This window comes from Acartia tonsa, chromosome 1, assembly GCF_053477335.1.
Source record: "Acartia tonsa isolate MP-2025a chromosome 1, ASM5347733v1, whole genome shotgun sequence".
Classification (NCBI taxonomy): Eukaryota; Metazoa; Arthropoda; class Copepoda; order Calanoida; family Acartiidae; genus Acartia; species Acartia tonsa.
In genome coordinates this window covers 45,560,933-45,700,502 of record NC_137260.1, presented here as the reverse complement: position 1 = coordinate 45,700,502, position 139,570 = coordinate 45,560,933, and the positions used below count along the sequence as shown (strand labels likewise).

Here is a 139,570-nt window from a genome sequence, read left to right as displayed (position 1 = left end):
TAACTAGCGGCTACGCCCCTAGAGGCCTCTAGGGGGCACTTGAGGAAGAGAGAGAGTCAAATTTAATAACCCAATTTCTTATTTTAAATTTTTAAAGAAAAGTAAAAAAATTTTTTTTGGGAGGGGGGAATTTTTTTTTTTAGGGGGGGGGGCCTCCCCCCTCATTTTTAATTTTAGTTTTAAAAATTAAAAAAAAAAATTCTTTTTTTGAGGGGTGGGGATTTTAATTTTTTTGGGGGGTTGGGGGTGTCCCACCCCCAAAAAAATAGTTATAAACCTTCCCAGGACCTATGAGAAGCTACCCTGTTAAGGAGAACCCGATCGGTTCAGCGGTTAGAGAGATCCTTCGGTACAGACACACAGATACACAGACACACAGACATCCTGTTACTTTAGTAAAAGGATTCCTGAGAAGGACAACATTGTCAGTTCAGTGGTTGCTGAGATCTTAAGCTTCAGACAGACAAAATTAAATGAAAATTAAGCCCCGCGGCTGAATTGACGACTGAGGCTTGTACTAATTTAGCACCTGCGGCTGCGGCTGGGGCTTACAATATCTCAGCCGCGCGGCTGTGTCAAAGCTGCGGCTGAATTTAAAAAATTAAGCTGCGGCTGAGGCTGCGGCTTACAAATATCAAGCCGCGCGGCTGCGGCTGCGGCATAATCATAACTTTGCAGCTGCGGCTGAGGCTTTCTTGAAGCCGCGCGGCTGAGTGCGGCTGCGGCTTCAAATTATTAACAGCCGCGCGGCTGAGTGTGGCTGAGGCTTCCCCAACTATAAGCCGCGCGGCTGATTGCGGCTGAGGCTTAGAGGGGCGTTGGCTGAATGAGGCTTAGTGCGGCTGAGGCTTAATGTGGCTGAATTGGAGTTTTGTGGCTGAGGCTTACAGTGGCTGAGGCTTACAGTGGCTGAATGCGGCTGAGGCTTACAGTGGCTTATGTTTTCTTTAAGCCGCGCGGCTGCGACTAAGGCTGAGGCTTATTGGGTGGCTGAGGAAGCCGCGCGGCTGATTTTGAGGCTTCTCGTAAGCCGCGCGGCTGATGGTGGCTGAGGCTGAGGCTGCGGCTGCGGCTTCCGAACCCTGGAAATTACCAAATATTCTTTATAGAAAATTTAATGACATCAATTTTTCTTTCCATACTTCCTTAACAAGCTTCAAAGTATAATTTCATTTTATTTTTTATAAATTTCAATTTTAACTTTCAATTTTCACGGGTTCAGGGTTGGTTAATTAAAAATAAATCTAGATATTTTTCAGGATTTATATTCTGCCTTTTATTCAAGGGAAATTAAAACTGTTAACTAATCAAAATCAATTCTTTTCTTTAACCCTTTTTGCAAATTTTAGATCTCATAAAAGTTTTAAAACAATATAGGTGATAAATTTGTTTTGTAATACAGATAAAGATCATAAAAATCTAAAATTAACTGGAAAAAAGATCTTGTTAATATATAATAGCCTATTAAAAACATTCATGAGAAAAATAAATGTCCTTAAATGTAAATATATTGCTTGTTAATCTATATTAATAAGAAATACATCATGAAAAAATATAATTTACAATGCACAGAAGTAAATGAGAAACCTCCCAAAAAGTGACCACTTCCGTATGGAAAAAAACTACAATGGTTAAATTGCAAGGCCGCTGCTCCTTCCTCCTCACGCAATCCAAGGCCGTATCAGCACAAGGTCTTTGTAAAGATATTTTTGTAAAGGGTTTGTGTTGCATTTAGTTTAATTAAAATGATGAAAACATGACTAAAGTATTTTCTTCTGGGAAGAAAAACATCATGAAATACCATTTTAGATATATGAAATAGCATATATGATATTATATGATGGATAGGAGTAATTAGGGGGCCTGGGGCATAGTAAATAGGGAATAGGGTATAGCTACTTTTTGGGCAATATATATATATTTGATTCATACAGGTTAATAAGTTTCTGGACTAATTTAAAAAATAGAAAAATATGAATTTTATATTCATTCAAAAATAAGGGAAATCGTAGATAGGTCAACACAGAAAAAGTTTTCCCAATGAGAAATTAACCAAATTCTATAAAAATTGTCTCTAAAAATATTTATCTTTCTTGGCCATTTAATCGAGATGATTTTTCATTTTAACTTTATTATTGTCTTATTATTCTTCTCCTTCAAGCCTTAATTTTTCCTCCATTTCTTAAGACATTCGATTTAAGGAAAAATAATGTTGATAAATAATTTGAAATGACTATCTACGCCCCTAAAATTTATTTTGACCACAGCTATTAATATTCCCTGAGAAAAACTATTCTTTGTTTTACAGATTATTAACACAGTCATAATCATTTGCTAAAATCACATATTTCACTTTTAACGAGGACAAAAAAGTGCATCATGTATCTTAAATTAAGTCAAGAATTTAATTGCTAGAAGAAAAAAATCTAAATTAAAAAATAAGGCAATATAAGTTTAAATGTCCTAAAACATCCAAGGCTGAAATCTAAAAATGAAATAACATAAAAACCATCCCAGGACCTATGTGAAGCTTCCCTAAAATAGAAAACTCAATCGGTTCAGTAGCTAAAGAAATCTTAAGCGACAGACATAGGATCTTTATAACTTTATGTAATAGGATAAAGGTGATAAGTTTATAATAGAATTGGTAAAAATAGTATGTTAGTGGCTTCAAACAAAATTTTCTTAATTTTAGTAGAAAATAAGATTTAGCAGAAAAATCAATTATAAATTTCTATAATTGAAAAGTAGTGAAAGTCTTTTATGGTTCTGTAGATTGTTGACCGCGGATACGCCAAGGAAGAGTATCCGTTTGGATTTTTTTCATTGCTGACGAACCAAAAAAGATTAAGAAATACATCCAGTGGCGTGAACAGTGATTCACCAAGCGGGTTTGAGGCCTTGTGGGGGTTTAAAAGGAGAAGACACTCCAACCAAATTTATTATGTTTGGAAATAGTTGCTATACTTTCCCCGCTTTATTCCCAGCCCAGAGTGGTTTTATATCCCTTGAAAAGAATTGCACCCTTTGGCGTGTGGTAAATTTTATTATCTACCCCTTGTCTAAATATTATTTCCATATTTTTCCTTGCAAAATAAAAACAAAAAAGGTTAAGGCAAAGGCCAAAATGTTTGGCGAATAGATCATCATGATAACAAGAATAACAATTTTCATACATTCAAAGCAAATAATGAATATGAATAGATAACTAAAGATTCTGATTGTTGCAGTCTTTATGTTGTGTCTTTCAACTATATATTTGCTTTTTTATTTATTAGAATTAACAATTAAATAATTGAAAATTGTAGAGAAGCTACACACATAAAAAATTGAGGAAATGCAATATACATTCGGATTTAAGTATGTATATATACAACTTATTTTGCACGATATATATCATGATCAACATACATATACAGATAGATAGATACTATATGGATAGACAGATATATATCATGATCAACATACATATACAGATAGATAGATACTATATGGATAGACAGATATATATCATGATCAACACACATATACAGATAGATAGATACTATATGGATAGACAGATATATATCATGATCAACATACATATACAGATAGATAGATACTATATGGATAGACAGATATATATCATGATCAACATACATGTACAGATAGATAGATACTATATGGATAGACAGATATATATCATGATCAACATACATAAACAGATAGATAGATACTATATGGATAGACAGATATATATCATGATCAACATACATATACAGATAGATAGATACTATATGGATAGACAGATATATATCATGATCAACATACATATACAGATAGATAGATACTATATGGATAGACAGATATATATCATGATCAACATTCAACATACATAAACAGATAGATACTATATGGATAGACAGATATATATCATGATCAACATACATATACAGATAGATAGATACTATATGGATAGACAGATATATATCATGATCAACACACATATACAGATAGATAGATACTATATGGATAGACAGATGTACATCATGATCAACATACATATACAGATAGATAGATACTATATGGATAGACAGATATATATCATGATCAACATACATATACAGATAGATAGATACTATATGGATAGACAGATATATATCATGATCAACATACATATACAGATAGATAGATACTATATGGACAGACTGGGATAGACAGATATACATCATTATCAACATACATATACAGATAGATAGATACTATATTGATAGACAGATATATATCATGATCAACATACATATACAGATAGATAGATTCTATATGGATAGACAGATATATATCATGATCAACATACATATACAGATAGATAGATACTATATGGATAGACAGATATATATCATGATCAACATACATATACAGATAGATAGATTCTATATGGATAGACAGATATATATCATGATCAACATACATATACAGATAGATAGATACTATATGGATAGACAGATATATATCATGATCAACATACATATACAGATAGATAGATTCTATATGGATAGACAGATATATATCATGATCAACATACATATACAGATAGATAGATACTATATGGATAGACAGATATATATCATGATCAACATTCAACATACATAAACAGATAGATAGATACTATATGGATAGACAGATATATATCATGATCAACATACATATACAGATAGATAGATACTATATGGATAGACAGATATATATCATGATCAACATACATATACAGATAGATAGATACTATATGGATAGACAGATATATATCATGATCAACATTCAACATACATAAAAAGATAGACAGATATTATATAGATAGACAGATATATATCATGCAAAACACATTTTGATTACGTTTTTACATTGCAGCAGATTTAGATCATAGAAATTTTAGAAGAATCAAGAAATTTACTGAAGATAAAACAATTAATAGAATATTCTAAAAATATTGAATCAATCTGTGGTGTCCATTCCATTATGGGTACACTAACCAATGCTCTTACACCCATTACATAAGCATGAATTGGATGATTATTATATTGGCAACACCTATATTACCTATCCTCTATGTTTAGTAATTTTGAAGGTAGATAACCTTATTTATTTAGGAGATTAACTCGTTAGTAATAGCTTAATTTAAGAAATATTTCCAGTATGGTTTCGAAACCGATCATTATCCGATGGATTAAAACTGTTTCTGAGCAATAATGAAACATAAAAACTCAACAAAAACAACAAAAAATCATCAAGAATAACAAAAAGAACATTTTAAAAATTGATACCACTTTTGTTGGCCGGGCTTCAATCCCCTCGGAGCCAACAAAACTGGACCTATAATGTTTTCTTTTAATATCTGCGAAAAGCTATCTATAATAAGAGGCAATAAATAAATATTATATAATTTAAAACTATTTTTCTAGTTTATTTTGTTTAAATATAGGATCACTTACTTTCAGACATCATGCAACCCTCAAGCATGAATGCTATATAGGAAGAATAAAATATCAGAGTGATAGATAGATAGATATTATTTAAGCATGTAAGATGCAAAAGGGGAAGGGGGAGATCATGCACTTTTGATATTTGGCATCTTTGTGCATGGAAATTATTTAACTTTTCTTTCCGGGTGCTTACTTTAAGCAAATAAATATATATAAATATCCTATAAATTTTTTTGAAACTTTTGGCAATATTTATCTTAAATCAAATAGATCTTATCCTACTTAGGGAACACAGTAATAGTGTCTGACTGATTATGACGTAACAAAAAAAAATAGCCAATGAGAGGCCACTATAAATTTTACCATTGGTCAATAACGGCCTCTCATTGGCTAATTTTTTTTGTTACGTCATAATCAGTCAGACACTATTACTGTGTTCCTACTTATGGTAAATTGAGTTTGAGATTAATATTAATAAATCAATATTAATATGCAGTTATTATTAAAGAAAATGCTGACGAATTAAAGTTTGCTGTTACTTTAGACTTAGGGAAAATATGAGGTAAAGTAGTTTTTTCCAGATATATAATTCCTTTCTAATTTATAATACACAAAATTTGACACTCTCAAAAATTAACAAAAACAAAGGTTACCCTTTGTGTACAATTTATTCAAAACACAAAAAGATGATTAATAAAGACGAAACTGTGTAGAAAATTACAAATGAAGATGTGAATTTAATTATAGGATATTCAAAAAAAAATCTAGGAAAAAATTTGACATACATTTTGTTAGTTTTGATTTATGATAAAAATACATAGAGAACCATACTAAAGGATAAGAAAATTATTTTTATAACATGTAGTTAGGTTTTAAGTTCTTTGGAGAATTACATAAATCCCGTTTTATTAATTCTAAATTACATATATTATTAAGAAGGGGGGGGGGGGGGGGCGGTTAACCTACTCCCCACCTTACCGAATAATGAGTCTAAGCCACAGTTTATTTGAAAGGATGGGAGACAGACACCAGATAGGATATTTGTAAATTATAAGATTGACGTTTTCCCTATATTTTATATTAATGTGTGCAATCACCAGGGATCTAAAGGGATAAGACAATGGCAGAAAAATATATGTACATAACCAATTAATGGTACATAAAATTACCCCTTTTGTAGATAACAATTAGTGGTTAAAACGTTGGGACACTCATCTTGATCAAATGAATCAACCTCAAAGTTGTTAATCCAACGAATATGAAAAAGGGGTGTGAGCTTTAGGAGGGTGTAAGACATACATATAGAGTGCTGTAAACCAGAATTGAATGTAGTAAAAAATATATTAGATATTAGATGGATATATACATTGAGATAGATGTATTCCCTATGATGGTAATATTGTGTTGAGCCTGGGGGCAAATTATCCCATCTATTTGTTTATTACCAACATTAATTTTATCCAAGCATCTCATTTCAACATTAATATCCTCTTAATCTGTTTCGACCCCCTAAGGACCCTCTTCCTGAATACTAAATGCTTTTCCAGTATGGCTTTGAAACCGATTAATATCGTCTGGGAATTCGAACCCTCGGGGTTAACAAAACTGGAATTGATATTATATTTTTTTTCATTTTACTATCCGGTGATAGCTGTCTATCACACGGTAAGATAAAATCTATTCTAAATTCATAATTTCAATACTACTGATTGATTGACTGACCATATTATTGTTTTAAAAGATTTAATTGGTTGCAACATGTAAGGTGTTTGTTGATAAATTTCAAAGGTATGGGATACTGTCTTTATTTCTTACTATCTCTGACATATAATGCAAAAAAAGGAATTTCCCATTAATGCAACTTATAAATAAATAGCATATTGACATATTTATGTATGAAATTAAGTGAAAAATGTCAAAGAGAATTTTCGAAAAATTCTATCTTCAATCAAACCTTATAAAAAATTGGTCAAAAAGTTAGTCTTCTTACATTGTTTCTAATCGTTTTAGGAATCACTAGTTTCCACGCTTTCCAGATGTCCCTATTTATTAAAGGAGTTATAAGGTAAGATTTACAATCAATAGACCATTCTTGCTTGCCTTCATTTACGATGTAGTGGGACAAAGTGGCTCAAAAATCAGAATGTGAAAGAAAACTCCTAAAAAAGAAATTGATAATCCCTCATTTTTATGACGTTACATGGCTGATTTTTGTGTCACTTTGTTCCACTACTTTACGATCATAACTATCTGCTACTGACGTTCAGACGGAAGGACATACGGACTAAGCCTAAATGTAAAAAAGCTTTGCTGTCAATAATATTGAAAAATTTGACCATAAATTTGAACAATTAAATGCAGAGATGACAATAATTTCGCAGAGGGTAATCATTTACAAACATTTTGCACTTTGCATTATCACAAATTTCCCTTCTTGACGCTTTTATTTTTAGAATATTTATTTTCATTTTACAATCTTTTTACTTACCTGTCTTCGTCTGTCTGTCTTCTGCTAACACTATTTTTAAATTCTTTTCTCTTTTACTTTGTTTATCTGTCTGTATGTCTGTCTGTATGTCTGTCTATCTGTCTGTATGTCTGTCTATCTGTCTGTATGTCTGTCTATTTGTCTGTATGTCTGTCTATCTGTCTGTATGTCTGTCTATCTGTCTGTATGTCTGTCTATCTGTCTGTATGTCTGTCTATCTGTCTGTATGTCTGTATGTCTGTCTATCTGTCTGTATGTCTGTCTATCTGTCTATATGTCTGGCTATCTGTCTGTATGTCTGTCTATCTGTCTGCATCTCTTTGTCTCTTTATATCTATCTGCTTCTCTTTATCTTTCATTTGTCTTTATGAGAGTCTCTTTTGGTCTGTCTGTCTCTCTTTGTCTATCTTTCTCTTTATCATTTTTATATATTTCTCTTTATCTTTGTCTTTCTGTCTTTCTGTCTCTCTATCTTTGTTTATCTGTCTGTCTTTCTTTGTCTCTATATCCCTCTTTTTTTCAGTCTTGTTCATATATCTGTCTCTTTGTCTATTTGTTCGTCTGTCTCTTTCACTTCCATTTTGTCTTTATGAGTGTCTCTTTTTGTCTATCTGTTTCTCTATCTTTGTCTGTCTTGTCTCTCTTAATGTTTCTTTCTGACTTTCTTTCTTTGTCTATCTATGTGTACCTATTTCTTGTGCATATCCTAGCTATCTCGCCATCTTTATTTTTCTATATTTTTTCTGTGCAGCCTAATATCATGCCGAGTTTGAAATTGTGTTGATAATTTATCCTGCCATTAATTCTGTTTTATTTCCTAGTGTGCCCATTCTAATAACAAGTGTAACACTCACGAATTAAGGATAAAAATCAAATATAAAATGTATAGTAAATTTGAAAAAAGATACTATTTGACTTTAAAAAAGCTTTTAACTAATATACAAGCTGTTGTTTTTGTTGTTGTTTACAACTATCTGTGTTTCTGTTAAGAATTTGCTAATGCACATAATCGAAAATTTATTTCAACAAATTATTTTGGTTTTGTCCATTGCATCTCTGTTCGAAGGGGTAAGGAGGGTTGCATAAAAATAGACTAAAAGCTGCCCAAGACTTCAATAAAAAACTGAAACCATCCTGGGACCTCTGTGAAGCTTCTCTGAAATGGAGAAGTTAATCGCTTGAAAAGTTATTGAAAGCTTCAGACAAAAAACTTACTTCTTTATAAACAAGGATTGAAAAAAAAAGTTGTTCCCTCTAATCCCTGACTGTAAGACGCTATTAATTCTTTCACAACCAAATTGCAACGTTAGGATTAATTTTACAAACCCTGCACTCTAAAAAAAATAAGCTTTAAAACTATGAAATATTTTTTTTGCAGTATGTATTTAATATGTTTAGATTTTAACTTGTACATTTTTAATATTATAACCTTTTTATGTCTTATATGTAGACTTAAGTCATTCAAATTGGTTGTCGACATAAAGCAGACAATTTTGACAGTAGACCCTTTAAGTTTAAAATCGTTACGATAATTCTATCATATACATGTTAATACAGCATTTTTATATATCAAGCAAGAATTTTAGTATAGTATTATTTTTTATTGAGAAGGCCTGTTAAGTTTAAAATCTATAGATAATTCTATCACAAGAGAATATTTTACTAAATCATTTTTAAATTTAGATTAAATTAGAATTTCAGTAGAGTATTATTTATTTTTATTTGATGCAGAGTGAAAGCAGATAAAGTAAAAGTTAAATGTAATGCAGCAGATTAATTTCAATTTACTTTCATTTTTATTTGGACTAATTTTGATAAATTATCCTTACTACTTACTTATACTTAATGCTATTTTAAATCTAATTTAATCAAAATCATCTAATTGACAAAAATCCAAGTTTAATTTAAGAATTTAAGAAAGTAAGGTCAGCAGTCATGACAAGATTGTAAATTATGTTAGAGATGTATTTTACAATGTAAAGAGCTTCACAAAAATATGCCAACATCATGATTTCATTTGGAAGTCAGCTACCGTAAAATCGTCATATAAGATATATAATATGGTGCAGGAATCTAAAGGGATCCAAAAGGATAGCCGATAAATTGATGTACATCCTCAATGATGATACACCTTTCGTAAATTACAATTGGTGGTTGAAACGTTTAAACACTAAACCAATCAAAATTTAGTAAAAATCCCAAAAGTTGTTAAGCCTACGAATAAGAAAACGTTATTATGCAACTTTGGGGCATAGTGTGATAAACAGACCAATGTCCCATCCCTCCCTGAATATGATGTGTATTTCAGTGTGTGTGTTTGTGTGTGTGTCTGTGTATTGCAAATGTGTGTGTGCGTGTGTGTGGCAAGGGCCAAACTAAATCTCTACTTTTAACTTCCTTAAATGAAACTTCACTTTTTTTCTTGACTTAGTATCAAACAATCAAAATTACAACTCATCTTTCATACAACATTTATTTTTATTTTATGATCTAAAAAAAAGTTTCAGATTTTCCATGAAATGTCTTATATTTTACTATCGGTGGGCCCCTAGCATCCAGGGCACTCTGTATTCAATGTTGTATATATAGGGTAAAAAATAGACTGAAACCATACTAAGGATTAAAACTTAATCAAAATAGCCTGCAACCATCCTGGGGCCTATGTGAAGCTTCCCTATAAATGAGAACTTAATCAGTTTCATAGTTATTGAAATCTTAAGCTTCAAGAAAAAAAATCCTTAGTACTTTATATAATAGGATTTCTGTCAAATTTGGTTCCACCTTGCATAAGACAGATAAAGATAAAACAAATGAAAAACATTCTAAAGATGGAAAGAACAAAAGAGGACACACAGAAAACTGTCCCGAATTTGTATTAATTTTGAGGAATAAGACTCCAGTTACGTCATATTTTTCTTTCCCGAAAAAGGGAAGGGGGAAAGAAAAAAAAGGGAAGGGGGGAAGAAAAAAGAGATGGGAGAAAAAGGGGTTTTCCCCATCTCTTTTGAAGAGATTTTCTTCCCCCCTTACCTTTTTCGGGAAAGAAAAATATGACGTCACTGAAGTCTTGTTCCTCAAAATTAATACAAATTCGGGACAGTTTTCTGTGTGTCACAAAAGAGCATATGAAACCAAAAAAATATTGAATTCTCCTAAATTTAGCAATTTCAAATGACAAAAAATATTTTTCTTAACATTTTCAATAGTATAAAAAAAACAACCTATTTTCCTAAGTTTAATGAACTATTGAGTAACAAAATAACAATTATGACTTCTTTATGAAGAAATTAAAGAATGAAATTGAGACTCTAAATCCCCCAAGATAAATTTTAAGGTCATATTTTCCTACCTCTTATCATAACCCAAGGCTCATACTCTCAAGAAATAACAATAATTAATCTTTTAATGATATTAACTTTTTCTTCATCTTATTTTTACATAACAGATTCGTTGATATTAATATAACCAGGGCGCGACAGATGCAATCTAGTCATAAAATAGTTGCAATAAAAAAAGATGACACTAATGGGTACTTGGGGTAAGGGGGAGGGGTGAGGGTTAGTAAAACCTAATTTTTTAATTTTAGATTAAAAAAGGAAATTATAAAAAAATAGGGTTGTATTTTTCTTGGAAGGTTGGAGTTCCCTAAAACTATCCCTGGACCTACATTGAGCTTCACTGTAAATAAGAACCAATCAGTTAGTAGTCGACTGCCAGATTGTATATAACCAATGATTAGTAGGAAGTTATGTTTTTGTAGCCTAAGATAATTTAAACTTCATCTCAATGTTTTATATTAATTATGTATGAAGTATATAAAGTTACCAGAGCTTAAAAGCATTAGTTAGTTAGTTGGTCAAGTCAATGAAAGATAAATTTAACTACATATATTGTCCACGGATATGAAAATGTATAGGACTTCATATATTTATTAATATCGAAAAAAATTATACTGAATAATTATGTATAGAATCGGCAACTCGGGCCTAAAAAACTAATTTTATATAATTGTATATTTTTATATCCGCGGAAAGCTGTTTATAATATAATGTGATAAATAACTAATTTAATTATGGTATTTTTATACATGATCCTTGCATAAAGCATAAATGATTATAAAATAGTTCTAAAATGTTTAAAAATGATTTACCCATCAAGGTCAAGATCAATTATTCATAAGTATCATGAGAATCAAGCATTTTTACATCAATTTCCAATATTTATCACTTTGCACTTATTTTCACCCTACCTTCACGAAATAGCAAATTAACTTTTATTTTTTTCAAAGAAAAATAAAAAATTAAAGGGTTGACTTATTCACCACATTCTTCCCTCAAATGCCCCTACAGGCCTCTAGGTTCGTGGTCGCTAGAATCATATGAATCATTAAAAAAGTTTTAACATGATTTTTTGTGGATACTGTTGAATAATTGTTAAGTATCTGAGAAACAAAGCCTTTAACACTGTTTATTAATGTTTATGTGCTGTAACCAAGGTGCTTAAACAGTGAAATTTTAACTATTATGAATAGCTGAGTGACCTGAATCTTGTACAGTTGAGCCAACTTTTTTAGGCCAGGTACTAGACACTTTTAGCTTTATAGACAACTTATTTTTGATTGCATGTTTTTTGGAAAATTCATTGTCTCTGACCTTTTAAGGAACCAAGAGCTTTTATGTTGTTATGTTTATACCATTGTGTCTAGTATAGCAGCAGTAGGAACAATTATCCACCTTATAATTTAATAAACTTAAACCCAATGAAATAATTTAGATTTTAAAATCTGATACTATTATTGTGTTTTGAAATATGCTAAATTGTGGAAACAACTGTTTTGGAATGGCAAGACAATTACTTAACACCTGTCATAAGAAAAATATCATTTTGAAGGATTAAATATATTAGATATACTATAAATTAGAGAATAGATTTCAATTATGTCTTTAATTAATCTTAAACGAAATTAGTATTCTCAAATTATTTATGACAAAAAATAATTACTTTAAAATATTCATACCTAGCCACTTTTTAGAAATGAATATTATATAAAAAAGAAAATAGATATATAAGTTTTACTTTTTCTAAAAATCTTAGAACGAAGTCATTTGGGAGATGAAAAAGTTTAAATTGTATTGCAAATATTACAATTTGTTAATCATCTAAAACAAAAATTATAAAAATTACATATGTTTTTTAAGAATTTTAATTGATATACTAAGAATCTGGATCAGTAGAGATTATTGAAAAGCAGAACCCAATATGTTATATTGTCTGTGTTATTATGTGGGAGTGTGTTTGTGTGTTGTCTGTGTGTGTGTGTATGCAGTATCTGTTAAACCAGAAGCAATAATGGCTTCAATTTTGGCATACACATGACCTTCAAAGCTAATATGTTGAATAATAAAAATTTTTGCTACACACCAAGTATGAATTAGTGTGTGTGTATCTCTGTGTATGTGTGTGCGTGCGTGTGTGTGTGTGTGAGTGGTTATAGGCCTGAGTTGAAAATGGGCAAGGGCCTACTTAGAAATTCTATATTGGTTTACAAAAAACGGCCAATTCTGTTTTTTTGCAAGGGCAGAATGTGCTTTTGGCAAAAATACTTTTGATTGATTTGAAATTATATATCAAAGACTTGGCTTGTAATACAGTGAGCCTCGACTTGTAATGTAAGTTAAGAAATAAAGAAGAAATAACAAGGGAGGACGAACAAAATAATAGATGTTACTTTGTGGAATTGCAGTAATGATATATGTAATAACTAGTGACTATGCTCCTAGAGACCTGTGGAGGTCCTTGAGGGAAGGGAGATTTGGAGTCGACCCTCTAATACAATTTTAAAACAATGCTTTCTTTTTTTAGGAGGTCGGCCTAAAGCAGTGACATCTATTCCCATTTTGCTAGGGCACTATAGACAGCTACAATAAAAATTGCAGAAATTTGAGAAGAAAAAATGCGTATATTACCTGCCAAGGAAGTTCCGCAAACTTGGCTGTGTCCCCTCCAATGATTCGCTTAGAGAACTGTCTGTGCCTGCAAAATATAAAAATGTTAGTTTTCAATGTAGATCATATGGAAATTAACATTGCTAATAAAAAGGCGGCTGTTCTTTCTAAAGAAAATTGAATTAAAGTTTACTGTTCTGGGGTGGGGAAAGTCGACCCTTAACTTTCAATTTTAGTTTTAAAAGGGAAAATGATGTTTTTTTTTTAGATGGGGAGGGGGGGGGTACATTTATTCTTCCGTTCTCTGGACTTTTAAGAAGCTTTACTGTAAAGGAGAACTATATCTGTTCAGTAGTTAGCGAGATGCTTCGCTACAAACAAAAAAGTTTACTACATTATCGATATTGTTCGATATTTATGAAGAAAAAAAAATATTTTATGAAAATTTAAATTTCTATAAAAAAAAATAATAAAGTAGCCGTGCAACAAAAAATCTTCCATTAAATAAAAGTTTGAATTGGTCAACTAATGCAATGTATAAACAAGGATGACAACATCCATAAAAGCGAAGCACTGAAACTGTAGGACAAACGGACATTAACACTTATATAGTGTCAGAATTGAATAATCAGAATATAAATGTATAAGAGTTGAAGCAAAATTGTAAGTGTAAATTTGTTGAAACACTGCTTGATACAGGATAATGTTTATGGACATACTTACATTTTTAGGACTTGATTATAGAGTTGCTTTGCTTGAAATATTATACTTTGTTGTCCCAGGAATAAACATGCCAAAAATCAGATCAATCGGATGATTAGATCACAAAAAATTAGTTGTTAAAAAAGTAAAAAAATCAACATGTTTTAAATGGACGTACGGACATTCTTGTAATGACTATAGAGTTGCTACGCTTTTTAAAGCGTACCTAACTACTATAGGAATCACCATGCAAAGTTTGAAATCGATAGGACAATTCTAACATGCCTAAATTAACTAAGAAAGCTATCCGTTTGTGACGGACGTACGGACGGACGGACCGATCCTAATTATAGAAAAGCTTCGCTTTTAAAAATAAAATGTAAAGAAAAAATATGAAAATCATTCTCTATTATTTTGATTCTCTCTTGATAAATCTATGAACAGAATTCTATAAAATGTAGCAGGGTTTAATTTAAAGAATGTTTTTATTCTAATTTAGAAATAGAAATACTTTAAACTGTTTTAATCTGAGATCGGCAATGTTCCCTAGATTTTGATATAAAGCAGTATTAAAGCTGCTAAATCACTATAATCAAGGATTTATAAAAACCTTTATTAGTTTATGCATTTATATTTTGTGTTCTATAGATTTTTCATAACAAGCTTATGCCCGTCTGTCTTAAAGCTAAATGATCCGCGATAATTAGAATACAGTATCTACGGAACTTCTAAATAATTTACTGCTATTTTTGCTTTTCTCTTTGTGGACACATTTCCATGTTTGTTAGTTTAATTGGTTTTTATATAGGGTTTATTGCGTAAATGATGAGGTATATTGTTTTGGTAAAATTTGTTTATTATTTACTATTATATTATTGCCTATAACATATAATAAAGTTACATAATAGTAATATTTTTTTATTTCAGGAGGGAGGTAATATTTTTAAAAGCGAAGCTTTTCTATATTTAGGGTCGGCTCCGTCCGTAACGGCTAGCTTTTTTTCGTGAAACAGTTAGCTCTTTTCGTTAATTTACTGATTCCTAGGACAACAAAGTATAATTTATAAAAGGAGTATCTCTTTAATCAAGTCCTAAATATGTGTGTCCTTAAACAATATACTGTATTTCAACAGTTTAACAAATTTACTTACAATTTTGTTTCAACTTTTACATATTTATATTCTGCATATTCATATCTAAGACTCCACAAGTGTTAATGTTCATTTGTTCTACCGTTTCAAAGCTTCGCTTTTATGGGTGTTGTCATCGTTGTTTTTTACTTTAAAGTGTAAAGTATTTTCAGCATTAATCTGACCCTGGGTGTAATTTGTAATAATTTCAGCATATTATTCACAGATTTTATTACTTTTGTTTACACGATTTTTACTAAATTACAAGTAGGAACAACTTTTCCAGTATGGCTTCGAAACCGATAAATATCCACTGGATTAGAGCAGGTTCTCAGCCATGCTGTAAAAGCATGTATAGCATCGTATTACAGACAATTCTCGAAATAGCAACAAAACAAAACTATTTTTAATCTTACAATTTTTCTTTTTAATATCTGCGGAAAACTGTCTTTAATACGATGCTGTAAATAACTATCCTTGTTGTTGAAGTATCAGGAATTTGTTTTAATTCAAAAAACTTATGGTCACGGATCTTACGGGATAAGACATTTTTTTGATTAAAACTTTCAGCTATTATTGAATAAGTTTAGACACTATTAGTTTTTATAACCCAATCAAGAAGTAATAAAAGTACCAAAGTTTTTAAGTTTGAAATAAGAATTAAGGGAAGATTAGATAATGTACAAACTTATATACAAAAAAAATTGGACATAAAGGGAGAAAAGTGCCAATAAATAACCAAATCGACCAACTAAATTGAAAGGTAGTTTCGCTTAAATTAGTTGTTTTATTTGCTCCAAAAATATTTTTCTCGTGTTGTTGCCCTTGGCTTTGAATTCTGTACACAAAACTTCTCATTCACCAAAATATTATTAGTTTCTTCGTATATAGCTTTAAGGAATTAGGGTGATTCAAAATATCTTTATATTTTTTTTATATCAAGTTAAGACAATTTTAACTAAAATTATTTTTAGCGTTATATGGTAGAAATTGGTCATTGACACTTTTATTTTTAAAGGCATTTTATTAAAATTATGTATTACAAAAAAATCAAGGATTAACAAGAAAAAAAACAGGTTAAAAAGTTTTAGAGATATTACAATACAATGTGTAAGGTTAAACGAAATGAAAATTCTACTAATTCTATCATTTTAAGTAGTAAAGTTTGCATGAGTCTCCATAAAGATATCTTGAGAACCTTAACGGGGTGGATGGTTTTATACTATTTTTCTACCCCCCATCTTCCACTGCGTCTGCAATATTAAGTTCCCTACGAATGCAAAGATACTAGAAACGAAGTCATTGGTACTTATTATTCTCATGTATATTTTACCATGTTCGCTTTACTTTACTATATATACCCTAAGGCAAAATTGAATCCAGGTATTACATAAGTAAATATTACTGTCAAGTTATCAAACATCAACCAGTGCAGTGGGGACAATAAAGATATTGCAACTATATTTAAAAAATATAAGTTTTGAAAAAATACACCTGTCAATTTTGCTACTAACTTTTACTTCCGTAGGATGAATAAATCGTTTAAAAAACAAAAAAATAACTAGTTTTGTCAAAATATTTTTTATTCTACATTTTCCATCTACTTGAGTTTTATTATAAGATTGAAATTTTACCTATAACGAAAGAACATTATCAAAACATATATCTACATATATATGCTATTTGGCTCCCAATTATTTGTTTGTTGGCTAAATCTAAGAAATATGGCATAAGAAGACAGTAGCCTACTCAAATTCCACACCAGAGTAATATTATACAAACGGGAGAAACCAAGAGCCATATGGGGGGGGGAGGGGGGGGGGGGGGGGGTGAAGGGGTTATAGGGTTAGAGAAGGGTCAATGTTAAGGGTCAGTGAAATGTTTTAACATACATTTTTTATACAAAATATTTTATATCAAATATGTTTTTAACGCGTGGAAAATGAGCAAAGCTTCTTCAAAACTGTAATTGTTCTGAAGGCGATTTACCAGTTTATTCAGAGATCTTAAAAGATAAGACAATAGACATCCACAATTACGTTAAACAAAATTACCTCTTCTTTAGATAAAAGTTATTGGTAGAAAAGTTTTGACCAACTCAAGATATAATAAAAGTATCGTAATTTTTAAAAGAAAATCATAAAACTTTGGGAACCAGATTAATTTAAAGTCCAAGGTCCCCTCCCTTCCTGAAATTTACTGAACTTTTGGGTTAAAACAAATGAAATAATCATTTAGTAATTCTTGCTAAAATCTTCATAATATTTTGATTTTAAATTTATTATTATTTAATGTTGCTTTACTGCCTGATGATTTTTTTTATGAATGACTTCATTTCCCTCACATGATAGTTTTATCCTTGTTTTTTGTATGAATTTAAAAATTCAATGTTTATGTTAATGAAATCCATAAAAAAAAGTTCACGTTTATTGTGTTCACTTTCTCTATGAATTTGTCATTAATGTTTCTACAAACAGTGACACGATAAAAAATCATTCACTTTAATTCTGAAAATTTCTAAAAGTATGCAAAAAGACAAATTACATAGAAATAATAACATAAAAAGTCCTTTTTTTGCCTTGTTGAAAAGGTTTGATTCAGGCAGCTTTAAATTTGGAATATACTAAGAAACTTGATTTTTCAATTCTGATATTTTTTCGCCTTTTCAAATGTTTGATGATATACATATTTTACCACTGAGCGTTTGTATACATGTGTAACTATAGTACAATCCAAATAAAAGATAGATGAAATAAACTCAAAATTATGAACTTCCAAAAAGGTAAAATGAAAAAGATGCTAAATTTAAATTTTGGCTAAAATAAATGAACGCTTAAATGTCACTGCTATTTTTTAATCACTTTCAATTATAGAAAACTTAAACACATACATCAAATGACACTTTCACATTTCAGATTGACTTATACATTTTTTGGCTAATTCTAAAATTTTTACCACTGATACAAAGTATAACGGTGGCTGTCTGTCCGAAGTTTAAGATCTCGGTAACCACAATAGCAATAGAGCTCTGCTTTTCCGGAAACAAAGTTTTTAGATATTTTTTTAGGGGATAATTTGTTTAGAAACAAAAATAAATCATCAACATTGAAAGACAAATAACTTTTTTTACTAGGTAAGTTCAGGTTTTAAATTGTATTTTAATTTTGATGACTTGAGCTAATAATATTTTAAGAAATACATACTAACTAGCAGATCCTAATTGAAGAATAGATTTACTTTTAAAATAGTATTTCATTTTAATGTATAGAACATGAATTAGATTAAAAGTGAAAAATCATTATACTTGGGGTAGAAAAGCGTAAAAGAGAAAATATGATAACCTCCGAATTAGTTGCCGAATGTGTACGCAGTTTCCTGAGTGTTTCCTCATCCTAGCTCAATATTTACTACTAGCTAAAAATCTTCAAACTTCCCTCAAAAAATCTAAATTTGAATGTATAAACGATTTATACATTATAAATTTGAATTTTTCAAATTTTGATATTTTTTTTAAAGTTTGAAGCTTTTTTAGCTAGTAGTAAATATTGAGCTAGGATGGGGAAACACTCAGGAAACTGCGTACACATTCGGCAACTAATTCGGAGGTCATCGAAAATATTTATCTACACATCACATAGTGTTAAGACGAATAAGTCAATAAGTTTTCTGGTTTAGCGTTTTTCATCTAAAAGGCAATTTCCTCGAATGTTTGTCTTAGATTAGGCTAGGTTAAGTAAGGGTAAAGAGAGCGAATGTCCCATTATGATAGGGTCATTGAGAGTACGACCTTCATACAAGGAAAATTAAAAAGAGGATTTTTTGTTTTCTTTTGGCGTGGGTAGGGGGGGGGGGGGGGAGGGGTTGTAAACAAGTCGATTACGAGCCCATGTAACAATAACATAAAGCAATACATTTTTAAAATAATGAATGTTTTAAAACTATAAATAATTATTTCTATAATTTTTATTTGCAGAAAAATGCCAACACCGAACATCAGATTGTTAAGGGAAGGTTAGAAGTGGTAATGGTCAGATAAATATTTTACAGGGTGTTCAAGGAATATTCTAAGGTAATAATAAAGGACAAGCAATAGATGAATTATTTATGGAACACACAAAGTTATTTAACATTCTAAAAAAGGCTATCTAATTTATAAATTCAATGAAGATATAATTATATGGGTATTAGGACTAAAGAAACAAATAAATGGATTTTATTGGATACCCTGTAGTTTATTATATTATTCTTTTAGTTTACTCATCCCAGAAGAAAAATGTTTCTCTTAACATGATATTAAAAACATATCTATAATTTATAATGCTTCAGCATGATAATTTAATTTTCAGTTAAATCTCTTAACCGTAGAAACATAAAAATTTGATGAAAAAAAATATCCACAGGTATTTGGAATCCACAAAGCGTGATTACATTAAATTGATTTATGCAAAAACTAGGGTTGGGCTGGATACTTTTTGGCCAGATACCGGATATCCGGCAGATTTATAATTCCGGATATCCGGAAAACTACCTGATATCTGGCCGGATAACCGAAAATTAAAGTAGCAAAAAAATATTTGTTCATAAAAATTGGTTGCCGTTTAGCCACCGACTGCCGGCTGTGGCTGCTGCCAAGTAAAGCTGCCGCCGCCAAAAATCATATTTTGAGATTTCTAGTATAAAATTTTCAAAAAATATTAATAAACTTTAAAAAAATCATTTCATGTACCTTGAAAAATAAGAAAATTACAGCCATTTAAAATTTAAAAAGTAGGGATTTTTTGTTGTATGATATAAAAGATTATATTGTCGGATATTCGGCCGGATAGTTACAATATCCGGTATCCGGTCGGATATTAAAATTGGCCGGATATCCAGCCAAACCAGATATTCGGCCCAACCCTAGTAAAAAACAGAATCTTACAACTTTGACAACATTTTGAAGTCATTTACGAAAGCAAATAATTTATTTTTATTTGAAAAAAAAACAAGGATGACAACATCTAAAAGTTACGAAGCAAAATAAATCGAGGTTAGACATACAGCCAATGTAAGTTATGGAGCAGATGTTCATTAATCATGAAAAAAGAATTAGTTGCTAATAAAAATGACGTCATGCAATACAAATGACAGTAAACATTTTACTATTGGTAAATTACAATAGGTCATTTGTATGGTATGACGTCATTTTTTGTTAGGTACTGTAAGCTGCTTCTTGCTTATCTATAATCAATTATTTTCTTATCAAGACTTCGTATATCATTAAGAAACTTGTACCACAAAAATTTATTTTTATTTTGTAACTTTATCTAATTTTCTATTTATTTGTTACTTGTTAAGGAAAATCAATGTAAATTTAATTATATGATTGAGCTATGGATCAGTCTATCTAGGATAGAGTTGCCTTTTCAAAGCAAAGCTTTTTTTATATTGAGGAATGTGTCCTTACTTATTGCGTAGTGTTTAATTTACGTTACACGACAAAATCGTCTTACAATTACATTCAAACTCCACAATCAAATCAAAAGTTTAAAAATTGATTCCTGGAATGATAAGTTATGCTGAAGAAGGTTATGAGCTTAAAATCATCTTGGTCATAAAAAAATAAAAATAAAACAAGCTCAATTTAATATTTTTTTTATAACAGAACAGAAGATTTCTGTGAAAGAAGATTGTTCTAAAAGATATAATGTTACATTGTTACATGCATAAGAACCTCATTGAACCTTTTATGGATGTTGTCATCCTTGTTTGTTTTTGATTAGTGCACACCATCACAACAAATTTGATTATATACTTTTTTTTATATAGACCAATCTTCAAACTATTTTTTCAGAGGGATAAGACAATGGGCAATAAATAGATGTATTACCCAATTAATGACAAACTGTATGCTAAAACTATTAGTAGAAAAGTTTAGACACTGCTAGTTCGTATTCTATAACCAATCAATATTTGATAAAAGTAATTACAGTTTTTAAACCAACGAATGAGAAAAAGTGCCAATAAAACTGTGGGTACATGTATAATTTACAGCTCATTGTCCCCATATTCTGTTTTCCTATATAGTTTTTTTTCTGTAATAAACAAATTACAAAATCTTTTATTACAGGTTATAAAATTTGTAACGTTCATATAAGAAATTGTAAATTGTTAGGATGCTACCCCCCCCCCCTGATTTTAATATTTTTAATAACTGTCACCAATTATACTTAATACAAGTTTAAAGCAATTGGGACTATTCCATCAGTCGAATAAACATTCTGCTTCATGCTTACCTGGAAATGCCGCATTCAGGTTCCTGATGAACCCAGTTGTGATGACCCCTCTTCTCCAGGAGGCTGGCGTGGGTGGACTGCGAGGGTGGCGGTACGGTACGGGGTGCAAGGGAGTCAGCTGACCGACCACGGCCCAGCTCAGGTGACCGACAACAGGTGTAGAACATCGAATCACAACCTTTAAAAAATAAATTATAGCATTGATGGACTTTAAAACTTATGGATAAGATTTAGGGAATTTTAAAGTGAGACAAAACTTTACTATATTTTAATACACTAGTAAAACTTAATTTAATTTAAATATAAAAATATATTTAAATTGTTCCTTTATGCAAAAAAATAGCATTTTCCTATACAAAAATCGAATTTTATTTTTCTAACTTTTTAAAAATCGAAGCTTTTCCTAATTTAGGGTCGGACATACGGAGGGCTCGAACCTTTTATTTATGAGTGTTAGAATTGTCTTATTGTTTTCAAACTTGGTAATATGATTCTGTAACAGATAAGTAAAATTTGGAAAGCTGAACAACTCTGTAATAATTACTATCTAGTCAATATTTCAAATTCAAAAACGCAGATTTTTTTTAGCTTTCCTTCAAAAAAATGTTGAATGAGATGCGTTGATACCTAACATTTAGTAATGTTTGCTTATCTGACGGTCTGCTTCCCTTTCATTGATGTTATCATCCTTGTTTTTATTGAAAACCCAATTTATTTCATTTAAATGCAACGTCCTAAGAACACTTTTTGAATTTTAATGTTTTAGATGGATATTTTATAAGGATAAAAGTAGTTTTATTGTACTTAAAAAGCATATTTAGGATAATTAATCTTAAAGTAAAAGAGAAAAGATGTATTTTGTAGATTATCTAATATTATATGTGTGAGAAAATGGTTATTATCTCACTTTCTAGTAATTATCATAATATTACACAGCTCAGTACATACTCACACATACATTCAAAGTAATTTGATAGTTATTTATCGCATCGTAATATAGACAGCTTTCCGCGGATATTAAAATGAAAAATTTAAGGTTAGTTAGCCCCAAGCGACCGAAGGCCCTTACTAACAAAAATAATGTTAATTTTATGATTTTATTTTATTTTGTCTGTAACACGATGCTATACATGATTTTTAAATATGGCTGAGAACCTTTTCTAATCCAACGGATATTAATCGGGTAAAAAAGTTGAGATTTAAATTTATAAGTTTGATGGTTTAATTTTAGTTTTAACCATCTTATGTAAGAAAGCTAAGCTAACCGACGATCCTATGCTTTACAAAATTAAGATAGTTTTAAGTAAGAAGCCCCTGTAGGCGCAACGCAATAGGTAGAAATAAAGTCAGCCTACATTAAAAATATTATGCAAGTAGTATGGAAGCATTTTTAAAACAATTTAATTAGTTTCTTTTTTAATACCATAATATATTTCTGCGCATGAAATTCTCTTTTTAACCGGTAGTTACGTGAATATAAATGTGTAAACAGGGTTGGAGGGTAAGTATATAGACAGCACTAATACTTATGTAAAAGTAGTAGTATGCCTATCTGTGTATTCCAAGAATCATGCTAACCACTGAACCTATGCATATGGTTCTGTTTTTTAGTAAAGTGTCTTATAACTATTTTTGTCTAGAGAACCTCTACCATCAAATAAGAAAGTGCCCCTAAAAAAAATCCCTCATCATTTTTTCAATTTGAATAAAGTTTTTTTCCTCCCATGCAAACAATACTAAATAATGAAAAAACGAAGTGATTTACGTATAACTTAACCCCTGTTATTAGGTAAACTTTATTACAGGTGTGAGTTCAATGTCGTACACTGAATCACTTTTTAAAATCCATTGAAAACATGTAGCATTACAACAGCATTAAAGCTCCTCCCCCATTTGCCTTACTATCATAAAAAGTACCCCCATGGATCTAAAGGGATAAAACAATGGCCGATAAATCAATATACATCCTCAATGATGATACACATAATTATCCCTTCTGTAGATTAAAATTAGTGGTTGAAACGTTTGACCACTCAACTTATAAAACCAACCAATCAATATTTCCAAAAGTCCCCAAAAGTAGTTAAACTAACGAACAGCCCAATGTTCCCTCCCTCCATGAATGAGTACTCTATATAATCAACTTGCTATTGTGAATCACTAGTGGGTGTGTTTTCGTTTGCGGATACAGTTGTCGAGGTGATACTAGCGGAACTGAAGGTACACCAGTAATACTGTATTGCTCATCTGGCAGAGAAATTATAATTTTAGAAAATTTCTATCTCATTTTTTTGCATATTAATCTTAAAAGCACGTTTTTGCATGGCGAGAAAAAAAGCGGGAAAATATCACCGACAGATGCTGAATATATTTCTCCAGTTCTCATTGAAAACCACTAAAAAGATTTTAAAAAGCTTTGTTTAAAATTTTTATATTCGTCCAAGGTGGGTTTAAGACTATTTTATGAAATTTAGAACTATTTTATAATAACAAGGATGATAACACCCATAAAAGCGAAGCTCTGGAACTGTAGGACAAACACACATTAACACTTTAAGAGTGTCAGAAATGAATAAGCAGAATATAAATGTATGAGTCGAAACAAACTTGTGTAAAAATATGGTAATTTTTTGGCAAAACTGCTGAAATTTAGGCAAAAAATCAACATGTTTTAAATAGACTTTGTGCTAACGCTTTTAAAGTTGCTAAAGAACCATCGTGCAAAGTTTGATAGGACAATTCTAACATGTATAAATTAAGGAAAAGAGTTACGGACGGACGAACGAACCCACACTTATTATAGAAACGCTTCGGTTTTGAAAGGGGCATAAGAAAAAGCTCTTTATATGAAATAATTTTTAACTTCACTGTACAAACATATACTTAAAAGAAATTCAAGCTAATTATGTAAAAAATAAATGAAAGTGTAAATTAAGAATTTTAAGATGGTTAAAAGTGGTTTACAGTGTATGGGAAATTACTTAATATGTTTTCTTTAACTTATACAAAATTAGAATAGTTGAAAGCTAATTAAGATTAAAAGTATGCTGTCATAAATATAACATGGCCAAAATTAAAAATGAACTTTAAAACCTAGAAAACCTTTTTAATAAAACCTAATTGTGTAAAGTAATAATTGCGCCTGCTTTGGGCCAAGGAATTACCCCTACTCTTACAGAGAAGTACTCGCCGCGTTTTGAACCTCATACCTACACGACTACGCAATAAAATTAACTGGTTAAAGTTAAAAACATTTCAATTTTTGCAGTATATATCATACAATATCGCTGAAAGTCTCATTTAAATTAAAAATAAATATTTATGCCTTTGATTTTAAAGCCTATGAACAAAAAAAGGCGATTGACTTTTACTTTTACTTAAGTCTTTTAAGTCATTTATCATTTTCCTCCTTTTAAACTTTTGTTTGGAATTTCCGACACGCATTTTTAGTTGCAAAGCTTATCTATAATTCGAAATGTCAAAGTAAGCTGCTTAAATTTTGTGTCAAGATACGTATGCCCACTCACCATCATATTGTTTGTATATTGTCATATTTCATTTGCTTTACTGTTCTACTTTCAAATGTATGAGATTCGCTACTTAGGTATGTTGTTAGCCTTGTTATTACCCTTTCCGCTCTTGTTTTTTAGCTTCAAATTTAAAACAAATTTTTAGAGCCCCCATGCTGTTTAATGCATTTTTCTTGGGCATGCTCAAATACACACACACACACAAATATTGAGTATATAACAAGAATGCGTAATTTCCCTTTTTAGAAAAGTGAACTATTCTTAGACCCCCAGTTCTTGTAAATAAAGAGAATGAATTGGCAAAGAAAAGAGAAGTTTCCTGTGTTTAGCTTTTGTAAATAAATCACTTAAATGTCCAAGTCCACATTTCTAAACCCCACGGAAAGCCCAACCCTATTTTCTTATTCCCATCTAACCTAGCCTAAGCAACACCAATATAACAAAGAAATTAGGATCGGTGCAACAAAACAGGAATCTTAAGGGATACGACAAAATCGATAAATTGATGTACATCCCCAATGATAATACACTGACTTAATGAACCAACCAAACCGTCCCCAAAGTTGTTAATTCAACGAATAAAAAAACGTTATTATAAATCTTTGGGAACTACGGTAAATAATAAACAGTCCAATGTCCCCCCCCCCTCCCTGTTCAACAAAAATGAACTCCAAGGGGGAAGGGGATATGGGTTGTCTACTTCCATTGAAAGGGTTTCTGCCCAAGAATATACATACATACAACATCCAAGTATACATACGCACGACCAGCCTTGAACTCAGCTCCAATACCATTTAAGGTCATTTCTCGATCCGTATACCCACACACACACATTCCACATATGATTTATATATTTATTTAATTTTGTTGTATATGTCAAATGCACCAATAATCAGGATAATATGATATAAAATTAATTGATTTCGTTAATTTAATTTCACTAAAACTAAAGAGTTCTAAGGGGATAAGACAATGGTTGATAAATTAATATACATCCATAATGATAATGACAAAATTATCCCTTCTGTAGATTATAAAAAATGGTTAAAACGTTTAAACACTTAACTTAATGAAACAACAAATCAAAATTCACTAAAAATCCACAAAGTTGTTAAGCCAACGAATAAGAAAACGTTAAACTTTGGGGACTAATGTAATAAACAGCCTAATGTCCCCTCCCTCCTTGATTGTGCGGTTACTAAATAACTGTGGTAAATCTGTGCGTTATTCTATGCGTCTATAAATGAATAAAATGACTTTCTCTATACACGTTGAAATCATTTTATTTACCCGTAAACACAAGCCTACAAATGCCTCCATCTAAACTATTCAAATCTTTTATTGTTGAGCTATGTCCTTTTTCTTTATCCTATTATACAAAATAGTAAGCTTTTTTGTAGCGAAGGATCTTGCTAACCACTGAACCGATATGGTTCTCATTTACAAGTGAAGCTTCCTATAGGTCTTGATATGGTTTTAGGCAATATATGTTATAAACAAGAATAGGTATAGTTTTAGGCTATTTTTATACACTTCCATATCCCTTCGATAGAGCCCATAGATGCGAGAGGCACACCCGCTATAGTCAATATCAAAGTGTATTGTCATATTTTTGCTGCAATGTATAATATTATTCTTACATCTAATTCACGAATCTCTTTTTCTGCGTAAACTTTTGCCCCTTTTTCCAGCTAAAAAATCTGGCAAAAATGCAATATAAACACATGAAGTGAAAAAAAGTTTTAAGAATGCAACATTAAAAAAGTTAGGACCTTTTAGTTTATAAGTGGACCCCTCTAAAGATTAAAACCCCCTTCCCCCCTTGTTTCATGTCTTAAGCTTAAGATATCAATGACTAATCTGAACTGATTTAGTTCTCACTTTTCAAGAAGCTTCACATAAGATATGTGATAGTTTTTCATATAACATTGTACTAAATGTTACTAAATGTACGTGAATTCAATTATTTTATATTTTTCTAATGCTAACAGTTTTCTGTTCATAAAATATTAAATCAAAAAATGTTTGTCTCTTTAAATAATTTTTAAAAACTAGAAGAACATATAGGAGGGGGGGGGGGGGTGGCCAAATGGCAGTAATTGGGATTTATGCCATTAAAATTCTATGTGTTTACTCCAATTTCCTCTGTAAACTTTTACTTGGAAAAAGCCTAAAATTTTCAAATGAGTACCTAAAGAGTTTTTTTTTAAAGAATAAGATTATTTCAATATTTCCTTTAAATTTTTATACTAACACCGATTAACTATGATGATGTAGTTGTTTTTGTAGCTACCATGTTGTACGTATGTAAGTTAAGTTTTCAATAAAATTAAAATCTTTTTTTTCCAAATGCCTTTGAACAGTTCTGTCTGTAGCAGCCAATAAAACTGGGGAAGAAAGAGTGAAAAATTAATCATATGCAATTGTAATATCCCTCCCTAATATCTAATATCTTATCTAAATAATTACAGAATTTAATAATAGTAAAACCAAATTGTTTATTGTAACATGCAAGAGCAGAAAATAATAATAGTAAAATCAAATTGTTTGTTGTGACATGCAAGAGCATAAAAGTTGTTTTGCACGGATGACAAGTCGAGTTATAGAGCAGCTATTCGTGTTTCAACTATATTTAATATTCATGTCAGATGGCTGACACCTTTCTTCCTTATTTTATATTTAGTGTCAGATACGTGATTGGATCTACTATATATTGGGAGAGCTAATGAATTATAACTTCATATATAATATTAAAATATTAGTTATTCCTATAAGTTATAGATTTACAGAAGAATATCAATGCAAGAAAATCAGTGACCTGAAGGGATAAGACAATGGACGATAAATTGATGAACAACGTATGAAAGATCATGCTTTAAAAACTGTGGATACTAATTTTATTAGCAGTCCCTGGAGAAAAAAAGTGCATTCCCAAAAGACAGTTATCCAAACGTGTATCAAACTGATTTACCCTTTCCCTAGAAGCACTTTTTTGTGTATAAAATTAAAATAATAATAAACATATTTTCCACATTACCCGCCACAATTCAAGGATACACCCTCAATTCATGTTCGCACAAAGTAACACATAAAAATAGCCTAAAACCATCCAAAGATACAAATCTAGAAATTAAAGAGCTTAAAACCATTCCAGGACCTATGGGAAGCTCCATGTAATGGTTTAGTAGTTATAAAAATCTTAAGCAACAGGCAAGAAAACTTACTACTTTATATAAAAGGAGGAAAGTCTATGAAAATTTTAAAAATGAAAAATGAGTTCTTAGTGTAAACATTCTTCTAATTGAAATAAACCAAGATTTTTAGTCTTTTCTCTGACGTAGCTCAATCTAAATTATTAAATATAAATTTGTTGTTATTGTAGTTTTTGTTTTAAAATTATAAAAAAGATCATTAATTTCTTTTAAAATTAAATAAAAAGTGTTAACTATTTAGACACTTACTAGACAATATTTGCTGAAATGCAAGTTAACCCCTTCTCTAGTTCACTTCCTTACACAATATAATTATAGCATGGATTTAGACGTGCTGCAAATGGATTGCCTATTTCTTCACTAATTTCCAAAGTTGTACAGCAGATAACCAAATTATTGCAAACGCTATTTTCAGCTACTCCGGTCAAAGGAAAGCGATATAATGTATAAACGATTTATATATTATACATTTTGTTTTGGAAGTTTGAAGCGTTCTTAGCTAGTAGTAAATAAATTGAGATAGGACGCGGAAGCTAGGTACACTTTCGGAAACTAAAATTCAGTACATCTGTATTTATGTGCATATTTTTATGGGGGACAAGACTATGTCAGATATATTAATCTAACCCTAAATCCAAACTTTAATTATTACAAGCATTTTGCACTCTAAATTTAAAGATGATAAAACTATAGTAAATTTTCTTATCTGTGGATCCCTGAAAAAGTTTATATTTTAATCAATGGCGTGCACAGCGATTCACTAAGGGGGGGGGGATAGTGGTAAAAAGGGGAATGCAATTTCAATTTTGATGGAGGTGTTGAAACCCCCTACACTCCTTTACCACACGCCTCTGATATTTAATCAAGAAATCAAAATATTTTTTTATTTTGTCTTCTAAAAAAGAAGCATATTATTACTTTAATAATTACTAATTTCTATAAAGTGTTTATTTATTGAAGAAGAGGCTAATATAAAATATTAAAAATACCTATCCCCTGAAACATTCTATTATTTTTGAAATCCAATTCTTCTTTTCCTATTCTATTAACCCGTTAAGATTTCGCAAACCAAAAAAATCCATTTTAGGGAGCTTTACATAGGACCCGGAAATGTCCTAGGCTATTTTAATTTCAATTCAAAGGGTAAAAATTCAAACTTCAAATTCATTTGGGGGGGAGGGGCAATCACCCCTTTACCCCCCCCCCATTGGACGTTCTTGGACTGTTTTAGATGTTAGGGGCGCAGGCGCTGGTATCCTTAATACCAAACCCTTTTAATTAGAACAGCTACTTTATAACTAGTTTTAGCTGACAATTTTACATTTGGTAGTTTTGTTGGAAGACTTTAGATAATATTTATATGCAAGAACAAATGGTGTAATAATAAAACTTTTTTTAGCGGATTTCCTGGTGTTATTATTTTAATTTATACATAGAATACACATTTTAGCTAAATTGAACTAATTAAAGCAATTCATGGAATTGTGTAATTAATTCTTGTAATACCAATTATAACCATTTTTAGAAATTCTAAATTTTTCTATTGTAAGTTCATAGTCTATTTTGAATGGAGGGAGGGCCCAATAGCAAATAATTAACACATTCCATTTCTTCAAAATAAGATTTATATCTTGTCTCTTGTCCCATTCCTGTAATTATATTTTATGATTTTTATTTTCGATATAAAAAACATAAACTATTCTTTTTAAAAACACGATTTATGTAATAATGAGATTTTAAAAATAAATCTAACGAAAAAAGTCCAATTTTAACATCTTTATTTATGACGCAGTTTGAGAGATTTTGATATATGACATGTGACAACTTACCTTCCGTGGCAATGCCTCCAGTAAGCCAGCAGACAGGTGTGAGTGTACAGGAACTAGAACCATCACCATTCACACAATCACTGGACCTAGACACTCCAAATATACTTCGGATAGAACTTGCTAGGTTAAATTCGAACCCCTCATCCTGAATGGCCCGCGCCCGTGGCCGATTAACCCTTGCCCGCGGGGCGGATAGCGATGCAGTTGCCCTAGGACTGCCGCCTAGGCCGCGGTACCGTGCAGGAAACCAGCGGGCGGAAGCTGGCGATAGGCCAGCCGACGCAGACTGTGCACGTAAAGAACGATAGTAGCGGGCAAACGGCGATTGAATCCGCCATCTGGCCGCCGTGGAAACTGAACTTGCCGCAGCTGTAGTGTCAACCTCCGGTCCTGTGGTAAAACTTCTTAACTGCGGCCGAAGTGAATAAAGTTTGTATGGATAATAGACTGGCCGTTTCCGCCGCCGCCGCCTACGCCACATTGGCGACGCCGTTCTAGCGCCATAATAACGTCGATACGGGTTGTTTGCATATATTATATTTTCACTTAAATTTCTTGCTATCACATTACTCTTGGTGCTGCTGGGATTATTATAGTTATTCACACTCTGCACCCTCCTGGCACCTTGCACCAGACGGACGCTTGGATTTATGGATCCTGCAGCAACGACTCTACTATCATTACGGCGGCTAGCAGCTACGCTAGCCTCAGTCACGGCATTAACGATATAGACAGATGTGTCAGCGGCGGATGGTTGTATGACGGGGGGCACCACCGCCTTCCCCTGGACTATGGGCGACCACGGGTGGTCCTGGTGGGCTATGGCGGTACATTCTAGTAATATTACCAGGTAGGGAATAATAACAGTATTACTCATCCTGATATGGCGTTAGTTTTTACTTATACATATATTTGATTAAAAATATATATTTCTAGAAGCGCAGCTGCGGCATAATTAGGACAAGTATGTCCTTTTCGTCAACAAGTTATAGTTTGTCTAAACCTGGAAAAAAGGGGACATTACACCTTAATTTATACAGGTACCCAACGTATTGTAAACATACTCTCTAATTCATTAGCTTAGAAAACTTTGGGTATCAGTGTAATATACATGCAGTCAAATATCTCCACTCATCCTGATACAACTTCTTAAAGAGTTTTAAGAATTGCTTATTGTTTAAATTGAAAGACGTAATACTTTTTGTATACATTTTGTAAATTTTGTTAAATGCAAAACAATACGTCAATTCAAAATTATATTTTAGAAGAAAAGAAACAAATTAGTTAAATACCCATAAGCAGCGTAGCAATAAAAGGCTAAATTAAATAACAACAAAATTTAGTTTCAAGGAAATCACTTTTTAATCGGACAATAAGCAAACAATTAAAATAAGATTGGCTAACCTTAGTTATAGAGAAGCTTCGTCTTAGAAAAATATATTAAATAATTTAATAATTTAATAGGATCTTTATTTCATATCTTTGAAAAGACTTTTATCGATAGATTCATAGATACTGATTAAATTTTTGTTAGTAGAGTAAAATAGCTACTCAATAACTACTAATATTGGGTAGGTCCGAACGTCCATTCGTCTCAATATTATAATTGCCCATAAAATATCATTTTTCCCCAAAATCTTGTATTTCTTTAAAATCTACAACAATTTTTGCTTAATTTTTAACTAGACGTTGCGCCCCTAGCACCAAAGGGTTTGTATTCGAACGGGAAGAAAATTAACTAAAACCATCCCAAGACTTAAGTTTATAACAATATAGCCTAAAACCATCTTGAGTTCTATGTGAAGCTTCTTTAAAATGGAGAACTCAATCGAATCAGTAGCTATCAAAAACTTACTGCTTTATAAAATAGGATTGAAATATTATTTGTAAGTTGTACGTACAGAGCTACATATGAACATATTTGTCCATGTTAACTTAGCAACAAGACGGGCCCAAATATTTTGTTGACCAACCAAAATGACCCTGCAATGGTGCAGGTCGTCCCAAAGTGGCCATAAAAAATATTTTTATTTGTTTTCTGTAAAATCCTCTTATAAGGGTCTTCTAAGATTAGTGTTTTGAAATCTTTACATATATATGTTAATTAAATGCATTGACAATAAAAAACTAAAAAATATAAAATGTTTAGTTTAAAGGGTATAATCTTGACGATAACTATAGCCTGAAAGGGTTTACGATTTTTGGAATCAATAATTCCAATAAAGTTTTAAAGTCAGATAGCCGCCTATATTTTTTTTATTTTCCAAATTTCTTAATACAAATAATTTTCCTTCGTGGGTCAAAACTGGTTTGTAGGCAGCGGAAATTTATAGCCACAAAGAAAGTTTTATTTTATCCCTATGATGGCTATAAATCAAAACTACTTAATAATAAAAATCTAAAAATCACTTTGAAATGTCATAATTGTCTGTGAATACAAGAAGAAAAATCAGTCCTTTTCGCGCATTTATATGTGTTGCGAGATCCCTATACATTATACTGTTTTGAATAGTCCATATTTTATTTATAGGTACCTTCTTAATACATCAAACTTGATCCAATAAATCACATCGGCTGAAAATATTCATTTAAGGAAGTTAATTTAAGCATAAGGTTTAGCCTGGGAACAAAAAAGTCATTTTACTTTCATTTTAAAATGACTAATTTCAGACATATGACTCCTATTATCATAATACCACAATTTAGAGTAATTACTTAAATCATTTTTTTGTGGAAAAATTGTCAAAAGACATTTTTTGAAAAGAAACTAGAACAAAAAGGTTTAGAAAACATTAATTTGTTTGTACTTCTTTTTGGTTTGTCTCATTCATGGTTTAAATTAGATGAAAAGGAGGGGGGGGGGGGGTTGAGTCTTTCTCTTTCTCTCTCAGTCTCTCCTAAATTCAGATTTCAATGTCAAACACTCCACACACACACACACACACACAAACACACACACACTGAGCTAGTATAAACATTGCATAGGGGTGCAAACTATATATGTAAAATTACTGCCTAGAAACTAAATAAAGTAAATAATAATAAAACCACATTAATTGTCAGGGCCTAACCAAGAGGTACCCAGAAATATCTTGTGATGATTTGCCTAATTTACAACATTCTAACATACAATAAAATTTCTTCACAATGACATTAACTAAATTTAGTTTAACTTTATAGAGAGTTGGAACAAATTATGAGCGCAAAAAAGTTTTTCATTGATCTATTTATAAATGTACACAAAATTTGAAAATGACAATACATTTTTTCTATCACTATAAGCACTTTTTTTAATAAATAAAATTTAATTACAACAAAACTAACGCCATTCCTGTCATTTTTGACCCCTTTTGAGGAAAAGGGGGGGAGGGGGAGGTAGGTGGGATAAATTGACCCCCCTAGAAACTCACATATCTCTTGATAATGATAACATTTTATCACTTAGAATATAAAAGTATATCACAAAAAATGAAGGCACGGGTTTCTATGATGAAAAGTAAATCTCGACTAAGCGCGAGTGAGAATAGGAAGGATATAGATGATACACACACACACACACACACACGCACACAAACAAATATGGTACACACAAACAAACTTACTTACGCGCTTTTTAACGCACAGATACACGCACGTAACTGCCACGCGCATACACAGAAGCGCAGAGTGTAAAGCACACTCGGATACACGATGGCAGAAACCAGTGTCATAGAATAAATTGTTACAACAAATTTTTTTTTATTATTAATTATTTAAAGCAAAACCTAAAAACAAAAACTACGAATCTTATGAATCTACGAATCACATTGACAATAAGAAGTTAAGCTTCGAATTAAAAAAAATAAAGTATTATATAAAAAAAAAAATCTTCAAATTAATTGAGATTTTTGAAATTTAGCCTGATTTCATAGTAAATTACTGAAATTAAAGTTAAAATATTTTCATTTTTATAATACTTAATAGCATTGTTTGATAAATTTTTCTGCATTTTAAAAAGTACTTTTTAATAATCATTTATTACATTTGTGAAAAAACGTTCTATTATATCAACCAATCTTATCCATGACAATTGCAACTCGGAAACAGCGTACGTATAAAATATGTGTTCTTTTTATCATAACACAAACACATTATACTTCCAAATAAATCAAAGTATCTTATTCAGAGAGATGAAAAAATCCTCTAAATCTTTATCATTGGTATTGTGTAAATCATTTGGTAGGTTGTCTTCTACTTTAACATTTAGTGAATTAAGGCTAAGACGTAAATAAAAACAAGGATAACAACATTCATAAAAGCAAAGCTTTGAAACAGCAGGACAAGCGAACATTAACTCTTGTAGAGTGTCAGAACTGAATAAACATATTATGAATGTATAAGTTTTGACAAAATTATACGTAAATTTGTTGCAAAACTTCTTAAGTAAATAATACTGTTTAAGGACTTACATTTTTAGGACTTATTTAAAGGGTTGCTTCGCTTATAATATTGTACCTTGTTATAATAGAAATCAGTCAGTACTCCAAAAATCAAATCAATAGGATAATTATATCTATAAAAAGTTGTTGTCAAAAAAGTTAAAAATCAGCATGCTTTAAATGGACGTAAGGACTTTCTGTTAAAGAATATAGAGCTGCTACGATTTCTAAATCATGCCGAACTGTAACAGGAATCATCATGTCAGTTTGAAATCAACAATAATATTTTTTTTAAGTTGGAAAAAAAAACATATTTAGGGGATGGGGGATTGGAAGATTGGAAGGCATTGTCACTAAATTACTAATAATTATATTTTCGGTAAATAGATTATCCTTATATAAAATTGATAGGTTGTCTGTCTGCCTGAATGTAATATGTATGTATGTCATTTACACTAAAATCTTATATTTCCTATTTTTTCTACTTTGCGAAGGGTATTATTGATTGGATTGTTCAAAGCAGCAGCATAAAAGCATACAATACAAGCGTATAAAGTGGATTCATTTCTCGTCAATTGTCTTAACCCAAAAGTTTTTTATGCTTCTTTTTATTTTCAAATAAGAAAAGTTCACGAAACCTCTAACCGAAAAGAAATTTAAACAAGGATGACAACATCCATAAAAGCGGAGCTCTGAACTAGGACAAACTAACACGGACCTCCAAGAAACATTATTGTTTCTAATAAGTTTAAAGTAGGATCTATAATATTTCGATGACGGACACTCAGTAGACTGGTTATGTATGCAGGCTTGAGGTACAATGGCAAATAACCATTAAAATACTGTTTCATAAAGTTAATTAATTCTAGATTTAAGAATTTCTTTCTTTATAACTTTTTTTGTATGTAAACTTTTTAAATCCGTAAAACTTGAAAAAAAACAATACGTTTTAAATACGTACAAAATTGGACCCTGAATCAACCCATAACATAAGTTTGGGTTTTATTATGGCCTCGATCATGATTTATATAAAACTAGCGGCTTCACTCCTAGCCTCTAGGGGCTTGGGCCCCAAGAGGTTTTATCAAACCAAATTTTCGTATTTTAGATTTAAAATAAGAATGTAAAAAAAAAGATTTAGTCCATCCCACTATTTTAATTTTAGTTTTAAAAGAATTTATATTTTTTTTCTTGGGGGGGGGGGGGGGTTATTTTTCAATTTTTAGGGGGGTTGGGGGTGTCCAACCCCCCAAGAAAATAATTATAAACCTTCCCGGGACCTATGAGAAGCTACCCTGTAAAGCAAAACCCGATCGGTTAAGCGGTTAGCGAGATCCTTTGCTATAAACAAACAGACAGACAAACAGACAGACATCGATCTACTTTGTATTATAGTTAAATAGAAATAAACAAAAGAAGAATACATGTAATAAAAAACACACTATTAATTTATATGTCTACCTGGATGGAGGGGAAGATGTTTTCTCATTTGTTAGCATAAAAAACTTTTTGATAAATCTTAAATGGTTGGTTCAACTAGCAGTGTCCAAATATTTGCAATAATTTAAATCTACATAATGAGTAGTAATATTTGTTTTCTGTGATAGGGAAAGTACATCAAATTTTCGTCATTTGTCTTATCCATTAAGATCCCTGAAGTCTACTCTATATGCAAATCTATTCTATATCATTATATCTGTTTGTGTGTCAAAATTGAATACGATATTTCCAATAATCACTCATCTAATAGATACAGAAACCAATAGTAATACCCCTCTAATTTTATTTCTACTCCTCCTACCCTAACCTAAACAAAAAAAAATTTGAAACTAACTTTCTTAATTCAATTTTTTATTTTGCAACTGACCCTGCCACGATACAATTTATCCTTATTTATGTGTAAGATTATCTACCCTATGAAAAAAAGCTTAGAATCAATGGTCTGTAAAGAGGAAGGAAGGAATGGTTATGCTCTTTTAGAGTAGAGCAGAAATATAGAATCACGGAATATACTATTCAACTTGATGCTGTACGTATTGGTGCAAAAAATGGGGACAAATTTCAAATTGTTTTGGCGTGTGACGTCATACCCCCATCTCTTTTCTAGGGGGTTTCTTTCCTCCTTCCCTTTTCTTTCCCCTCACTTGTGACGTAAATAAACAGCCCCGTCAAATCAATTTAAAAATTGTCCCCATTTCTTGCACCAATACGTACAGCATCATTAAACTTTCAGAATGTAAATATGCATATTTTTAAAAGCGAAGAGTAGGTCCTTCCATTTTACCCGTAACGGAAAGCTCTTATCGTTAATATGGCATATTATAATTGTCTTATCTACTTAAAACTTTGTATGATAATTTTTTACAGTTAGGTATGATTTAAACAGTGTAGCAACTCTATAATCATTACCAGAATGTCTGTACGTCCCTTTAAAACATAACATCTTTATTCTTTTAATTAAAAACTATTTTTGAATTTGGTATAATTATCCTTTTCGCTTATTTTTTTTTAATATTGATTTCTAGTACTATTATCAAGTCTAAGAAGCTTCCCTTTAATCCAGTCACCAAATGTAAGTATGTCCAATAAGAAATTCAGCTACGATTTCAATTATTCTCTATTTAAGCATTTTAATAGTTATATGCAATTCATACTAAATGTGCTGCTGCTTTATTCTTATTAATTAATGTTTGTTTATCTGACCTTCTTAATTGTTGAGCCTATCTTTTAGGTATGTCCTTGCTAAAAACTAGTCTTTTCTATAATTAAGTTCGTTCCTTATTTCCTAATTTATGATAAATTCTAGACCGTCACTAGAGATATTTACTTATCCTTTTATTTCTCTCAACTAATGGTTTTTCAATGTTACATTATAGGAATATTAGAAAACTATCATTAACTAACAAAGATAGGTCGGAACTTTTTTGCAGCAAAGCTACTTCATAATTTATTTTGAACGTATGTATATGAATATATCATTTCATCACACGTGATAAATTAAACTTTGTATTAATAAACTCCCAGGTATAAAAGGATTGTCTAGTTGCTAAAACCTGGAATTTTCCAATATTGTGCATTTCTGACTTCTGTCTATACCAAAAGATCGGGCTTTCCGCGGATCTAGAATGTACAATTATAAGATTGTACATTTTTATATTCGTAGAAAGCTGGATATAATACGATGCTAGACATGGTTTTTTCGTATGGATGAGAACCGGTTCCTATCCACCGGATTCGAATGAATACGAGAAAGACTTTTATCAATCTTTAAAAAAAAGAAATCGGCCCTAGAAAATTTGCCCTCCCTCAAAAATAAATTTGCCCTTAACTTTTATTTTCGATAACAAAAATTATTGGTGGCGAGTCTCTCTTTTTTTTTTATAGTAGCCACTGATTGTATATAATGTGCAAATCTAGGACTGTGACCAATGAGGTGTGTCTCCAATTTTCTATGAATTGGTAAAAAATAAAATAAAAACTGGTCCCATGATATTGTCATCCTTGTTTTATAGAATCATTTACTATGATTATCATATCAAATGAGTTTCGGTCTGTAAAGAAAAGACAAAAACAAGGAAAAAAGAAATAATTGTTTAAAACAAAGTAAGCTAGGACAACATCAAACAGTAGCAAAACCACCAAGTAAACATGGATAGAAGACACACGGACAAAGTCAGTTACGGAGTAGATGATCAGTGGTCTTAAAAAAGAGGGTATAAAAAAAGAGAAGGATAAGTTAATAAAAAATCACGAAACCTTTACCTTTACATATCATATGTCTTTTAAATAACCGACAATCAGAAGGGCCAAGTAAGTTGTATACTGGATGCTCATTGACAAGGGTTATCTTCAAACACAAAATAAGCAGACGATCTTAAATAGCAGCCGAGTAACTTTGGACCTAAATATGCTTTCTAAATTGGTGACTTAATCGGTTTAGTAATTACCAACAGACAAACAAAAATTTAAAATGCATCCAGGGAATTAAGGGAAGTTTTTTTTAAATGATGAAATCAACAAAAAAATATACTAGTTTATGTAATAAGATGTATGATAGACAAAGACCAAATTGTGTCAAAAATGATCCATGTGAGGGAAAATGAGGGAGATGAGAGGAGAAGTGGGAAAGAAAACCCCTATAAAAGAGATGGATAATCCCTGATTTTTATGACGTCACATGGATCATTTTTGACACAATTTTATCTTTGTCTGTATGATAAAGTAAGAAGGTACAAGTAAGCTTGTCCAGTAAGATCTTTAGGATTCCCCCCAACTCCCTCAAAGTTAGTGAAGAACATGATATAGTTGAATGGTTATTTTCCTCATATTGCAAATGGACCACAGTGCTTTTAAAAGGTTAAAGCCCCCCGTATAGGATATAGTTATAAAAAAAGAGTAGGATTGGGGGGTTTTATGATCATTAGATTTGAGCGAAAGCACTCTCTTAAATTTCTTGATATTGTTGTGAAAGTTTGAACATAATTTGTGTAGAGTTGATTAGTTTTGCTTTCATAATTCACAATTTAATCCTTTTCAAGCTTCTACCAGAGAATTATTATTATTATTTATTATTCAAGAGTTTCTAAAGTACTTTCAGAGTTAACATGAAAAAGTTTAATATTTATTGTTAACAAAGCTACTCAAATATTTGTAAAAATAACTAAACTATACAGCTAATAAAAAACGTGATTTTCTCGGCTGCTATTAAAGATACAAAGCTAAAATTTTTGGAGAAAAACTACTATGGCATATACTTTTATAACCTTTACATTGCTTTATCCGCCGGTCTGTCAGTCATGCTATTATTCATTTTACAGGAGACATGTGATTTACTTGACTTCTTCTGAAGATAGATTGCTGTTTTTTTTTCGTGTTTAGCTTCTATTGACCGTTATGCATCTACTCTCTAGATCACTTTGTCCGTATATATTTCAATAAGACTTAACATATTCGACTTTACTTGATATTTTGCTAAATTATTTTATCTTGAACATCACAGCTTTTTATTTTAGCTTTTTTAAGAGGTGGGGAGTAAAATGTTTTTCACATCTTGGATTGGGCGTTATTCTCATATACTTATGGATGTTTTCATCCTTGAATAGTATTCTGTTTTCTATCTAGAATTCTTTTTAAACGCAATTATTTTCTTTTTTAAACCCACTTATTTAAGTTCTTTGAAAACAGAAATCATAAATTTCGATTTATATAGTTTTTCGCAATTTATTTATATTTATATTTGGTATTAAATGCCTTTTTTAAGTCAAGTTTACACTTTTCTATAATATTCAATATATGTGAATGTGATTTATGCATTGAAGGAGAAATAAATGGCAGACCAAATTGATTATACCTCTCTGATATGTTAACCTATATTTTCTCTTGTTCATAAATCCTTTACACTTTCTAATGGTACAGGGTGCGCCACATATCTAGGGACTTTTTCTAAATTGTAAACAAATGAACATAAAATCGTCAATTTTAAAGATTTTATTAAATTTTAAAAACTGGGGAGCAAATTAGGTATATGACTATTAGATCATTGAATAAAATCGCCGCCAGCATAAATCACCGCCTCTACCCGCCTCCTCAACCGCCGGCAGGCCAAGGTCAGAATATAACTGTCCAAGCTGGCGAAGTTCTCCTTGATAGTGGCGATGAGGGAGGTCTTTATGGTATGGGTACGTCTATTGGTGCATGCTTCAAAGTAGCCCAAGGTCCAAAAGTCCATTGAATTAAGATCGGGCTGCTGGGAGGCCCCATTTCCTTATGAATGTGAGTAACCGCAGGATCCAAATTCACCCAACTTTCAAGCTACCCTTTGACACGGAGGCTCTTATTTGGACCACAGTTGAGCTAGAACGACGTTCTATACCTTTTTGGAAATGACAGGAAGATTCATCTAGGGTTGTCAGCGCAATTCATAGTCTAAAATGAGTTTTAGGTTCCATATGGGTCTCTGCGGTCGAGAAACGAGAAATTTTCACGATTTTACACGATTTTTGACGTTTTTGACATCTCTAAATCTGCCACGTTTCACTTTGCCGGAGTACTAAAGCCAAGCCATTTTAGATAAAGAGCTGTAGTCTTTTCTAGTGTCTTACTTATGTATCTAACAGTATCCCCAGCAAGTTGCATAACTCTAGCTCATCTACAGATGGGCTGAGGTCCGATTTAGTGGGCCCTAGTTGAGAATCCAGATTATACCACCGGCGCACTTCGAATCTGCCTTGTTGAACATAAGCGCGGCCAGCTCGGAGTACGAGCCCATCTTCGCCCAAAGATTTTTTTTGTGCTAAAAGGTCATTACCTAAGCTTTTATAGTGGGGTCAAACGTCCTGATTGGTCAAGTAGTTTTGACGCTATGGCCGTTTTAAAAAAAGTCCCTAGATATGTGGCGCACCCTGTATATAAGATAAATCTATACATAAACTTTACTCAAAAGATTGCTGTTTTTTTTTTCAGATAGCCAAAAGCAGAACCAAGACATTAATGTGTATCGCTGAGAAGAATAAATAATACGGTTCAGGCATTACATAGATGGTTTTATTTCAAACACTTTGAAACCTATTCAATATGTTAAAGATTTATTTATGGAATACCCACTATACATTTTATTCTCTTTAATTATAGATAGCACTCTTAATAGTTATAAAATTAGTAATTTCTGCAGCTGATGATCATTAAACAGGACATGTTTGTTTGTACTTACTTAGAATGATTATACCTTTTTTTAAGCATTAGCGGCAACGCCCCTAGGGGCCTCTAAGGACACTTGAAGAAATGAGGGATGTTGTAAGTTGACCATTCACTTTAAAAAAAAGACAGTCTCAATTGTAGTTTTAAAAAGGAAAAGGAAAGCAAATGTGTTTTTTTTAGTGGGATGGTGGAGAACCCCTTACCCAAAATAGTTATAAACCTTACCTAAGCTTACTTGTTAAAACACCAAATAAAGAAATACAAAGCTATTTATCAAATGTGACATTTTTTTATCTTATATACTTAGTATCTTTGATTTAAATTCTTATTTATTCGCTGTTGCGTGAAATAATAGTCCTTGTTAAACTCGCAGATTTTCTTTTACTAGAGTACGGCTATATTACTCTGTCACTTTATCAAAGTTTTTTGATTTTAAGATTATTTTTCATCTATAGTGAATGGACATAATTGTTTTTGTTTTTCTGTCATTTGATATCCAGAAATATCCAAGAAAATACCTAATTATAGAGTAGAGGAGATTTTTTAATAAGTGGCAAAATTATTGATTAAAACTACTTTAACTTTTATAATTCTACTAATGAAATAATCCTCAAAATGAAACTTTTCTGTAGAAATTATTCCATTTCCTAACTCTTTCTTTTGAATCAATTTGGATGTTGAAAGTTAGGAAAAATAAGTGGTTCTTTGAATTCTGAAATGATGAAGAATCATCATCCACGAATTCAGGGATTAATAAAACAAGGATGATTACGCCTAATAGCAGCGATGATGTCTAACAATATAAGCAAAATTGTATTTCTATACATTAAATATCTAGATGGCCTTAACTGTACAAAAATCCGTAAAACTTTTTGAAATTTTTTGACGAATTCAGGTATTATTAAAACAAGGATGATTACGCCTAATAGCAGCGATGATGTCTAACAATATAAGCAAAATTGTATTTCTATACATTAAATATCTAGATGGCCAAACTGTACAATAATCCGTAAAACTTAAAAAGGAAATTCCAGCAGACACCTTCGTTTATTTTCTGTCATATATGAATCTTTCTAATAATAAGAGTGACGATATTTTCCCCAAAAGCTAGCTTTATCCTAAGAAATTCAACTATTCATAGCTGACTTATTGATATGGGACAGGATAAATTTTTATACGACATGCTTTAAGCAAGCACAGCTCCATCTTAAAAAATGCTTGTATTTATAGGTGGCTCATTATGCGAATGAAAAGAAAAATAACCACCATTTCTCACAAAAATTTGTACTCTTTAATATGGCCAAGTTGTTCCTCCGCTGTGTTTTAAAATAACTTTTTCTTATTTGTTGGCTCAACAACTTTGGCGCACTGGTCGCCGGAAGGGAAAAGCAGTTTTTTGAAAGGGGCTATCTGAGATTATTACAGATTCTGATATATACATATATTGACTAATGAAAAATGCAAAAAACGAAATCAAAAGCGTTCCTTCTTGGGAGAAAATCCGGGAAAAAGATTTGAACTATTTTTAACCTAAAATTCACATTGGCAAGCCTGCAAAAAAATATAGAGACATTTTAAACCTGTCATTGCTCAGCACATAGACGTGGTAGAAAAATGCTACGCATATCATTGGAAAGCTCATAACCTCTAGTTTTCATATTGGTGTATAACGTTTTTGTACTATTATTAGTTTTTGACCTATCCTCTGAAGTATACACAAGTTTTAAAAATGCTGCTTTTTCTTGAATTTTAAGTTTGATACTTGTTACTCAAACCTTTATAAAATTATATTGATTAGCACCTAGGAGTTATATAACTATTTTATATAAGTATAATTGTATATTTTGGGTACATTAAATTTTAGCTTAATTAGAAATAATCTTTGGAATGTGTATAGTTTGTAGTAAGAACCAAGGAGGGAAGGGTTTATACACTTATATAGAGGCAATGAAATTCAGTATTAAATTTTGCCCTGGATGTTTTTGGGTTGGATGTTATAGTTATTAACCTGATTCTTTTTGTAAGATCTAATCTACCGGTAAAACTTTGAAAATTTAATGTTTGCACTTTTTTTCTAGGTGCTAGTGGGGTTAAACACCCCCCAAAATACTAAAATATAAGGTCTGAGCTTATTTTTAGAGATATCAAGCTAATTTTTTGTAATTTTTTTTACATAATCAAGCTAAGTAGTCACTAAAGATTTCATTTTGTCACTTTTCTTCTTGGGACTAGTGGGTTATAACACCCCCCAAAACTCCAAAATTTAAGGGTTGAGCATATTAACACTAAAATTATAAGTTATGTGCCTATTTTTAAAGATACCAAGATGATTTTTTAATTCAAAATTTATTCTCATAATTGAGATACATAGCCACTAAAGATTTTGCTGTTTTTTGGCTGTTCGGACTTGTTGTTATAGTTATCAAATAATTTTTTTTTTAATTTTCTTATTAGATAGGATCTACCTGTAAAACTTAAAAATTTTATTTTTGGTGCTTTCCTTCTAGGGTCTTGCGGGATAAAAAAGCCCCTAAAACATTAAAACTATGAGATTATTTTTAAAGATATCAAGCTAACTTTTCTAATGTAAACATTTTTCACATAATTGAACTAAGTAACTATTACAGATTTTGTTTTAGCACTTTCCTTCTAGAGTCTAGTGGGGTAAAACACCCCCAAAATACAAGTATTATGAGTTCTGAGCTTATTTTCAAAGACATCATGTTGAACTTTAATTTATTGATGATTTAGTTCAGTTATTTGAAAAACATTTTCATTATCAAAATTAATCCAATATTTTTAAGAATAAGTGTTGTAGGGTTGAAACGCTTCACCCTACCACATAAGCTCAGAACTTAAAGTTTTAGTAGTTTGTGGGTCAGTTTTACCCCACTAGCCCCTAGAAGGCAATTGCCAAACTTAGGGTTTACTGGTAGATTTAATCACATAAGTGATTTTACAAAAATAATCAGGTTTATAACTATAACAACAATACACCTAGAGAAAAATTCATACTGAATTTAATTGCCTGTAAGTGTATAAACTCCCCCTCCCCCCTTCGATCTTATAACTGTACAATTAGATGTGTTGGGAATAGTCCCTTGTGTAACATTGCCCCATAAGGGGCGATTCGATTTTTAAAATGGCTTGTTATAGGTCATTTTAGGTTAGGTTAGTTTATATAGGGTTAGGTAATTGCCCCACAGAGTTAGGTAATTGGCCCCGCAGGGTTAGAGCCCCTCCCCCACGGGGGCTAGAAATAGGAGAAAAGCTACTGTGAAAAATACGAAGAATTTCCCCATAAGGTGCAATGTTACGAAAGGGACTATACCCATTTGTGTTTCACCCCACTAGCCCCTAAGAAAGAAAAAGTTAAAATAAGTTCAAGCCTTAAATTTTAGTGTTTGGGGGGTGTTATACCCCACTAGCCCCAAGAAGACAAGTGCCAAAAAAAAAATCTTTAATTGCTACTTAGCTCAATTATGTCTTCTTACAAAAAGAATCAGGTTAATAACTATAACATCAAACCAAAAAACATCCAGGGCAAAATTTAATACTGAATTTCATTGCCTATATTGCCCCCTCTCTCCTTGGTTCTTACTACAAACTATACACATTTCAAAGATTATTTCTAATTAAGCTAAAATTAAATGTATCCAAAATATACAATTATACCTATATAAAATAATTATACTCCTAGGTACGTGCTAATCAATATAATTTTATAAAGGTTTGTGTAACAAGTATCAAACTTAAAATTCAAGAAAAAACTGCATTTTTAAAACTTGTGTATACTTCAGAGAATAGGTCAAAAACTAATAATAGTACAAAAACGTTATATACCAATATGAAAATAGAGGTTATAAGCTTTCCAATGGTATGTGTAGCATTTTTCTACCACTTCTAGGTGCTGAGCAGTGACATGTTTAAATGTCTGTATATTTTTTGCAGGATTGCCAGAGGGAATTTTAGGTTAAAAATAGCTAAAAAAATTTCCCGGATTTTTTCCCAAGAAGGAACGCTTTTGATTTCGTTTTTTGCATTTTTCATTAGTCTATATATGTATATATCAGAATCTGTAATAATCACAGATAGCCCCTTTCAAAAAACTGTTTTTTCCTTCAGGCGACTAGTGGGCGACTTGTATTTAATTTTGTTTATCATTATTAGGGATGTACATCAATTTATCGTCCATTGTCTTATCCCTTTAGATCCCTTACCACTATATGTATAATATACAAGTTAAATACCACAAAACATATATTTAAAAGATATTAAGATAATAATAGAAATGATTGAATTTCTATATATTTCCATCACCTTTTTTTCTATTATATTGAATTTTTCAAAAGAATAGAATTTGAATTTAACATGAGTGTCAGAATACGTAGATAGATGAAACAAGGATAAAATAATCCATAAAATAAAGAACAACAAAATAAACAGAGGGCAATCGAATATTAACATAATATTAATCCTGATAATAAAGTAAGAGGATGTCTATTTGTTTGATTGTTTGTACCATTAGATATCGCTAACTGCTGAACCAATGTGGTTCTCCTTTACAGGATAGCTTCCCATAGGTTCTGGAAAGGCTTAACTATTTTTAGGGAGGGTATCACCACCCTCCCTAGAGAATTCGCCTCTTGAAAAATTCCCCCCCCCCCTAAAAAAAATTAAAAATCCCCACCAAATTTTTTGATTTTTAAAAAAAATCAATAAATCCCAAAATTATCATAAACAAAATTATGCCATTTGTAGATTAAAATGATTGAAGGAAAAGCTTGGATGTTGCTACCCAAGAAAGTCTCCCCCCCCCCCTATTTTTGTAAGCTGACGAATCACAAAACGTGTTCAAAATCTTTTGTGACCTCCCTGCTAAATGTAGAAAGGCTATGCTTCAAATAATATTCACACACACTGAAGAGTTTTATTGACTTTTTAAAAGAGCTGGTTTTGTATCTGGCAGGCTATATTTTATCTCAAGGGCGTGAATATGATTTTTTTACAGGGGGTAGACACCAGCTTTAACCAACAACTGAATTAATTTGAAAGAGATATTTTGTAATTTTATCTTGACTTGCGTGGTAGTATTGCCCCCCCCCCCCCACTCAAACAGCTGAAATTACGAAATATATTTTTCGAATCAATTCAGTTGCAAGTTATTTCTATACCGAGGCTACTTTGTCCAAGATCCCCCAGGAAGACACATACATTAAGGCTTAATCAGGGACGTCTATTGGGGAGGGATAACAAAAGGTTGTTTTTCCTATATCTGTAATAACTTTCTACCAAAATAGAAAAAAAAACCGAAATGACAAGTAAAAAGGAGGCTCTAACCATGCGTGGCTTTTTAAACTTGTACTTACCCAACATAAACTAGAATAAGCAAAAACAAAAAAAATATTTTCCTTAATAGGATTTTTGTGGTTCAGATTCAATATAAAGAAAACCGCCAATAAAATTGGCCTCAATCTAACTTTTATCTAACTCTATAACAATAGACATAATATATCCTTCAAATCGAGATACTTGTAATTTATACTTTAAGATATTTATTTATATATATTCTTAATTATATATAAGAATCTATATTTAACTTTGTAAATCACTAAACCTACCGGTCTTTCATATACATTTTATTCTGTCACATTTAAAAAAAAAATCAAAATCATCAAATGTTTATAATAGTTTAAAATAGCATTATATTTAAAAAGCAATTCTAATTTACACATTCCATAAAATAGTAGGTATTTTCCATATAAGGTAAACCCAGGTAAAAAAGAACGTACTTTTACATTTTCAATAAGGAGATTGCCTCGGGGTGGACAAGGACAATGGATGATAATTTAATTCTAATCGCCGTTTTAACGTAATAGTTATACAGAAAGAATTACATACATATTTATAAGAAGAGATATTAAAGCCACGTCAATTGTCCTATCCCTGAATCCCAGGAATGCTTTACTCTTATACCTTTCCAATCTATCGAAGATCTTTACACAGCGCTGTAAAATATATGGGTGTTCATATCTTATAGTTTAGCTTTTTCTCGTGGATGTGACAAGTTTGAATCCTTGCAAGTTTTGTAGTATAATATAAATTTTGCGTACTATATCTCTTTGTCACGTCAAGTGCGTGACATCTATAATTAGAACGGGGTTGATAAATAGGGTCTAAGATGGCGATGGTTACCCGCATATCGTATATGGATCAAAAACAAACTTTTTGAAAGAGAAACTAACATTATCTTATGCCTATCTTTATTAAAAGTAACAGGATCTGTGTCTGTGTGTTCCTTCTCACGTACGATCTCGGCAACATCTGAAACGATATGGTTTTCCTTTATGGAAGATTACCACTACCCTCCAAAGAGAAACAGCACCCTAGAAAAAATGACACTCTCAAAAATTTCCTCGTTACATATATTTTAGGATATTATAAATGTTAGAATAGCCTGCAGGGACCGGGAAATTCCCCCACAGGGTTACAGCCCTCCCAGCAGGGACTAATAATCAAAATTGAAGCCATTATTGACCAGAAAAGTTATGATCTGAACACAAAAGCCATGAAAGTATAGGATGTGTGGTCAATGCTGCTACATTAACATTTCATAAAAAAAACTGTTGGCAATTGTTTTAAAAAGTTTTAATAATAAATCAAAAATGTATGGGCTTGACATTAATTTTAAGAAGTAAGAGACATTTTAGAGATTGTATAGAACAAAGCATCCTAACTTATTTGTACCTTGTATTTGACTATATAGAAGGATACACACATTTATTGAGCTGTAACTAAAACTTGTTACTTTACTTCTGCATTGAATCATTCAGGTTGCACTTGAGGAGATTATATTGTACAAATAATACAGGCAAAGGCGTGCCCAGAAACCGGAAAACTGCTTTCCACTCCCTCTCGACTTTACAATCATATATTTAATTTTTTTTTGTATCCTGAAGGGCAGTAAAAAAAAGAGGATCATTGAAACAAAACGAAGTAATGGCATGCAATATAACGTGAAAACAAGCGCCAATGTAGACTGACGATCAAAATTAGTTAAAGATAAGATTTTTATTGGCATTGCAAATCTTAAATAGATTTAAGTTCCTATCCTAACAGAAGCCTTATGCAAATATTATTTTCTACTTAGAATAGCGAAAATAGATGAAAAAAGAACAATATTAGCAATGACGAGGCATAATTTCAAAATGTAAAAAAATAATTCCTTGGCGCTGAGAAGTGCTAGACAGAAAAACCAAAGCGCAAGTTGAACAAGGAAAAGCAAATAAAAGTCCACATTCTCAAAAAAATTGTTCATAATAAAAATAAAATAAGAAATACTAATAAATGTGCACTAAATTTCTGCAAAACTTAGCTGTACCATAGCTTTTATATAATTATACTAAGTCTGTACGTTGGTCTGTCTGTCAAACAAACACGCAGAAGGTGGGTAATATATATATATATATAGGCATTGAAGGAAACCTAAATTTTATGGGGAAAATTAATAAAGACCTGCAAGGACTCATTCCCTAAAATGTTTTATTTATTCGAAAAGGAAAAGATAGCAAAACTTTATAACTTTATTCATAAAGGCATAAAAGAGCGAAAAGGAAATTTAAACTTATCAAAATAAAAATTAGAAGGGTTGGACTTTCCTTAGTATTTTATCTTGGGAGGGTGGCTGTATCCTAATCCAAAAAGTTTTTATAAAACTTCAAGGGACCTATGAAATATTTATTTAAAAAAAAAGAGGAATGAGAAGGTCAAGCAAGCTCTTTCGGTACAGACAGACATCATTCCTTTAATATTATATAATGATAACTTTTCTTGGCTGTGTTAATCATAACAAATTCATCCTTGTTTTGTATAAGGTTTAATATATTACAGAGAAAGTTTCAAGAAAAGCATTGTGTTTATGAAAAAGTTTTAATCTAAAACTTGTGAAAGGGTAAAAATTGCCTATTCCAAGTTTTCTCATTTTTTGGTATAAATCTTGGGATATATATTGCTTTTCAGTAGGTTTAAAATGGAAATCAATTTTGTTAATTTATAATCTTTAAAGTGGGGGAGGGGAAGTTCCTAGTGGCTTCTTCCTTTGTTGTGGTGGGGGGGAGGGTTGGTCGAATATTATTACCTTATTTTTACACGTTTTGAAAAGCTAATTCTTTGGAGTGATGTACTTTTTACAGCTTAATAAAATAACTTTAAAACTTTGCAGGACCAGTAGGTAGTATTCCTGAAAAGTAGAGCTTAATCGATAAAGCGGTTACCGAGATTTTAAGCTTCAGACATACGGACGTGAATGCTTCTACTTTGTATATAAATATTGTTTTTGGGGAATTTTAAGGTATTACATAGTGCAATTATAATAAATATTATTTTGTCCTCTAAAGACTTTGCTATTTGTAAAAGTCTCCGTAAATCATAAATAAGAACATCTGAAATATTCCTTAAAATTGTTTTTACAGTATAAAACTGAAGTATTATTTTTGATAGACGAATATCTGTCAAAAGTTTTAGTAGCTTATAAGGTTGCATAAAATGCTCTAGAACTCTGGAGATTTTAGTGTTCGATCATTACAACCAAAACTCATATTGATTTTTTAGTGACTGGTATTTAAATTCTATTAAGGCTGGTTTTTTTATGGCTTCGAAACCGATTGATATCCGGTGAATTAGAACCAGCCATACCGAAAAATCATGTATAGCATCGAATGGCAAATATTTCTGAGTTTTTTTCTTACAAATTTCATGATGTTATATTCAAGGACATGCTTGATTGGTTTGTTCAACATTAATCTGTATTGTTTATCACTATGGGAATGTATATTAACTTATATTTCAATTTCTTGACCTTTAAGTTCCTTCCTTTTAAACATAATTTTTAGGCTGAAAGCAGTTTTGTATGACAATAATCTGAATGTGATGTTTATCAGGGACTTTTATGAAAATTGGACTAGTTGGTTCATTTAGTTAAGTGTCCAAACGTTTCAACCTCTAATTGTAATCTATGGAAGTAGTAATTCTGTTTATCATCATTGGAGATGTACATCAATTTATCGGCCATTGTCTTATCCCTTTAGTTCCCTGGATGTTTATAAAAAGCTTTGCTCATCAAAACTTTGTTCATCTTCAGAATTCCATCATCATCTTGAAGAGGTCAGACTTGCGTGGCTAAATATTTCCAAGTAATAGGAAGTGTGGGTTGTTTGTATTTATGTTCATTTAGAATATTTGAAATATGGTTATAATATTTAATAGTAAGGCTTTAAAACCGATTAGAACCGGTTCCCAACCGTACTAAAAAAATAATATCTCGCATCGTATTATATCCAGTTTTCTACGAATATAAAAATGTACAATCATAAGCTTAATAACAGTTTTTTAGCCCGTACCTTCGGCTTCTCGGGACTAAACATATTTTTAATCTTATACTTGTACACTTTATATCCTCGGAAAGCTGTTCATAATACGATGCGAGAAATAACTATTCCAAAACTGATTATGGCAGCAGCATTAGAACCTGTTCCCATCCATATGGATAAATCATTTGCTGCATCGTTTTACAGATAATATCCCACGAAAATTAAAATAAAAATCATAAAGTTGTTTTTAACCTTAAAGTTTATCATTTTAATATCTGTGGAAAGCTGTCAATAATACGATAACTTTTGTTAAATTCTACTTTTAGAAGTGTAAATTATTCTAAAATTATGATACCATATTTTCAGCAAAGACCAATTTGATTTGATTTCATTTTTTCTACTTCTGCCGCTGGTGCCGAATCAGTCTGTTAAAGATACTTCCAGTCTGTAGTAAGATAACCTGTTAATATTTCAGATGAAAACCCTTTTTCTACAATCTTCAAGTCATAACTCGCGACCGTTCCTCGACATGATGAGCGTCCACACGTCGTCAGGGAGGTAATAGGTTCAAATCTTGGTTCCTACTGCTGCTATGACAGGTGCACAACAAAAATAGTTAGAGTAGGGGGGATGCCATGGCCCATAAACATTACCATGCACAGTTAGGGTTTCTCAGACAAAAGTCATGCAATCAAATGGTTGGTTGTTTGTTGGATGTTACTTAACCTAATATCCAAAAGTGGGTCTCTTGAAACCAACAGACGCATCTTGTCGAACCAACCAATATACGAAGCAGTTGTATTTACATTAATAACATGCATGATGAGACCGTTGTCCCAAGAGGGAATGAGTACAAATCATGAATGCTTATGGGTAGGTTAGATCCTATGGGAATATAATATAGGATGCCAGGGAGGCAGAGGACATTGGGCTGTTTATCACACTAGTCCCCGAAGTTTTTAAAATTATTTTCTTATTCGCTGGTTTAACAACTTTGGGGACTTTCTATTGAATTTTGATAGGTTGACTCATCAAGTTGAATGTCCAAACGTTTAAACCACTAATAGTAATCTACAGAAAGTCTGATTTGTTTATCAGTATTGGAAAACTACATCAATTTATGGCCATTGTCTTATCCCTTAAGAAACCTGATAGGATGCAGTTACAACAACGCATTTGATTTATTTACCTAAAACCAAATATGCAATTGATGAAAAATATTATTTTTTTGAGCTTAGTTAAGATATTTGTATAAATTTTAAAACCTTATAGTTTTTATTTTGTAGCATGGCGTACTGTCCTACAGTCGAAGTAAATTACATACTGAATGATCACTGATACAGGCAATCTTCACAGAAAATTTAGTGGTTTAGCCTAAAAAGCTGCTGAGAAATCATATTTCCCAAAAAACGTTATGACGGACTATGGAATTATAGAGTAGCTTCGCTACTAATAATGGAAATTACTGTACAGGGAAATTTGTTTGTGGGAAATTGTGTAAAAGGATTGATAATTTGATTGATTATTTTTTATTGGGATACAACCAAATTACAACATTCTCTGTACTTTCTTACATAGATATCTAAATGGATCAGACAATGGCCGATAAATGGATTTACATCACCAATGATGGTACACAAAATAACCCTTTATGTAGATTACAATTGGTAGTTGAAAATTTTTGACAATCTACTTAATGAACCAACCAATAAAAATTCAATAGAAGTTGTTGAGCCAATGAATAAGAAAAAGATATTATAAAACTTCGGGGACTAGTGTAATAAACTGCCCAAAATCCCTTCCCTTTTTGTTTCTCACATCATATTTCATAACTTCTCAATTCATTTAATGTTTTCTATGAGGTAGATTACCTGTGAGCGCGATACATTACTGTATAGATTTATTTTAAGAGTTACAATCTTAACTAAACCAATGCCATCTAGCTTAACAATAGATTTAATTTTTGGCAACCATAAAAGCAAAGAACGAGAATATCAAAATTTTTAACAATTTTGCTTTAATATTGTTCTTGATCTTTTCAAAACCACTCCCAAAGTGAGTAAATCTATGTTTATATTTTTATCAATTGCTTTGTTAAGGTCATTGAAAATCAGTATTTAAAAAATCAGGGCGATTTTATGAATTAGTGTGAGCTCCTACGTGATGAAATTTTCAGAAATGAGAATTCTTTGGATTTTCTTATAGCCAGGAATGAATTCATCGCATCTTGTTTAGCTAGATGGCAGTTCTATAGTTAAGATTGGTAATTTCAAACTATTTTTTTTTCAGTAATCAACTTTGTGCGGGTAGAAAATCGACATCACCCACCGCCTAAAACATGTCAATTTTACATGAATTTATCGAAAGTGATAAAAAGGTAAGGTGATTTTTTTGATGTATGTTATTTTAATAAATGTAGAATATACTTGGATATTATTATAGGGGAAAAATTGTCGTAAATTTAGGTTGCTATTTATCATGTCACTTATTGGTCAGTTTTTCTTCCAGTAGCAGTGAAGTGGATGGAGTAAGGGGGAGGGAGAAGGGTGGGTTGATCGTTATTTTAGCCCGCTAAAAGTTTCACTTTATTAGAGTACATGATAATCTAGTGTAAGATCCAAGTAATAATAAATCTCTTGTTATTCTAGCCATCTGGGTCTTAGAAGTCATTTAGTTTTTTTAGTATAGAGGATATTATAAGATTTAATGTTATAGAATGTTGTAAAATTCTTAAATATAAAGAAAAGTTACAATATTATTCAATATATATTCAGTGAATGATATATATTATTGAAATATTTAAAATTAAAGACTGAAACCCATAAAATTTGTATATTCAAATATATTCCAAGCTGACATGAGATGGAAGTTAGCCAGAATATAATATTACAAATATTTAACAGTATGGGTTGGCAAATTTTTTTTATTGTTTTAATGTACTTTTTCATTTTAATTTGATTTGTTAATAACAGCAACGATATTAAATTTTGTACTATTATAATGAATATTTTTTCCCAGTATTGCTTTGAAACCAGTTCATAAGCAATGGATTTGAACTGGTTCTCAGCCATTCTCAAAAATCATGCATAGCATCGTACTACAAACAATTTTCCACGAATATTAAAATAAAAATCATAAAATGGATACCAATTTATAACCTTTTAAATAATTATAATCTTTATATTTTAATATCCGCCGAAAGCTGTCTATAGAACGATGCGATAAATAACTATTCTTGACACAAAAGTTTTGTAAAATTCTGAAACAGTTCTGCGCATTTATTTTAAGATTTTCTTCGATTTTCTAAACTTACAATAATTAAGAGACAAAAGACAATACCTGAATTGTTTTGACGTTATAAAAAAAAACGTTCCTGTCTGATATATGAAACAACATAAAAAATAAAATTCCTGAGATATTGAAATAAAAATTGTCCGTTGGATTAAAAGACTGAAGAGAAGAATAGGTTTGCTAAATCTGAAATAATTTTCGTACAAGACCCAACTGTTTGATATATATACCTAACTAAGCCAGTAAGAAGTTTATGTATAATGTTTCTAGGATGCAAAGTAGGGATACAGGGATAGAACAATTGATAAAAAATTAATCTTTCGTACAATTTTTAAGTGTTCAATTTTGCATTAATAATTTTGTAAGGGAAACGATTTTAATTTGGATTAATGTATAATTTATTGTCCCCTCCCTCCTTCGATGCAAAGTAACCCAGATATTCTACATAAATATAAAATGTAATATTCATATTTATTCACGGAAATACCTAATCGGGAGGATTCTAAGCTTCATAAGAAGAAAAAGTTTTTGTTGAGATCGAGTAATAATGTAACTATAATGCAAATAGATCAATGTCTGTCCGTCTGAAGTTTAAGATTTAGCAAACAGTTGGACTATTTGTACTGTTTATGGATTATATTTTTTTTATACAATCATTAAAAAATCAAATGACATAGTAAAACAAAGACTTTTACAGAACTCAAACATACAAACAATCAAAATATTTCAGTATTTTTATATTATATCATATTATTTTTGGCACGTATAAATACCAATACATTAAGTTTTTAATCTTTAATTTATTAGCTTAATTTGATTTATTCAAAATGTACTTTTTCTATAATAATCCTCCAAATTTTCCTCTATCAGAACCCCCGTACCCATCCTGATTTCATGCACAATAAGCAGGTTGAAAGAGAAGCTTTGTAACTCACACAGCCTGATATAACATACAACACAAAATGTTATCAGGACAAAAGAAATATTTTTTAAAGGTCAGAACCAAGTCGATATATGTAAATTTTAAGTAGAACTTAGAAGTTGTAGGCCGACCGTTTTTATATGATTCTTTTTGGTTGTTTAGGTTAACCTTCAGAAAAAAAAGCAGTCAACCTCAAAAAGCCTTTAGTGAACTAGTCAAAGTTTATAAAAATTTTAAATGTCGGACAAATAAAAATTAGTACAAATTGTTGAATCTTATGTATTAGAATCCCTGGTTTCAAATCGATTGGACGATTATATTTTTAGAAAAATGTTAAGCCCGGTTCACAAAAGCTTTTTAGAGGTCGACCTTTTTTTTCAGTAGGTCAACCGATTTTAGTACAACTGAAATATAACCCAACCTAAACATATTCGTATTTTTTGCTGAAATTACAAAGTTATTGTACGTGAAAATAATTAGAGAATGTTATAATAACCCCATTTTATCTATTTACAAGTATAATTATATTGTTCAAGGGAAAAAAAGTTACTCTATACTTGGTCTCATTTTGCATATATATTTTAAATCAGTGTTTTTTTCTTTCTATCCCTGACAGTGGTCCGAGATTATTTTAAAATTATTCAAAAGCTGTCTTTTAAAAACTTTTAATAATATTTTTTTTACTTTTACTCAAAAGGAAAAAAATTTAATTAATTGATTTATTTTTTTGAGGCCTATACCAAAAAATTATATTGAGCTAGCTACTCGCCACTTGGTATTTTTTTTTTAAATCTAGAATTATAATGATCAGCTGATATGAAGACGTACGTAAACAACAGTTTAGATAAAATTTGAAATATGGAAGAACTAATTTACACGGAGTTATTTATTTGCAAGTCGAAAAATGTGATTATAAAAGGGATATTGATTTTGTTAGCAATTAGCAAGAATATCAATTTGTTTTATTTACCTTTTAATCGTGTTTTTTATTGTTAACCTTTAATGGAAGAATTCCACTATGTTATTCCATTGTAACTTAGTTAAATAAGTGTGAACAATTAGAATGATGAGTATCATTCCGTGTTAAATTTCAGAAATTAAGAAATGATTGGCTTACTTCTCTCTGTTATTTATAAAAGGTAATATTTTATAAGCCTCGGCTGAGGCGTAACACGCAGCGCATCCGCTCATTTTCAGCATGGTGATAGGTTCGAATCTCGGCTCCACACTGCGTCATGCTATAAGAAGTTAAAAATTGTTTCTATTGCTGTCATGTCAGGTGTGTGACATAAATAGACAATTTGTCGACGTATGTTAGATGTAGACTAGCTCTTAGCACATATTGTCGATAACATCTAGGCCTTCCATCCATGAACACTGTCAGAATTGGAAAACAATATAAGTCTTAATAAGCTAACATTAGACATAATATTACTTTATCTATTGTTATCGCACCTTTTACAATACACATTTATAATGAGGAATAATAGGAATATGAAAATTTGTTGACAGTACATTTATTGTTAGTATGTTGTTTATATGATAAAGAACTACAAGGTATAATAAACAATAAACATGCACAATATTTTTAACTTGAATTTGAAATTAAAATATAAAAAAATACTTTGCATAATAATGGAATAATTGTATGCTAAGACCAAATCCAGAAGTAAAAATAAAAAACTAAGGTGGCTTGGACATGTGCTTAGAATGGAACAGAAAAGGATTTCAAAGAAGAGATGAAACCCAACTGGTAAATGTAGACAGGGACGACTAAAAACGACATATTTGCGGAAGCTCTGAAAAGGACCAAATTAAGCTTATAGGATGGACATTAGGAGAAGCTGAAACACGTGCCAAGGAATGGACTTCGTGAAGGAATAGGGTGGCTGTATTCTCTAGACTGCATATAGTTAAATAGAGAGACGCGCCTGATGATGAATTATTGGAATTGTATAGCAAAATTAAAATTTTACATTTTTTGCAATAAGCCAAACAAATTTATCAGATTTTGCATAGATAAAAAAGTATTTCAGGGAACACCACAGGATGTATGACTTAAATTAGAGGGGCAATACCAAGGTAAGGGACCAGTCATCCTCTGGCGACCCTTGTACCTAACAGTGTCAGAGCATTCTGCTCTTAATAAAACTGGCCCGGCCCCTCCCTTCCTTATTCAGTCTGCCAATCACATCTTAAATGTGATCCACTATTATTTTATGAAGACTTAAATTAAGGCTGAACAAAGGGAATGTCACAGTATGTAAAAAAAATTCCTTATAACCAATGTAATTTTGATATAATATTCTTTAATATATGTGTACATAAATAATTTTTTTTTTAATATTGTGAATGACTTTTAAAATAATATTGTTATACTTTAAATGTAATTTTTGTAAGTAAATGATAAAGACAAATAAAGAATCAAATAATAAAAAAAAAGATTGGAAAAAAACTACACCAAAACCTCAAAACATTGGAAAACTCTGAACACCCAATATTAAAATTTTCAGTATTTTTGGGGGTTTGTAGAGTAGCTTAACTGATAAAAATGCTAAAATTCATAAGGTAGCTGCGCAGTTTTATGCGACACTTTTCCAACATTTGTAATTTTCCTGACTTTGCAGATGTACAAATATGACTCCCAGATGGAATCATTACATAAAAGAGTATCTTATACCCAGAATCAAATACAAAATATCCACATAAAAGTATATAAAAATAAACTAGCAGATATAACAAAGAGGGAGGGGGGTGTATGGATGTGAGTCGACCATTTACGATAATAAATTTTTTTTTTATTCAATGATCGATTTCTCTTGGGAGAGTGGAGGTACCCTACTCCAAAATATTTATAAACCTTCCCAGGATCTATAAGAAGATCAACTGTGAGGGAGAAACATATCGGTCCAACGCGTGGCGAGAACCTAAACTGCAGAAAGTCAGACACTCACTTAAACATCCTGTTACTTTTAGGTAAAGATTTTAAAAGTATGTAACCACTTTTTAGATATACTTTGCAGTGTATAAAAGTGTATATGATTCCGCATTAATTTTAAAGAGTAAAATTACTGCAGTCTAAAGCACGCCAGGCTACAATTGAATCAAGATAAAAGTTAGTGCCGAGCCTTGGGACCTATGCATGGTGAAATTAGACATAAAACCATGATTATTCCAGGTAACCCAAAATATTTCAGCGGGGTCTTTTTGATAAAATTAGATTTGAAAATTTTAAGTTCAATTTTCATTCCCTAGGAGTTACCGCATAATCATGACAAGAAAAGCAAAGATTATTTATTTTCAATTTGCTTTTATAAAGTTCTTCAGAAAACCACTCCTGAAGGGAGTTTATTTAACGGCTATTTTTATTAGTTGCTTTGCTAAGGTCACGGAAATTCAGCCTTAAATAAGTTATATATAGAGAGGTTTTATGAAAGACTTCATTTTAGCAAAGTTGTTCAAAGTTTTAAATAAATAATCTTCGTTTTTCTTGTCATGATTATGCGGTAACTCCTAAGGGATGGAAATTGAACTTGAAATTTTCAAATCTAATCTTCTCAAAAAGACCCCGCTGAAATATTTTGGTTTTACCTGGAATAATCATGGTTTTATGTCTAATTTCACCATACATATGTCCCAGAGCTCAGCACTTACTTTTGCCTTGATTCAATTGCAGCCTGGCGTGAAAGATGACAACATCCATGCACGCGAAGTTCACAAAAATAAAGATTCAAGGGTCCTAGATAAAATTGGGACTATTTAACAAAATTATAAGACCTATTAAGACGTATTTGTATCTTCTGGTGTAATTTTTAAAAAAGATTTACAAAGGGACGCCGATTTTAATTTTATTTATCACGGATACGTAAATTCTGTACAAGGATTTTTTCAATGATTATCCCCTAAGAATGCAAAAAGTACAATAACATTTTATTGTCAGTTTTACTTTTAAAATATAACATAAGTTTCTCTATTACAATTATTAGTGTCTTTTACTTAAATTATGTTACTGTATTCTTACATAATGACAATAATGACGACGTAATTATCAAGTTATCCTATATAAAATCATCTTACCCAATACTATCTTATTCAATTATTCATCTGATCGGTAGTCTATATGACACAATAATTTTACAGTGTGAATAAAATCATTCTTTTTTTTATATTGTCTGTGAAAACTATGTACATTGTCATCTTTGTTTTGCCTTGAGTTTATTTTGTTTATCTGTTTCAGATGACCAAACCAATAAGCTCTCTATCTATTGAAAGAATGCCCTTCAATATCTCTCATACTTCAAGTAAGATCCTCAAGGCAACACATCCATTCCATTAGATATGTTTTAGAAAGCAATCATGTTCAATAAATATGCCTCTTGGGTCTTTAGGTGCAAGTGAAAATCTAAATCTTTTAAATAGATTAAAATAGTTTTTAAAGATTGGTTTGTGAATTTTTAAAAATTCGTCAATCCTGGTGGCCACAGGAGCCATCCAAAATCCAAATAAATTTTTACTCCAGGCGTCTAAAAAAGTAAATGAAGAAAGTCGCTCAATGTGACGTCATAAAAATGAGGGAGATGAGAGGAGGAGTGGGAAGGAAAACCCTTAAAATAATCACTCATTTTTATGACGTCACATGTCGTTTTTTTAAACGACTTTCTCCATTTACCTAAAAATCATATTCTTAATGCCTTTTTTGCCCCAAACACAAAGTAACATTAATAATAAGCATAACAAAGACACTTTTTGAAATGAGACAGGACGTTTACAAGTATACCTAGCACCAGAATCCTGCTATCTGCTGACTTTAAATGAAAATAATATCTGCATTTTTCCCGCCGATTTCTCTCTGTTGGAGGTGATAAACTGCCGGTTTTTTTTATTGCAACTGAAAGCATTGTATGAAGAAAAAAATACTTTAAAGCTGGTCATTATCAAATTATACAAAGCATGCTGCGTCTATTTTTATTTACAGGTTTCCTACCGTTTCAGAGATAACCAGTGGTTGTACAGAAGAGCTGGGGTGGTATTTCCACTTGCAAACTATAGGATTGTGAAAAATGACCGCGTACTTTCTGTCAAATATATCTTTGTATTTATCTCAATTTAAGAAAAATAAACTTCTGCACAACACAGCAATACAAGAATGAGGTTGCCATCATAAGTAGAACAATTCAATAAGGTATTTTTTTATGGCTTTTATTACATGGATTAATTAATTATTTACCTCAATGATCCTTATCTAGAAGTATTAGGATGTCTGTCTGTTTTTGTGTCTTCAGCGAAAGATCTATCCGAGAATAAATATGATTTGTTAGGAAAGGTTTTTAACTATTTTGGATAAAGAGTACCGAAGCTCTTCCTATAATATAAAGAAGTAAGGTTTTTTGTCTGAAGCTTAAGTTTTCAATGACTATTGAACCGATTGAGTTCTCTAATTAATAGAATATTCACATAGGTCCCAGAGTGGTTTTAGTTTATTTTATTGGAAAGTTTAAGCCTTGTGATTGTTTTAGGCTAGTTTTTCAATCTTCGAATACAGGGCCCCTAGATCCTTGGGGCGCATCTACTAGTTATAAGGGGATAAATTATAAAACAAAATTTGGTATAAGTATCCCGAATGACGTAATATTAGAATAGTCCAGTAATTTAATATGACGTCATTCAAGATTTTTCGGCAAATAGTTTTAAGATTTATCCCCTTATTATGAATTGGCACTATAAAGAGATTCAAGAGTACCTCAATCCCCCAAGAGAAATAGCTTTAAAATAATGCAAGCTGTGCAAGTGGACTAGCATAGAACCTAACCCAATGGCAATTTTATAAAATTGGTGACATCCCGGGTAAGTGCTATACAATGTTCACCTTAAAAATATCTTATGTTAAACATTAGTTTAGTTAGTCATTGAAGAGCTACAAATCTAGGAACTCGCAAACTTGCAAACTAAATTATTTTTCCATTTCATTGATTAGTTTAGCTTACTATATTATTTATTAATCCTTTTCTTTGTCCTGAGAAAATAAGGAACACATGATGGTTCATTACATTAGTTTGGAGCCCTTTTTTCACATCAATGTTGTAGCAATAAAATTGTTTTTTAGCCTTTAAAATGTTTTATTTTTAATGAGAATTAACGAATATAATTCAGTAAAAAGATGGTTTTTATATTATGTTTTGTAAAACTTTTCATACTTACAAGAATCCTACTCTTTGACTCCCTTTAGCCTTCTATCTACATCAGTACAGCTTATACCAACAACGAAATTAATTCGACAAAAAAATCACGAAACCTGTATTATATATTCAGCTGTCATTGGGGGGCAACACATAGTAAAATTGACGATTTTTTTATCTGCCCCCAATTATTATTTCAGATTTATTTTGCTTGTTGGCTTTCCCTTAATCCTGACATCAGCAGAACGGCTTTTATTTTATTTTCTCTGGTGCTATCAATGATAGATAGATGGATTTTAAAAAAAACTTCAATCTAGAACACAATGCTATAATTTTCACGACTGATATCGGTGGGAAATAGGTAATTTTGTCAGTTGTTTTGAAAAATAACGGCTAAATTTTTGGAAATATTATTTCTTTTATTTATTGCTTAATGATGTTTTCCTTGCTTGAAGATAATTTTATATTCTTTACGATCTGACATAATATCTTTAGAAAAAGTTATTGTAAAGTAAAAACACCTAACATTTTTCTATTAAACTCTCACCATAAAAATGCGGAAAAAGTGGCAGAAACTTGTTTCATGTCAAATTTGGTGGCAAATGTTGATGTAATTTCGTCAGGACTTGCAAATTTAGTGCAGCAAAATGAGCAAGAGATTTGCACAAGAAAATTGCCCAATGAAATGATCTTTATATTAGAGAAAGAGTAGTTTTATACATATGTCTGCTATGTAGTAAGGTTATGCTGATAGCTTATTGAAACAAGGATGGTAACATCCAAATAAAAGCAGATTTTCATTTTCGACTGTCAGACACACAAAAATTAACAAATGTAGAGTAAAAACGCATTTGACTTTAAAAATATTCAGAGGTCTGAATGAAAATTTCACATCAATTACTTAAATAAAGGGTGCACATTGAAGGCATACTTTCAGTTTAAAACTTGAGTATTGACATTCTACCCTAAGTCTGCCTTAGAGAAGCTTCGCTTTCAACAAGGATAATTTCTACATGTCATAACTTCTACAGATAGATAAATTTTATTATTATTTTAGAATTTGTTGTCAAGAAAGCTAAAAAAACAGATATCTAACTTGACGTTCGGTCCGACTATTAATAATTAGTATTTATAAATATGTACAATTTAATTTATATGTATCTTGAAATATTTTTCCATTTAAAAGAATTGTTAAATATTTTGTTGATATCAAACTGTCAAACTAAATTCTGAGAGAAAAGTTTCTCTTTGTGCACTTCATTTTTAATTTAGAGTCACATCTTTTATTTATACTTTATATTTTTTAAATTTCTAATAGGAAAGTTGTATACCACTATTAGAGTAAATACTAATAGAGTGCTATACAGTCAAAGCTATTAGAGTATATTGGTCTATTTGTTGAATAAAAACCCTTTTATTTTTTGTTCGTTGTCCAATTTAAAAAAAATCAGTATAATCTAATTTTCTATCTACCTACCTATTTATCTTTATAACTTTCTAAATACTTACCTATGCATAATCAAATTTTCTATCTACCTATCAAATTTTCTATCTATCTACCTACCTATTAATCTATGTAATTTTCTCCCTGATTTTACACGGTTGAGCAATCTGATGACAATATTTGATGTTATCATTGAACAAAGTAAAATATATGGGTTGACCTCTTTTCTTTTTACACTCCTCGCTGATTTTATGGGAATTTTACAAATAATGCAAAAAATTATTTTATGGATAATCTTGGTAACAACTATCATTTCTGCTTTTAGATAAATATTCATTTGGCAAAAAGTTTACATAAAATAGGATGTATCTTAACAAATAATAATCATCCGTCTACTCGAATTATCAGCAAAGAAAATAACATTTTCTCTATTTGGTTTCATACTGAAAGACTGTACAAAAATTGCATTTTAAAAATCTATTGTGACCTGAAGAAAAAGAAAGGTATGGATAATCGATATTTTGGCTGCATCCTGTCAGCGACTAGTGAATACTGAATACTACTACCAACACATCATGGCTTCGAACAGTGAATAAAGAACACTAAGCCCAACACATCCTGGTAGCGACCAGTGAATACTGAATACTACTCCCAACACATCATGGCTTCGAACAGTGAATACAGAACACTAAGCCAAACACATCCTGGTAGCGACCAGTGAATACTGAATACTACTCCCAACACATCATGGCTTCGAACAGTGAATACAGAACACTAGGCCCAACACATCCTGGTAGCGACCAGCGAATACTGAACATTACCCTCAAGACATTCTAGCAGCGACCAGTGATTACTAAACATTACGACCAACACACCATGTTATCGACCAGTGAATAATGAACACTACGCCCAACTCATGCTGGCAGCGACCTGTGAATACTGAATACTACTCCCAACACATTTTATTGGATAACATACAATTATGTAGTTTAGCAAAGATTGTTCATAAATTGACTAAAATAGTTTTTTCTCAGAGATAAGACAATGGCCGATAAATTGATGTACATCCCCTATGATGACACACAAAATTACCTCTTCAGTAGATTACAAAAAGTAGTTGAAACGTTTGGACACTCAACTTAATAAACCAACCAATTAAAATTTATTAAAAGTCCCCAAAGTTGTTAAGTTAACAAATAAGAAAACGTTATTATAAAACTATGGGGACTAGTGTAATAAACTCCCCATTATTCCTTCTCTCTCTGAAACAGTCTACATATTAATATTTCTGCTTAAACACGGTTATTATAAGTCCAAACGATACCTGACTATTAATGGAAAGTGAGAGTTTTTTTGTAGTTTCATGAGAACACTTAATCCAATGTATCTAATGTATACCCTCTGGAAATCGACATAATTTATCAAATGGTTTTTCACTATCTCTTCTTTCTAGTATAAAATTGTTTTACAGTTTATGGTTCAGTTTAAATCAATTAATTTCATGTTTTATTTATCAGTATCGAAGCTACTCAATAGACTAATAGAATTAGTACCTTTATTAATAGACCTTTCTCTTGTGTTCTGTTGGCCTTCAATCTTCCCTAAATTAACCAAAACCTGCGGTCCTAGGACAAACGCAGTTATGCCAATTTTCGGAGTTGACAAACGTTGGTCTGGACATTACTTATCTAAAACGCCGGAGTGTTTTTTTATATTTTAATTCTATAATAAAAAAAATCTACCAAAAATTTCCTAAAAAATCTTCCAAATCTTTGCCAAAAAAATTTCCAAATCTTTACTAAAATATCTTTGAAAAAGTTTATAGTTATTCTTGTTACATTTGTTCAATGCAATGGTTATTCACCTTGGTTGTATTTACAAGGTTTCTTTCGCCCAATTACTTTTGTTGGAGAGCCATAATCCATGTACTATACATCAGAGATTAAGAAGAATTAAGGAGTAGTCATTTAGTTAATAGTTTTCTTTTCCTTTTTTTGTTTATATGAAGCTTCTCAAAGTACATGTGAAATTAAAGATAATTATATCATATAATTTATAATCTTGTAAATCTAATCCAAATTTAACCCTACCCCATCGACTTCCAAAAAAAAATTTTAGCCTGCTACAAGTTTCGCTGTATTAGAGCACATGATAATTTGGTGTAAGATTAAAGTAATAATAAATACATTTATGATAATCGAAGAGATTTATGAGTAAATTGAACCCAGTTAGACTGTTAAGTATATTATTCCTAAGAGCTAACGTTTTATTTCTTGCTTTCATTGACTTAAAACCTTTGTGGACTTGTCAAATCTTGTTTGGGTTGAAAAAAAAAACTAGCAGTTTCCAAACTTTTCCACGAACTATTTTAATCTACAAACTTGGTTTTCAGGATAATCATTGTCCTTAAATTGTGGTAGATTTTTGACCAAATGTATTCCAAAAGCGCTGTTACTCTGTCTCTGTGTATATATGTATGATAAGATAATTTGTCTTTTTGTTTGCTTTCAGGATATTGAAATTGTTGTTGGTCTATGATATTTGTCTATTGTATTATGATTACTGCACCATAGTAATTGTAACTCAAAATGGATGGATCAGGGTTTTAAGGGATAGGACGATGGTTTCTTCAATTATAACAAACAAGTTTACTTCTTCTGTAGATTAAGATTATTAGTGAAAAAGTTTGGAAACTGTTAGTTTGTATAAACCAATCAAGATTTGGTAAAAGTTCAAAAGATTTTAGGCGAATGAATGGGAAAACCTGTGGTAACAGCTTAATCTCTAGTCAATGTTCCTACATTCCCTGGAATATATGAAAAAATAATATCTGGAATGTGTTCTGGTATGCCAAGGTGAACACACAATTTCACCACAGAAAAGAAATTATCAGGGCTCGGCGGGCTGCAGCTAAGAGAGGTTCAGCTGCAATAGCGGATGGATTGCTAATACTGGTAAATCGGCTGTGCAAATATTAAGAAGAAAAAACGTTGGCTGTCTATCCTATAAAATTTGGTGATATTAAATTATTAATTGTCAAACAAATACAATTACCATTTAATCATTGCACCCCTCATTTATTACTAATCAACCCTATGGTACTTTAAATCTAAACCTTAGAACATGAAATCCGAATTTAAACAAAAAGCTTATTTAATTTAATCTGCTAATACTTTGATACAATATTTGGTAGCATTGGTCGGACGACTTGATGCCAAAACCAGACCAATTTTCTATCATCATTGGCTCTAATAAAAACTTTAATATATTTGGCGGAAAAATGAATAAAAACATTGATGGAAAAACAATCTCATGAGACTTATTTTCATAAGAATAATATTTTGTTATACTCAACTAAAATGACATTTAAAAGAAGAGTTTTCTAGAGGAGGCACATTAAAAAGTAAAAAGCCCATTAACCTTTTTTAATCTTTTTTAAAAAAAAAGACATACATTTCTAAATATTTAGGCAAACCTTTATATTCTTGGTATAAATATGAAAGATACCAATTTTCCAATTTAACAGCTCATTGGTCAAAAATACGAATTTGGACCAGCTTCCAGATTTTTTTTGTAATAGAATTATAAATATTTTAGCATGGCTCTTTACTTGCAACTTAATTTTTGTTGTGTACGAAGTATATCTCTCTTCAAGAGGTTAACAGTCACTTTCCACAATTTTTTACAAAAAAAAACTAATTCTTTGATTGCAATATCTTTCTCTGGAAGTAAAAGTCCTTATTCATGCAATCTAGCACATTTTTTATGTGTTAAACTGTTAAAGAAGAGATGGAAACCAAGAAGAGGGGACACAGGGCTGTTTATTACACTAGTCCCCAAAGATCTGTAATAACGTTTTCTTATTCTTTATCTTAAAAACTTTGGGGACTTTTATTGAATTTTTATTATCTTGTTAATCAGGTTCATACGTTTTAAGCACTAATTGTAATCTATAAAAGAGGTAGTTTAGTGTATCAATGTAACAATTTATTGGCTATAGCCTATTGTCTTATCCCTTTAGATCCCTGGATAGGAACTACCAACAAAAAATCTGTGCAAACGTCCAAATATTACATGTAGAGTAGCTTTGCTCTAAAATTGAATTAGAATGAGCAACAACTAATTTGCTAAACATTGGGTATATTTATTTGACAATATATGGCATTATATCTATCATATCATTATTACAATAAACTTTTCTCAGAAAATATAATTGCACTTTAATTCTAAACATTTATTTACTATGAGAATTGGATTTTGGCTGTTTTAAAAAAATGTTTTAGATTTTAGAGAATTCAAAAAGCATTGAAAATGAATTGATAATAAAAAATGTATGTAAAGCCAATTTATTTTTACAAATGGTATTATACAAGGTTCGGCAGCCGTGTGTCAGTTTTTGATAAGCCGTTTGATAATAGAACATTTATCCCTTTTGATATTTTCTTAATGTTTAAACTTGTACCTAATGTGCTATTTTGTTCGCAAAAAAATTATTTTGAAGTAGCAATTAACTTGCGACTGCCGAGCTTTGTAAATCATTTTGTACAAAAAAAATCGAAAAAAAATCAGGGTGTCGAGAAAAATTAGGTAGAAGAAATAAGGTTTCTTTATGTTGTTTTATGAGGTTCCTTGAATTAGTTTTCTTTTAAATTGGGGGTTGAAGTTTAAAAGTTGTTTTTATATATGTATTATTTTATGAAAAAAAAACATCTAAAATAATAATTAAATAAAAAAAATGTACATGTACATGGATTTAATAGAATATAATTAATAATATATATTACTAGAATAACATTCACTTAAAGAGCATATAAAAATATCTTAAATGTAAATACTTCAAAAATAGTTTCGTTAATATTACACATTATATAAGAAGGACATATTACATAAGACTTTTAAATTTAAAGACTCTTACATATAAAATGATTTTTAGACATGATAAAAATAGCAGTCCTATATATTACTTGAAAACTATTGATAATTATTAAAGATCTTATTTATAATATGTATACCAGAAAGATTTATATTTTAATATGATTATTTTATGTAGGTAGAGATATTTATATTTTGACTACTTGTAATATGTATAGGTATGTTTAATTGTTACATTTACTATAAAAATTAATTTTTTACATCTCAACTATTCTATCATGATCACATTTTATTTTCATGATAAATTATATTTGTAATATTTTCTCTCAATTAATTATGCTTTTCATTTCTTTTTGTACAATTAGTTTAATATAAAGCAAAATTTTGTATTCAAAAATATTTTACGTTTCATTAAATTTTCTTTACTATTGTTCAGAAAGATATTTTGATTACAAAATAATATTAATTTTGTTTTAAATAAAGGGTTCTAGAATTACAAAGGGAGGGGAAGTTTTTTTTAATAGTCCCTAAATTACAAAATATAATAAAATAATATAATTTATATCACAAAGAAATGGTTTTGTAGAAAAATATTGTAAATTAGCAAAACAATAGATTTTAACAGAATTTTTAAAAAGAAATCTATTTCAAGTTTAAACCGCTCAGCAGTTTAAAACCTTTCATAGACTATAGTTACTATTTCTATGGCTTAAAACCTGATATCTATCATTTCTAAAATATAAAGATTTAAAGTTTGAATTCTTATAAACCTCTTTAGGGACTAAAACTGTGTAAGCTGATGGTTATTGGGGTATTTATTGTTAGGATAGTGTGGAACTATTTAGCTTGTTCTTTATGTAGATAGTGTAGTACGTAGTGGAGAACCAGGTCGTAGCAATATTTATATTCAGTCTGAAATAAAACAAAAATTTATTTCATTGATATAAGGGTGACATCAGCAAAGATTTTAAACAAATTAGAATAAATTTAATGTCTCCCATAGCATTACATACAGACCAAAAGACAAATAAATTTAGAAAAGATGCCTATAAGAAATATTCATTAAAAAAATCGTTAGTTGATTTCCCTCAAAGTACCAGACATAATCTAACCTAAAATGATCTAAACTACCAAAAATCTAAATTAAGGGAGTGAGGTTTTTAGTGCTCGACAAGGCACTTTCGGGTAAATGGCTAAAATTCCAGGTTCTTTTAAAAAAAAAAATATGGATCTTACCAAGTTTTCAACAAGTTGTGGCCTGTGTCTCCTGACAGTTTTGACAGCCTGGAATACATCAACCTCGCCATGTTGGATAACTTGCTCTATACAGGCATTAGCAGCACAATATACACCACATCTAGATAAATAGATAGAATTACAAAAGGATATTAAACCAGAGATCTAAAGGGATAAGACATTTGCCGATAAACTGATGTATATCCCTAATGATGATACACAAAATTACCCCTCAAATAGTGGCTGAAACGTTTAGACAATCAACTAAATGAAAAAACCCATTAAAATTCAATAAAAGTCTCCAAAGTTGTTAAGCCAACGAATAAGGAAACGTTAATATAAGACTTTGAGGATTAGTTTAATAAACAGCCCAATGTTCCCTCCCTCCCTGATATTAAACATATCCTGTCAAAGACAGTGGATGCCTACTATTCTGTAAACAAGTAGACAACAACAACACCATTAAACATACCTGGAGATACCATCTTGGCTGACAACAACAACAACATGATGCATAACTGGAGATACCATCCTGGCTGACAATAACAACAACACCATAATACATACCTGGAGATACCATCCTGGCTGACAACAACAACAGGACCATAGTCTGTTCTCTGCCTCCATCTCTCGACCATGTTCATCAGCTCAACCAGAGCATTCGTTGAGGTTGGCACTTTGTAACCCTAAATGTTGAAAATTAGTAGAATCATCCCACTGATTAACAATATTATATTAAATCACAATGAAAATCAAAGTACTTTTATATGTCTTTTGTAGCAAATGAAAGACCAATGGACTTAGTAAATTGGATGTTTATCAATGTAGGGAATCTTCACCAAAAATTTTATATACCTGAGACACTTTCTATCAAATTATGTACATGGGACACCTATAATAAAATAATATGTACCTGTGGCCAGCACATCAGCTGGAAAAGTTGGCAGGTTTTACTTGGAGCCTTGACACCTGCCATCAACTCTGTCAGAGAAACAATCTTCTTATTAATCTTGAATATCCAGGACCTTCAAATAATCAAATAATTAAAAAAAATAATTAATTTGCTTCCCAAATTACTATTTATTTTTAATTAAAACTTTTCAGTTAATATTCAACTAATCAGCTTAATTAATGAAATATATTAAACGGAAATATTTTTTTTCTTTTGATATATTTTTCTTTTTCTAATTATAAAACTAGATGTGCGTATTGTGGTTTGTCGGTAGGTATGTCAGTAAATCTAAAGAAAAAAATCTCAGTATCAACAGGATTTTCAGGTAAGCCTCCAAATGGCTACACCCATAACTGAAAGCTGATTCATAATATTCTTAAAAATATTTTATTATATTAGGATACTGGGTCTAGTAGTGAATTTGAAACTTGTAACTCTCCCTAGTAAGCTTGATAATCCCTAATAACCCTAATTACCTTAAATTAAGGCATTGGTTATGAATTAAACATTCAACAGTGAAAACTTGTCCATACTTCTTACTCTTCCAAATATACCTAATAATCCTAATTACCTGATATTAGGATAATGGTTATGAGATACATATTCAACAGTGAAAACTTGTCTATACTTCTTACTCTCCCTAATAATCACTAATATCCCTAATTACCTGATATTAGGATAATGGTTGTGAGATACATATTCAACAGTGAAAACTTGTCCATACTTCTTGCTCTTCTGATTTTCTGGCCAGAATGATGGATAGGACTGAAAAAGACACACAAACATTTTTATTAAGTTGATCAAAGTCTCTAAATTTTCTCTATTGTAGATTTAATTAAAAGTATGGTGTATATGGTTTAGAGTAAATAAATAAACTTTATGAAACACAGAAATCAAAAATCTATTCGACTTTTAAAGTTTAAAATTAAGAAAAGTTTCTTATTAATTAATAATTTTTCTATTAGAGACAATTTGAATTTAACAAAGCAATTGATTATAATATACATTTTTGTAAGCAGCAGTTTCCTGTTTAATTTATCTCAAAATTCTGAATTAGATTATCTTTTAATGTGAATTTAATACCAACGCATTCATTCTTTTAAATATTTTCTAAATTCATTTAAATAGGATAAATTTGTAGAGAATAAAATAAATTGTTGTAATCCCATATCTGTTGCTCGAATTCTTTTCTTTTGATAGGATTTGCTTTCTAAGGTAAACATATTTTCCCACATCAGCCTTACAATAATGGTATTAGAAACTCTTGGATTAGAGGTTTTATTTTTAATCATTTCACTAGCTTTAAATAACGCAGTATTTTAAAATTTAATTTATAAATGGGCAGATGGCATTCAAATAAAAACATCTATTTTGTTATCAACTTTCTGTTAATATTAGTGTTATTCTTTTTAAATTGGAAGAATATACTTTTTTAAGGGTCATATAATCATGAAATACCCTGGCTTTTATCTGATATTGTTGAATTCGTTAAAAAATGAAAAAGGTTAATATATTTTGAAAGTCTGTATCCATATATTATATTATGAATTGTCGGGCCAGCATTATAAAAACATTCTCAGTGTGAGACCATTATCTGTTGAATCTGCCATACAAACTGTATATATACCTTTACACACCCCCCCCTGTAAACATGTAAAATAACAAAAATAAAAATAAAAGGAACAAGGATGAGCATATCAGTAATAAATTGTGTATAAAGAGTAGGGTACTAAAGTATAAGGTTTCATAAATATATTTTCTAAATTAATAAAACAATAATAAAGTCTTTTTCTCTCATATTGCAAATGGACCAATGTGACTATAATTATGTTTTATGTAAGTAGGGGAGGGGAGGGTGGTTTTGGTGGTCCAAAATAGGTTTAAAGTAAAAGCACATAAATAAACATCAAGTAAATGAAAAACGTAAAAATCAAATATTAAAAGAGAAGGTTTGCGTTGTAAGAATGAAAAAATGAATGTCATATTCTAAAATGAATTTCTATTTTGTTTGTTTAACCTATATTTGTTGTAGTAATGTACTTTTGATTTCATATGAAAGGGCAAATAAGTTTTTTATTTTTTAAATCAATTTAGAATTTAACGAAAAATTACATAAAGATACTTTTATTAAAAATTAGACCATAAAAAAATGTGTACTTTTTTCTAATAAAATTATTGGGTTCTAAGACTCCCTTGCCCTACAATAACCAAATCAGAAAACCTAAAGCTTGCAGGGCAACTATATAAACTCCATGTATCATACCCCAATAAAAGAAGATTAAAAACAACGTTCAGAACATAACAAATAAGAGTTTTCGATAGTGTATAAAAGGTGTGTACAAAGGGATCACGGACGTCCAAGGGTGGGATGTTTAGTAGTTTAGTTTACCCCCCACCCCTCCCCCTCCAAAAAAAACTCAGTTTACCCCCCTTAAAATAAAAAAAAGATACATCAGATTACCCTCTTCAAATTATTTAAAGCCTTGATTTTATCCCTCTTATATAAAAGCTTGGACGTCCCTGATAAGTATGGTGATTTTTAGCGGATTTCTTTTGTGGTGATTTAAACAACATACAACACTTACATTACTTACTCCTGGTGAAGGGTTGCAGAGAACAACAACAGCAGAGCAGTCATGATCATATACCAAAGACCAGAGGTCTGAACAGGTTGATACCACGGGCCATTCGGTCACTATGTACTCTCTGGGATGTGTGTAACCCTAAACATTATTAATTCTTTGAATAATTTTTCTTGCGCAACCCAATTTTTATCTGTTGTAGTTTTGGAAATACAATTGAAATCAACTGAAGATTGTATTTAATATCTATTTTAAAAAAGATAATATAAATTATATTAAAATCTAGAATTATTCATTCTGGGGTTTACCTATTTTATGTCTTGATGGACGGACAGACGGATATATTATCATAGAATAGATTCACTATATACTATAATTTAATTTCTATTAAATAGATATTTTGTACTATTTTCTTCAAACTTTTTACTTTCAAGCATGTATTTACTTGGAATAAAACACGACTTTCCTCTCAAATAGAAATGGAGTTGATGTGTTTTAGATGTTATTTCTACATTTATCTTAAAACTTTCTTTTAGATAACAAGAATAAAAAAACCGCAAAAAAACTTGACAATTATTACAACAAAATTATGCCAATAAACCATTTCACAATTAATGGTGTCCTAACCTTACTGGGTTACCCAGAAATCAATATAACCTAACCTAAAGTGATATTTTCAATTTATTTTTTAAATTCTGCGGAGAGGGGGGATTTTGTTCTCATAAATATACCTAGAGGAAAAACGCTTAATAAAGTATGAATGTCTTAGGTAGAGAGGCTACTCTACAAATGAGAGAATACTTACGTCAACGAAGACAGCATTGATGTAGTCAGTACAGTTGTTCCCCTGGAAAGATGTGATGTACGGACGGAAATTGTCAGCTGAAAAAAATCAAGAAATTATTAATTAATATTAGTAGCGTGACACTAAAAGACAATAATATTGCTGTCTGTATTCTCTCATGCCTGATCAAATTTCAACAGTATTTAGGTACAGTAATTGAATTGTTTGTGTTGTTATTAAATCAGGGCTCGGCAGCCAAGTGCCAGCCAAGAAATCGTAATATTAAAACTTATACATTAAGTGGGATGTCTAAACCTTTTCCTAAACAGACAATCCAGCTATTCAGAATTTTTTTTTGCACACAAGCTGGATTAAATTTGAGGCTTATGCGAGGCTGGGTTCGCGGTTGCTAAGCCCTGGTTAGAATTAAAGGTTTACACCTTTTATTTTTAATTCATATTAAAGCTAGGGTTTCTTTTATAAGATTTAAATGGAATCGTTTGATTTTTGGTGTCCAATTTATCATTTCCGTCGGTTAGAAACGCAAAATTCTCCTTTGCTATTTTTCTATTTTAAATTCTTTTGAATATATATTAATATATCTATCTATATATTTATCTATCTTTATATATTACGCAGTATTTAGTTTATCGTTTCAAAAAGCTCTGCTACTATTGGATGCAAACATCTTTTTCATCATTTACTCTTTTGCAAATAAGATTAATATATTTTGTAAAATGTTTACACTTAAAACATCCATATATTTTCATTCTTATAAGTTTTGTAACAAAAGAAATGATTAATCATGAAAGAGAATATGATTCAGCTATTCTTCATAATATACTTTCTATGATGTTTGTTGTTAAATATGCTAAGTTTCTATTCAAATAGACTCAATACAAAATATAAAAGATTGTTTGAAGAATACAATAAAATTTTCAAATTTGATATATTTATTATTAAATATTTATTCGTTTATTCTTTTACTAAACTTATGAGCTATATGTTTTGCAGATATAAGTCGATTGAGGATAAGAATAAGGTAATGTAGCCCAATTAATTTTTATGTAAAAAGATATGACATCTTCCTTTATTTTTCTATTCGTTGAGATAAAATTAAATCTCCCAATAGTTATACAATTTCCCTGGACCTTTAAGAAACTTCAAAGCAAAGGAGAACCATATTGGTTTATTAGTTAGCAAGATCCTTCGCTACACACAGACATATAGACACACATGTAGACAGACATCCTGTTACTTCTATATCAGGATTGTATTTCTAAAGTTGTGTGTTAATTCTTGCATATTGTATTGAATGAATAATCTTAATTTATATTAAACATAAACTTATTCTGTTTTGACCAAGAGTCTAGATTAGTCGGGTTTAGTTGAAGTTAATCTTAAATATTATTGTCTTTGAGATACATACAAGTCCCAGAGGACTCATACCCAGTATTGCTTTCTGTCTCCTTTATCTCAAGCATCATTTTCTATCTTTAACATTATTTTTAGAAAGTTAAGACATTATTCTAGTATATTATAGATTTAGTTTGATTTTAACAAAACATTTAATATTTTTTTAAATTCAATTCCTCCTAATTCATCACTAGCGTCTAGAACTTCTAGCACATGAGCATTAAAATTACAAAATAAACATCATAAGACTAAAAATCGCGAGACCTATGTGAAGCTTCCCTGTATTCAAGAACTTAATCAGTTCATTGGCTAGTGAGATTGGACAAACAACAATCTTACATCTTTTCATAATAGAAATGGCGCATTTTGAAAATCAAATATGTGTCACATATTATTAAAGGTAGTCCATGTTTTCTCATTAACTTCTGGATTTAAGAATATATTTTCTCGTATTCATTCGAATCCGGTGGATAGGAACCGGTTCTCATCCATACGAAAAAACTATGTCTAGCATCGTATTATATCCAGTTTTCTACGAATATAGAAACGTACAACCATAAGATTAAAACTAGTTTTTTAGCCCCGAGATGCCAAAGGCACCAGCTAAAAAAAACTAGTTTTAATCTTATAATTGTACATTCTATATCCGCTGAAAGTCGTTTATAATACGATACGAGAAATAACTATGAACAATCACTTTGTTATTTTAGTTGTTAGGCTATATTTTTGATAATCATAATCATCATTTTGTTACTCAAGAATGATTAATATAGAATACTTACGAGGTACAATGAGTACATTTCTGTTTTTATCTCTGTTATCAGCCCTGTGACCAGCGGCGCAGTCACCAATAGTAAATCTGGGGGTCTGGTTACAAATCAACTAAATTATAAAATAAATTTGTATTAAATCTTAAAATTACAAATATGTTACTTAATTTTAATGCTACTATTATTTTAAAAGTATCCTATTACACAAAATGTGTACAGTTGAAAATAGAGGGTAAAAATTTAACTTTCATTGTCAATTATCGGTCTACCTAAAGATATTTTGAAACTATTCGGCTCAATTCAAAGTATTTTTTTTTCAGAAAGAGTTTGAAAGTTTCAAATTAAATTTCCCACCTTTTAGTTATATTTGGGTCATGCATTGTCTAATGAAAAGACACAACCCAAAGCCAAGCACAGTTAGAATACCAGATAAAGGTCATATAATTAAATTGCTTTACTTTATAGAAGGAGAAAATATAAGAGGAATAAATCAAATAGTTGGGATTTTGCGTAATTTTTTCTTTGATTTGCAAACTATTTGCGCAAATTTTCTACCTCCACTGCGGATAAATTTCACTTAAATTGTTTATATACACCATACATATATATTAGTTTAGCCGTTACGTCATCAAATTTTGAAGTTATAAAAGGAGAAAATAATTGGAAAGTCTGATTGAAATCGGAGATTTAGGAATAGGCTCATAATAATAACAAAATTAGAAGCTACATATTTCAGAATCTGCCATAATACAATTGGAAAATGATTCATTTTTTCATTACGACAACCCTTCTAAAAATGAAAAAAAAATATTTATTTGTTACAAAACTGAACTGAAAAATATGATGTAAACATAGGAAAATAAATTGTTAAACTTTCCAAACAAGGATGAAATCGTTCACAGGAATATTAAAGAAAACCAACTTTATTAAAGTTTCTTCAACCCTTAGCTGGAAGTTGTAACAAGTCGGTGATGAAAAACAATACTGACAACAATTATCACAGTGCATGGAAATAAGTTGTGCCTGTTAATAAGTCAAGAAATTATTATATCTTCATGTCTGACATAGCAGCAGTAAATAATATTTCAATATTCAATTTTCAACTTGATTTTGGCCCATACTAAAACTTATTTACGAATTCATAAGGTATGTTTTATTTAACATATAAAATGAATTGTTATCTGTGCATTATTACATAAAAGCAAATTATAGAAATGCTACAATACAAACAAATGAAAAAACTAAAACAGAGTTGTAATATCAGAAAAAAGGGTTCGCGGAGGATGAAAACTTTAAAACATTAAAAATTCATGTTAGTGGGGAAATTTAACACAGGATGTATGGGTTATAATATATTCTGCACCATTTCTTACCATTCAGACTACACAATAACTATACCTGGATATTTCTTATATTAAATATTCATTAAAATTCAAATTTAAACATAAACTTAAAGAATATTTAAAAAGTAAATTAAAATGTTCTCTATAAATATTCATAGCTTAAGAAACTATTTGGTCTTCAACAACATTTTAAAATGAATTAAAAATAAAGAAAACAGTATTTTGTTGTTCATGCCTAACCTCTAACCCTGCGGGAGGATCTACCCCTGCGTGGCTAACCTCAATATAACCTTGCCTAATCTAAAAAATAGAAATTAGGTAGGAGCGGGGGGGATTCTGTGCTCAACTAAGCACTTTGATGAAAAACCCTTTCAAAATTGTCCAATTTATGTTTTTAAATTTTGCCTAAAAAACTTACCGCATACTCTGACTCATACTCATTCAATTTCTTCTTGCCCTGCTTTGTCTTGATAGACTTGTGCTTCAGTGTGTCGGACAAGTGTTGCACATGAAAATGTGAGCTCCCACACACCACATACTCCTCGATGGTGTCGTAGATGAACTTGTACTGGTCCTAGGGTTAGTTAGTCAAGTAAAAGCAGGCAGTTCCACACGCAAAAGGGGTCCAATTAAATTCAATACAAAATTCATCAAAAAATCATAATAATTAATTTTTTTTGTAAATTTTATAATATTATTTTAAAAGACATGGGTTAGTGTTTCTTCACTTGCGCATAAAATTCAATATATTTTAAATTTGCCAATAGCAAATATCTACAATCACTAAAAGCATTGTAGCAAAGCAAATGATTTTAATGTAAATTGTGACATTTAGCTATTTTGATATTCTTGACATTTTGCAATATGGTCTTTATATTGATTTTGGCAAAAATTAAACACACCTGTTATTATGCAGAAGCTATGAAACACCAAAAATATTGAATTTGATTGGACACCTCTTTTGTCAAAATAAGCATCAATACAGGGACAAAGGGATAGGGGTTGTTGAAAACTTGTTTTCAGGGACACTCAGGGTCCAGGGATATAGAGGAGTAAGACAATGGGATTTATATGTCTTGCATTATGTCTTACTTTCTCTATATCCCTTTTTTTTACATACTTTATTAAATTATTAATTTTTTTATGACCGATAACATTGCTTAGGTGCTGATTTGGAATGGATATTTAGTCCATGAATCGAACATTAGCATTAAAAAATAAATAAACCAACTTTATTTTCATTGCAATTTAAAAGGATAATAATTAACCGATGAACAGAAATAATTTAATAAATTTAATTGAATAATCATTAATTTATGACAATAAAAAATAGTAGACCAACAAACTTATGTGAAATAGATTGATAGACGGATAGACAGTCAAAGACCCCAACCAACCATTGAGCAGCTGTACTATAAATATTTAAATATATCTCTATTTTTTAAAATCTATTATTTGAATGAATTTAAACACCGCTCTCCTTCTATACATTTGAAATATAAACAAAGTTTATGTTTGTATTTGTATACTGTTCTAGTTTGGCGAGTACCTGCCAAAACTTGTAAATCTTTAATGGTACACTCTAAAAAAATACTAAAGTAGAAAATTGCATTTTATTTCTTTAAATAGTAATTATTATTTTTCAGACTGACTTAAAATTGCATTGAATTTATTGATATAAAAAAACTCTATTGTTCGTTTTGAAAAATTACTTTTCAAGAATTGTATTAAATATGCCGAAATTTAAATAATGACACTTTGAATTAAACAAAGCATTTGATGTAAATTTGAATTTTTCACTAACTAATTTATGATAGTTTAGAAAGCTTTTTATAGTGCCTAGAAAAAAGTGACGCCATACTTAAATGTATACTAGCCTGCCATTGGTAATTTAGTCTGTGTTTTGGCCTATCATTGGTCATTTATATTTTATGACGTCATTTTTTTTAGGCACTGTAAGGAGCTTCTAGTTTATGCAATTATAGATGTAATAAAAACCTACTATAAAAAATTGCTTTCAATCACTGTAATAAGTTTTATTATTGCGGGGATATCTTATTGACAGTGTAGCAGAGTTTAACTTGGCAGCTGGAAATACCGAAGGCTTGTATTCATAGACATAACGGAATCGGAACAGGGATATAATCAGGTATGAGGAGACATTAGGGTGATTATTAAACTAGTCCCCAAAGTTTTATAATAACGTTTCCTAATTTTTTGGCTCATCATCTTTGGGAACTTTTATTGATTTTTTTATAGGTTGGTTTATTAAGTTGAGTGTCCAAACGTTTTAACCACTAATTCTAATCTACAGTATTGGTAATTTTGTGTATCATATTAGAATGTACATAAATGTATTATCTTATCCCTTTATATTTCTGGATAAAATAATGAAATGAAAGAAATATAATTTACCATAATTTTTAAAAAATGTAAGGCTATCTAGAAAAAAAAACAGTTAAACGTATCTTTTTTTAAAAATGGCTTTGAGTTTAGAAAAAAAATTCTTCGACTTCTTAATCCCTGAAAATTGCCATAAACAAGTATAAAAGGTAATTGACCTGACCTTCAAATTTTACCTTCAACATCTAGAGATTTAAAGCAAACCAAAATTAATATACACTTATCAACAAGGACAATTATGCCCATTGTATATACGTAGATTTAAACCTTTTAATATAATCTTTTAAATGATACTATATTTGAACCAATATGACTAACCTAAATTTAAGTACTCTAGTAAAAACCCGAGAAAATATATCTTATTTTGTAAAGCTTGTAAATCTCACCACTTTCTTTGATGATACAGGATTTTGGTGTGCATTTAATTCCGCATTTCATTTTTTGATAAATTTAACTTTCGCAAAAAATGCACATTAGCATATTAGGGAATGTTTCATCACAAGTAAAAAAAGAAGTCGACAGTGCTTTTTTTAATAACATTCATGCGGCTTTGATAATTTGATAATGTGCTTCAGTTGTGGAAATGATTGCACACCAGAGGATTTTGGTGGTAAATTGTAAAGGGAAACAGGGAATTAGAGCATCAAATTTAATTTGTGTCTACTTTATACTGCTCACACAAAATATTAGGGAAAAAAAGAGTTTAGGTTGAAGAAAAATATATAAGAAAGAAATCTTTTATTTAATATTAGACACCAAAAATAGTTCTTGATTAAAATTCAAGGGCTTTATTGAGAAAAGTCACCAAATGCAATATGTGATGAATATATTTTTTTATTGTTTAGTTTCAAGTTGAACATCTGCCGTAATTAAAACAATATTTCTATGATAGTATCTCATCCATATTCTTATTCAAAAGTAACAGGTTGTCCACATGTAGCTAAAAAAAACCACTGGATCTATATGGTTCTCTTAATAGTTAAGTTAATAAATAGCTTAGAGAAGGTTTTTATTTATTTTTGACATCAAACCTGAAAAGTTTTTTTCTTTTTAAAACTAAAAGATGTGGGTACAAGCCTAGGTACTTAACAGCAAGTACACACAAAACGACAAACTTATATAAATGTAGCAATGGAAACTGAAAGACATTAAATAATCTTCAAATGAAGTTGATTAATAAATTCAAATTGATTTTCTTTCATTCCCGTAAAAACTTTCAATTTATGAGAATGCCAGAGTTAATATCTTTTTCATCAGAAACTTTCAAAGCAGAGGAAACATCTTTAGTTGCGCAGGTACTCTATAAATATGGCATGTCCAACTTGTACGTTAATAAGTCCAAGTAGTTGTAGTGAATTGACAACACAATTTTTTGTAACAATTTTGAAAATAATAAGTTGTAAATAGTGATATCAACTTTGCCAACCAAAAACTTACTTTTATTTTAAATTCTGCTTAAAAACATAATTATACTTGTTGTATGATATAAATAAGAATATAGAAAGTCATGGAAAATGTAAAAGATTGAATTGAAAGAAATAGCTTTTAAAAATATTATTTATGAATTTTCCATTACATATAATATTATTGATAAATCAAAGTTTAACTTTTAAAAACATGAACCAAGTCAATAATATTATTGAATGATGTTTTGCTTATAGCACAACTATTCTATTATTCAGGATATACGTCCGTTACAAATTTGACTCTTACTATTTTGGTGGTTGAGAATAACATAAAATGCTCTTGCAAACAAGTGTTATCTATTGATAGTTTTAATAGACTAAAAATTTGTCAGAAAATATTGTCAGCTTGTTTTTGTTTCGTTCTTTATACATAATCATCCTTGTTAGTTTTGCTCAGGGTAAATCACACTTTTGACATGTTAATTAATTTTAGGTTTTTGCAAAGGGTTTAAAATATTCTGGGGTATAGCGTTGCTTCAGGGGTATGCACTCTTCCGGGGTAAAAAAATCACTTTAAAACTCCACACTCTCATTTCACCCTGAAAAAATTACCGAATATTCTAGCGCGTAAACATTCTTTTTCAACTTTTTGTCCTTGACCGTTTTCTCCTTGATTTTGTTTGCCAGCTCGGCTACTGGAAACCTGGAGTCAATACCTCTGCAGTATTCCTCCAGCGTGTCATAGATAAACTTGTATTGATCCTGTACAAATTTTACTTTAATATTACGTAATTTAACCATTTTATAACCAAAAAAGAAAAAAATATATTTTATATGACATTAAAATATTTTTTTTGTAGGTATGTCTGTTATTTAAAAGTTTTACTGAAGTCTATTCTTACAAAAAATTAGGGTCGCTGCATCGCTGGTGAGGAATTTTTTTTTTTTGAAAAATCCTCCAAAATCACATGAAAAATCTACAAAACATAAATAAAATCATATAAGGATTATTAACATAAGCTTTTGTTTAATTTTTGTAGATTTTTTATGTGATTTTGGAGGGTTTTTCTCAAAAAAAAGTTTTTCCTCACCAGCGATGCAGCTACACTTTTAAAAAAATCCACCTCTGGTCTTTAATAATTATGGAATGAGGTTTAACCACCCTTGAAGACTATAATTTACACTTTGTTAAGGTCTAAGTGACTTAAATTATTTTTTTGTATATCGTTTTTTTCTATAAATATCCAAGACATTGCATGAGTAAAAAGTCTAAACACTATAAATACGAAAAATGATTTATTTCTGATGTTCATATCATGCAATTCGTAGTACAGGGAGACGGGTTCAAAAATTTGTAGGATATGTTGAATTCAACAACAAATTATAGCGAAGATACCCTGCAATTTTGTGTTTGTTTTATGTAACGCTTTGTGTGTTTATTGGCTCGGCTTCTAGCTCTCTCTGTCTACTTTTCTCTCTCTCTCTCTCTCTCTCTCTCTCTCTCTCTCTCTCTCTCTCTCTCTCTCTCTCTCTCTCTCTCTCTCTCTCTCTCTCTCTCTCTATCTCTATCTCTCTCTCTCTCAGTGCATTTTTCCTTTAATAACTATGCCTATATCCTTGATAATGTTCATACTATTGCATGTCTCTACATTCTTATGAAAGCAAAGGAATCTTAAATGTTAACATTTAACTTGACATCATTGTAAAACTAAGTTTTATTTTCTTTTCATATTGGGAAGAAGTTATCAACCTACATGCATATCATTCAAATTTTTATTCTAATTTCTGTCTTACTATCATTTAAAATGTTAAGACAACCGATTGCTCTTTTTTATGTATACATATGTATTTTTCTTTACATACTTAAATCTTTGCATGTTTTTGTGTTATAATAACTTTGCAAAAAATTGTATCTATATCTTTAATAATAAACTTTTATAGAATAATTGCCAAGTTTAAGTGTAATAGCATAATATATTTTTTTAAATAATATAATTATATATGCAATTATTCTCTAACAAGGATGACAACATCCATAAAAGCGAAGCACTGAAACGGTAAGACAAACGGACATGAACACCTATATAGTGTCAGAACTGAATAATCAGAATATAAATGTATAAGAGTCGAAGCAAAATTGTAAGTAAATTTGTTGAAAAACTGCTTTATACAGGATAATGTTTATGGACATACTTACATATTTAGGACTTGATTATAGAGTTGCTTCGCTTATAACATTATACTTTGTTTTCCCAAGAATCAATATACCAAAAATCAGATCAATCGGATGATTAGATCAAATAAAAATTTGTTGTTAAAAAAGTTAAAAAATCAACATTTTTAAAATGGACGTACGGAAATTTTAGTAATGATTATAGAGTTGCTACGCTTTCTAAATCGTACCTAACTACTAAAGGAATCACCATGCAAAGTTTGAAATCGATAGAACAATAGAACATGCCTAAATTAACGAAAAAAGCTATCCGTAACGGACGGACGGACCGACCCTAATTATAGAAAAGCTTCGCTTTTAAAAAGAACATATATGGGCATCACACACAATAAAAAAAACTGAACTTACCAATGTTTCCACAAGGCCGCGTCTGAATCCTCTCATCTTCTTGAGGTACCCATACACGTCGAAGACACCGTCTTCCTCGCACAACTCGATGTTGGCATCGATAGCACAGTACACGCCGGATCTTCCAGCGCCGTCACTAATAATATATATATATATATTTTTAATTGTACCAAAATTCTAACAGGAATGATAAAATCCAAAGCATGAAAGAAACTGAAAGGAATAATAATTATGCAATTGATTTATATTGGTACTAAAATAATCTAGGGATGGGGGTGGGACAGAAAAAAAGCTAAAAACCATCCTTCCACTTAAATTACAAACAATAATGGGGCCTAAAGTATAGAACTCATTTGTCTCTGAGGTTAGCGAGATCTTAACAAACAGAAAAACACTTTTATTTGATAAGATGACTAGGTAATTTTTACATGATTTTTTACTTAGAGGCCCGATACCAAAACAAATACTATTCTACTACACTGAACTTATTTACTTTTAAATTTTAAATATACTTTATAAAATCTAATAAACTGGTAACATTATCCTTGTATATTTTAGATGATTTTCCACATTAAATTAAATGTGTCTGGTGGAATAGGAAAAGGGATGTGACAAGTAAAAAAAATATTGTTTCCAACTTTTTTTACCTGAAGTCAAAAATAAAAACAAGAACTATTATCTTCATAAGTATAACACAGCAAAATGAGCAAGAAAAACGTTATTACTCAAGAGAGGTTGAGGATAATTTAACTAACGTAGCAAGAAACATTATGGTTATTTTACTTGTTTGGTCTAAAAAGAGAGATAATATGAGGGATGCGGTGAATAGTTGAGTATGCAAATTCGATGTAATGGGGAGAATATGACATCGAAAATACTTATAAGGAAGCTATTTATACTTTATATTGCCTACGAAAAATGACGTCATATACTAATGTCCAATGATTGACTAATTGATTAATAGTATGTTGTATGACGTCATTTTTATAGTAGTAAAACGCCATACCGCCTCAAGGACATACCTACTAATATACAAAAATGTAGCTTACTTGCAATGAACAATGACAGGACCATCTTGAGTGTCAGGATGCTGGTTCATCACTTGACGGACTCTCCTACAATTATACAAGTTTCAGAGATCTTAATCCACATAATTAAATAAAGTTTTAGGTGATTCAATATAAGTATAATAAATAATGTAAATAAAAGTAAAATATTCTATATTAAATTTACATTTATTGAAGAGAAATAGAAAGACAGTAAACTTCACTATAAAAAAAAAGCCGAAAAAAGCGTGTAATTTGGCGACTAAACTGCAGTTTTTAACAAATAGACGGAATTTTTTTTTGGTTACGTGCTGAAAAATTTTATCAATCAATAAACGAACAAGAAAAATCTTCCAAAAATATTGAGGTTGATTGTGGTTATGTTTTAAAAACTTCTAGTCGTGCGGATTAAGATAGCGAGTGGTTGTTGATCAAAAGTGTAAAAATTGCATGTGCATTGCAGCGGGTTACAAAGAAAAAAAATGCTGAAAACTGCCGCGGTTGTCGGGCCCTGGTAAAGAATCTCTGTATTTGACAGAATATCATTTTATTATGTGGAACATTTTGACAGAGATTCAATTATTCTACCAAAAGTTTTGGTCAGAATAACATTTAATATGATTTAGTGGAAAATCATATTTGACATTTTTATCTAAAAGGATAATATTTAGAAGATGATTTTTGGATTTAGATCTCAGCACCTTTTTTTCATTTAATTATAAAGATAAGAAAATAATTTTTTATACTAGAGTTTAAAAAGATATTTTTTTTTTTTTTTAAATAAAACAGGCTTCATGTTTTTCCAAGCTTTCATAGTCCATAATCTTTAAAAGCGAGTTTTTTTCTATAAATAGGGTCGGCCAGTCCGTACGGTTAGCTCGTTTAATTAGACATGTTAAAATTGTTATATCGATTTCAAAATTTGCAAGATGATTCCTGTAGTAGTTAGGTACGATTTAAAACTCTACAATCGTTACCAGAAAGTCCATGCATCCATTTAAAACATGCTGATTTTTCACCAATTTCACAAAAAAATTATGTTATATAGCCATCCTATTCATCTGATTTTTGGATACTGATTACAACAATGTTTGCACTTTGTTCTTGTGTTCACAACCTTTTACTTATTCCAAAAATATTATTCGTAGAATATGATTTTTTGACTTGACTAAAGTTGATGTCAAATATTCAAAAAGGATTTCAAACTTAATTTAAAATACTTTAAAAAGAGGAATTTAGAAAGTTTATTTGCAAAACGGCAAATTCAAATCTGTTTGTGATGTGCAGTTATCACCTCACACATTTTCTGAGTGGTTAGTTTGTCTTAATTTTATGTGTGTTTGTGTTTGAGTGCCTAGGAACAATTTGATTCATAGAATTCAATATAGGTAGTAATACTATCAATTTACTTTTAATTATGCTTTGTTTTTTTATTGTATGTAATAAAATTGCATGTATTTTTCAATGATGTCAATTAATTTTTTATCCTACCCAACATCATCATCATATAAAATTTTTCAATCAAAACTTTTCCCCCTTCATTGCTTAAATGAACCAAAAAATTTGTGTTTTTGAGAGGTATCAAGTGTTTATGTACCTTCTAAATTCCAGTAGGGCATTGCTGAAAGGATTTGAATGACAGGGCCACTCTGTGTAGTGGAATTGGATCACTTTTCTCTCCTCCATACCACGTCTCAATCTAGAGTATAAAAGAGATTAAATAGAGTAGTATTAATATTCATAACATGACAATAGAGGTTAAATAGAGTTGTAATGTGTTACATGACAATAGAGATCAAATAGAAGTAGAAATAACATTCTTTATGTTTATTTTTTTTATCACTACAACTTTGAAATATATCATCAAAAATAGAATTTTTAATGAGAAAAAATGCAACTAACCTCTAAGCTAGTTAATCTCTCTGTCATGGGAAGGTATTGTGTTGTTAATCTAGTCCCCAAAGTCTTATAACATCGCTTTTTTATCCGTGGGCTTAACAACCTTGAAGACTTTTTTTTGGAATGCTTATTGGTTGATTCCTTTGGTTTTTAAACGTTTCAACCACTAATTGTGATATACAGAAGGTGTAATTTTTTTGTATCATCATTTGATGTGTACATCAATTTATTGGTCGTTGTATTATCCCTTTAAATTCCTGCTCTTTCTTCCTTTATGTAGCTGCCTTATTAATAACTCTCGTTTGGATTAGAAGTTTAATTTTTTCTTGACATTGTAATTTCAGATATTATATTGCAATAGTTTAAATATACATGTCCTTGTTAAAAGGATAATGCGAGGGCAAATACAAATAAATGTTTTAAAAGCTCAACTAATGGAGGGTTAATTTAGTGTTAGATTTTGTACAGTATATATTTTGTATATTTTCTATTATCTTAAGTTTCAAATATTTTTTCCAAAAATTTTCAAAAACATAATTAATCTTTATTAAATAGTTATTTATCGCATCGTATTATTAACAGCTTTCCGCGGATATTAAAATGTACAATTATATGATTTAAACCTTTTTTTAGCCCCGAGATGCCGTATAATTGTACATTTTTATATTTGTAGAAAACTGGATATAATACAATGCTGTACATAATTTTTTCTATATGGCTGAAAACAGATCTTAATCTATCGGAATTAATCGTTATCGAAGCGAGGCTGGAAAAAATATTTTAGTGTTTATTTGAACTTGTAGGTAGTTGTTAAACTAGCTTAAATATTCGGACTACTTGATATCTATCGCCGCTTTTCTGAGTAAGTTCCTTACTTACTCTTCTGTATCGAGAGATATAAATCAGAGTTTCTTTACCAGGCAGTTCTAGGTCAGGCCAGGGTCAATATAGTACTTTTTACTAGATGCCAAGCATCTCTATATATCACCATTTCTCAAACTAGAGGCTTACTTACAGACAGACAGACAAACAGTTTAACACTTTTAAATATTGATAACATTCTTTGATTTAAGCATTTGTGGATTCTTTATGACTTTTTTAAACTGCTAGTTAAATGATGCAACTATGTTAAAATTGTTCCATTTATTTTAAACTAGGCATTTAGCCTATTGAGTTTTTCATTTCAGATAAGCTACGCAAAGGTTCTAAGATTGTTTTAACTCATTTTTTTAAATTTAAGTTTTAGGCTATTCTTGCCTTACTCGCTTATATAAGGCTTTGCCCTTACGCCCTTCTTCTTAATAGATTAAACTATATTTTAAATTTTCTTATATAAAGAAATTGATTGTTTTAAATTTACCTCCTGTGGACTATAAAAACAAAAATAGAATTAACATTAGTTTTACGATTCTGCAAATGTTCGTAATACTAAAACTTTTTTTTGCTATCGACGATTAAGCATACAACAAGGCCGATTATATCCAAGAATATTGAGAGTTCTTCAACATACTCAGCAAAATTAAACGAAATATGCAGGGAAAAAAATTGAGACAGAAAGAGATTAGTTTCAGGGAGTGAGGGGACATTAGGCTGTTTATTACACTAGTGCCCAAAGTCGTATAACAACGTTTTTTTTTTCGTTGGGGCCTTTTATTGAACTTTGATGGGGTGGTAATTTCATTAAGTTGAGTGTCCAAAAAGTTTAAAGCATTATTTGCCATCCAAAGAAGGGACAATTTTGTGTTTCATTATTAAGAATGTTAATCAATTTACAGGCCAATGTCTTATCCCTTTATATCCATGGATTAGTTATTATATCGATCAAGTGCATTAAAACTCACATACAGTGCAGTACAAAAGTAAGGGGGAAAAGACGCTAATACTTATAGTGTAACTTTGCTATTAAATTTTTTTTCATGTTTCCCGAAGTCCGTATTGCATAAGACCTGGTACAGATTTAGGAAAATCCATAATAATTTACGCAACAATAAATTGTGAGAGCCACAAAATTGCATCCTTTAGTCAATTATGTTCATTTGTGTTTTGTAATTTGTAGTATCAATGACAGGCAAATTTAGGGTCCGATTTTGTACATTAAAAATTCAGTTTTTAAAAATGTTTTATCACTAAAAAGTAAAACAGAGATGCTTAAAAACATCATTTACATTTGTAACAGTTAGATTTATCTTATTAAAGGCATAAATAGATTACCCTATTGATATAAAATCTTGCTACCCTTTAACTCTTCCAATTTAAGGCCTCTAGATAGCTTGCAGTATACAAAAAAAGCATAACAAAAAAAGCTACACGTTTGCGAATAAAATACAAATATAATTCTTTTGTGCATTCAAATTTTAAATTTTCTCATTTAATTGCAATTTTTTTAAAAGAAAAGAAATGTTTCTTATATTTGTACTGATATTTTTGAATGTTAATATTGAATGCAAATCTATCTATCTATCTATAGATCTATCTATCTATCTATATATCTATCTATCTATCTGTATGCATACTTGATAGTTCTGATCATGAAGTTAGCTAGCTGCTCCTCGTGTTCTACAGTGATTCCCACCCCTCCATACACCTCCTCTCTGTTCTTAGCAGCTGGCCAGTACTGTACACACATCACTCTGCAAATACAAATGTAGATTAAATCTTTTTATATATGACAAGGTCCATAAAAACAAAACTCCATTCAAGTGAACATTGACGTCCAAGCTTTTTTGTGGGGTGGGAGGGTGGGGAAGGGTACAATATTTCAATAAGGGGTTGTGGGGGTAACCCTACTGCAACCCCAAATTTAATTGAGTGGGAGGGGTGGGCAATCCGAAAGCAATTAGTATTGTTTACAGTTTAATGTCTCTTCCCTCCGACAACAATTAAGTTTAAATGACAGACATTCTCTAGTTGTAAACTAATTGAGCTATCAATTATTAGCAGCTACGCTTAAGAGGCCTCTAGGGGCACTTGAGGATAAGAAAAGGGGAGTCGAAGGGATCAACCCATCACTTTCAATTTTAGTTTTTAAAAATAAAAGGGGTTATATTTTCTAATGCGATTTCTCTTGGGAAGGAAAAAGCAGCCCCTCCAAAATAGTTATTAACCTTCCCTGTACCTTAAGAATCACACGCACATTTAAATACATCCTGTTATTTGTAAATAAGGAACAATGTTAGTACCTGATGAAATCAAAAGTTCTGGTGACCATAACAATACAGGAAGCTCTCTCCTGCCAGACCATTCTCCAGAAGTCAGGCATGGTATTCTCCGTGGGTCCCTGGCTCACTATGTACGCCTTGGGCTTCACTAAACTCTGAATTTATAGATAGATAGATAATTATTCTCCAGAAGTCAGGCATGGTGTTCTCCATGAGTCCTTGGCTCACTATGTAGGCCTAGGCCTTCACTAAACTCTGAATAGATAGATAGATAATTATTCTCCAGAAGTCAGGCATGGTATTCTACGCTGCATTCATGGTAAGGTTATTTCAGAATGCCTTGGTCCAAAACAGGCACAACTCATTACCATGCACATTTAGGACTTTCAGATAAAGAATATTAAGTCAAATGGTTGGCTGTCAACTAAAGTAACGAGGTTTTTGTAAAAAATCGTAGGTTTTTACATTTTCATTTATTTCATTTCTACATATTCAGAGGACATTTAAAATAATTTAAATATTTTAATATTAAATTACACTTTTCAGAAAATTCAAATTAATCTTAATTTCTAAGTAAAATATTCTTTTTGTGTATTTTTACCAACTGGGCCTAAATTTTTCAATATTTTTTGGAAAGTTAACAAATGTTTTGAACTGAAACCTGAATCTTTTCATTTATTTTATCATTAATTTTTAACAATTACAATGCATTTATTTTATGATTTAATGCGTCATATAATAAAACCCAGTATGATAAAATCCATAGGTTAAGGAAAATTTAATACTTGCTTTAAAAGGTTTCCCTTTTTATTTTTATCTCCTCATTGATTATTTTTTTTGCCATTTAAGAACATTAAGAATAAAGCAGCTTGTAGTGCCTAATAAAAAATTATGTTATTCAAAACAAATGACCAATGAGAGGCCAGTATATATTTTATTCCATTGGTCAATTACAATGTATACTAGTCTATGGTTGGTCATTGTTTTGTATGATGTCATTTTTTATTACGCACTATAAGCTGCTTCTTTAAGTATTACACAAATTTTTATCTTGTTTTAATAATACCTTTCTCTCTATGTATGGTTTGGATATCTTATAGAAAGCAAGATAAAGTGAATTGAAGAGCGTCTCTATTTGATTAAATGATGTAAAGTCTGGTAAAAGTTTAGTTTCGTGCAAACCACTTTTTGCCATGCGAAGCCAAAGTTACAATAAATTCTTTTCTACAAATGTTTCAATGCGTAATTTAAAATTACATTTTTTGTTGCTTGTTTGTTTTCAAACTTTTTGATTAAATAATAGGATAGGTCAAAATGCAAACAATTTAGAAAAAAAAACTTTAAAAGCCTGTATTTTATTCACCTATTTTACTTTTTCAGATTTTCTAAAGTTTTGTTGTTTAAGCTCATTTTCAATCTTGCCGAAATTTAATAACGAGCAACTTTGCTTTTATTGTTTCCGAGATAGCACGAAGGGGGAAGGGGCGATGCAATAGGAATTTATATTGTATATAAATAGTTAAAAATATAGATAGATGAAAAAGATTATAAACAAAATGAAACTTTTAAGCACTCGAAGGAAGTGAGAAACTAAGATTAACAAGCGACTAAAATACTAAAAATGCAACGCTCACTTATTTGTTATTTATTAGTAAGAGACAAGTTTTTAAAATTTATATACAATATGATTTAGCGGTACATTAATAGAATTTTAATCTCTTGATAATCCTAGTTTTACATTTCCTTCACGAGCAAAAATTTTCATTTTATTTATATTTATTTTGAGATATATAAATACTTACATCAACATAAGATGCATTGACATAATCAGTATCAATATTTCCTTCCTCAGGATCAAGCACAACTCGGTTGAAATCATCTAAAAATAAAACAAAATCAAACTGAATAACTTAAATAATCAATCTATAAATATAGATGTAATGCATAACCAGACAACTACCTGGATCCCCTGTTGGGAACCTTTTTTTGTCTGCCATAAAATTTATTTCTGCTCTTTTGTAGCGACTTGGCTATGTTAATATTCCCAACGCTATTGGTTGATTTTTAAAGACCGAATTGAAAGTCGGCACACGGTCCTCGCGTTGGGGGCATACATTTAACCCCTTCCCCCTCTATGTTCTACTGTAATACTTGCATATAAGGACAGCGTTAGGATACATACAAGTATTGCTCTTAACCAGTGGCGTACACAGCGATTTACCAGGGAGATAGGGGATAAAATATAGGAAGGCGATAAAATTATTTCAAGGGGGTTGTTAACACCCCCCTACAGCACACAACTTGTCCCAAATTTCAAAAAAAAATTACTAGTAAGAAAATCTGTTAGGGTTTTGCGCAAATCTAAAATTATTTTTTGTGCTTTCACTCAAACATATTTCTTGTCCCCTTTGCCCCCCATATTTCTTATTTTAAAAAAACCTATTTCTAGCCCCTACAAAGTAAATGGGGTTCTAATCCTGCGGGGCTTTGCCCCTTCAGGGTACTATCCCTTCGGGTCTAAATACATTCATTTGTGGTCTAGATAATATATGAGGGAAACTGCCAAATATTTGAAATAGTACAGCTATCCAAAATTGGCCCAGCCTATTTTTCTTGCTGAAATTCGGACCGCCCTCTTTTCTCCTCCCTTCCAATCTATTTTACCTCACATCTCAAATTTCTTTCTCATCCAATTTAAAAGATTTTGGCGCAGAGCTACTCAATAATTCATTGTGCTAAGTTTTTCCTTTAAAGCTTTCCTTAGTTGAAAGTTAGATCGGGTTTTTTACCTGCTTAGCTTAGTTAACGTTTAAATTTCGTTATGCCAGCATCAGTTTTTGAATTGAAATATTTTTTTCAAAAAGAAGCATATCAAAGTTTTTTCTTTGATCACTATTGATCTTGTTTGAGTTCTAATTAGTAAAAAGTTTCTTTTAATTTTTCTTTTCCCCTCATGTTTTGAGAGAATCTTTTGGTTCAATTCTTGTAAACGACCTGTGGACCATACAGACCCCCACACTTCTTTCATTTTATTACTAATTAACCTCACTTATGGTACATAACAACATGGTAAATAATTAAACTAAAGCTGTAATAATCTTTAATAAAAGTAAAAGGATGTTTGTTTGTCTTTACAGTGAAGCTTTTATTAGTTTCACACAAGATTTATGACTATTTAAGGTAGGGTGTATTAATTACACTGAAAGTTTACATGGTTGAAGAATAAGGCGGAAAATAGCGGGGGTGGGGAGTTCTAGGATGTATTGGTGTCCCACATGCGATTACAAGGATTTTTCTTTAGAATCTTTTCAGTTTTCTTAATTACAACAACTTCGTATAAACTTTTAATGATCTAAAAAATTTAATTCATTCCTTTCAAACAATTTTAGGAAAATGAACAATACCAAATTATTCACCTTTGTTTATTTACAAAGTAATGTTTAAGAATAAAAAATTATTGGGTTCAATACCAGCTGAGTATCCACATGGATATTCAGCTACTATTGGGTTCATTTTTGGATACTCAGCTACCATTGGGAAAATGTGTGGATATCAACTACCATTGGGGAAAAATTTTTGGTTCCTACAGGAAACTATTGTGGATATTCAACTACCATAGGGGAAAAGTGTGGATATTCAAATACTCTTGGGAAATATGCGTGGATACTCAGCTACTATTGGGGAATTTGTGGACACTCAGCTGGTATTGAGCCAATTATTGTTTTAAAAATAAAATTAGATTTGTATTAGCAGTTTAAAACTATGTCTTTAAAGAAAATATGTCTAAATCACTATAATATCTTATCAAAGATATATATATATTTTATTTTTTTTTTTGGGGGGGGGGGTAATTTTAAACTTCGTAATTAAAAGCCTTAAGTATGTTTTTAACCACCTAACAGAAAGGCTTTTGGGGTATAGTCCTTTCCATGACATCGCTCCATATGGGGCGATGATTTTAATTGATCGCCTCTTATGACAAGGGGCGATGTATTGGCTCCTTGAAAGGAGCGATTTAATAGCCCCTTATAACAAGAGGCGATGTTATGACTCCTTGAAAGGAGCGATTTGATAGCCCCTTGCCCTAAGAGGCGATTAAATGATCCTTTATCGCTCCTTTATCGCCCCTTCTAAAGAGGAGATGATATGTCCTCTTATCCCAAGGGGCTATTTAATTAAATATCGCCTCTTCATGGCCCCTTCACTATTATATATATCTTAGTCCCTTGATGGCCCCTACATCGCTCCTACATCGCCCCTTCATCGCTCCTCCATCGCTCCTTCTCCAAATTTATATTACATTGTACTTTGATGGCCCCTACATCGCCCCTCCATCGCTCCTACATCACCCCTTCATCGCTCCTTCTTCAAATTTATATTACATTGTACTTTGATGGCCCCTACATCGCCCCTCCATCGCTCCTACATCGCCCCTTCATCGCTCCTTCTTCAAATTTATATTACATTGTACTGTGATGGCCCCTACATCGCTCCTACATCGCTCCTTCATCGCTCCTACATCGCCCCTTCATCGCTCCTTCTCCAAATTTATATTACATTGCAACTTGATGGCCCCTACATCGCTCCTACATCGCTCCTCCATCGCCCCTTCATCGCTCCTTCTCCAAATTTATATAACATTGCAACTTGATGGCCCCTACATCGCTGCTACATCGCTCCTCCATCGCTCCTCCATCGCTCCTACATCGCCCCTTCATCGCTCCTTCCACAAATTTATATTACATTGTACTTTGATGGCCCCTACATCTCTCCTCCATCGCTCCTCCATCGCCCCATCGCCCCTTAATAGCCCCTTACCTTAATTTATATAAAAAAGCCCCTACATAGCCTCTCCATTGCCCCTTAATAGCTCCTTACCTTAATTTTTATAACATAGCCCCTACATAGCCTCTCCATCGCCCCTTAATAGCCCCTTATCTTAATTTATATAACAAAGCCCCTACATAGCCTCTCCATCGCCCCTAATAGCCCCTTACCTTTATTTATATAACAAAGCTCCTACATAGCCTCTCCATTGCCCCTTAATAGTCCCTTACCTTAATTTATATAACATAGCTCCTACATAGCCTCTCCATCGCCCCTTAAAAGCCCATTACCTTAATTTATATAACATAGCCCCTACATAGCCTCTCCATCGCCCCTTACCTTAATTTATATAACATAGCCCCTACATAGCCTCTCCATCGCCCCTTAATAGCTCCTTACCTTAATTTATATAACATAGCCCCTACATAGCCTCTCCATCGCCCCTTAATAGCCCCTTACCTTAATTTATATAGCATAGCCCCTACATAGCCTCTCCATCGCCCCTTAATAGCCTCTTACCTTAATTTATATAATCCTTACCTTAATATATATAACATAGCCCCTACATAGCCTCTCCATCGCCCCTAAATAGCCCCTTACCCTAATTTATATAACATAGCCCCTACATAGCCTCTCCATCGCCCCTTAATAGCCCCTTACCTTAATTTATATAACATAGCCTCTACATAGCCTCTCCATCGCCCCTTAATAGCCCCTTACCTTAATTTATATAACATAGCCCAACATAGCCTCTCCATCGCCCCTTAATAGCCCCTTACCTTAATTTATATAGCATAGCCCCTACATAGCCTCTCCATCGCCCCTTAATAGCCTCTTACCTTAATTTATATAATCCTTACCTTAATATATATAACATAGCCCCTACATAGCCTCTCCATCGCCCCTGAATAGCCCCTTACCCTAATTTATATAACATAGCCCCTACATAGCCTCTCCATCGCCCCTTAATAGCTCCTTACCTTAATTTATATAACATAGCCCCTACATAGCCTCTCCATCGCCCCTTAATAGCCCCTTACCTTAATTTATATAACATAGCCTCTACATAGCCTCTCCATCGCCCCTTAATAGCCCCTTACCTTAATTTATATAACATAGCCCTACATAGCCTCTCCATCGCCCCTTAATAGCCCCTTACCTTAATTTATATAGCATAGCCCCTACATAGCCTCTCCATCGCCCCTTAATAGCCTCTTACCTTAATTTATATAATCCTTACCTTAATATATATAACATAGCCCCTACATAGCCTCTCCATCGCCCCTAAATAGCCCCTTACCCTAATTTATATAACATAGCCCCTACATAGCCTCTCCATCGCCCCTTAATAGCTCCTTACCTTAATTTATATAACATAGCCCCTACATAGCCTCTCCATCGCCCCTTAATAGCCCCTTACCTTAATTTATATAACAAAGCCCTACATAGCCTCTCCATCGCCCCTTAATAGCCCCTTACCTTAATTTATATAGCATAGCCCCTACATAGCCTCTCCATCGCCCCTTAATAGCCTCTTACCTTAATTTATATAATCCTTACCTTAATATATATAACATAGCCCCTACATAGCCTCTCCATCGCCCCTAAATAGCCCCTTACCCTAATTTATATAACATAGCCCCTACATAGCCTCTCCATCGCCCCTTAATAGCCCCTTACCTTAATTTATATAACATAGCCTCTACATAGCCTCTCCATCGCCCCTTAATAGCCCCTTACCTTAATTTATATAACATAGCCCTACATAGCCTCTCCATCGCCCCTTAATAGCCCCTTACCTTAATTTATATAGCATAGCCCCTACATAGCCTCTCCATCGCCCCTTAATAGCCTCTTACCTTAATTTATATAATCCTTACCTTAATATATATAACATAGCCCCTACATAGCCTCTCCATCGCCCCTGAATAGCCCCTTACCCTAATTTATATAACATAGCCCCTACATAGCCTCTCCATCGCCCCTTAATAGCTCCTTACCTTAATTTATATAACATAGCCCCTACATAGCCTCTCCATCGCCCCTTAATAGCCCCTTACCTTAATTTATATAATCCTTACCTTAATATATATAACATAGCCCCTACATAGCCTCTCCATCGCCCCTAAATAGCCCCTTACCCTAATTTATATAACATAGCCCCTACATAGCCTCTCCATCGCCCCTTAATAGCCCCTTACCTTAATTTATATAACATAGCCTCTACATAGCCTCTCCATCGCCCCTTAATAGCCCCTTACCTTAATTTATATAACATAGCCCTACATAGCCTCTCCATCGCCCCTTAATAGCCCCTTACCTTAATTTATATAGCATAGCCCCTACATAGCCTCTCCATCGCCCCTTAATAGCCTCTTACCTTAATTTATATAATCCTTACCTTAATATATATAACATAGCCCCTACATAGCCTCTCCATCGCCCCTGAATAGCCCCTTACCCTAATTTATATAACATAGCCCCTACATAGCCTCTCCATCGCCCCTTAATAGCTCCTTACCTTAATTTATATAACATAGCCCCTACATAGCCTCTCCATCGCCCCTTAATAGCCCCTTACCTTAATTTATATAACATAGCCTCTACATAGCCTCTCCATCGCCCCTTAATAGCCCCTTACCTTAATTTATATAACATAGCCCTACATAGCCTCTCCATCGCCCCTTAATAGCCCCTTACCTTAATTTATATAGCATAGCCCCTACATAGCCTCTCCATCGCCCCTTAATAGCCTCTTACCTTAATTTATATAATCCTTACCTTAATATATATAACATAGCCCCTACATAGCCTCTCCATCGCCCCTAAATAGCCCCTTACCCTAATTTATATAACATAGCCCCTACATAGCCTCTCCATCGCCCCTTAATAGCTCCTTACCTTAATTTATATAGCATAGCCCCTACATAGCCTCTCCATCGCCCCTTAATAGCCTCTTACCTTAATTTATATAATCCTTACCTTAATATATATAACATAGCCCCTACATAGCCTCTCCATCGCCCCTAAATAGCCCCTTACCCTAATTTATATAACATAGCCCCTACATAGCCTCTCCATCGCCCCTTAATAGCCCCTTACCTTAATTTATATAACATAGCCTCTACATAGCCTCTCCATCGCCCCTTAATAGCCCCTTACCTTAATTTATATAACATAGCCCTACATAGCCTCTCCATCGCCCCTTAATAGCCCCTTACCTTAATTTATATAGCATAGCCCCTACATAGCCTCTCCATCGCCCCTTAATAGCCTCTTACCTTAATTTATATAATCCTTACCTTAATATATATAACATAGCCCCTACATAGCCTCTCCATCGCCCCTGAATAGCCCCTTACCCTAATTTATATAACATAGCCCCTACATAGCCTCTCCATCGCCCCTTAATAGCTCCTTACCTTAATTTATATAACATAGCCCCTACATAGCCTCTCCATCGCCCCTTAATAGCCCCTTACCTTAATTTATATAACATAGCCTCTACATAGCCTCTCCATCGCCTCTTAATAGCCCCTTACCTTAATTTATATAACATAGCCCTACATAGCCTCTCCATCGCCCCTTAATAGCCCCTTACCTTAATTTATATAGCATAGCCCCTACATAGCCTCTCCATTGCCCCTTAATAGCCTCTTACCTTAATTTATATAATCCTTACCTTAATATATATAACATAGCCCCTACATAGCCTCTCCATCGCCCCTAAATAGCCCCTTACCCTAATTTATATAACATAGCCCCTACATAGCCTCTCCATCGCCCCTTAATAGCCCCTTACCTTAATTTATATAACATAGCCTCTACATAGCCTCTCCATCGCCCCTTAATAGCCCCTTACCTTAATTTATATAACATAGCCCTACATAGCCTCTCCATCGCCCCTTAATAGCCCCTTACCTTAATTTATATAGCATAGCCCCTACATAGCCTCTCCATCGCCCCTTAATAGCCTCTTACCTTAATTTATATAATCCTTACCTTAATATATATAACATAGCCCCTACATAGCCTCTCCATCGCCCCTAAATAGCCCCTTACCCTAATTTATATAACATAGCCCCTACATAGCCTCTCCATCGCCCCTTAATAGCCTCTTACCTTAATTTATATAACATAGGCCCTACAAAGCATCTCCATCGCCCCTTAATAGCCCCTTACCTTAATTATATAACATAGCCCCTACATAGCCTCTCCATCGCCCCTTAATAGCCTCTTACCTTAATTTATATAACATAGCCCCTTCATAGCCTCTTCATCGCCCCTTACCTTAATTTATATAACATAGGCCCTTTATGGCTCCTGTACAGCCTCTGTAATTGTATTGCCCCTTCATTATAGAAGGTAGGGCATTAAGGTAAGGAAGGAATGTGACCCTCTACAGTTTTAAATTTAAGTTTTAAAAGGATGACAAGGATGACAACATTTATAAAAGCAAAGCTCTGAAACGGTAGAAAAGGAAGCCTGCAAGAAATACCACGCTTTAACTGCTGAAAGACTGCCACAAGTAGACCAAATACCCCAAATTTGAAGCCTTCAGCTTCTATAACAAAAAAGTTCTAGGCATTTTAAAATGACATTTTATGTACAATGGAAATTTTGAAAGAATTGCAATGCTCATGTTGAAAACTTTAAAATTAAACTACGTGGCCTAGAAACAAAATTATAAGCTTATTTTTTTTGTCATAAATTTAGGTTTCCAGTAACTAATTATATTTTTACAATAAAAATACCCATTTTTATAGTCAAAATCATTAAAAAAAAATAAGTTTTACTTGCGTTGTACCGAATGTACTGTAGCCAATCAGAAGGCTGAATCAGCTTAACAACCAATCACAGCTAAGCTTGTATTAGTTTACCCCTTTGTTTCCGCTATGATTTTCGTTTAAAAATGCAATTTAAATTGATTTTTTTTCATAGATTTTGACTATGAAATGTGGTGTTTTTATTGTAAAAATGTAATCAGTTACAGGCAATCTAAGTTTCTGACAAAGATAAGGTTATAATTTTATGTCTAGGCAACGTAATTTAATATTGTTTTTTCTTTTATGAGCATTGGAAATCTTTCAAAAATTCCATTGTACATAAAATGCTATTTTGAAATGCCTAGAACTTTTTTGTTATTGAAGCTGAAGGCTTATAATTTGGGGTATTGGGTCTTCTTGTGGCAGTCTTTTAGCAGTTAAAGCGTGGTATTTCTTGCAGGCTTCCTTTAAACTTTTTTCTACCGTTTCAGAGCTTTGCTTTTATAAATGTTGTCATCCTTGTCATCCTTTTAAAACTTAAATTTAAAACTGTAGAGGGTCACATTCCTTCCTTACCTTAATGCCCTACCTTCTATAATGAAGGGGCAATACAATTACAGAGGCTGTACAGGAGCCATAAAGGGCCTATGTTATATAAATTAAGGTAAGGGGCGATGAAGAGGCTATGAAGGGGCTATGTTATATAAATTAAGGTAAGAGGCTATTAAGGGGCGATGGAGAGGCTATGTAGGGGCTATGTTATATAATTAAGGTAAGGGGCTATTAAGGGGCGATGGAGATGCTTTGTAGGGCCTATGTTATATAAATTAAGGTAAGAGGCTATTAAGGGGCGATGGAGAGGCTATGTAGGGGCTATGTTATATAAATTAGGGTAAGGGGCTATTTAGGGGCGATGGAGAGGCTATGTAGGGGCTATGTTATATATATTAAGGTAAGGATTATATAAATTAAGGTAAGAGGCTATTAAGGGGCGATGGAGAGGCTATGTAGGGGCTATGCTATATAAATTAAGGTAAGGGGCTATTAAGGGGCGATGGAGAGGCTATGTAGGGCTATGTTATATAAATTAAGGTAAGGGGCTATTAAGGGGCGATGGAGAGGCTATGTAGAGGCTATGTTATATAAATTAAGGTAAGGGGCTATTAAGGGGCGATGGAGAGGCTATGTAGGGGCTATGTTATATAAATTAAGGTAAGGAGCTATTAAGGGGCGATGGAGAGGCTATGTAGGGGCTATGTTATATAAATTAGGGTAAGGGGCTATTCAGGGGCGATGGAGAGGCTATGTAGGGGCTATGTTATATATATTAAGGTAAGGATTATATAAATTAAGGTAAGAGGCTATTAAGGGGCGATGGAGAGGCTATGTAGGGGCTATGCTATATAAATTTAGGTAAGGGGCTATTAAGGGGCGATGGAGAGGCTATGTAGGGCTATGTTATATAAATTAAGGTAAGGGGCTATTAAGGGGCGATGGAGAGGCTATGTAGGGGCTATGTTATATAAATTAAGGTAAGGAGCTATTAAGGGGCGATGGAGAGGCTATGTAGGGGCTATGTTATATAAATTAGGGTAAGGGGCTATTCAGGGGCGATGGAGAGGCTATGTAGGGGCTATGTTATATATATTAAGGTAAGGATTATATAAATTAAGGTAAGAGGCTATTAAGGGGCGATGGAGAGGCTATGTAGGGGCTATGCTATATAAATTTAGGTAAGGGGCTATTAAGGGGCGATGGAGAGGCTATGTAGGGCTATGTTATATAAATTAAGGTAAGGGGCTATTAAGGGGCGATGGAGAGGCTATGTAGAGGCTATGTTATATAAATTAAGGTAAGGGGCTATTAAGGGGCGATGGAGAGGCTATGTAGGGGCTATGTTATATAAATTAGGGTAAGGGGCTATTTAGGGGCGATGGAGAGGCTATGTAGGGGCTATGTTATATATATTAAGGTAAGGATTATATAAATTAAGGTAAGAGGCTATTAAGGGGCGATGGAGAGGCTATGTAGGGGCTATGCTATATAAATTAAGGTAAGGGGCTATTAAGGGGCGATGGAGAGGCTATGTAGGGCTATGTTATATAAATTAAGGTAAGGGGCTATTAAGGGGCGATGGAGAGGCTATGTAGGGGCTATGTTATATAAATTAAGGTAAGGAGCTATTAAGGGGCGATGGAGAGGCTATGTAGGGGCTATGTTATATAAATTAGGGTAAGGGGCTATTTAGGGGCGATGGAGAGGCTATGTAGGGGCTATGTTATATATATTAAGGTAAGGATTATATAAATTAAGGTAAGAGGCTATTAAGGGGCGATGGAGAGGCTATGTAGGGGCTATGCTATATAAATTAAGGTAAGGGGCTATTAAGGGGCGATGGAGAGGCTATGTAGGGCTATGTTATATAAATTAAGGTAAGGGGCTATTAAGGGGCGATGGAGAGGCTATGTAGAGGCTATGTTATATAAATTAAGGTAAGGGGCTATTAAGGGGCGATGGAGAGGCTATGTAGGGGCTATGTTATATAAATTAAGGTAAGGAGCTATTAAGGGGCGATGGAGAGGCTATGTAGGGGCTATGTTATATAAATTAGGGTAAGGGGCTATTAAGGGGCGATGGAGAGGCTATGTAGGGGCTATGTTATATAAATTAGGGTAAGGGGCTATTTAGGGGCGATGGAGAGGCTATGTAGGGGCTATGTTATATATATTAAGGTAAGGATTATATAAATTAAGGTAAGAGGCTATTAAGGGGCGATGGAGAGGCTATGTAGGGGCTATGCTATATAAATTAAGGTAAGGGGCTATTAAGGGGCGATGGAGAGGCTATGTAGGGCTATGTTATATAAATTAAGGTAAGGGGCTATTAAGGGGCGATGGAGAGGCTATGTAGAGGCTATGTTATATAAATTAAGGTAAGGGGCTATTAAGGGGCGATGGAGAGGCTATGTAGGGGCTATGTTATATAAATTAAGGTAAGGAGCTATTAAGGGGCGATGGAGAGGCTATGTAGGGGCTATGTTATATAAATTAGGGTAAGGGGCTATTCAGGGGCGATGGAGAGGCTATGTAGGGGCTATGTTATATATATTAAGGTAAGGATTATATAAATTAAGGTAAGAGGCTATTAAGGGGCGATGGAGAGGCTATGTAGGGGCTATGCTATATAAATTAAGGTAAGGGGCTATTAAGGGGCGATGGAGAGGCTATGTAGGGCTATGTTATATAAATTAAGGTAAGGGGCTATTAAGGGGCGATGGAGAGGCTATGTAGAGGCTATGTTATATAAATTAAGGTAAGGGGCTATTAAGGGGCGATGGAGAGGCTATGTAGGGGCTATGTTATATAAATTAGGGTAAGGGGCTATTTAGGGGCGATGGAGAGGCTATGTAGGGGCTATGTTATATATATTAAGGTAAGGATTATATAAATTAAGGTAAGAGGCTATTAAGGGGCGATGGAGAGGCTATGTAGGGGCTATGCTATATAAATTAAGGTAAGGGGCTATTAAGGGGCGATGGAGAGGCTATGTAGGGCTATGTTATATAAATTAAGGTAAGGGGCTATTAAGGGGCGATGGAGAGGCTATGTAGGGGCTATGTTATATAAATTAAGGTAAGGAGCTATTAAGGGGCGATGGAGAGGCTATGTAGGGGCTATGTTATATAAATTAGGGTAAGGGGCTATTTAGGGGCGATGGAGAGGCTATGTAGGGGCTATGTTATATATATTAAGGTAAGGATTATATAAATTAAGGTAAGAGGCTATTAAGGGGCGATGGAGAGGCTATGTAGGGGCTATGCTATATAAATTAAGGTAAGGGGCTATTAAGGGGCGATGGAGAGGCTATGTAGGGCTATGTTATATAAATTAAGGTAAGGGGCTATTAAGGGGCGATGGAGAGGCTATGTAGAGGCTATGTTATATAAATTAAGGTAAGGGGCTATTAAGGGGCGATGGAGAGGCTATGTAGGGGCTATGTTATATAAATTAAGGTAAGGAGCTATTAAGGGGCGATGGAGAGGCTATGTAGGGGCTATGTTATATAAATAAAGGTAAGGGGCTATTAGGGGCGATGGAGAGGCTATGTAGGGGCTTTGTTATATAAATTAAGATAAGGGGCTATTAAGGGGCGATGGAGAGGCTATGTAGGGGCTATGTTATAAAAATTAAGGTAAGGAGCTATTAAGGGGCAATGGAGAGGCTATGTAGGGGCTTTTTTATATAAATTAAGGTAAGGGGCTATTAAGGGGCGATGGGGCGATGGAGGAGCGATGGAGGAGAGATGTAGGGGCCATCAAAGTACAATGTAATATAAATTTGTGGAAGGAGCGATGAAGGGGCGATGTAGGAGCGATGGAGGAGCAATGGAGGAGCGATGTAGGGGCCATCAAAGTACAATGTAATATAAATTTCAAGAAGGAGAGATGAAGGAGCGATGTAGGGGCGATGTAGGAGCGATGAAGGGGCCATGGAGGAGCGATGTAGGGGCCATCAAAGTACAATGTAATATAAATTTCAAGAAGGAGAGATGAAGGAGCGATGTAGGGGCGATGGAGGAGCGATGAAGGGGCGATGGAGGAGCGATGTAGGGGCCATCAAAGTACAATGTAATATAAATTTCAAGAAGGAGAGATGAAGGAGCGATGTAGGGGCGATGTATGAGCGATGTAGGGGCGATGGAGGAGCGATGTAGGGGCCATCAAAGTACAATGTAATATAAAATTCAAGAATTAGAGATGAAGGAGCGATGTAGGGGCGATGTAGGGGCCATCAAAGTACAATTTAATATAAATTTCAAGAAGGAGAGATGAAGGAGCGATGTAGGGGCGATGAAGGAGCGATGAAGGGGCACTGGAGGTAAAGGACTATGGAGGGGCGATGGAGAGGCTATGAAGGAGCCATCATGGGGCTATAGTATAGCCTCTTATCATAAGAGGCGATATTAACGCCCCTTCAAAGGAGCTATTAAGAGGCCATGAAGGAGCTATAGCATAGCCTCTTATCATAAGAGGCGATATGAACGCTCCTTAAAAGGGGCTATCACATCGCTCCATATGATAAGAGGCTATGCTATAGCTCCTTGAAGGAGCTATAGAAAATCATCGCCCCATATGGAGCGATGTCATGGAAAGGACTATACCCAGAGGCACAATAATATTATCTTAATTATAATTTTCAAACAACTGAGGTTCATAAAGACTTTTACAATTACTTCGCTCAACAACTATTCGAAAAACAAACGCAATGTAGACCAAAATATAGACGTACATACCAACTTGAAGAGTAGATTCACTTAGAAAAAATAATCTTACATGGCACAACCCTAGGATTCTGATTTTTCTCAATGTTACACTTTTTAGAGGCATGTCTGACTGGCTGAGCAACGTTCTCTTTGATTCCATTGTTAAACTCAACCTAAACAAATAATTTATTAGATATCAAACAATAAAAGAAAGAAAATTTAATGAAAAAGGATTAAGTTAATGGTGGGGATGGGAGGTGGGGTTCAGTTTTTTTACAACAGTTTCTTGTCCCTAGACTTCAATCAAAAAGTTTTCTGGCGTCAGAATCCTTACCTGTCACGTTCTACTATCAAATTGCTTTGACTCTATATGTTTTTAAAATAGTTTTCTTGTTGGCGATGCAAATTAAGTTTAAAATCTAAGAATGGCAGCACAAATTGATGCAAAATAATAACTACCTTCTATAAACGATTTTTCCCTCATATTTATAAACTTGTTCTACAATTGTTTAAAATATAAATTTTTGTGGGAGTGGTTTGTTTATAATTGAATATGGAAAAAGTAACAATCATCAAACTTTTTCTTCAATGATTTACGATTCATGATCTTTAAAATTTTGAGGAGGGGGGATATGTTATCAATCATTGTCCTAAAATTGTATTTTTGAATTGGCGGATAGATTAGAAAACAAAGATGCATTAAAGTTTTTTTTTTAAAATTACCCTCAGTATAAAATTACTGCACAAATGAACAAATTTAAATCGCAATATAATTAATCATCAAATTGTGCATTTATTTACCAACCCACCCAGAAGGCCTCTAATTAAAGATAAAAAAGAATTTAAAACCTAAATTAAAGCTGTGAAAGGTTGTGTAAATAAATAAATTGTTCAGATTTTATGCAGGTTTAATTTTTTAGTAACGAAGCCACTCTTTAATTCGCTTTGTTTGTCCCTCCGTTCTTCAGTAAAAAATGTAATTGTCTCCACTGCTATCAAAGAAAAGCTGCTGATATTTTACGGAAGAGCCACAATACAACTTTTCTTGTTCTTTATTTTTTCATGACCACCGAACATCTGCTTTTTAACTGACTTTGTTTGTTTGGCATAATTTTTTGTGAATTTCTAGTTGTCATTCTTGTTTAGATGCATTTTATAATTAACAATATTTCATCCAAATAGCTGGGCTTTACCCTGAATTTACGGATAGGACAATTGAGAATAAATTAATATATACCGTACCCCATCAGTTTTCCAATAATAAGTGAGAAAATTCTAATCACCATACTTATATAAATAATGGGATGTATATTTTTATCTTCCAATTGTCCTCTCTTTTCCTGCAGGGCCTTACACTGTTTATTACAGTGAATAATTCAATATTAGAGAAATAAGATTAGAGAAATAATTAGTAAAGCATTGTTTACAGAAAATTGAAGAATAAAAATTTACTATTATTCAAAAAATGAGCAAGTAATTAAGAGACAGAAGTTCAGTAGTCATAAATTAAAAATAAATTTCAAAATTATCACGAAACCTTTTACTTGTTATTTATATGTTTTAATTTAAGCATTACTGACAGACCGCCAAAACAAGTACTAAATGCTTATTAGTGTAGGGAATCTTCACAAAAAATTTCAGCCGTGTATCTTAAATTGCAGAAAATCATATTTCTCCTATAGCGTTAAAGACTGGCGGATTTACTGTTAGAACAATGAATAGTAGAGTAGTTTCTTAATAAAAAAGGTAAGGTATCTACGACTATATAAAGCTCTAATCTAATAAATCTAATAGGTAGAGGGAGTATTTACACAAAATTCAGGAGAAATTAATTATTCTGCAAAATGGTATGCATACAATTTTCATGGACAGAAGATACAAATATAATCCTTGTAACAGGCTTTGTGTCTGTGTGTCTGTCTGTACCAAAGGGTCTCATTTTTTACCTTTTTTCATTTCAAAAATTGAAATTGGAAAAGGGGGGCGTCGGCCTTTCACCACAAACCTCAAGTGTAAATAGAGGCCTTGTAAACAGTGCAATAAAGATTGTTTTTCGAAAACAAACGGCTATCAGATTTTCAATGATGAACATTTTGATTGGTCTTTGAGAATCCCTTTTCCTAATGTAATTTATAAATTATGATCATGCTTGTAAACTTTAACTAAGGTATTAAAGTATAAAGGATACAAATACCAAACTATTTATGCAAAGATCCTATATTTTTTCCCAAGATAAATACAATCGTAGTTACTCAATATTAATAACAATTGTTGTTCTCTTGTTAAAAGGAAGGATTTTCTACATTTAGGGTCGGTCCATCTGTACGTCCGTAATGGATAGCTTTCTATTTTAAATTTTGGCATGTCAGATTCAGTTTTCAAGCTTTGCATGCTGATTTCTGTAAGGGTAAGGTACAATACAGAAACGTAGCAACTCTATAATAATTACCAAAAGCTCAAATTCCTATTTTAAAATAAATATCTTTAAGCTTTTTGACTATTTTTAATAAGAAATAGCTATTAAATTAACCTGATTTTTTAATATTGATTCCTGTAAGGATTAGCCACAATATGTTATAAACGAAGCAGTTTTATATTTAAGTCTTAAAATGTGAGTATGTCAATATAAAGCAGTATGTCTTAAATGTTGAATATTGAGTTGTTTCTATATATTTGTTAATGTTCATTTTTCTGTACAGCTGTCGAGCAGCTTCTCCTATATATATGTTGTCATCCTTGTTAATTTGTTAAATGTTGTATGCACTTTAGTTGATTTATAACAGAGCTTAATACTCTTGCGGTGTCAATTCACTTCTACATGTTAGCACATTCATATTCGCGAATAGATACAAAAATAATAATGGTGTCTATCACAAGGTTTTCCATTGTGTATTACTTGAGGAAGTAAATAATGGAATGACAGGCCACCTAAATTTAAATTTTAAAAGTATATGTTCACATCCCCCTACAGCCCTCTTCAGCACACCTATGGTTAGAATAAAGAAGACTGGATAGAACATTTTGTGCTGTTATAACAATACACAGTTCTTATAATTTGATATGTGTGCAAGTGAAAACACACTCGGGCATACTCTTTATATTGCGCAAAATATTTAAATTTTCCTTTAATAAGTATTCAGGATTATACTTTCTTTGAAATTATTTTGTAATTAATAGTAAAGATTTGAGAAAATTTTAACTTATACATTTATAAAAATATCTATGATATTTTTTTTAATTGCTTATATTTTTTAGACAAAAGTAACAAATATTATTGCTGAAATTGTAAATTCTAACTTTAAACTAGAATTTAATTTAAGAACCCACCACAGCTCAACAAAATTACATCATTTTGCAAAAATTACGTTTAAAATAAAACTCGTAATTATTCATGACAAAACAAATTTAAAGTAATAAGGAAAAAGTGTAATATTTTGCAGCAGAAACTGCTGTTACTGCCACTGCTGGAATATTTTGTAATCAAACAAACAAGAACGCCAATATTCAAAGTATATTTATTAAAAGCTAAGGCTTTTCATGTTAATTTTAGGGTCGATCCGTTCATCCTTAAATAAATTTTTCTTGCAGCCAATAAAGTAAGGTATGTTATTTTTTTTTTAAATATTTCCCCTCCAGTCACATATGTATTGCAAAAAAATCTAATAAAAAAAATATTTGAAGGCTATTAATGATTGCTTAAGGAGCGGTTAGAAAGACCTACAGGAATTGTACCACCTAATAATTAGGCCCCAGAGGGATAGATCCAACCACAGTGACTAAGAATTTTTTTTCTTTAAGTGAGTGGAAGAAGGGGGTAATGTTTTGGTTGTCCAATTATTTGTATGAATGAAAGTATCACTTTTATCGTTCGATATAAAAGCGTTCTTTTGAGATATCTTCATTCCTGACCCTAAGTATGGTGTAAGTTACTGTTACTAGCAGGGATAAAGGGATGGGATAATTGGCAATTATAATTGAAAGGTTATGGAAACTAGATTAATCTAGAGAATTCGAAGATAAATGCAAGAACAAATTTTATTGAGCGGCAATATTTGCAAGTGCCGAAAATTTGCTAAAATAAGCAAAGTTGCGTTAGTTCTAGTGCACAAAGTTCGAGTTTTAGATTCATTGCCCCATCCCTAGGTCCATGCTTACAAGTAACAAAACTTTGAAGACAAATTGGCAATTGTGTAAATTGAATAAGAAACTTTACTCTTCTGGAATTGATTTCATTTAAACATTGCTAGCAGTCAATCAAAGGTTAAATACGTATTTTATAAGAAAATAAATGTTAAAAATGCTACAAAACCTAATCAGTATTTTAAGATAAATATAAAAGAGGGATGTTATAGCTCTCCCCCTCCCCACATTGTTTTAGATGTCCCGAGGGCCATAAAAATGACGAGAGAGCATTGAATTTTATTGAATTGGTGGAAGAAGTATTTACTATATGCCTTTTTTTTAAGCCTTTTGATATATACAGAAGGGGTAAAATGATCAATTATCAAGTTATATTTTATGCCCTATCTCTTAAAATCCCTAATTATTTGCTAATTATCTACCTGTCTCTTAATTTATGTGCTGTACTTTTAGAGTACTGCTTGTTAGTATGTGTTGTGTACTTTGTTCACGTGTATGAGATCATATTTTGCCATGTTGTTTACGAGTGAAGCATGTAGTTGTAGTCTGTAGTCTATGTAGTTGTAATGGCACATTTCATTTTAGAATCTTAGAGATATTTGCTTTTTTTTTTGGTGTGAATACAAAATTGTCAATTTAGCATATCTATAACACAACGTAAAATTAGGAATTTAAATAACAGTTATACAACAAGAATAGATTTATGATAAAGAATACTAGTTATTTAGACCCTAGACACATTTACTCTGAAGAGTTATGATGGGTGATTGGGTTAAGATGCTATCCCAAAAAATAAATGGAAAGGTTTACCAAGTAGCTTCAAAATTATGTTAAATCTAGATATATCCAGAAGAAAATTAATTGAATGCAATAATTTATCTTGCTATTCCAAGCTTCCAAGCAAGGTTCTAAGGAACTATCAAAATCTTTTTCAATACTAAAGGATTAATTAATAATTTTGCAGAAACCCTATATTTGCGGCTGCATTCTTTTTTTTTGCTACATTTGACGTGATTTGACGTAAGCACGAAAAAAATGAGCGAAATAATTTTCCTTTTGACAAAAAAACAAAAGATCGAGTGAATAGTTAAAAAATCCGCAGAATTTTTATAATACCAAGGTTATATATTAATACAGAACAGGCATAAAGGAATAGATAGATGATAGATGTTGATTTCCTTCACAATAAAAACATTGTTTGCTTGGCTAAAAATTCCAAGGGAATGTTGATTTATTTCTTACTTTTTCTAATTTAAAAATTTCTTAGAAAATATTCAATTTTTGCGTGATTATAATTAACAATGAAAATCGTTGCCATATTTAGCGCAGCACCAACAGACTAATAATAAATAAAAAAAGTCTCAAATTACTTAAAATATCAATAGAAAATAAAAACTATCATATAACAATTTTGGAACACTTGCAAAAAATCTATATATGTCCTATCGCCATTAGTAAAAAACATATAACTCTATATCCTCATGACAAGAGTAGCTTCGCTACAAAATAGAAAATTAGCAAAATTATTTATTAATTTCTAGAAAAATTATAAAATTAGAATATTGCATGACCCACACAACAATTTAAAACCATAATCTAGGAAACATTTATAATTCATTTTGGCATAATGCATTGAAATATTATATTTTTTATGACTTTCAACTTTTTCAATATTTGCCCTTGTCCTGTTTTTCTCCATCAATTTGTTGCTGTGAAGACTAAATATCAGACTTTGTAAAATACTCCAGACTTGTAACCTTTACAAACTTATGCTCTCACACAATATCAAAATAATTTATTGGAAAAAAAATCCTTTTAAAAAACAAAATAAACTAATAGGTAAAGATTTGTTGAAACTTTGTTGATTTTTTTTATATCCTAAAACAGAATTTTATTTATACGTATATATTATGGAGCTGAAATAGCCATTTTCTTACTATTCTATTTTTCTGTACAAACACCTAGAAATTTACAAAGTTTTCCAGTCATTTCTGCAATCCATGTTCTGCAAGTACAGATAGATAGATAGTAAGATTATATATAATAACATGTAAAAGAAAAGCAAGGTGGCTATGCAGAAATAACATTTTTTCCTCAATTTTCAATAGCAACAGAATGTTTACATGTACCTAATGCTATTCTTCTACTTGTTTTATTAAGGTTCAAATCACTAGAGTATAGTGGAAAAGCCATTGGTATTATACTTTTGATGCTAATATTTTACCCTCAGATCTGTTACAAAATAAGTTTCTTTTAAGTTTTCGTTTATACAAAAAAAAATTAGGACAATTTAATGTTTGCCCTGTACATTTATAAAATTCCATGTTTACTAGAAGTTAAAATATTCCTTACTCTATACTCCAAATGTCAATCACTTTTGAAACAGGTCATTGGATATGTCATTTTTATTTTTACTTATGCAAGATACTCAAAAATGTCAAAATTGAGACAAAGAATTTACAACTTCTAAACGTTAGTTTTGCAAAAGAAGGAAATCGTTTTTTTAGCAACGAATATTAATTAATATTAATAGTGTAGCTTTTCTACAATTCAAAATATCTGTTATTCCATCTGTGGATTTCTCAACTGCTATTAAAGATAAACTTGATATTGAGTGTGGAGGTAAAATTTAATGTATTTTTTTACAATTTTTGATAAATATTACCCATCTCCCTTACTATTGACGCTATTGGTCAACGTTCATCCTTGTTGGGTTATAATCTCAAAGCTTTTCCCTTTTTATAACAAGAAATGTTTTACTTTTGAAACAGCGCCCATCTATCCTAATCAATCTTACAAATGTGTACAAGCAACAATTTTTGTGTGGGTGTTATATTTGGTATTTTTTTTGCAGGCTTAATAACAAATATCAGAAGTGAAAAAAATCAGAGAGAAAGAGAGGGGACAATAGGCTATTTATTACACTAGTCCTCAAATTTTTATAATAAAGTTTCTTATTCGATGGCTTAACAGTTTAGGGGACTTTTATTGAATTTAGTTTAGTTGGTTTATTAAGTTGAGTGTCCAATCGTTAATTGTAATCTACAGAAGGGGTAATTTTGGGTATCATCATTAGGGATTTAAAAAAATGTATCGACTATTGTGTTATCACTTTAGTTCCCGGGGAAAAATCAAATGTACAAAAAATATTGACGTAGTAACTTAGTTTTTTAAATGTTAAAAGAAAGAAAAATAAGTTATTTTTTAAATGTCAAAAATAAAATAAATATTTGTAAGTTTAAATCTCTGTAACCTTTATAATTCTTATGTATCTATGTATAGGAACAAGAAATTAAGATTTTATAGCCGTTTTAAGTTAAATAAGGACTTAATAACAAATGATGCTAAATAAAGGGGACAAAGCAGCAATAATTGACCACGACTGCTTTTTAGTAGATTTTTTTAAAGAAAGGAAACCAGATAGAGATAGTTGGGGGAGGCGTTTTTACCACCCATCTCTCACTCAAATCTAATAAGGGTCCGATATTTTAGGGTTAATAAGATTTAATTTAATTTAATTTAAAAATGGATAAAATATCTTTTAAGCTTGAGTTCAAACACATCAAGCAGCTTAAATACATGAGTGCCTTGTATAGAAGCTTTACAACAATCAAAGAATTATTGCTAACCTTTAGCAGAACCGGGTACTTTCTTCTTTGTGCACAGTGTTTCACAAAATCTGTCTCAGGAACTGGTTTCTCGTACAATTGTACGGTTACATCATCCTCTTCAGCTAAATAGATAATAATGATAGATTTCTGTATTAATAAATAATAACAAGTTGATAGATTAATAAATAAATAACTAGTTAGGAACACAGTAATAGTGTCTGACTAATTATGACGTAACAAAAAAAATTAGCTAATGAGAGGCCACTAAAATTTTACCATTGGTCAATAACGGCCTCTCATTGGCTTATTTTTTTTTGTTACGTCATAATCAGTCAGACACTATTACTGTGTTCCTAGTTAGATGAAAAATAGATAGTTTGATAGTGCTAAAAGGATAGATGGCTAAATGAAGTAATAGATAAATAGATACAATTATATATGATCCATTGATAGATAGAAAGATAAACATATGTGTCATGTTGTAGTACAAACAGATAATCTTTTCATGCATAAAATTAATATTCTTAATAGTATAAGACTAATAATTGGTTATATTTATAATCTTTATAATAATGATAATCATTATATCTATTATACATATTGTAGATATAGTGAAGAAAATACAATAACAAATCTTATCATCTATATGCATATTATAAAGATAATAATGATAATAACAAGGACAAAAACATCCCGCACAAATGAAAAATGTGGAAATTTTATAAGAATTCGGACTTCACAATATAGAATAGTTTAGATGTCGCTGGAGAAGGACAGTTTGGAAGCGACCATTAATGTTTAAAAGTAGCTGCGCTAAAAATCAGGAAGAGAGGCGACATTGGACTTTCAATTATACTAGTACCCAAAGTTAGAAACAAGTTTTCTTATTTGTTGAATTAAATTCTTTGGGTACCTCATTGGTTCTTGATTGGTTGGTTCTTACTATCAGTGTCTTAACTTTTAAACCAATTTTTATAATCTACAGAAGAGGTAATTTTGGGGATGTAAATCAAATTATCGACTATTGTCTTATCTCTTAGAATCCCATGAAACAATATAATTTTCTTTCCCGACCCTGAATAATAAGAAATACTTGGTGTAATGCATTTATAATATGGATTATTTACAAATATGAATGCATAATTTTATAATGTAGCAGTGGCCACACCCCTAGCCTTATAAGGCATATCTTAAAGAAGAAAACTTCCATATACATATTAAAAGATCGAACTGTCCAATTAAAGAGATTATGTGTAGTCTTTTCTTTTCAAACTAAATTTGGCTGAGCCCGTAGCATCTATGGGCTTACTATAAAGAAAAAGGAGTGGACATATTTAAAAGATAACATCATCCAAAGCTTTAATATAACAATTAAAAACCTAAAACCATTCTGGGACTTATGTGAAATTTCCCAGAAATAAAGAGCATAATCGTTCCATTGGTTAGTGAGATTTTAACAAACAAACAAAAACCTTACTACTTTCTATAATAAGATTTTAGTTTAAAGAACAAACATATTTCTCTAAAAAGAAAATATAACCTTTGCATTTGTTCCAAAATAATAAATAATATCAATATCCAATATTAAAAGTGGTGGTAAGACCAAAAATGTATTATAATGGTATTTTATGTATCCAAATATAAGTCTCTGTTGTGTCTGGCAAATGATTGATGGCAATAGATGGGAGGAACGTCAAAAAAGGATAAGTTTTAGATTAGACAGGATTGGATATATATTTTCCTGGCTTTTGGGTTTACCATCATAGATTCTCTATAGAAATGAATAACACATTATGGTGTTTTCTCACTAGTGGCCGGTTGAACACTGATAACCCCTCCCCCCTCCTATTTAAAGGGGCCTTATCTTAGGGCCCTTACCCTGCGGAGCTTCAGTACCCAATATAACCTAAACTGGCCTAAAGCAACAAACAAACAAAACACTATCACCCCCCCCCCTTTTTTTTTTAAATTTATTTTAATATTGTTCTCTTTTACTATTGTTTTCCTCATATAGTGTAGATAAAAGTACAAATCATAATGAAACAATTCATATTACGATTGGGTATAATCGATGCTGTACGTATTGGTGCCAAAAAATGGAAACAATTTTTAAATTGATTTGACGGGGCTGTTTATTTACGTCACAAGTGAGGGGAAAGAAAAGGGAAGGAGGAAAGAAACCCCCTAGAAAAGAGATGGGGGTATGACGTCACACGCCAAAACAATTTGAAATTTGTCCCCATTTTTTGCACCAATACGTACAGCATCGTATAATCAAGTACATGAAGCATCTTTATATTTTTTATGTTCCTAAGCTCATTTTAAAGATAAATTTTATAAGTTGTCAGTTTAATAGTAATTGTATGCCTTAATATTAGGCTCTTTTTAAAATAATATTATCGTCCTTGTTAGAATTTAGAAATTTTAGATTTTTGTCGTTGTTCATTTTATTAATAAATCCCCCAAGTTTTGAAGAAAATGTTATAAACCTAATAGTGCACAACCTCAACAAATACATAAATATGTAGAGAGCAAGGTGGTTGTCATATTTTATCAAAATATATTTTATATTGTGTCATTTCAAATACAAATCAGTTTTCCAAGAAAGTTTGATTGAACCTCCCCTTTTTAGAATTATAGCTACTTTAAAACGTCTTTCTGTAAGGTAATGAATTCTAAAGCTTGTCAACAGCGACCAAGCCTAAACTTTAAAACCGTTTGGATGCTTTGAAAATTTGTTTGAAAAGATGGATTGCCATACTTGGGTTAGGTTTAGACTTCCAGCTGATTTTTAGAATTGTAAAATGTTGATATTCAGGGGCTTAAAGGCGGGTGACGCGCGACTGCCAAGCACTGCTAATCTTTAATATATGTCCCCGTCTTTAATTTTAATGAATAAATAAGCTTTTCTTATTCTCAAAAGCAAAAAAAATATAATACAAAGCAGAATGATGTCTGTCCATCCGTCTGTCCCTTAAGATATCGGTAACTACTGAACCGATCGGATTCTACTCTTCAGAGTGTGGGATCTCCAGGTAATAAAAGATGTAATTATACCTCTTGGGGCAAAGCCCCTAGAGGCTAGGGGCGAAGCCGCTGAAAGTATGTATAAAATGTTTACAAAATATCATATAATACTTAAACAAACGTATTTGTAACAAATTGAACCAATTTCAAGCTTAATAGGTTTCAATATTATGGTTTACAATTGGTATGTGTATGTGGTTTATGGAAAACAGATTAAATAAAATACAATATCTGATATTGAACTTCTATACAAATTTTAAATATGTATTTATATTGAAATATACATATGATTATAGTATAGTAAATGATTTAAGTATTTATTACAACGTATGAAAACTTTAAAACCTTTATTAAATTGTAGTTGAAAAAAGCCCTCCAATGTTTAAAATCATCATTAAACCTGTATGAAATAGTAATGTTCTCTGTTCCCTAAAAAACATACAATCAGACCTAATATAGAGTAGCTTATTTGAAAATAACACACTTAAAAATACCTTTTTTTAATGGAATAAGGCCACTATTCATAAGGGAGAGTTTCGTTGCCTGAAAGCAATTCTAAATCATAAAGGAAATAGCAAAGTTGTATTATATACATGTTTAAATAAATTTTTTATATATTCAAGTTTTTATTTGAGTTTTATTATACTTTTAGACATATTTAAATGGTTGGTTTTTTACTCTTAATGGATATGTCCAATAATTTTAAAGGAGGAGGGGGGGGGGGGCGTTGTTGGATATGAAACCTGGATTATGATTTTGAAATATTTCAACAATCCTTGCCTTACAAATACATTTGAATATGCAAATTTTAAAGGAATGCGCATCAATTGCACACTCACAAACACATACAGATACCCATACCCACCCGCCCACTCACACACAGACAGACAGACACACACACACATAAACTGAAAATATAATACATATTCATACAGTTATGAATATTACTCAAATTCCCAGAAGTAAATTTTGTTGAAATGAAAGAATTTATGGAAAATTTTGACGTTGCCCATAAAAAGAAATTACTCACAAAGTAAGAAAATAAATTTTCTAAAGCGTTATATTTGCAATTTTTTATACCTGGAAAAAACTTGTCTTGTCGCTGCCAGAGGCTGTTTTCAGTTGGCGCCTTTTTCTTTCTCTCTCCATCTCCTGGTATCTTTTTGAGCTTTGAGACCTTTGACGCTGTTCAGCAGTTAACCTTAAAAGAATACATTTAAATTCAAAGTGATGGACATCGATTCTATGTTCACCAGCCAATGAGAGACTGATATTAGGGATAATTATAGAGATGGTGGGTATTTAAATTCCATAAAGATCTGTGGTGAAGCCTAATGATACTCTTTAAAACTTAGAGTGGCTGCGCCTCCAGCATCTAAGGCCCTTTTTTAATGGGGTACGAAAATAGCCTAAAACCAACATAGAAGGTATATGATAGTGTCCGGAAAAGCATAAACCAATAAGACCAGGCATTTATAAAATCTTTAGCTAAACCCGAAAAAAAAACCTTAATAATTTAAACTATAGTTTATATTTATTACAAATTTATATTTTCATTATATTCTAGATATTAAATTCAAAGCAATATTATAAAGAATGAATGACAAAAGTTTGTATTTTGTCGTTGTTATCAAATGTTACGCTAAGTTCAAACTGCTATAAATAAAACAACAAATATGCCATCGATTTTTGTTTACAATATAAGCGACATTTAACTTAAACTTAAACGACGTAAACTTAAATCTAGGAAAATACACTACAAACGTTTTAATAATTTGTAGTTGAATTAAAAATCATTTTACTCAAATGTTTGTTTTGACCAATGAAAGTAAAAAAAGAGACAAAAAAGATGCTTCATTGCACTTTGTTGTCCTAGGAGGAATCAGTTTTCCAAAAATCAGATAAATGAGATAATTTTATCACATAAAACATTTTTGTTAAAAAAGTTAAAAATCAACATGTTTAAAATAAACGGACCGACCCTATTCATAAAAAAGCTTTACTTAAAAAAGAGAGGTAGAAAGAGTACAGTAACTCGATAGTAGTAAAGGGTTATTTAATGATGATTAATTTCACCATTTACAGCTGAGTTTATGTGTACATTACTCTGACTGTTATGTGAGCTTAATGCCACAATATCATTCACATTTCTATATAGTTATACTGGGATAATAGTATTAAAAGGACTGTCCACGACACAAATAGGCGGAGGAAAAAAATGTCAAAGGGTCTTGATTGCGATGCTACAAATACAGAATAGGCCTAAAATTGAACAGAGAACAATAGTTTCAGGTTATATTTTGAATAATCAAATTTGTATTTGTTGCAAACAGTCATTTTGAAAGAAAACTCTAAGTGTTTGGCTCTAAGTAATTTCAACCAATTGAAATTAAAGGTGTTTTTGAAATTCGTATAATAAAAATATCAATATTTTGTTTCAAAACGAAAATTATTATTATGTCATAAGTTAATGGCTAACATACGTTCCTTTGAGCCAATTGCGATCTGTGAATGACTTTACCTAGACATATTTTTGTCGAGTTCGTCGATTTCTTCGTCAGGTAGAGCTAGTTGGTCATCTGGCTGACCTCCGACACCGTAGCCCCAGGCACCTAAACATACGCACACATTTTTGGTAATGAATTTTCGTCCAAGCAGAATTTTGATTCTCTACATAACAATTGAATTCATGTCATAAATCTCATCATAAAAACATAAAACCAATAACATGCATGTTACAGTATCGAAGCAACTATTAAATTAGTATTTGTCATAAGACTATTCACGGTTTTTTTAACTCTTTTCTTAATTTTAATGTTTTATATCTTATTTTCACTAAATGATATTAAAAATGTAAAGTTAAAATAATGAAAATATATTTTCTATTAGAAAAGTGTAATTGAATGTAATTTTGTCATTGAGTGAGCTTTACCAATAGTTTGAGTTTGTATAGTCCTTGATTTCTTTTCAATATTGGAATAATACGTAACAGACCTTACGTAAGCATTCAATACATATTTTGTCTCCCTTTTTTAGTAGCAAAACTACTTCATATCTTACTCTGTCCGTCTGTCTGGATCTTGTCATGCTTTTATATATAGATTTCTGAAATTCAGTGAAAAGATTGTCATGCCTAATGACTCCCTGCTACTTTTGCCCGTAGTTGAGTTGGAACTCTTAAACTACTATCAAAGATAATTATACGAAATTGGCTAATAAGCCTAACATGAGTTACGTTTTGAGCTGCGCAATTTATGAATTTTGTTATCCTTAGTTAATTCACAAATATAATGTTTCTCAGACCTTTTAATATGCTTGATATTATGAAAATGGTGCATTATTTGCCAAATGTACCACTTTTCTGCACTACCTCTCCGATTTTGTTAATACTCTATATTTTGGTCCGTTGGGTCATTCAAGGATGCTGGATGGCCAAAAAAAAGTTTCAGAGTCCCTGGATGTCTAGATATCTAGCTATCTATGAAGGTAGGTAACAAAAATGTAAAAAACACCCATTTTTTCACAATTTTAAAAATTAATTTTTTCATCAATCTTACATCCAATCTATACATTTTATACACCAAAATGATCGTTTATTCATGTAAAAAGCGCACATAATGCTATTTTGGCCAAAACTCTAATTTTACAGGGTGTCCAACAAAAAGTGTATTTTGGATATCTAGCGTAATACCCAAAATACCTGTCCGAAAAAAATCATTTTTTTTGGCTTAAATCCTGTGTTTTATCTGTGTGCATATGTGGTATATAACGGTTCGGACCACCCGGGACTATAAGGTTGTCAAATTTCACTTTGGGACACCCTGTAAATGTGGTTTTTGCGTCTGTAGAGCTAAAACTTGGTCCAAATTGGCTATTTTTTTCAAATTACTCTAATATGAGTCTTAGTATGTTTGGCCATAGTGTTTTCTGACCAGATCAATATTTTCATATTTTTTGGACACCCTGTATTTTCAAAAAAAGAGAAAAAAAATTTTTGTTTTTTTTTAAATTTTTTTTCTATTTTTAAGTTACTTAAAACTGTCATATAGATACAGATTTTGACTAATAACAATAATATTTGCCTATTTTACAATTTTTTACACTTTTGGGACACCCTGTGCATGTTTTTGAAAAATGATGGTTTTTGCCCATTTTTGGGGGGAAGGAGTCGTTTTAGGGCCATAGACTATTTCTTAATTTTTGTAGAACTTTTCAAGACACATCATTTGTTATTTATGCAAAAACCGCAAAAACCGAACCGTTTTGCCGTTATTCACCGCTAAAGGCGGAATTTTTTTACGTTTTTGCCGTTCCGGAGGTTGTAATGGGCATTTGTGGTAAGAAAACGTTGATTTATCAAAATCCCTTTTAAATACTTTTATTTAGGTAATTTAATTTACTAAATTTCATATTAAGTAAAATTTTTTGTGCAGCTAACCGTTTTTCGTCAAGATGGATTTCAATTGTTAAAACAAGAAAATTAAGTGAATATAACATAAATAATTGCTATAACATAAGTGATTAAAGAAACATAAATCATGTGCATTTGAAATTCCTTTTGACAAAAATCGGTTGGATATACAAAAAAATTTAATTCACATGAAATTTAGTAAATTAAAATGCCTAAATAAAAGTATTTCACAGTTATCTTGATAAATCAACGTCTTCTTACCACAAATGCCCATTACAACCTCGGGAACGGCAAAAAACGTAAAAAATTCTGCCTTTGGTGGTGAATAACGGCAAAACGGTTCGGTTTTTGCGGTTTTTGCATAAATAACAAATGATGTGTCTTGAAAAGTTCTACAAAAATGAAGAAATAGTCTATGGCCCTAAAACGACTCCTTCCCCCAAAAAATGGGCAAAAACCATCATTTTTCAAAAACATGCACAGGGTGTCCCAAAAGTGTAAAAAATTGTAAAATAGGCAAATATTATTGTTATTAGTCAAAATCTGTATCTATATGACAGTTTTAAGTAACTTAAAAATAGAAAAAAAAATTTTAAAAAAACAAAAAATTTTTTTCTCTTTTTTTGAAAATACAGGGTGTCCAAAAAATATGAAAATATTGATCTGGTCAGAAAACACTATGGCCAAACATACTAAGACTCATATTAGAGTAATTTGAAAAAAATAGCCAATTTGGACCAAGTTTTAGCTCTACAGACGCAAAAATCACATTTACAGGGTGTCCCAAAGTGAAATTTGACAACCTTATAGTCCCGGGTGGTCCGAACCGTTATATACCACATATGCACACAGATAAAACACAGGATTTAAGCCAAAAAAAATGATTTTTTTCGGACAGGTATTTTGGGTATTACGCTAGATATCCAAAATACACTTTTTGTTGGACACCCTGTAAAATTAGAGTTTTGGCCAAAATAGCATTATGTGCGCTTTTTACATGAATAAACGATCATTTTGGTGTATAAAATGTATAGATTGGATGTAAGATTGATGAAAAAATTAATTTTTAAAATTGTGAAAAAATGGGTGTTTTTTACATTTTTGTTACCTACCTTCATAGATAGCTAGATATCTAGACATCCAGGGACTCTGAAACTTTTTTTTGGCCATCCAGCATCCTTGAATGACCCAACGGACCAAAATATAGAGTATTAACAAAATCGGAGAGGTAGTGCAGAAAAGTGGTACATTTGGCAAATAATGCACCAAATACATGTAATAAATATGTAGGTTGTAAAAATGTTGTATTTTAAAAAGATCAATATATGTTTCAGTTGTTTTAAATATGTTTAAATTTTATGTCGGATATTAACATGATATTAGTTTTTAAAAGTCTGTTTCTGTTACCTATTTCTTTATGAGGCTAAATTACAAGTAAAATTTTTTTATCTTTTTGTCAAATAGTCAAGTGTCATAAGATCGAACATCTGTCTTTGTCTAGTAATTTGTCATACATGTATATTGTATAAGTTATCGATAAATGTTTAAATGAATCGAAATAATTCTTTTTGTTGGCTTATGGACTCCTCCCCCCCCCCCCATTCATATTTCCAATTCTAATATTTAGGACCTTGAATGGATCCTTAACCCTTTCTTATCCTAAACTAAATGGTATACAATTTGTCTTTTAATATCATTCACGGATGGGGGCTTGATCGTTACGTTTGGTGGGATGTTAAATATAAAAACCTAAATAACTTAAAATATAAAAAAATCATGCTAATTACATAAAAATCATTTTCAAACGGACATGACAAAATATTTCCAAAATATATACATAATATAGAATATCATATAAACAAACCATTCTATAGTGAATATTATTACTGCAAAACCAAACTGTTAGACATTTTTAAAAACACATGTATGTACAGTATCATCCTACTTTGAATTACATCTTCAAGTGTATTTAACGTTTTTCATGCTAGTGTTTGTTTTAATATCCCATTCCTTTACAAAATAGTCTCTTATTCCCAAAATATTTTAAGTTGTTAATAATCATTTTCAATCTTTGTACAGCGGTAAGAATGTACTTTTGTACAAATGTTAGTTACTAAAATTTTTTCAAAAGAATATCATAGAAGCTGTACAAATCAAGTATGCTAACCCCTGTGACCCAAATTTTACAGGGAGAGAGGGAAAAATTTATTACCCTAGTCCCCAAAGTTTTTAATAGCGTTTTCTAATTCTTTGGCTTAACAACTTTTAAGACTTTTAATGAATTCTAATTGGTTGATTTATTAAGTTCAGTGTCTAAACGATTCAACCAATGATTGTAATCTAGAGAAAATAGAATATTGTGTATCATCATTGGGGATATATATTGATTTATTTGCCATTGTCTTATTCCTTTAGATCCCTGTACATTTTACGTGTGTTATATTGGCATTACAAAGTATGTCTCAGATGTAATTGTATGATGTGTATTTCTGTGAGTGCTGGCTGCAGAATGATTCTGGTGACCAACCTGCAGAATATTGTCTAGGATCTTCTCCATAGTGAAGACCAGTAGCAACATCTAGAGTAAAACATACCAGCCTCATTTCTTACATTCAAATACATTAGTCCTTCAATTCTACTTCAGGTTTATCAAGTTCCAGATTTGCTTTATTTATTAAACAAGTAAATAATAAAAAATAAATGTATAATTCTACTTCATTTTCTTGAAAATACTGGCTGGTTCCATAAAAAAAGCTAAGGGTAAAAAAAGGGAATTTAGAAATAAAAAGAAGCTTATTTGTGAAAGATCTACAATTAATTAGTTAAAAAAATTAGGACATACGTATTAAACACTACATAAGGTTTATAACAAGTAATTGTAACAAAGCTATTTATTTACAGTTCAAGTGGTTTTTGACATTATTAATTTTAATCGTTTTTATTTTGTCAGAAACTTAATGTTAATCCATTCATTTTTTTTAGAAAAAAGTATTTCTACAGCTTATTTTAGTATTAAGCCTTTGAATAGGGGGGAAGTGAAGGCTGTCCATCAACCCCCCCCCCCTGAATTATGTGTTTTTACATTTTTTTAAAATTCCTTTTTGATGCTGCAACCAAAATTAAACCCCTTAAATTGATAAAAAAAAATTAAAAATAATATCAAAAACCACCGAAATTAAAAAAAAGCATATAAAGTAACCAACCTGCAGCATACTGTCTACCGTCTCCCCCATACTGGAGACCATGTATACCAGGGTGGGGGTAGGGACGTTGTGGCGGATATTCATCATCATAGGCAGCGTCATACCCTCCGTCTCCGTACCCACCTGAAATTACAAAAGAAATAATCAATGAGAAGTTTGTTTGTCTATCTTTAATTAAAAATCTTTTTCGAAAGATAAATATTTCCTAAAATAAAATATCTTTTTTAAAATAAAAAAATATCAAATAATAAGCTTATTATTCAGAGAAAAACTTATGAATCATTTTACAAAATGTAAAAAAATACAGCTGAATGATTAATATTAAAACAAGCTAATGATGGTACATTAATGATCAAATATTTGCTGTCATGCAATACAGCAAAAAAATAGAGTATAGCTATTTATCAGTAAATTTGTCAGTTTTTCACTTAATATTTTATTGAATGCGCTGCTGTAATAATTGACTAACAACATAATCTTAATTCCCCTTTCTGTATGCGTATTTGCCATTTTGCGAATTTAGTCATCCTTGTTTGAAAAATTTACAGCTAAATATTTATGCATAGACAAAATTGTTGTATTTTTCAATTCTTATAAATTTAGATAAATAACAATACTTACACTTTTTATTTACTTTTATATATTGACACTTTTGGACCTGTATTAGTATAAAACTGTATAGAATGTATTTCTCTCTCTGAATGGAAAATACTATTCCCCATGAAAGCTTAATTGATAATGATACTAATGCTAATGGACCATTATTATTCAAGTGTAATATGTTAGCTTGTGTTCAAGGTGTTAAATAATAATAGATTGCTAAATTTTTTAACCATACAGGTTTATAAAATCATTTATTTACTTTAACCTGGATATAAAAGAGTTACACTACTAAAAAGCAAACTGTTGTTCTTTAAACCATGGACACCCAAGCCTATCATTTGTTTTTTAGGGGGAGGGGAGAAGTAGAATAAATAGATACTTAGGGGTGATTAATTAAAATGACATCCCCAAATATTTTGCCTTTTAATTCAAAATTACATGGTGTGGGGGGGGGGGTGGTGTCGTGTTACCAAATCCCCACATTTTGGTGTAAGAAATATCAAAAATTCATCTGATTTGTGAAAATTTCAACTAAATATTTTTTACTACAAACAAGATGAAAATAACAATATTGCTTACGATAAATTTTGCTTTAAAAACTTTATTATACAGCATCGGCTACGCCCCTAGATACCTCTAGTGGCACTTTAAATGTTAAATTTTTTAAAAATAATACAAGTTTCTACGATACCTAACTATGTTGCGCTCAAGTTTCTATACGTAAAAAAATAATTTGATTTTTTGTGATTTCTCTTGGGAGGGTGGTGTTACTCTCCCCCAAAATAGTTAAAATCCTTCCCGGGACCTATGAGAAGCTACCCTGTTAAGGAGAACCCGATCGGTTCAGCAGTTAGCGAGATCCTTCGGTACAAACACACAAACAGACATCCTGTTACTTTAGTATCTATAATACAAAGTAAGGATATATTATTGTTCATATTTTGTTAAGAACTGTGCACCTAAGAAAAACAAGAGAGTAAAAATCTGTAAAACAAACAGACGTAATCCTGCATTGAGAATAACATGCTCTACAAACTAACATATTTTCAATGGAACTGTACACTCATTTTTTTCCATAGTTTTGTTAAAAAATAGACTGAAAATAAATAAATAAAAGGAAACTAAGTGGTTTTCATAGTCGTGCATCCCAAATAGAGGAAATAAATTGAAAGTAAGGGCTGGGGTGGTATTTTTTTGGTTTTTTTTGTCAGGTTAGGTTAGTGCAGACCCGTCGAAATTAGGAATAGAGGTCAAATTAGTACTACCCTACATTATTTTGATTTTAATTAGGGGGAGGAGGGTGTCGGATGTTCTAGCCAGGCACCTCGACGGAAAGCACCGCAATAAAAAACCGCTTGTGTAAGGTTTTTTAATGTTATAACTTTCTACTTTGAATTGCTTATAATCAACTATTTAAGCATGTATAAAGCAAACATAAGGTTATAAGGTAAACATAACCTACTATTCCAACCTATTTAATACTCATTACATGGGTGTCCCCACGATGCCGTACAGTAACATATCCGAAATTTTTATAGTTTTCATTCCCAGTGAGAGAGGGGACAATGGACTGTTTATTACACTATTCCTTAAAGTGTTATAATAACGATTGCTTATTCGTTGGCTTAACAACTCTGGGGACTGCAGTGAATTTGGATTGGTTGGTTGATGAAGTTGAGTGGTTGAACTTTTCGACCACTGATTTTTATCTACAGAAGGAGTAGTTTTGTGTATCATCATTGGGGATGTACATCAAATTATAGGCTATTGTCTTATCCCTTAAGATCCCAGTTTAATTTATTACATAAGGCACTATCAAATCAAATATTGAATGAAGAGAGTGAAGAAAAGGGGAAGCTTGTTGTTATCATACTGATATTGAGACTTGGATCCGTCAAAAGCATTGATTTTTTCCCATTGTTTAGGCTTCTTAAATGAATAAAAGTGTGAGTTTGTGTCACATATATTTAATGTGATATAGTTCAGTTTCGCTACTCAAGGACCATGTGAATATCGTCCTTGTTTCATCATCAAAGATAGGAACAAGCTGTGTAAAGCTCTTATGTTGGGTAAATCCAATTATTTTATTGTATAAACATAGAAAAAAACCAGCCATTATAGGCGTGCATTTGGATAGTGCAAGGTGGGGTGGGGAAACTAACAGCCTTCTATTGCCCCCCGGCCCCCCCCCCCCTGTTCCCCAACTCTTGAAGGAAGGAAATTTTCCGAGTATAGATGAGTGTAAATTTTACCACTTTGCCGATCCTATCAAACACGGAGAGGGAGGGGACATTAGTCTTAAATTAGTCTGGATGGTTCCCAAAGTATTATATTACAATGTCTCATTCAGTGGCTTTAAGAATTTGGATGATTTTGTTGTAGAAACCTTTTCAATCAATAAATATAATCACCAGAAGGGATAATTCCGTGTATCATAAATGTATGTATACATTAGTTTATAGTTCCCCTGCTCAAACCCAAATCCTATGTATGCCCTTGCAACCTACCTATAGAGTATAAACACACTCAAGAGCCAATTATCCACCACATTCAATCACTTTTACAAACATTTACTTTTATGTTATAAAATAATAAGAATGAGAACAATTATTTTGAAAAGTAGCGCCGCAATTACAAGTTGTAATTATGTTTTATGAAAAAGATTAATAAAATATCATATAGTAAAAACAGAGGGAAATGTTGGGTAATTTATGCAGTAAAATTTTTTAATCAATCAACACGAAGCTAACGAATATTTGTCTTATTTATTAGGTTGTAAGGAAATTCGAACATTCAATGGTTTCGAATTAACTACACTTACAATAAATGAAAAGAATCTAGAAATATTGTAGCAGAAATGAATAAACTGCATAAATAATGTGCCAAACTTTTTGCAGTAAAAACAAAAACTGGCTTATCTAATCCGTTGACTTAAAAAATGTTAATAAATGGTTACACAACTTACAACTGTTACAAATACCAGGGCTTGGCAACTGCAACCTTTTAGGATTGATCATCATCAGTAGCCTGTCCCGGATTTGAAAAATTTTGTTAAAATTTTTGCCCCCAGCCATAATATAGTTGATTTATGCAAAATATTGACCCATGCAAAATATTTTTTCTGTAATGCAAAAATTGCGATGGTACAAGCACTGCAAAGTTTTTAAAATTTGCAAAAAAGACCTGTTTTTAAAGCTCTTGTACCATCTCAATTTTTAAGATTTTTACAAAATTTCAATTCTAGTGTGTCTATATAAACCTGAAATTTACCAAAAAAAATGGGGGCAGTCTCAATTCTAACATATAATGGAAGAAGGTGTAGCAAGTAATTTTCCAAAGTAAAAATTGCCAGATTTCATACATAAATAATGGGGTTGGGCTGGAATCGATAGATACAGATATCCGGCTGATTTGTAATTCTGGATATCAAGTATTTAGGGTGATATTGACACACTAGAATTGAAATTTCGTAAAAATCTTTAAAATTGAGATGGTACAAACTTTTTAAAATCTGCAAAAAGACCGTTTTAAAGCTTTTGTTTCATCTCAATTTTAAAGATTTTTATGAAATTTCAATTCTAGTGTGTCAATATAAACCTAAATACTTGATATCCAGAATTATAGATCAGCCGGATAACTGTATCCATCCAATCCGGCCTAACCCTATTATTTGTGTATGAAATCTGGCAATTTTTACTTTGAAAGATTACTTGCTACACCTTCTTCCATTATATGTTAGAATTGAGACTGCCCCCATTTTTTTTGGTAAATTTCAGGTTTATTTTGACACACTAGAATTGAAATTTTTTAAAAATCTTTAAAATTGAGATGGTACAAGAGCTTTAAAAACAGGTCTTTTTGCAAATTTTAAAAATTTTGCAGTGCTTGTGCCATCGCAATTTTTGCATTACAGAAAAAATATTTTGCATGGTTCATTATTTTACATAAATAAACCATATTATGGCTGGGGGCAAAAATTTTAACAAAATTTTTCTAAAACGGGACAGGGTAATCATCAGCTGTCGAGTCTAGCTGCGAGTACTTTACAAACTGTAAAATATTAACCATATTTTTAGCCGTAATGAGCGTATATAACATACTACTAACCGCTCTGGCCTGGGCTGAAAAATTGGGCGAGCGCCACTTCCGAGCCCTGGCAAAACTTTCAACATAAAAATAATTTCTATTTGATGCGCAAACTATTTATTTCTTATGCTGGCAAATCTACTTTAATCTGCATATTTTACTCGATTACACTGCATACAAATTCAGTTTCAAATTTTAAAAAAAATTTAAGAAATTTTGCAAATATTTTTATCTTACCATATTTTAAACTGTTAATTTACACTTAGATTTAATAATAGCATGATGATTTTATCCCAGATTAGCGATGCAATAACAAGTTAATTAATATTTAAGATTTAACTGTTTCGAAAAGTAAGTAATTTGACATTGCAAATAACCAGTACAGCATAAACGTTTGAAATCCAACCTCAAAATTAGAAGTAAAAAATTAAAGTTAGCCAAAATCATTTAATACAAGGATGACATCATCACCAAAATACAAATCTATAAGTACAAAAAGCACAATTGACCAACTGTAAATTAGGCTCAGTAGATGTTCAGTGGTCATAAAAAAGGGATGGAAAAAATAAAGAGAAATAAGGATACGATGAAATATAAAAATATATTTATGTCTTTTGAGGCATGAACGACATATTGACGGACCAAGTAAGATATATATATTGTATGCTCTTTGGGAAGGAAAATCTAAAAAAATAGCAGTCTATCTTAAATAGTAGGCGAGAAAATCACATTGTCCCATGAATTAAAATGAATTATAGAGTAGCTTATTTCATAAAAAATAAAAACATATATGTAGAAAGAAGATAAGAAACTATGATATCACTTATGTGCATTGAAACGCTCTAGATATGAAAATATTTTTGTGTTTTATTGACTGAAAAAAGTGGCATATAAAACTAGGTTGTATACATGTTTATTTCTTCATACTTTCATGGTTTATATGCGTTGGGAAAATTGTAAAAACAAGGATATACAATTCCAAAGGAACAAGTGTAAAAAAATGGATGAAATGTCAATATTATGTGAGCTATGAATTTATGAATAATAAACTACTTAGGTGATCAAAACGCATTTCTGAATTAGCCGCTAAAATGAACCAATTACGCGTTTAATTTTCAAAATACCAGCATATTATTGGACTTTTATTGAAAAGATGAAAAATAATCGAAATTGACCCTGGTCACGTTTACATCTATTTCAGAAGAGAAGAAATGACCAGAAAGGTAGGGGACAATGGACTTTTTATTACAAAAGTCCTCAAAGCCTTACGTCGAACTTTTTTTATTCGTTGGCTTAACAACCTTAGGGACTTATATTAAATTTGATTTGTTGGTTTAATTGTAATCTACAGAAGGAATAATTTTGAGTATCAACATTGGGGATGTAAAATATATATCAATTTATTGGCCATTGTCTTATCTCAAAAATATGTATCCAACGTGCAATAAGCCTATTAAAATAAATATTTAAATTGCATTTTCGTTTTAGTTCAAGTATTTTGTAATCATTTGTAACGTTTTGTGTCCCAGAGGTAGAAATTCAATTTAGAAAAATATGTGGGTCAGATTCTTTATTCTCATACAACAGGGGTTTGGGGGATACCAGTTGACAAAAATATTATTTTCTGTTATACTTTAGTTATGTAAGTGGCTCGTTTATTTACTCTAGAGGTAAAAACTAACATCCTCCCCCACCTCTCCTATACAATTTCTTCATTAAAAAGAATATTTATTGGGATAAGAGCCTAAAATTTATATAATACAATTTCTTTATTGTGTCTGAGATCCTAATAGACACACATTCTTAGGTTTACTGTATGTAATGTGTAATACAAGATTGTAGATAGTGTCATATTGAGACCAATATTATGCATTAATCAGATTTTTTTTTGGGGGGGGGGGAGATTGGTCATAAATTTCTGAAATGTTCTGGCCTTACGACAAAGCAATGCTATACATTTTACTATTGGTCAATTAAAATAATGGCCTATCATTGGTCATTTGAATTGTATGACGTCATGTTTTATAGGCACATAAATTGCTTCCTTACAACTGTAGTTGGATAAATTAATTTTTTCTATTTTACCTTAATTTCCAAATTTTGTTAATGAAAAGTACTCACAGTCTGAATTTAAATAATCTTTTGCTTAAAAAAAACCTCACAATTTCTTTTGCTAATTTTGCTAATATGTTTTTGCAAATATGGTCGGACAAGAAAGTTGAGTATGGTTATAGAATAGGGTATAATTATCGGATTATTGGAGACTAAATGGTAAAAAAAGGAATGTCAAAAATATTTCTTTCATTCTTTTTTCTCATATAATAAAGAATTCTAACCATACGATTCATTTTTACATTGAGGATTAACATTTTTTAAAGCGAAGCTTTTCTATAATTAGGGTCGGTCCGTACGTCCGTGACAGATAGCTTTTTTGTTAATTTAGGCACGTTAGAATTGTCCTATTGATTTTAAATTTTGCATGGTGATCCCTGTAGTAGTTAGGTACAATTCTGAAAGCGTAGCATCTCTATAATCGTTACCATCGTTAACATGTTGATTTTTTAACTTTTTAACAACAATTTTTTATATGATCTATATATTCGATTGATCTGATTTATATATCCGATTGATCTGATTTTTGGTATACTGATCCCTGGGACAACAAAGTACAATAATACAAGCAAAGCAACTCTATAATCAAGTCCTAAAATTGTAAGTATGTCCTTAAACATTATCCTGCACCAAGCAATTTTTCAACAAATTTACTTACAATTTTGCTTCTGACACTCAACTGTTAATGCCCTTTTGTCCTACCGATTCAGAACTTCGCTTTTATGGATGTTGTCATTTTTTAGATATAGCTTCTTTTAAAGATGTTAAAATAAAAGTTTTGTATATCCGTTTGCATTGAAGTATTTTTTGTAGCAAAAAAGTCACTGAAAAACTTCAGTTCAAAATAGTTAAATAGATAAAAAAAAAGATTGAAGAAATGAAAAAAAAATGAAAAAAAATGACGGCATACTGGCCTACCATTGTTCAATTAAAATGTACGCTGGCCATTCTTTAAATCTTTCAATAATTTGCATATTAGTAAAGGGAGTGTGGGAGAGTCAAAGCCTCCTTAAACAAGACATTAAGAAGAAATATCACACCTAAAGGCTATCCCCACGCTACTAGCTGAATGAAAGCTAGAGTAAAAAATCAGCCAACAAACAAAAGAGATAATGAAAGAAAACTTACAGATAGATTGCAAGATATGATTACTTATAGAGGAGCTTCGGTAATAAACCTTTTTTTATGAAAGTCTTTTGTCACATCAAAATCATCTAAAGTTGAAACGAGATAAGATTGGAAAAAGAAGTGGTTGTGGGTAGGGATCTCAAGGGATAAGACAATGGAAGATAAATTAACATTCATCCCCAATGAAGATACACAAAATTACCCCTACTGTAGATTACAATTTTTGGCTAAAACGTTTGGACACTCAACTTATTGAACCAACCAATTATAATTCAGGAAATTTCCCCAAAGTTCATAAAAAAAACGTTATCATAAAACTTTTGGGACTATTATAAAAAACAGCCCAATGTCCCCTCCTTCCCTGGGTTGTGGGAGATATCGAGGTGACATTTTATCATATTCATTCTTAGATAAAGGAAAAAGAATATCAAATAATAGGTGTTAAACACTCATGTATAAGGCAAACAGTAAAAAATATTTCCTCTGCATTTATGGTTTTTTTTTATAAAAATTAAATATTCAAATGTCTCTCCTCAAAGCTAGTTTTTAAAGAAAATTATCTTACCACTTTTACTATAGGTAAAAAATTGCTGACAATTTTCTGGAAGAATTCGTAAATTTTTTAGGTATTCTCAAAACTTGATATATTATATCTAACATGTTTGTAATTTGCTTTATCTAAAATAGCATTAAAGTTCTAATTGTAACTCTATATTATCGTTTTCTATGATTTAACAAAAATTTAAATTCCTATTGAGACTTTGTTCTTTAATTTTGCCTCCAGGTAAAATTCTGGAGAGATAAAAAGATTGGAAACAATAAAAGCAGAATGAATAGAACAGAAGCAGTTGAACAAAAAGTGTTTTCCCTCAAAGAGCCTTGTTGGGCACTGAAACCCCCTCCCCCTTATTATTTTAATAAAGCTGAAAGTTATGGGGCTATAGTTTTTCGTTTATTGGTTTATTATTTTAGGTGAAGTTAGGCTAGTTTATATATGGTAGTGGTTAGACCTGCAACTTTAAGACATTGCAGGTATAGGCCATGCAGGGTTATGGCCCTCAACAGTGGCAAAAACACCTTGCCTCCATAATTTTCAATTCATTAAAAAACAAAGGGGAGGGGTGTAAGTCCTTTACAGGGACTTTAAGGAAAAGCACCGATGAACTCTGATTCTAATATATCATCTAAAACTTTACAACAAGGATAACATTAATCATATTTGCAAATTGAATAAAAATTTGCAAAACTTTTCAAACCAAATCATAGTATTACTTAAATGTAAAAAAAGTATCCCCCCCCCCTCTCACATCTCTAAAGCGAACTTCAAGGCCTCCAGGGGAGTAGACGTTAGTTGATAATAAACTTAGCATGATGTGTGAATCTAATCATGTTAGGAAGAAAATTAATATTTTCTATTATGGAATATTTACAATATTTAGATAATATTTTTATTATTTATCAAAAGATAATCTTATCATTCATATTATTCATAAATGCTTAGTTTCTGGATTTTTCAGGTTATTCGGATTTATTCACATATATCTATAATACAAAGTAGAACGATGTTTGTCTGTCTGTCTGAAGCTTAAGATCTCAGTAACCACTGAACCGATTGGCCTCTACTTTTCAGTGGTCCTGTGATGGTTAAAAAAAATAATCCTTTTCAAAATTAAGATAGGTAGTCGACTAACTAACCCCCCCCCCCCCACCAAAAAAAATCCCTCTCCCCCTCGAATCTTGTTTTTACTTTTCTTTTTTTAAAAAACTGGTCAAAATCAACCTCTCCTCCTTTCAAATACCCCTAGAGGCGTAGACGCTAGTACTTATATAAATATTCAAAATAAAAACTGTAGGTTTTCTTGCAAATTCCTTTCAGTACTTCTTCAACTGAAATATTGTAAAGCTAGTTGCTTCTCCCCTAGCCTCTAGCGAATTGAAGGAGGGGTGAGAAAGAAGCCTATGACAACTGCAATTCAATTAAAAAGCTTCCCTTAAAAGTATGTACATTGTGCAACTCATTTGGACTAACAATTTCCGATAAATATTCCGAGATACTTGATAAATTTTAAAAGTCATAAAATTAGCAACATTTAATATTCTTTGTCAAACGAGGTTTTTATTTGATTTGTTACTTTTGAATCTTTTTAAAAGACATTTAGATTTAAAATCTAATGCACTGTTTGTGACAAGATTATTTTCTATTCAAGTTATTTCAAAATTCATAAATCTTATCATTCCCCTAGCTTCATAAATCAACTTTGCCATAAACTATTCTACACAAAAACTTTATATATATAAATGTTTTACTCAGTACAATTTGTATATTTTATTTAACTATTTTAAAGTAAAGTAAATTCCTTTGGCATTTAGTAGCACAGCTATCCTATAATTTGGGCATGTTTGACCATGAATTACCATAAAAAATTATGAGGTTTCCAAATACCGTGTACACTGAACACATCCTATGTAAAGTAGTATGTTTTTTAGTCTGTAACGAAGCATCTCGCTAACCACTGAACCAGTTACAGTGTAGCTTTTCATTGGTCATTTAATATTTCTCCTTAAAACTAAAATGACTTCACCCCCCTGATGTCACCTAGAGGCCTCTAGGGGCGTAGCCGCTAGAATATAAAATAGCAAGAACAATTATAACCAAAACAAAACATCACACACATACTATTATGGTTACTAAAATGAACTCACAAATAAAATCTAGCTATGATCTTCAATACAATTTTACTTTTATCATGTCATTTTAAAATTACATTTACAGCAAAATTGAACAAACTTTCTTTTACTATTGAAGTAATACAGCTAAAATCTTTGATAAAATCGAACCTAGTAAAAGTGTTTGACTTTGATTATGACGTAAATAAAATTGGCCAATGAGAGGCCAGTATACACTGTAATTGACCAATGGTAAAATTTATAGTGGCCTCTCATTAGCTATTTTTTTACGTCTAAACCAGAGTCAGACACTTTTAATAGGTTCATAAAATCAATTTGTTGTTGCTGTGCTATCTATTGATATAATTGTTCTTGCATTGCTGAAGGACAAATAAAATCTCTCACTCAAACTAAAATGTTTATACCTTTATAAAATCCTAATCAATGTTTATTATGTTTTCTTTCAAGAGTTTAATTACAAGAATATTGAAAAACGATTGTATTTCCTATTTATTCCTATATATACATACAGTGAAGCATCTTCAAGAATTATTGTTAACTTAAGCAGTTATTTTCTAATTCTCTTTTTTAAATTATGTATAATACAAAGTAGAACGATGTCTGTCTGTTTGTTTGTTTGTACCGAAGGATCTCGCTAACCACTGAAGTACTACTGGGTACCACCACCAACTCAAGAAAAATCGCTCTAGAAAAAAATTATCCCCCCCCCACAATTTTTTTTATTTATTTTTAAAAACACTAAAATCAAAAATTTTGTTTTAAGTCTAAATTTTAATGAATTAAGTGCCGCTAGAGGCCTCTAGGGGCGAAGTCGCTAGTATTTTAAAATTGATTATTCTTAAAACTAAAATTATAGATAAGAATTATTTGTCTATCCTAGTACATTCGGGGATATAAGGGATAAGACACTAAATGATAATTTTAAAAATACCATTTTATATATTAAAATCAATGGTGGATAAGTTTGGATACTGTTGGTTTGTACAACCCAATCAAGAATAGATATGAGTCACCAAAGTTTTGAAGCCGACTAATGAGATACCTGGCTTCGGGGGACCTGGACAATTTACTGTCTATTATCCCCTTCCTCCCTGACAATACACCTATATAAACAAGGATGACAACATCCATAAAAGCGAAGCCCTGAAACGGTAGGACAAACGGACATTAACACTTGTATTGTGTTAAAACTGAAAAATCAGAATATAAATGACGCAAAATTGTGAGTAAATTTGTTGAAAAACTTCTTGATACAGGATAATGTTTATGGACATACTTACATTTTTAGGACTTGATTATAGAGTTGCTTTGATTTTAAGATTGTACTTTGTTGTTCTAGGAATCAGTATACCAAAAATCAGAACAATCGGATAATTAGATCACATAAAAATTAGTTGTTAAAAATGTAAAATATCAACATGTTTAAAATGGACGTATGGACATTCTGGTAATGATTATAGAGTTGCTACGCTTTCTAAATCATACCTATCTACTACAGGAATCACCATTCAAAATTTGAAATCGATAGGACAATTCTAACATGCCTAAATTAATGAAAAAAGCTATCCATCTCAGACGTACGGACGGACGGACCGACCCTAATTATAGAAAAGCTTCGCTTTTAAAAACAAGATATTTAAAGTAACAGTATAATGGCCTTATAATTGAACCTTGTCCATTTCACATCCCCTACTAACATATGTATATTGAAAAATCTATAAAAATGCATTTTTATATTTTCCATGATAAGAAACCATTAAAGAATTTATTTGTATTGAAAATCAATTTGTTACATCAAACATTCAATATTATATTAAGGTTAACTTATTTTAAGTATATCAGAATTTATAATTTTATATTTTTCATTTCACTTAAACCTTTTATGCATTTAGATAAAACCAAGAATTAACAAAAACATAAATTTTAACAATTAGGGTCGGTTCGTCCGTCCGTAAAGAGATAGATTTATACAATTATTTCTACGAGTTCTAAACAATATTAAAGACGTTATTAATTTCAAATTTGTTGATGTTCGTTTGTCGGACGGACCTTATAATTTGATACGCTTTGCTTTTATAGATGTTGATATCCTTGTTGATGTTGATAAGTCAGAGTCAAATTTTCCAGATATTGGGTTAAAACGTCTTAACCCCTGCGATAGTTTTACAAATTCTTATTGCTTAGTGAGTCTAAAACAGATTAATATCCGCTGGATTAAAACCATAAAGCCATACTAAAAAATCATGTATCGTTTCGCATATATCCAGTTTTCTACAAATGTAAAATGTCAAATCATAATATTAAAACCTTTTTTGTAAGCCCATGCCTTCGGCATCTTGTACATTTTTATATCCGCGGAAAGCTATTTACAATAGGATGCGATGAATTTAATATTACCTGCAAATCCGGCAGAATCCCCGTATCCAGCATAATCCTGGTAGGTCTGGAAAGTATCGTTGCCCCCCTGAGCCTCTCCTCGAGCTAAGGCGGGAGCCATCATAATTAGTTTACTTTTTACTCACTAGAGAGCGCTAGGCTCGCTGCAAGGCAGTTCAATTAGATTTGTTTTACTAAAATAGTTTTATTCACTTGGTTATGTATTACACTTGATTGTTCTTCGGTAGAAATCTGAAGAAAAAATAATAAAATTAATTAGTTAAATCTTATAATTAGTCCATGTCTAAGTGCCTAAGCTACTCTATAAGTGTTTGTTTCTGTATATATATTGTAATGTAAGGGAGTTGCAACTTTTAATTTTAAAAATTTTGTCTTTCATTTTCTTTTATCTAAATTTCTAATAAAATAACAGTGGAGACTTTTTTTTTAAATTTCTTTAAAATCTGCCAATAAATTAATTTTTTTCTTTTAAATTGATATAAATGACGGACAGACAAATTTAAGTAAACAGTAGTATTGCTACTTAATGTGTTTTTGATTTAATTTTTCCTAATAACATACACTTAATAGTTACATAATTTCTAAAATGAAAAATATTTTATTAAGGCTAGATACTCTTTTAATGTAACACATACGAGAAACATATCATATACAACATACATACTATATGAAAGCCTATGAAACCAATTTCGGTTAACAAATTTGATTACAGGCATTCTCTTTATCTGACTACACACACATATATATCTATTACATAGCATATTGGTGAAGCGAGCAGATAGCAAATAGTAAATAGAATTACTAGTACATTACTCTCATCTATCATATGTAAATTGTATACACATAGACGGGTAATGGGAATATGGTGTGTTTACATACTTTTTATTAGGGTTATACATCCGCTATTTCAAGCTTTTCATCATGATTAAAAGCAATGGCAGTTACTAACAGTTTATTGCAAAATGGAAATTATTTTTTAACGCTAATTAGAACATTAGAAACAAAATTTAATTATTCAAGTTTAAAAAATATTTTTTTTTGGTGTATAGGCAAGGCATAATTAATGTTTGTTTGACATTTGTAAAGCATTTGATGTATGACTGTATATTTTGAGAATTAGTTGAAAAATTAATATCTTTTAATTTTTAAATTCAATATTTATTTCAACTTAAGAACAGATAAATATTTTAGAAATGACTCAGAATTATTATTTTAACTTCGTAATAACTAGAAAATGGCCAAAACTGTCCCAATTAACCAGACACACACACACACACACACAGACCCATACACAAAACATTTATAAAAATGTTAAGATGAATGAATGAAACATTAGATAGCAAGGAGGATAGAAAGATAGCAAGATATAGAAAGTCAGGGCATTTATGTCCTGGAGACAATTAAATGATCAGTTTTTAAAATTGATATATTTCATAATCACTAAAAAGAAATACAGTCTTTTTTTATCTATCTCAATAATCTGTATTTATTAATGTAAGTACTATTTATATACATTACGATTTCAGACGTTAGCACTTTTGAGGAAGTCTTAGTATTTTTTCCAGTGCAGGTTTTAAGCTATTTGTTTTGGATAGGTAGATACACCTAAATTATTCATGCATTTTGCTCTTTCGAACCAACCTTCTTAAATAGGGCTAATATCTTAGAGGCTAGGGGCTAAATTCTAAATACTAAATAAAATTTAAAAAGCCTGAAAAAGGTAAAAGCGTTAATCTAAAAATGAAATGTTTAAAGACTGTACCAAAGTATTTCAGGTATGCTTTTCTTTCAAAGTCACAGGTCTGCTCTATGATCAGCTTGATTAATACAAACAATTTAGAAGGATTTTCTAAATAGCTTTCCTCTTTAAATCCTTGATATCATTAGCTTATTTGTAAAAAAGGATGACAGCTTCCAAAACATAGAAAATCATGTCACACACGTTAGTGATCACAAAATTTGAATTTATGACATGAGTTAATGTATGTTACATGTAACTAAAAGTTAAAAGTTAAAATCTTTTATGAAAAATACCATAGAACAATTTAGTATTTGAAAATATTTTTACTTTACATTTTCTCAATATTATAAAGGTTTTTTATTTAAAGCCTTTTCTATTTTAGCAATGATACTTTTTGCTTGCGGAAAAACTACAGGGAAAATATTTTTATCAGGTGTCTAACCCTTCCAAGAAACTGATATTAATGTGTTGCACTACCTGTTGCCTTTTAAGCAGAGTTTTCAAGTTCATTATCTCTTGAATTACTAAAAATATGCCTTACATGTCAAAAAAATCGTTTCATGTTGTTGAAAGTTTAGCTAATAATCTGTGATCTTACATAGCACATAGCACTTGAAATATTATTTAGAAGGTCAACACAAATGTGTATTTGAGGGACAACATAGTTTAGCTCTCAGGGATCTAATGGGATAAGACCATGGCCGATAAATTGATTTACACCCCAATAATAATACACAAAATTACCCCTTCTGTAGATTACAATTGGTAGTTGTAACGTTAGGACATTCAACTTAATGAACCAACCAATCAGAATTCAATAAAAGTCCCAAAAGATGTTAAGCCAAAGAATAAGAAAAGGTTATTATATGACTTTGAGGACTAGTGTTATAAACAGCCCTTTGTCTCCTCCCTCCCTGCATACCTCTAGATACATATAGGATAGGGGAGATATATGGGGAATATTATAGTTGCATTCTAGCTTAGTTTAGAGTTCAAGGTCGTGTAATAAACAGAAAAATATGTTTTGGTATTTTTATATCCCTTTAACAATATATAAAAATCTACAGTTTCACCAGTAGTTAACATTTAAATTATAGGTTAGGTTAAGTAAGGATTTACAGAAGCCCGTAGGGATAGGAACACAACATGGTTAGAACTCCTGGATTCACTTTATTTCACCCAAAAATCATGTTTTGATATTATATCAAACTTACAAAATATAAAATATGTACTATATAGTGGAAATATAAAATTTTTAATAACTATACATATAAGTATTTATATTCACTTTTTATTGTCATTTTGTCATAAGAGCAAGGAATAATCAAAAGCATAATTACAAAAGTCACTTTGTATAACTTATACCAAATAAAACCAACAATAATAAAAAAATAGATATATAAAAATAATGTTTTCATTTTTTAATGTATTGGTACGTTATGAAGTAAAATCACCTGTAAAATACAAACTGTGGGCTGTGGAATGCGCTGGAAACAAATTCCGGCCAACTTAGCCTCTAGCCTTTCCCCTGCAGAGCACAGGAAATGCTACCCAGCCTCCAAGAAAATGTTTCACAGGGGTTTCAGGCACTAGGAAAGGTTGGGGGAGGGTGGGGAGGAGTTTGGAGTTTGGGGTGGCTTTCAAGCTTCAAAATGGACAAAGGAATGTTTCTTTATTTGAGGAGAAGTTTGTTAAATGAGAAAATTTCAAGCAAAGTTTATAAAAACATGGAATTGTGCGTGTATGTGGCGTGGCTAGCCGTGCTGGGTCAATGTACTGGGCAGGTACAACTTTATATTATACACACAGAGACACTGAAACTACAAATTCACAGGAAGATTATAATCAACAATGGGTGTTTATTGGGGTATGGGTGTAACAGGAGTAGGTTCAGGTGTTATAAATTTGCACCCAAGGGGGGGTCTCCATTTTTATCAGAATTGCTGAAAATATAAACAAAATATTAGAATTATAAATTTAAATACACGAATAGATTATTGTATGACATTTACTATTTATCAGAGAAAATTGCTCTTGTCTCGTGCTTATAAAAAAAAAGGGACGATTTCATCGACAACGCAATGCAATATCCTTAAAAAACCTACAGTTATGCATCTTTGTTAACATATAGGAAAATGTCAAATTGTAGTTGTAATACTCTGATCAAGATTTCGAACAGTAAACAATTAAATTCTTACAGAAGTTTGAATGAAAATAATAATATTTTGAAACTAC

At 31.4% G+C, this 139,570-nt stretch overlaps 2 protein-coding genes across 14 annotated transcripts in view; both read right to left on the bottom strand.

The window, feature by feature from the left end:
- LOC145327739 (uncharacterized) overlaps nt 1-31,447 on the bottom strand; it is an 85,570-nt gene extending 54,123 nt beyond the window's left edge. The window contains exons 1-3 of the mRNA XM_080171299.1: nt 30,571-31,447; nt 22,000-22,177; nt 13,914-13,980 (exon numbers count right to left, since the gene is read on the bottom strand). Of these exons, the coding sequence (XP_080027425.1) occupies nt 13,914-13,980; nt 22,000-22,177; nt 30,571-31,447 (1,122 nt within the window). The remainder of the gene's footprint in view (nt 1-13,913; nt 13,981-21,999; nt 22,178-30,570) is intronic.
- A 35,561-nt stretch (nt 31,448-67,008) lies between these two features.
- On the bottom strand, nt 67,009-139,278 carry Ptp36E (protein tyrosine phosphatase 36E). Of its 13 annotated transcripts, none has more exons than XM_080163251.1 (24): nt 138,790-139,278; nt 135,595-135,825; nt 122,581-122,703; nt 121,905-121,955; nt 117,488-117,578; nt 116,047-116,167; nt 115,461-115,521; nt 111,958-112,061; nt 104,259-104,361; nt 91,136-91,212; nt 89,355-89,488; nt 88,689-88,805; nt 85,874-85,975; nt 84,280-84,345; nt 83,231-83,366; nt 81,262-81,411; nt 75,510-75,609; nt 73,333-73,409; nt 72,531-72,668; nt 70,613-70,710; nt 69,907-70,018; nt 69,561-69,679; nt 68,994-69,114; nt 67,009-68,669 (listed from the first exon to the last, which is right to left on the bottom strand). In XM_080163251.1, the coding sequence occupies exons 2-24, from the start codon at nt 135,695-135,697 to the stop codon at nt 68,595-68,597; spliced, it is 2,379 nt and encodes a 792-aa protein (XP_080019377.1). In that variant the 5' UTR covers nt 135,698-135,825; nt 138,790-139,278; the 3' UTR covers nt 67,009-68,594. The 13 variants fall into 13 exon arrangements, with proteins under 13 accessions (XP_080019377.1, XP_080019397.1, XP_080019370.1 ...); XM_080163271.1 differs by having other exon boundaries at nt 72,540-72,668; XM_080163244.1 differs by lacking the exon at nt 81,262-81,411 and adding an exon at nt 77,259-77,414.
- Nucleotides 139,279-139,570: the final 292 nt, after the last annotated feature.

Coding starts and splice junctions, on each gene's coding strand:
- Ptp36E (XM_080163244.1), bottom strand. CDS start 135,697: ATGATGGCTCCCGCCTTAGCTCGAGGAGAGGCTCAGGGGGGCAACGAT. Junction 77,415..83,230: donor GCGGCCTTGTGGAAACATTG/GTAAGTTCAGTT, acceptor AACTAACCCTAG/GACCAGTACAAGTTCATCTA. Junction 72,669..73,332: donor TCAATGCTGTCTTCGTTGAC/GTAAGTATTCTC, acceptor AATAATGTTTAG/GGTTACACACATCCCAGAGA.